The following is a 127,637-nucleotide window of genomic DNA, read 5'->3' as shown; positions in this document are numbered from 1 at the left end:
GGCTCATACTGAAGTGTTTAGGATAAAAGTAGATGATAGTTTGGATTTTTCTAGAAACATTCCAATATAGGAAAAGAAAGAAAAAGAAGGGAATAAAGAGATGAAACAGGATTGGAAAATATGGGCATCCTTCAAGATGATTAAAGAAACTCATGTGAACCCATTATGCCAGTCTTTCTAATCTTGCATGTGTGTTCATTCACTCAGTCATGTCTGACACTTCGTGATCCCATGGACTGTATAGCCCACCAGGCTCCTCTGTCCATGGAATTTTCCAGGCGAGAATACTGGAGTGGGTTGCCATTTCTACTCCAGGAGATCTTCCTGGCCCAGGGATTAAACTCAAGTCTCCTGCATTGACAGGCGTTCTTACCACTGAGCCACCTGGGAAGCCCTCTTTCTAAGCTTATGTGTTTTCAGTGTTTTCCATAATAAAAGTTCCAGTAGGATCATTGAGATGTTGCTTCTTGCAAATGTTAGATCCTAGAATACAAGTTCAAGACACCAAAAGTGTGCCCTATATGCTAGAGACTGCAAGGAGTCACGGAGAGAGATGTTTGGGCTTTTCTGAGACGGGATTTCAAGCATGTTAAGGCAAACCATCTGATGATGGAGCGGGCCACCGAGGTGCATTCCATTCTCATTACAGCAGAGGTTTTATGGAGCCGGGTTTCTCAGCGTGGTGTCTGGCATGCTGCGAAAGGAGTAGCCGTGCGCTCTTTCCTGTGGGGTCTTGAAACCGGTGGTCGGGAAACCAAGCAGCACACTCGGAGAGGTGGAGAGCTCAGGTTAATCACGCGGGAACCAAGCAGCACACTCGGAGAGGTGGAGAGCTCAGGTTAATCACGCGGGAACCAAGCAGCACACTCGGAGAGGTGGAGAGCTCAGGTTAATCACGCGGGAACCAAGCAGCACACTCGGAGAGGTGGAGAGCTCAGGTTAATCACGTGGGAAACCAAGCAGCACACTCGGAGAGGTGGAGAACTCAGGTTAATCACGCGGGAACCAAGCAGCACACTCGGAGAGGTGGAGAACTCAGGTTAATCACGCGGGCAGGCCCAGATGTGTCAACACTCCAAGCTCTGAGGCCCAAACAAAGAAGTTACAGGGTTTTTATAGACAGACGATAGTGGGCAGCACTAGCTGCTATATGCTGGTTTAAACTAAGAAGTTTCGCGAGCCGGAACAGCAATCTTGACGGGGAGGGGAATGCCTGAGCTTTACATGAACAGGCATGATTAAGCAGGTTTGCAGGGGCCGGGCGATTGCAGGACGAGGGTGAGTGAGATAAGCTCCAATTCCTAGCATTGTAAGTCCCCACTTTCTGAGACTTCCTGACCTACGTGATCCAGAATTTGTAAGGAGTAAGCTGAGCTACAGAGGCAGGACAAGCAGGAGGTTATGTAAAAATTTTCACTTTTCCTCTTCAATATTGCTCCTTGTTGAGCGTCTTTGACAGGCTCCATCTCTGCAGCTGTAACAAGGAGGTCTGACTGCACCATAACTCACATACTAATAACAAAAGCCCGCGTGGCTCGCTGGGAATTTACTGTTTTCCAGTTCCTGTCATACAGCTGACAAGGAATGTCTTATTTTATGATCCTGAAACTGGGCAGGACCCTAAGGGGCCTTCCCGGGACAGACCCTCCCCCGACACCCTCTGCTGTGGCTCTTCTCTGAAGTGCCTAGATAATAGCATCTGATGCACACTCCCTGAGTTGATTTACAGATGCTAAAACCACCACCAAATGGAAGAAATTAGCCACCTGATGACCCTGAGCACTTAGCCCCCAGACCTACTGGCGCCTGAGGATTGATTCCGTTAACCCCTGCAACAAGGCCTCTTTATGTCTGCATCAGCCAAGCACAGAATTGTGCACGAGCTGATCACAGCCCCTGCGAGTCCCTCTCCCTCACTTGGCTTTTAAAAACGCTTTGCTGAAGTCCAAAGAATTGATGGTTTTGAACTGTGGTGTTGGAGAAGACTCTAGAGAGTCCCTTGGACCGCAAGGAGATCCAACCAGTCCATCCTAAAGGAGATCAGTTCTGGGTGTTCATTGGAAGGACTGATGCTGAAGCCAAAACTCCAGTATTTGTCCATCTGATGTGAAGAGCTGACTCCTTGGAAAAGACCCTGATGCTGGGAAAGATTGAAAGGAGAGGATAAGATGGTTGGATGGCATCACCAACTCAATGGATATGAGTTTGAGTAATCTCCAGGAGTTGGTGATGGACAGGGAGGCTTGGTGCGCTGCAGTCCATGGGGCCTCAACTGAGTGACTGAACTCAATGCTGAAGTCCATCAGAGTTCAGGTCTTTGAAGCACACTAGCTGCTTGGACTCCTTGCCTGCTGCCCTGTAACCAACCCTGTACTTCCCTTCAGCACAACCCAGTGTCAGTTGATTGGCTTTTCTGCACAGGTGAGCAGACCCAAGTTTGGTTTCATGACAACCCTACAGTACGTGTTCAGACTTCAAGTGGATCTGGATGTTTCCAGTTGGGGAAATTTCAGCTTTCGGAGGTTAACTCGTCACCATGGAGCCAAGACTCCCTCCCTGAATTTGTACACAGTCTTCCGGTGGGTCCAGCTTTTTTTTTTTTTTTTTTGAGGGAACTGATCTTCCCCACCCCACCCCGGAGAAGGCAACGGCACCCCACTCTAGCACTCTTGGCCTGGAAAATCCCATAGACGGAGGAGCCTGGTAGGCTGCAATCCATGGGGTCTCGAAGATTCAGACACGACTGAGCAACTTCACTTTCACTTTTCACTTTCACACATTGGAGAAGGAAATGGCAACCCACTCCAGTGTTCTTGCCTGGAGAATCCCAGGGACGGGGGAGCCTGGTGGGCTGCCGTCCATTGGGTCGCACAAAGTCAGACACGACTGAAGTGACTTAAGCAGCAGCAGCAGCAGCAGATCTCCCCCTACTCCTGGAATTATATTAAATATGCTCAATCCCACTCCTTCCTAGTTTTTCTTCCATCTAATACTTAGAAAGTCTCCATAGGCACCCAGGTGTACAGAAATTCTGTAGGTCAGATCCTCGTCTTCAAGAAACCAGCCAGGATCTCTTTATCCCAAGATACCACCTACGCTCTTCTGATAGGCCTGGTTCAGCCAAAGTACATTCCTTCTTTAGATCGAGGTTAAGAAAACTGCATTTTATTCAGGCAAAACTGTCACCCTTCCACAGCTCCGGCCTGCGATACACACATGTACCAGGGACCATCTGATTCCATTCAGTCAGTTCAGTTCAGTTGCTCAGTCATGTTTGACTCTTTGCGAACCCATGGACTGCAGCATACCAGGCCTCCCTGTCCATCACCAACTGCTGGAGCTTGCTCAAACTCATGCCCATTGAGTCGGTGATGCCATCCAACCATCTCATCCTCTGTCATCCCTTTCTCCTCCCACCTTCAATCTTTCCCAGCATCAGGCTCTTTTCCAATGAGTCAGTTCTTTGCATCAGGTGGCAAGGTATTGGAGTTTCAGCTTCAACATCAGTCCTTCCCATGAACACTCAGGACTGATCTCCCTTAGGATGGACTGGTTGGATCTCCTTGCAGTCCAAGGGACTCTCAAGAGTCTTCTCCAACACCACAGTTCAAAAGCATCAATCCTTCGACTCTCTGCTTGCTTTATAGTTAGTTCCGTTGCTGAAGCCAATAAATGTCCGGGCCTCTGCTGCCCTCTAGTGTCTAATCTGAAGATAATCACTGTTGCTTTCAGGGGATATAGGCTTGCAAGTTAACTTTTTTCACCTATTTTTTTCTTTTTTTTTCCCCCCCTTTGCTTTTAAAACACATCATCAAGATTATGTCTTATTTAAAAACTTTATTAATACATGGCACCATGGTCTGTCATACTGTATATGTAATTTCAACAAGAAAATTTACATCGTTCACATAGGTAGACATTAAAATTTTACTGGCCTGAGGATTCAGCTTATAAGCACCCATAGCTTTATAATCTTATGGAGCTTGCCAAATTTACTCCAATTGGTGAAATCAGCAATTTCATATCTATTAGCCTAAACTGTTTTCCTAACATATCCCCACACATTTTCAGGATTAAAATTTTCTTTAAAACAAAGTGTCATTTAGTTTCAACCCTGAGAGCTCAGTTGGTAAAGAATCCGCCTGCAATGCAGGAAACTCCGCTTGATCCCTGGGTCGGGAAGATCCACTGGAGAAGGGAAAGGCTACCCACTCCAGTATTCTGGACTGGAGAATTCAGTCCATGGAGTTGCAAAGAGTTGGACAGGACTAAGCGACTTTCACTTTCATTTCCATTTCCTATGGCAACCCTGTCTGCTTTGTGCTGGGTACTCTGGGCGTGGCAATCAGAAACCTGCCTCTGTCCTCTGAATTCAGCTCACAAATTACTCCAAGAAGCCTCTTTTCTCCCCCCAGGCAGGCCTGAAATCTGCCTTCCAGAGTCCTGCTCCTGCTTCAGGACTGCCAGTGGGCTCATCACTATAATCACGTCCTCGTTTGTCTCTCCCACGTGGAGCCTCTCCAGGCTGGGGCTCTTTGCTGCTGCCCTCTGGAGCGCTGACGTTCACTGGGAGCCCAGCATTATCAGGGCTCTTTAATGAATGTTTGGTGAGTGAATGAATGAATGACGAGGGTAAGGGAGAGCCCAGTAAGACAAAGGCTCAGCAGAGCACATTACTACTAACAGTGCAGAACCAGTGTCTCATTCCAATTAGAAAAATAATGAATAAAAGACCCAATGGATGGGAATTCAGGTAGATGGAAAAGGTTTTAGTTTTTTCCTAGCATATATAACAAACTACTGTAACCTCTTTGTACTGAAGCTTCCATAAAAACCCACAAGGATCAGTTTGAGTTTTCAGGTTGGTGAACAGGTGGAGCTTAGGGGAGAGTGGTGCCTGGAGAGGGCAGGGTAACCCCACAACCGTCCCCATTCCTTGCCCAAGCGTCTCTTCCCTCTGGCTGTTCCTGAGTTACATTTTTATAATCAACCTACATTCGGGTTAGTAAAACATTTCTCTGAGTTGTGTCAGCTGCTCTAGCAAATTGATGGAACCCAAGGAGGGGGTCATCATTACTTTGCCAACAAAGGTCCATCTAGTCAAAGCGATGGTTTTTCCAGTAGTCATGTATGGATGTGAGAGCTGGACCAGAAAGAAGGCTGAGAGCCAAATTGACACTTTTGAACTGTGGTGTTGAAGACTCTTGGGAGTCCCTTGGACTGCAAGGAGATCCAACCAGTCCATCCTAAAGGAGATCAATCCTGAATATTCATTGGAAGGACTGATGTTGAAGCTGAAACTCCAATACCTTGCCACCTGATGCAAAGAACTGACTCATTGGAAAAGAGCCTGATGCTGGGAAAAATTTAAGGTGCGAAGAGAAGGGGACGACAGAGGATGAGATGGTTGGATGGCATCACCGACTCGATGGACATGAGTTTGAGCAAACCCCGGGAGATAGTGGAGGCCAGGGGAACCCAGCATGCTGCAGTCCGTGGGGTCGCAAAAAGTCGGACATTAACTGAGTGACTGAATTGAACTGAACTGAAGGAGGGGGATACTGGAGCCTCCGACTTACAGCCAGTTGGTCAAGTCATGTGACAACTGTCACAAGGGTGGGGGTGAGGGGACAGTCTTGTGGGCCTGAGCCTTCCACCTGTGGGATCTGAAGCTCTCTCCAGGCAGACACGGTCAGAGTTCAATTGTAGGACCTTCAGCAGGTGCTGGAGCACAGCCCCATCCCCCTGCCCGACACACACATTCTAACTGGGTGCAGAACCCTTCTTATCCCCGAAACTTTTAACTTACCATAATGGGACAGTGAAGCACACACAGGGAACTAGGTAGTTTGAAGCCACGCTAGATTTAGAAGTTTCTCCCTCCAACACCCCGCAAGCCTGCTTAAGTCGCCTTTTTCACATCTTTATACCTTTATGAATAAGAAAGCTCCCATACCAATAAAAAATTTTATTAACTAAAGGATTATGTCTGTGTAAATCTATAATTCTATATGTTCATACAAAAACCTATTTTCCTTGCTCCTTTTCTTACCATATATTACTTCCTCTAATAAAATATAAAAGAAAAAAATAGGAGATAAAATTTCTTACATTTGTTAGAAGAGCAAGCAAAAGTCTCTCAAGAATATATTTTCAGTTAGCAGACAATCATCACAAGACACAAGACTTAAAAAAAATAATGACATTTACTCACTCCTTTATTGTAGTTGATCAGTTCTGTTTGATGTATAAAAGTATCTATGATACTAGTATTAAATAAAGATTAATTTTAAATTTGCTACTGGTTAAGTGCTTAAAACTCAACATTCAAAAAACTAAGATCACAGCATCAGGTCCCATCACTTCATGGCAAAAAGATGGGGGAAAAAAGGAAACAGTGGCAGACTCTATTTTCTTGGGCTCCAAAATCACTGTGGATGCTGACAGCAGCCATGAAATTAAAAGACGCTTGCTTCCTGGAAGAAAACTATGACAAACCTAAACAGCGTATTAAAAAGCAAAGACATCACCTTGCTGACAAAGGTCCATACTGTCAAAGCTGTGGTTTTTCCAGTAATCATGTCTGGATGTGACAGTTGGACTATAAAGAGAGCTGAGCACTGAAGAATTGATGCTTTCAGATTGTGGTGTTGGAGAAGGCTCTTGAGAGTCCCTTGGACTGCAAGGAGATCCAACCAGTCCATCCTCAAGGAAAATCCACCTTGAATATTCATGGGAAGGACTGATGCTGAAACTCCAATACTTTGGCCACTTGATTCGAAGAACTGGCTCACTGGAAAAGATCTTGATTCTGGGAAAGATTGAGGGCAGAAGGAGAAGGGGGCAGCAGAAGATAAGATGGCTGGATGGCATCACTGACTCAATGAGTTTGAGCAAACTCCGGGAGTTGGGGATGGACAGGGAAGCCTGGCGTGCTGCAGTCCATGGGGTTGCAAAGAATCAGACACGACTTAGTGACTAAACAACAACAAAAGTGTATACGAGAGACCCTTTCCAGATCATTCCATAAATAAATGGCTAATTTGCAAGTTCTTTCACTATGTGAGTTCAGAAGTCAGTATTTGTTCTTATTACCAATGACCACCTGAGTTTTGAGAAAACAGTTTTCCTTGTAAATAGTCCACTAATTCCAGTCTTGATTTTAGCATCTCAATCTCATAGTAGGGTATCTGTGAAGAGAAGAAAAGAAAGCCATCATGATCCTTCATAATCTGAAATCACCTTGGCTTTGGGGGTGCCTGTCTGTCTGTCACGCCCACCCCCGTGGCAGAGCGTCAGCTCCTGGTGGGAGGACGTCAGAGCCGGCTCGCGCGTCCCGTGTGCCCAGAGCCTGCGATGGTGCTGCCAGCGCTGAAGGGGGGTGACTACACAAGGCTCAACATGATCCTTGTCCCCAGGGAGCTTACAAGTCAGGTACCAACTTAAAATGTGCAATAAATACAAAACGTAAGCAGAACATACAATGAAAATCATGCTTTAGTATTGAGAGGCAGTTTCTGACATTTCATTAGGGTGAGAGGTCGGCCTCACTGGGAGTCATGAAGACCTAGAACTGGGACACTCTGAGAGGGGGAGACCACCTGAGTGGCCTGGGCGAGGGGGAAAGGCCGGAAGGAAGACCGCCACGCTCGGAGCAGACAGCCCGGCCGCAGGCAGACCACGGAGCGTCCGAAATGCTGAGGTGCAGAGGAGTGTGACTCTATCCCGTAAGCGGTAAGGAAACAAGGAAGGTTTCTGAGCACACTGGCAATGATTTGTTTTAGAAAAGTTAATCTGGGTGTGTACAAGACGGAGTGGAAAAAAGTTAACTACACAGGAAAGCAGAGAGCAGGGTGGTTGACAGCTTGGATGACAGAAAACCCCCGTTACACGCACGGTGACTCCTCACTGAAGACCCTGTTAGTGACCCTCAACGTAAAGACTAGTAAGAGTCTTAAACGCTAGGAGTTGATGAAGGTCCTGGCTTTAATGGGCCATCTTGTCCATTTTATTCATTATATCAAGGGAAATTAAAATAATAGATATTCTAATAATCTAGCAATTCTAAAAGCAAAGTAAAGCACAGCTTATATAGGATTTAGGGATGTCTCACTTTTGGAAAACAAGTTGAAAAACCGTGTTTCAAAATACAAATCAAGAGACGAGTGTAACGAACAAAGCTGACGTATAACTAGACATTAGTCTGGTCCGCTGGGCTGCCACACCACTTAGGACCCCGGGAAAAGCAAATCTGAACCAGAAATGGCTTCTGGGGGAAAGAAAGGCAAAACCGTACCTGGACAACTTGATAACCAAGCAGGCTCAGGTGTCTCTGTTTAGTAGCCTCCTTCCCCAGCAAGTGTTTGCTATTCAGACAGAACCTTTTTGGGCCATCGATGCACAGCGCTACTCTAAACAACGGAAGAGGAGAGAGGAACTTCATTTCCATAACAATCCAAAATATTCACACAGTTTTAGTTGCCAGCATTTATTTGGGATTTGGCTATGCTTTTGTGCCCATACTGTTTTCAAATGACTCATGACTGTCATCCAATGATTTGATGAAAAAAGCACTCAACTTTATCAACATTAAGGTTCATAAAATGTTACAAGGAATTTCTAACACTGGTATGCCATAGTGTTTATCTCCAGAACTGTGTCTACCTTTTTCACGTTCCTAAGAAACAGTCCTTATGTATTAACCTGGACAAGTCTCGTAACATCTAGACCACAACGGTTTTCTTTACCTTTTATGTACATCTTCATCAATTGTAAATGGTAATACAAATCCGTCTTCGTCTAATTTAATCTCAACATCTGGTGAGAGAAGAAAGGAAAAAGTCTTCGTGTGATACCCTCACAAACACTAGCTTCCTTCCCTTCTGGTTGTTTTGATTTCTTCCGCACTGCGTTTATCAACTGGGCAGAAGGCTGCAAAGTAACAACCACACCAGACAATGGTGAGAACTTTAATTTAATCAGAGCTTTGCCCAACCACATCAGGGTAAACTATGAGGGCTCGCCTGCACCTGAACAAGGAGGGGGCCCTCCGGGTCCCTGGGGCACGACGTGAACCACACACACTTTCACTCTCCTGGTAACAGATGGTGGGAACAGTGAAGACGACCCTACATCCCGGCACCTGGCATCCCCGAGCTCCAGTGCCCCAGGGGCCGGTGAGACAGCCAGAACCCTGACACATGGGCCCTGGGCACGCAGCCTCCCCGGCCTTCCCTGTAAAAGGAGCTCATGAAGGAGGGGAGTGAGACCTGACCGTGTGAAGCCCAGGAACACTGTCCTCTTTGGGCTGATTGTCCTTGACGCAACAGTGTGAAAAGAGAAGGCCTCTGACTCTCTAGGCAGTGCCGTCCAGCAAAACTTTGAGTGATGATGGAAACACTTATACCAGATACGGAGCACTTCAAGGGTGGCTAGTGCACCTGGGGGCCTGAACTGTGAATTTTTACAAGTGTAACTGATTTAAATTTAAACAGCAACTAGGATGTGTGGCTACTGTATTGGAGAGCAGCAGCCTGGAGGACAAGCGTTCACATGCTCAGTTGTGTCTGACTCCTCGTGACCCCAGGGACTGGAGCCCACCAGGCTCCTCTGTCCTTGCGTGGAATTTTCTAGGCAAGAATACTGGAGTGGGTTGCCATTTCCTTCTCCAGGGGATCTTCCCAATCCAGGGATCAGACTCATGTCTCCTGCATCGGCAGAAGGGTTCTTTACCTCTGAGCTGCCTGGGCAGCCCTGAGAAGACAAGACTAGCTGATAATTACTGAGCACTTACTGTGTCCTGGGTATTAGTCTGAGCTACTTCATTTGTTTACTTTGGGTCACTATTCCTCTGAATGAATGCCCCGAAAGGATGTCCAAAGACATTCTGCTGCATGAGGCTAACCTGCAGGACTCCACCCACAGAGTACTGACCCTTCAACCCTACTGCCCACCCCTGTTCCCATTTGCCTTCAGAAGGACCAGCTCCACTCTGTTTCCAGACCTGTGGTGGCTACTAAGGGCCACATGTTCCATCAGAGGACTGTGTAACAACAAACTCCCTATTACTTACCTATTGTGTAGCAATAAGGTGTTAACACTTTCGAAGAAAAATACAGTCTTGCTCCTAACAGGTCGATTAGTCCAATCATCACAGATTTATAAAGGTGAAAATCCATGGGGGTCTCCAGGGAAGAGCACGGAGTAAGAAAGGATTTCACTTGAAACTTAGGAAGAAGTTTTGGACCCTGAAAATGTATGTGCAAACGTGAGAAAGAAAAATCAGATACAAAATCAGAGAATAAAATGAATGCTGCCTGAGTATAAACATCTGATCCAAGATTACTTTGTAGGCAATATGTGCCCTTAAGACTCGGCACAAATACCTTTCTCAAAATGGCAATGCCAAATATTCTTTTTGTAAAAAGCGTTTTATTTTGAACCGGGGTATAGCTGACTTAACAGTGATAGTTGTGACAGTCTCCGGTGAAGAGGGAAGGGACTCAGCCCCGTACACACAAGTGTCCATTCTCCCCCAGGCTCCCTCACCCTCCAGGCTGCCATGTAACACTGAGCAGTGTCCTGTCCCACCCCTGCTGGTTATCCATTTAAACACAGCAGTGTGTACATCTCCAACTCAAACTCCCTAACTACCTCTTCCCCTTAACCTTCCCCTTGGCAACCGTACGTTCACTCTCTAAGTCTGAGTCTCTGTTTTGTAGGTAAGTCCACTTATATCGTCTCTTAGATTCCACACATAAGGGTTGTCACACGACACCTCTCCTTCCCTGACCACACTCGGTGTGACACTCTCTAGGTCCATCCATGTTGCTGCCAGTGAGACAAGGCCAAGTATTCCTGTTGTAGTTCAAGACCAGTAATTCAAAGCATCTTAAACGTGTTTTAAATGTAATCAGTGGTCACAAAAAGAAAAAACGGAAGGAAGGAAGGAAGAGAAAGAAAGCAAGCCAGCTCAAGAAACATCCCTAGAGCTCTTAGAACTGCTTTAAGGGGCTTGAGGCCACCCAGCTGAGTTTTTAATAGTGGAAAATGTGACAGAGCTGACATTTCAGTTTAGTAAGAAAAGGAAAGCTATGTAATAATGGTGCTAGTAATTGGTTATCCATCTGGAAAAGAACTAAGCTAGAGTTCTGCCACACATTACAGACTATAACTAACTTCAGGTAGATTAAAGATCTAAACGTAATAGGAAAATAGTATTTTTTAAATTCAGTAAAATATTTATACTATCTTAGGAGTCACAAAATATTCACAAACAACACAGGAAACCCAGCAGCCATAAAAAATGAACTGTTTGACTACAGAAAAGAAACATTTCTGTGTAGCAAAAAGGCATCGTAAACAATATTAAAACTAAAAAAATTTAAAACAAACCAGGAGAACATACATGCAACACACATAATAGTTAATGTCTTTTACAATGTGTTCTAGGGCTTCCCTGATAGCTCAGCTGGTAAAGAATCCACCTGCAATGCGGGAGACCTGGGTTTGATCCCTGGGTTGGGAAGATCCCCTGAAGGGAAAGGCTACCCACTTTCTGGCCTGGAGAATTCCATGGATTGTATAGTCCATGGGGTTGCAAAGAGTTGGACACGATTGAGGGACTTTCACTTTCACTAGGACAAAACACAAAACAAAACAGACAAACGACCCTGAGAAATAAGAATTAAGGCATAACGAGGCAATTCACAGCAAGTTAAATGAGCAATAAACACGTGAAAATACGTCCAACTTCATTACTCTCATCAAAACGCAACTGAAGCATGGGACATGGCATTTCATTGAGCCAAGTGACAAAATTAAAGGCACTAAGAACATACTGCGACAGAAATGGGGGGAGACAGTCACTTCCATTCACTGCTGGCGAAATGAGACATCTACAACTATTAGGGGGAAATCAATCCATCAGTGCCTGCCGAAAATTAGTCCAGCCATCCAGAGGGTGAGGTGGTTGGACGGTATCCCTGACTCAATGGACAGGAGTTTGAGCAAGCTCTGGGAGATGGGGAAGGACAGGGAAGCCTGGGGTGCAGTCCATGCGGTCGCAAAGAGTCGGACACAACTGAGCGACTGAACAGCAACATCCATGGTCAGGAATCTAGTCTTAGATTAAAACAACAAAAGGGCTAAGTATGAAAGGGTAGGTATGCATGTTTATGACAGTATGGCTGATCAAGAGACAAGTATTGGAAAAGGCCTGTAAGTCCATCCATGATGAGTGGATTAGAAAAAAGTACCTGGTGGCAACTGACTCCAAGTGAATGAAAACTCTGTTTTTTAATGAGGTTACTCAGCTCAAAAGAGAAGGAACTTAAAAGAGGACTGGGGGTTGGGGGCTGATGGGGGCAGTGGTGGAGGGGAAGAAGGAAGCAAAGAAACCCATCCCTGTAGGGAAGTAATGCAACGAGCTCATACTTTTACCTTGTAGAACGGGCATTCTAGAATTGAGGTTAAGAAGAGTTGGGTCAGTTGTGCTAGGCTCAGTCTGTCCAAATAGGACTCTGCACCTGAAATACAAAGCATCTCAGTCAGAGTTAAGTTTGAATTTTGCTGTGTATAATCAGAGAATAGCCAGAATGCACACGTTAATTGTGACCATAAAAAAGCACTGAAGAACTGATGCTTTTGAACTGTGGTGTTGGAGAAGACTCTTGAGAGTCCCTTGGACTGCAAGAAGATTCAACCAGTCCATTCTAAAGGAGATCAGTCCTGAACATTCATTGAAAGGACTGATGCTGAAGCTGAAGCTCCAATCCTTTGGCCACCTGAGGTGAAGAGCCAACTCTTCTTGGAAAAGACCCTGATGCTGGGAAAGATTGAAGGTGGGAGGAGAAGGGGATGACAGGGGATGAGATCGTTGGATGGCATCATAGACTCAATGGACATAAGTTTGAGCAAATTTCAGGAGATGGTGAAGGGCAGGGAAACCTGGCGTGCTGCAGTCCATGGGGTTTCAAAGAGTTGGACATGACTGAGCAACTGAACCACAACAACGTTAATTAATTCACTCTAATAAGGTACCTTTAAATGACACTAGGGAAATAACTTGTTAGAATTAATTATGCCTTCCTGCCTGTCATCTCAATGAAATCTCATTCTGGCTTTCAAGAATGCAAGCTCCTAATTGGAGAATATAATTAAAAGTGACAGATACATGTTAGAATTAGAATTAGTGGGGATTCCTTTTACCTATGGAAATCTAGATTCTTACAGATTTGGGTGGTCTTGAATTAAGATGAACATCTCTCAAAAAAAGGCCAGGACATCCCTGGTGGATAAGAGGGTAAGACCCAAGGCTTCCACTGCAGGGGGCATGTGTCTGATCCCTGGTCAGGAAGTTCCACATGTGGCCAGTTAATAAAGGCAAAAGAGTGATACAGCTGCTGTCATCAAAGCTCCTAACACGTTATTATGACACTGCCATTGTCATCACCAGATCTCTACAAGAAGATCCAGTTTCCCAGCTAGGGCAGCGGAGTCTGTTTACCCCAAAATGTTTTTTCTCTCTGAGCAATGTTCTACTGGTCTTTAACCCTGTGTTTATGTTAGCATCTGCAACTTCAGATCTCTTCTTCAGATCATAGTGGAAGAAAAAATAAAGGCTCAATAAAAAAGGCACATGCTGTGTATGTGTGCTTAGTTGCTCAGTCGTGTTCAAGTCTTTGCAACTCTTTGAAGAGTAGCCCGTCAGGCTCCTTTGTCTGTGGGATTTTTTCAGGCAAGAATACTGGAGTGGCTTGCCATTTCCCTTTCCAAAAAAAAAAAAAGCTATATATGTGACTTGAAAACATCAAGGTCAAATGGTAAGTTTTCTACTCTCAGAAGTCATAACCAACTCACCTTGCAGCTGCTGAAGAAAATATGGGCTGAATATCTTGGCCATAAAATTGACCGGATGGCTCTCAATAAGTGAACACGAATGGAGAAGTCTCAGCAGTGTTTTGGGGGGAAAATGATTGAAGCGGGTTAACAGCATGTTTTCTAGCTTCCTAAATAAAGCAGAAGCATTTGGTGGCAGATAGTTGAGTTTTCCAAATGGCTCGATTAACTTGGCAGTCTGACTAGGTGAAAATTTTTCTGCTTGACAAACAAAAGTTTCTGCCACTGCGTTGAAGATGGGTTCTGAAAGAATCAGCTTTCTGCTGCAGTACTCCATGACTCTGCTGACAAGCTCAGGATCCAGAGTGAGACACAGTGAAGCGACATGCTGCTCCAGGGTTTCTGTAAAGAATCTGTCACTGTGCCCAAAGAATATGAGCGCCTCTAAGACTTTTCTGAGCTCTTCACTAGTGAAACGAGCGATGTGCCGCACGACGTACTTACTCAGTTTGATAACCAGGGGAAGGGCTTGAGTCTGATCAAGGACCACTAGGGCAGTGAGCATCTGGCTCATCCATTTAGGACTCAGGTTGGAAACTAGTGATAGAGAAAAGTGATTGATCTTATTTAAGAACCTCTGCTGTTGGTCCGCTTTTTCAGGACTCGCCTGCAACAGTCTGTAAACGGTCACGATATCCTCAGGGGTAAATGTTTCCAAACTTTCCCCTTGCAGCTGATATATGATCAGGTCTAGCGTCGAACAGCCCGGACCGTGCAGTTTAATTAGTGTTTCCCCCAGAATACAAAGACTGTGAACGTCCAGGCCGCCCCTTTCAAGACGATGCTGGCATTCCACCTCCAGGTTCATCAGCAAGTGACTCTGGGGATCGCCACACAACAGAGTCAGGGCTTGAAAAGCAGTCACCAAACCCGCATTTGACAGATCCGAGGGATCCCGTCCAAACCGATCACACAATGCCTGAAAGGTGCTACTCTCCAGTATTTCTTTCGGCAACCTTTGATCACCATCTTTTCTTTCCACTTCACAAATACGATGTAAGGCTCCTGCCATCATAGTATCGGGCAAAGTCTCCAGTGTGCTTACAAAACGTAAGATTTCTCCTGATGAAGTGAAGCTGTTTAGTTTCCTGTAAAACATCTGTTCGTCCACATTTTTAACACTGTGTTCAAACCTGTCCCAGTTGTGTACTTGAGAGAACCCTGGCTCCCCAACTGGATGGAGGTCATTTCCGTTTTCTGAATGAAACTTCTTACAATGGGCATGATGGAACCGGACCCTGATGGGCCCAGGGTGCTGCGACCAGAACCATGGACACAGATGCTCTTTGACTGTCTTGTGAACATGATTTACTTGCTGAGTTTTCAGAGCAGCCAGAGCTCCATGTATCCGAAAATCAGATAAGTGATAGAGGTTCCTCCGTAAGGTAACTAAAGCCATGCCATCAGAGTCTCAGATCCTCTTGAGTTACAACTATGTTAAAAGACTAAAAAAAAAAAAAAAAAAAAAAAGTAGTCAAATATATTAGAACACGGTTCATTCAACATCAATGCTTATGAAACTAAGGATGAGTATCCAAAAGGAGTCATTCCCACTAAACATTTCCCACTCAAACATTAGTACCATGTTACTCAGATGTAAAAAAAGAACGAAATTGTGCCATTTGTAGATACTTGGATGGAACTAGAGACTGTTATACAGAGTGAAGTAAATCAGAGAGAAAAACAAATATCCTATATTAATGCATATATGAGAAATTTAAAAAATGGTATAGACGAACTTATTTACAAAGCAGAAACAGAGACAAAGACATAGAGAACAAAGGGGGAGGAGGGGTGGGACAGATGGGGAGATTGGGGTTGACATATAAACACTACTGATATTACATATAAAACAGATAACTGAAGACAGTGACGGCAGCCATGAAATTCAAAGATGCTTGCTCCTTGGAAGAAAAGCTATGACAAACCTAGACAGTGTATTAAAAAGCAGAGACATTACTTTGCCAACAAAGATCTGTATAGTCAAACTATGGTTTTTCCAGCAGTCACGTGTGGCTGTGAGAGTTGGACCATAAGGAAGGTTGAGTGCCAAAGAATTGATGCTTTTGAACTGTGGTGCTAGAGAAGACTCTTGAGAGTCCCTTGGACTACAAGGAGATCCAACCGGTCAATCCTCAAGGAACTCGACCCTGAATATTCATTGGGAAGACTGATGCTGAAGCTGAAGCTCCAATCCTTTGGCCATCTGATGCAACAAGCCAACTCACTGGAAAAGAACCTGATGCTGGGAAAGATTGAAGGCAAAAGGAGAAGGAGACGACAGAGGATGAGATGGTTGGATGGCATCACCAACTCAATGGACATGAGTTTGAGTGAACTCCGGGAGAGGGTGAAGGAAGGGGAAACCTACTGCAAACCGTGGAGTCACAAAGTGTCTGACATGACTGAGTGACTGAACAACAACAACAACTGAGAACCTCCTGTATAGCACAGGGAACTCTACTCAGGGCTCCGTGGTGACCTGAATGGGAAGGAAATCAAAGAAGAGGGGATGTATGTATACACGTGTCTGATTCCCTTTCTTGTATAGCAGAAACTAACACAACATATAGTTGTAAACTAACACAATATAGTTGTAAAGCAACAACTATACTCCAATGAAAATAAACAACAGCAAAAAGGCCTAAGTACTAGAGGAGCAGTGACTCTGCACACTAGAGCTTAGAATTGCAACTGTTTACCTCAGATTGGGGTTCGAACCCAGCCAAAACCCTGCTTGGGACTTCAACCCACATGGCTGGGACTCGAACCCAGCCAAAACCCTTACTGGGACTTCAACCCACATGGCCGGAACTCCAACCCAGCCAAAACCCACAGTACTGGGTTTCAGGCCCTAATGAAGTGATAGGTAAAAAGTGGATTTACTCAGATAGACAGAAGCACACTCCACAGAGTGTGGGGCCATTGCAGAGGGTGAACGTGGCTGCGAAATTAGGTGTGGTTAGTTTTTATAGGATGGGTAATTTCATATGCTAATGAGTGGGAGGATTATTCCAACTGTTTTTGGAAAAGTGTGGAGATTTTCCAAGATGTTACAGAATAGCTGCTGGATCTCATAATCATCGCTATCATTTGCCAGACAATGTTATATTTAATTGTCCCAACAACACAATGAATTAAGTACTTTAAAGTCATCTTAGAAATGAGGACACCGAAGCACAGAGATCTCATGTTGTCCAGTTTACACAGCTAGTAGGCGGCTGAGCCAGACTTCAACTCGGGTAGTCTGGTTCCTTCGCACGCCTCCTATGTGCTGGTTGACGAAAGGAACTGCACTTGGTCCAACGTTCTCAAACACACAACTGAAGTGACCATTAATTCACACGGCAAGGGTGAAAAGAGCAGCTTCAAGGTCTCCGAGGGGTCAGTTTCCCCTCAGAGTTAGGATCTAAACAGGACTGAGGAATAAGAAGGTCTAGCTTTGCAGATGGAGGAAAAAAAAAATAAAACGCTTATCAACGAAGGGGAAAGGTGGGCCAGCCCGTCCACACTTGCTTGACCAGCCCCGCTGTGGGAGACCCGGGAACACGAGGGTGCGGGGCAGCGGGGGACGGAGCGCCCGGAGCGGGGAGCCGCGTCTTCTCTGGAGGGAAAGGACCTGACGGGCCGGGCGCCCCCAAAACGGGCGCCGCGGAATCCTACGCTCACGCACCGGGAACGGCGGGAACCGCGTCCGAAGAGCGGGGCGGCTAGCCGGGGAGCGAGCGCGAGCGCCTCAGCGAAGCCGTGGGCCACGCACACCGGGCCGGGACAGCCAAGCCCACAGCCCGTCTGGATACCTACCGGACTCCGCGCGCGCCTGGGTTCCAGCAACCCACGCGGCTCCGCAGCCTCTGCGGCCTCCGTACGCTCGCCCTTCACCGGAGGGGGGCCCTGGCGCTTGCACCAGGAAGGGGCGGGCGCCCCACGTCCAGGCGCGCGGTGATTGGCCTCAGCTCCTTTTCCCGAGCCTCCTTATTGGTCCCCGGCGCGAGGCGGTGTGCGCAGGCGCGGGAGCCGGGGCTCACGTCCCTGAGCTTTTTCCTCAGCAACCCCGCCGGATTCCTTCAGGTGAGTGTACCCCGCAGCCGCCGCTGCCAGATCTGGGCGACCGGCGGCAGCCTCCGCGTCCCTCCTTCCCTCCCAGGCTGGACGCGCGCGGGGAGGAGGTCAGGACTCAGGCCTGGTAGGGTGGAGGGCTGACTGCGCCGGGGACTCGGCCCTGCGCCCTCACCGTCGTCTCCCGGAGGCGCCGCGGGGCGTGCAGAACGGCGGAGCCGGTCCCGCAGGTCCTTGTGGGCCGTTCCCCGATCGGGGTCTATGGTTCCAAACACTTTTCCTAGACGGGGGTCTAAGGGCACGTTGGGGCACCGGGTTAGGGGGAGGGACGCGGGAGGCGGGGATGCGGGGCACGCGGACCAGCTGCGCGCGCTGGTTCTCCGCCCCGACCTTGTCCTGCGGGTGTCGGGGACCCCACCCCCTGAGGAACGTGGGCTGCAGTGCCTGCTCCGTAAGGTGGTTAAGGGGCCGAGGGTCTCACGCAGCGAGCATCTCGGACGGTGCCTGTGGTTCCTGCGAAGTGCCCTGGGTCCCTGGCTTGGATAGTGGTAGAAGCCCTTTCCATCACTGCGCTGTCGTGCTTCTGGATCAGCTCGGTGTGTACTGTCTCCACGTCGTCCCCTTATCCATTTATATAGAGTTAGAAAGAAAGAAGAGAGCGCTCAGTCGTGTCCGGCTTTTGCGATCCCAAGAACTGTGGCCCGCCAGGCTCCTCTATCCATGGGATTCTCCAGGCAAGAATACTGGAGTGGGTTGCCATTTCCTTCTCCAGGGGATCTTCGCGACCCAGCAATTGAACCCAGGTCTCCCGCAATTGCAGGCAGATGCTTTACCGACTGAGCTATGCGGGAAGCTTTCTTTTTTTTTTTTTTAAATCCAGAGTTAACCTCTTGCGTACCCGCTGTATCCAGCGCTGTTCTGTTCCGCAGGTTGTTCCCTGCTTTTTAGCATCCTGCTTATTAATACTGTGATTCTGCCGTTTAATTCCTTCGTGGCTTTAAGTTGTCCTCAGATCTAATTGGCCAGAGGAGCAAAAAAGTATCTGCGGTTCGTTTCCCGAAAGCCAAGTTTGGGGTTTGAGTTTCATTCAGTTTGCCATGCGTGCTTAAGTTGCTTCAGTCATGTCCTACTCTCTGTGACCCCATGGATTGTAGCCCGCCAGGCATGGCAACCCACTCCAGTATGGAGAATCTCATGGGCAGAGGAGCCTAGTAGTAGTAGTGTAGTTGTTACGTCGTGTCCGACTCTTGGGACCCCATAGACAGTAGCCTGCCAGGATCCTCTGTCCATGGGATTCTCCAGGCAAGAATACTGGAGTGGGGTGCCATGCCCTCCAGAGGATCTTCCCAACCCAGCAATCTAACCAGGCGTCTCATATCTCCTGCGTTGGCAAGTGGGTTCTTTACCACTAGTTCTACCTGGGAAGCCTGAATCCTTACATATTGACAGTCTCTCAGGTTCAGACACTTGAGGTGTGGTGAAAAATCTGTGAGCCCTTTATTTTACTCCTGGTTATCTGTTCAGGAAAAAAACGTAAAACTAGTAAAAGATTTGAGTGGATTAGAAGTGTTTTTCTCTGTTTATAGATATGTATGTATACACATGCATGCAGATGTATATGAAATTGAATTAAATAAGAAAGGTATTAACTAGAGTACTGTGATTTATTTACCACTGGGATCAAGTAGGAATCAATTTTAATCGAGGTTTTACCATTTTAGTGAATTTTTAATTTTACCTTTTTTTAAAAGAGAAAAGGTATCTGACATTTATTGGACACTGCTGTCTTTGTCAGGTAGGTACCGTCATTGTCACCACTCTAAAGGTGCGAGAACCAAGAAACTGGTCAGTAGGCCTGAGTCCGGCCTGAAGTTCCCCTCCTGTGAATGGTCACTTCTGGCGGGATTCAAACCCTGGTAGTCTGGCCCCAGAATCTGATTTCTGAGCTGTGGCATTAGAGCTTTCCTTGTATTTGCCTTGATTTCATTAATACTCTCTTTCTTAGACCTTAAGAATTAATGCTAAAAAAGTTAGTAAGTCTGTTTCATATTATCCCTGGATATTGTTGCAGTCCATTTTTAATTAAGAAAATTCATACCTGCAGGTTGTTACTGCTCAGTTAAAGAGAGAAATCCCTTTTCCCCTTTCTGTTTTACAGTGTAACTGTTAGAGCTGTAGCATATGCCTGGAGGTGATGAGGAGGTTTTTGTTACTCTATGCTACACAACGAGGACAAGCAAAGGCCATAGCCGAAGAGATAAGTGAAAAAGCAGTTACATATGGTTTTTCTGCAGATCTCCACTGTATTAGTGAGTCGGATAAGGTAAGTCATGGTTTTTACTGTGTTTCACGCTTTGAAGTATCTTGGTTGGGAATTGATGTTAAAAAACGAAGTGGGACCCTAAATGCCACCATGATCCTTTTTTTGTTTTTTTAAACACTTAGAAATTCATTTTATCAACTGTGTTGTAAGACTTCTGCCAACTTTTTTCTCTGTGTGTGTGTTAAATTAAACTGCATGGTCTTAAAAACTAGGATGACTAACCACTCTCAACTATAAATGGAACTAGTATATTTGCCTTGTTTTTCTCGCTGGGTGCCTGGGAACAATTGAGGTGTGTGTGTTCACAGGAACATGTGAGCTTTCCACCTCATGAATCCTGGTGCCCTGTACAAACTTCCCTGAAATAATGACCTTGTCATTTGTGCCAGAGTTCTTCCAAGTGCAGAACCACTGAATTCTTTTGTGAAGACAGAATCTAGAGTGAAGGTGTAGGATCTTTGGGAGCCTCGGGGGCTGCTTGTCTTTCTGTATTCAGTCTCTGCAGAAGTTCCCACTGTAGGATTGTTGTCCAGGCGCTATGTCGTGTCTCTCTGTTGGCGACCCTGTGGACTGCAGCATGCCAGGGCTCCCTGTCCTCCACTACCTCCTGGAGTTTGCTCAGACTCATGTTCACTGAGTTGTTTACATGAGATCTTAACAGATCTGTGCTTAGAATACCTAGTCTGAGGTCTTCAGGTTATAGTCACACGCATTTCAGGCCTTAGGGCATGGCAGCCCACTTCAGTATTCTTGTCTGGAGAATCCCATGGACAGAGGAGCCTGGTGGGCTACAGTCCGTGGGGTTGCAGAGAGTCGGACTCGACTAAGCGACTAACACTCATTCAGGCTTGAGCCACGAGCAGGGCTCTTATAACACCCATGGTGATGTGCCAGCCCCTAAGTCCTAGGATTCAGCTCAGTACTTGAAAAACCACCCGGCCATGCACTCTTGCTCCAGTTCACAACCTCCTCTGTTCCTTCCCATGTGTCTGGTCGAAAAGACTAGCCTGTCAGCCACAGAGGTGAATTATAAGCTCAGCTCCTAGAAGGGAAACCACAAAGTTCCTTGATGTAGCCAGGTCAGGCGGAGTCCTGATGGAGCCACTCACCCAGGCAGGAGGGTCCCGGTGGGGAGCCAGTCACCCAGCCGGGAGGGTCCTGGGGCACTGCCAGTCATGGGCTCCGTGATCCTGCAGCACGTTCAGAGTGAGCTGTGGTGCCACAGGATGGAGCTCCGTCCAAATCTGTTACTAACCCCAGAAACAGAGTCAGCAGCATCAGACAACTAGCCCTGACATGGCCCCCTCGCCAGTGACCCCGGTGGGGCCAGCAGCTCTTTGAAAAGTTAAGTGAGTAGTGAGTTGGTTTTGATACCCCGGTAGTCGTGTTGTTTGCTCTCCTCAGCTGAATGGTTTCTCCAGTTGTTCCTCATCCAACTTTAACCCAATAGCTCTCTGCCCTCCTCAATCAGTTGTCTTTTTTAAGGTAAAGTCACTCACTGTAAACTGCAGAGTTGTGTTGTAGAAACGTTGAGTCGCCTGGTAAGATGTCAGCTCAAATCTTCACCTGTTAACGTCAGCATGAAAAATAAAGTGAATACCTCAGAGCCCAGTGATAGAGCTCATGATTGTGAATAGAGAGAGTGAAGTGCTTAATTGGGAGTACTTGAAATTTAGGTGAGAATTAGAATAAGGAAATGTGAATTTTAAGACTTGGAAACACCAGTGATCCCAGTATTCCGTTTTCTTGGCTCTCTGGAACCCTGAGGCGGTCAGGCCCTTCCTGACAGCTAGGTTTCCTGATCTCTGAGGAGTAACACTTTCACTTTGCCATTTAAAATGCTCTGTGTGCCTCTCTGCCATTATGTGACACAGACCACAGGACAGAAAATGAAGCTGATTGTTTTTGCTGGTATGTTGAGTCTGCATAGCAGTAGATCTCTGACATGATACCCTTGTTTTATAGTATGATCTGAAAACTGAAACAGCCCCTCTTGTGATGGTAGTTTCTACCACGGGCAACGGAGACCCGCCTGACACAGCCCGCAAGTTTGTTAAAGCCATTAAGGACAAGACGCTGCCGCCTGACTTCCTGGCTCACCTGCGGTATGGATTACTAGGTGTGGACTGTGTTTTATGTAGTTACTGGAATGTTACTGCTGGCTTTAGCGCTAGTATCTAAATGTGTTTTTCAAAACCATGGTGCATCATTGTATAGATTTTGTCCTTCTTGAGTTTTGATGTGTTTTATGTGTGTATAATATTTGAGGGTAAACCAGGTACTATTTCCTAGCCATCACCCACCAGCAGCTCCTCTGGAGGGCCGCATTTTGCATCTTAACCTCGGGCGCACACCAGATTCATCTGGGAAACATTTTCGAAGTGTTAGTGGTTGGGCCTCACCCCAAATCTGCCAAACCCAAGGAGCAACTCTGCATGCTGTGTTTTTTGTTTTTTTTCCCTCAAAGGTCTTATGTGACGACTTCCTTAGCAGACGACCATTGCCTAGGATGCTGGTTCTCCAGCCTGGCCGCACACTAGCACCCGCTGGGAGTTTTCCTCCCATTGTCATTGCTTCGAGTGCCCCCCTCCTGCCCACCACACTGTGATTCTGACTTAATCTTTCTGAAGTAGGGTCCTGGGATCATTGTTTTTTAAAGCTCTCAGGTGACTACTGTGTACCCCAACTTAAGAAGCACTGGCCTAGGGTAGGGCTCTCTGAAGAATAGCTTTAAAATATTAAAGGCTCAGAAGGACCAGTGCAGTGAGATAGTTGCACCAAAGAGGGAATTGAGGGTTCATTTGCCTGGCTCACGCTCTCTGTTCTCCTTAGAGAGCACTTTTGGGGAGGGTATCTAGAAAGGATGGAATGTGTGATGATAAGTAACTGGCCTGGCCGAGATCTGTCGTGTGTAGTGTATTCAAGAGAGCATTTTAGAGTGTGTATAGCTTTTTAATTCATTTTTTCCAATTTATTTATTTAGAAGAGTGAACATGTACATATTGCTTTAAAAATTCCTCAAAATTATTTAAAAGGAAAGACCGAAGCCTGTCTGGCCATTTTAGTCAATCTTAGGCCCGGAGAAGGAAATGGCAACCCATTCCAGTGTTCTTGCCTGGAGAATCCCATGGACGGAGAAGCCTGGTAGGCTGCAGTCCATGGGGTCGCACAGAGTCAGACATGACTGAAGCAACTTAGCAGCAGCAGCAGCATGGGCCCACCAATGGATTGCTCACCTTGTTCTTGTAGGAAAAATCCAGGGAGACAAGTGCAAAATTTAAGCTCTTAATTTTAAATTTTTAACAAGTATGAAAGTGTTAGTCCATTTCTTAAGAGGAAACACAGAAGCAATTCTTAATATATCAACACAGAAACAGCAAGTAAATGGTCCTTTGTGTTTTGGATGTAGCTCTTGTTCTAGATTAGGAGTCAGTAAACTCTATAAAGGACCAGATAGTAAATACTTTAGGCTTCGTAAGTCACTGGTCTATCTAACAACTATTCATCTCTGCTGTTGGAGCTTGAAAGCTGCCTTAACAAGGTGTGAACAGGTGGACCTGGCTGTGTTCCAATAAAACTTTATTTGCAGAGACAATGGATGGCAATTGCCCACAGGCTGTAGTTTGCAGACCCTGCAGTGGGATCAGAAAAGCCTGAAAATACAGATATTGCATGTTCTTGTGAAAGGAGCAAAGGTTGTTGCTGAACCAAGAATGACGCTGGGATTCTTGGCCTCCAGAGGAGAAGAATTCAGCCTGGAGCCAGTGACAAGGCTTGATCACTCAGAGCTTTTGTGTAATAAAGTTTTATTAAAGTATTAAACAGATAGAGAAGACTTCTGACATAGACATCAGAAGGGAACAGAAAGAGTGCCCCCCTGCTAGCCTTTAGCAGTATGTTGTATACCTGTCAACAGGCTGCTAATTAGAGAAAGGAGATGTCCCAAAACTTAGAGAATGGCACCAAGCCCCTCACCCACAATATGCATTTTGAGATAACGTTGGCACCAGGAGGGTCATCCCGGGCCATAAAACGATTGGCATGAATCTTGAAGAAAGGCAGGTTTCCAAGAAAATATATAGTTTCATTAACAGTTACAGATTAGGGGAACAATGCATGAGTAGAACACACAGGTTTGTTGAGCCCTTGTCATTCTAAGTCCTAAGAGGAAAGAGTCTAAGGTAAATACATGGTTCATTACCATAGCTTAAGACAAACATTTCCTAAGAAAAATGCATTGGTTAGCTCAAGGTTTGAGAAAAGTTAAGTTCTGGTGGAGCCAGGTGTCCTCATGGCAACACAGAATTTTAAGAGAAACCTCTTTTTAAATCTGTATAGAGCAGGGGAAAAAATTTAACACTAGTATGTTTTCTCCTGCTGCTTAAGAGAGAGAGAAAAAGTGTCTGACACTTGCAGCCTATTTCCTCCCTTTGGAGACCCCTGGCCTTCCTGCCTGTTACCCTCTCATTTAGTATGCTAATCCTTATTTTCAGATTACCATATTTTTACACAGATTCATGGAAACAAAAATGTGAGATATATTTGTGTTAACAGTTGTCCAAAGTACTTGTTTTGTTTCTGTTTGCATAGGTAGTATTCCTCAAGGAAAAAATAAGAAAATACGAAGCTATGCATTATTTCCTGTTTCGTCAAGAAGAGCTTTGAATGGTGTTCTTCTGAATGTTTTGTTTCTGTCTTCTGAATATGGTTAAATTTAAACCTTACTTCGTGCTAATAACCCATTTGGACTCTAGGTCTGGGTGATTCAGAATACACATACTTCTGTAACGGGGGGAAGGTAATTGATAAACGACTTCAGGAGCTTGGAGCCCAGCGTTTCTACGACACTGGCCACGCGGATGACTGTGTAGGGTAAGAGCAATGTACCTCTGTCATTTCCAGTAAAGCATGTTTGTACATGATGTAAGTCAGTTTACAAAAGGGGTTCACTTTTGAACTAGCATTAACTTTCAGTCTTGAAAGTCCTATTTTAGTTTGGGGACCAAAGAAAATCCTCTAGAGCTTGATTTATCTGTTTTGCTGAATTTTTTTTTTTTTCAAAGTGCCCCGTCCATCTCAGTGTCTGCTAATGGAAGACACTAGGAAGGTAGCCCAGTACGGTTACCTCAGGCTTGGAAGTGTACAGCTGTTTGCAAAAGTCATTGTTTTCTTTAGGAACTTGGAAAGCATGTGCCTGCAGGGGAGTGACTGGACTCTGGACCTCCCCATGCAGGGCTCCCGGCCGCTCATTACAGGTGGAGAAGGCATGCCACAGGCCTTCCCGGCACCCTGGCTCCTTGACACTCTCCCTCCCTGTCTTCATGGTCATTTACCATCCTGCCAACCAGGAATATAATTTCTGTTTCATTAATTTATTCTTGTTTTTACAGTTCAGTATTTCACCCTACGTGCCACCTTACAAATCCTCTTAACGTGTGAACTCAAAAGACCTTATAGAATTGTCCTTATTCTGTCATAACAGCACAGGCATGCACTTGATCTTTTTTTCTGCTGTCTCTGTGTATTAAGTAAATCTCACCCACTAGATCTGGGCTTATGCAACATGACAAGTTCAGCAAAGGCTGTGCTTTCCTGCATATACCACCTTGCACGGGCATGTTGGAGACACTTCTGTTTGCCCGCAACTCACCTTTGTGAGTCCATGCGTCCGTCATTTTCTGCAGCAGTGATGCTGTGAGTTTTTTTCCATTGCCCCAGGGCACATGTCCCTTATGGTGACAGCTCCACCACATTGCCTTGCCTGTTACCTTTCAGTTTTGTCTTGCTGTGTTGGGCTCTTTTCCCCACGAAAAACCTTGTTGGCATTACATGTTTATTGTCCTGTGTGAGCTGTTTAAATGCTAAACGCTTATAAATCCATTATTCCGATTGCTCACCTCATATTTTACTTCAGAGGCTTTTGAGTTCACTGTTGATTTATTGCCCTGACCATTAAAATTCTTCAGTGTATACTTCAGCAGCCTGCATCTCTAAAATTTTCAGCCTAAGTACTCTTCTAAAATTAGAATATTTTCAAGGAGACATCTTGGCTTACTGTACCACCACATTGAAGGGGTTAAGAATGTAGCTGCTAACTGCTGCTAAGTCGCTTCAGTTGTGTCCAACTCTGTGGGACCCCATAGACAGCAGCCCACCAGGCTCCCCCGTCCCTGGGATTCTCCAGGCAAGAACACTGGAGTGGGTTGCCACTTCCTTCTCCAGTGCATGAAAGTGAAAGTGAAGTCGCTCAATTGTGTCTGACTCTTAGCGACCCCATGGACTGCAGCCTACCAGGCTCCTCCATCCATGGGATTTTCCAGGCAAGAGTACTGGAGTGGGGTGCCATTGCCTTCTTCGTAAGAATGTAGACTGGAGTTAAAATACCTGCGTTCACATTCTTGGTTTTCCCCACTTACTGACTATGAAGCATGGGTCAAATTACTTAAACTTTCTGTGTCTTGGTGTTCCCCCTTGTGAAATGGATAATAACAATAATAATAAAAATAATATTATTTAAGATTCTTTGAAGCATCAAATGAATGAATAAAACTTGATGTTTTAGAACAACGCCTGCCATACAGTGCATACTCAGCGGGCATGAGCTTTCTTGTAAGAGTATTACCATATTAGTATTTCTGAGTTCTGAGAATGGTGTTTTAAATGTAGCTATCATTATTGAGCCATTAATTTTATACGCTTGCTCTTCCAAATGTTCCTGAGAGAATGGATGTACTGTGTCACCAAACTTTTAACTATGTGCCACGTGAGCAGTAAATGAATACAATGAAATTATAGCCAAAGTCTCGATAAGACAGAGGTCCACAAGTGTCTCCTCTTGTCACTTAGCTCTATGAATTGTAACGTAACTGATCACGCATTGGAGTTGTGATTGAAAATGACAGAGACGTCCTTCTCAAGGTCTTGATGCAGTACTTCTTAGCCATTCACTCTGTGAACAGAGTGTAGGGAATGGTACTGTTGTCATACTTTGCCAGTAGTCAGTTCGTTATTTAGTTACTAAGTCGTGTCCGACTGTTTTGCAAACCCAAGGACTGTAGTCTTCCAGGCTTCTCTGTCAGTGGGATTTTCCTGGCAAGCATACTGGAGTGGGTTGCCATTTCCTTCTCCAGCCAGTAGTCAGTAGATGAGCATATTTTATAATGTACTTACGGTTAATCCAGCTCTCCTAAAGGATGATTGAAGTGTGGAGCTCTTAGTCAAAGAGCATTAATCTGGAGTGGTTTCTTGGTGGTATCTTAAGTCTGTAGGAAACAAAGATCAGTAAATTGACTAGGCAAAACTTGGTGGTGCATTTGATGTAATTATCATTTATGATATTAGAGTAGACTTGGATTTTGAGTATGTTCCCGTTAGCCTCATCAGAATTTATCATGCCTGTTTAAAACCATGTCTTCTTACAATACCAACTCTATTTTAGGAAGTTAAGTGGAATCATACTCCTATCACCTTTTACTAAATCATCTTCATTTTTGTTCTCTTTTATGCTTGTTCATACTTTTTTATAGCTCAGTGCTAATGAACACAGTAATGTTTTGCTTTTTAGCTAAATAATAAGTATTTCTGTATTCTGAATAGCCTTCATACCAAATGTTTCTGACAGTTGTACAGCATTCTGTCAAGTGTACAGATTCTCCCGTTATCCCATAGTCATGTGTTTAAATGAAGAACTTAAAGGGTTTGTTTCTTTTTTCTTATTTTTTTTACAACTCAGTTTAGAACTTGTGGTTGAGCCATGGATTAACGGACTCTGGGCCGCCCTCGAGAAGCATTTTCTGTCGAACAGAGGAAGAGAGGACACAAGTGAAACTCTCACGATGGCATCTCATGCCTCCCGTGACGCCGTGACGCCGGAATTATTACACGTGGAATCACAAGTTGGACTTCTGAAATTAGATGATTCTGGAGGAAAGGCTGCTAAAGTTTTGGAACAAAATGCAGTGAACAGCAATCAATCAAGTACTTTGATTGTAGACTTTGAGGCCTCGCTTACCCATTCAGTACCCCCACTTTCACAAGCCTCTCTGAATATTCCCTCTTTACCACCGGAATATTTAGAGGTGCATCTGGAGGAGGCCCTTGGCCAGGTAAGCAGTGATGTTGGTGGTATTTTTTAAATTATGTTATGGTGGAGGCCAACAAACTATGGCGTGCTGGGTGAATGTGGTCTACTAGCTCTTGTGTAAATAAAGTTTTATTGGAACACAGCCATGTCCATCCAAGGCTGCTTCTGCACTGCAGTGGTGGAGTTGAGTAGCTCCCAAAGAGGCGTTACCTCCAGGCATTAAAGGTGGCGCTTGTGTTATTACGTGGCTTCTCTTTGAAGAAGTAAATGGGTATGAGCTCAGTTTCTCCATTCCTTTGGAGAAGTAATGTCTTGGCTTCTTGCCTTAGATGTCAGTCAGGTGAGGGCGAGTTGTGGGCTCTCAGAAAACTATCTCAGCAACTAATTTGAGTCAGGTACAGTAAGATCACTTTTCCAGTGTGGATCTTTGCTGTCCTGGGATACTCCATTTTAGGGGTTTTTCTTTCTGTTCATGATATTTTATAAAGCTGTTTGTGTCTGTTTAAATCTTTTTTCTATGCCTTGAGTATCTTTCCTATCAGTAAATAAATGACTTTAAAGTGATCTGTACATTTCTGAGCATCAAGTTGAATAATAGCTGATATTACCCCACTATTGTCATATGGTTCCCTGAAATTTCTTCCAATGTGCTTGGAATAGATTTCCAGGGCAGCCAGTCTTGTGACGCATGGCTGACCCCTCTCTGTTCAGAGGGAGTTCTGTGTGGGCTTTCTCAGGTAAACCACACTCTTAATGCAACTGTCATGGTTTCTGGTTTCTGCTTTTCTTTTTATTAAATGAGGAAAGACATTTGAGAAATAGTTTAAGTGCCGCTTTCTAGTTTATTTGAAAACTGTTTGCGAACACTTGATATGCATACCAGTGTTTCCAGCATCATATTTTTACAGTGTTTTTCTAATGCATTCAGACAAACAGGTAGGTTTTTATGTGACCTTCCCTGGGTTATTGTTTTCACGCTCATGTTTCATTCTTTATTAAAAGGGATTATCACAACAAGTACATCTTAGGCAGGACTGGGGACAGGCGTGGCTGTGGTAAATGTGCCGGGCGGGTGGGCTCAGGGTGGTGAGCCGGCCCCGGGTTTCTGCTGCAAGGGTGAGTGTGTGTGGCAGGGGTGTTGATCTCTGATTGATATGACAAGGTGCTTCACTTAGGATCTGCTTGAGAGTTTCTTTTATGATAGGTGTCATTAAATAGGCTTGAGTTGTTGGTAATGTCTTCAAAAGATTTTTTAAAATCTCAACTATTTAATGGAAACGTGTAAATCTGTTTAAAGGATATACCTAGAGGATAAGGGATTGAGGAAAATAAATTTCCTGTTTTAGGGCATCATCTTGGGATAACCCCCTTGGGGAGAAGGGTGGGTGGGGGAGGGGAGGATGGTGCCTGGTTGGGTAGAACCAGAATCTGAGCTTTGGTGCTCTCGCGCTCAGTCACTTCCATCTTGTCCGACTCTTGGTGACCCCAGGGACTGTAGCCGGCCAGACTCCCCTCTTCATGGGATTCTCCAGGCAGGAATACTGGAGTGGGTTGCTATGCCCTCCTCCTGGGGATCTTCCCGACCCAGGGATTGAAACCGAGTCTCTTTCATCTCCTGCATTGGCAGGTGGGTTCTTGACCGCTAGCACCGCCTGGGAAGCTGGAGCTTCAGTGCAGCCATAACAGAGCCCACAGCTGGTCCACTCCCTCCACCCAGCACCGTCTCCCCGTCCCTGGTGCCCCCACCACTGTGGGGCCGCCTGGACTGAGGGCTACGTGCCGCATGGCCTCAGTGGGCGCGTCTTGGGGCCCTGCCCAGAGCCCTTCCCTGCCCTGGGCCCCCAGCCCTCGCATCCTCCCGTGTCACCCAGTGTCTGGGTGGGGTGTGCGGCTCTGAGCTGCTGGGGCCTGCCAGGTGGGAGGCACCTCTCCCGGTGAAGGGCAGGAGGAGAGAGTGCATCCTCTCCTCGGGAGGGGACGTCCTGACACACCGGACATCACCACGAGCCCTGAGTCTCCATGGGCCGTGGGGACGCCAGCGTCGTCTCCCCGGCGTGAAGGTGTTGATGCGGCGGGGCTGGGCAAGGTTTGCTGAGTGTCCAGACGGTCCCCGTTTACTCACGCTGTCTTGTGCCAGCGAGCAGGAACACTGTCACAGTCTTGGGGCAAAATGGTAAACAGTGCGTGCCTGTGAGCACGTCTGGTCCTCTGTGGGTGGAGATGGAAGAGAGCACATTGGCCACATCCTCTTGGATGAACCCTGCACGAGAGGCTGTATTAACTGCTCTTATCCGCCCGGGCGTGCCTGGGGCTGCTGCTTGTTTGGGTTGCTGCTGGCTCAGGGTCATCCCCCAGGAGCTGTCTGGTTTTTCCAGGGGCCCGATTGGTGAACTCCATGGAGCCATGATAGACATCCTCCCGTGTCCTTCAGCTTTTTAAGGATTGTTTTGATATCTATCGCTCTCCCCAGGATAGTCTAATTTTCATCTTTTATCTTGAGAGGTGAGAGAGAGAGGTGTCAGGTTCAGAGGCTTCTTCTTGACCCTCCCCACTGTGATGGCTCATAGCCCACAGGCCAGGATTTCACTGCTAACCGCTAGGTTAGCCACTGACTGGCCCTTTGAGCCACACTTGGGTCAGGACTCCTGTCACCCCCGGCCTCAGGCCTCGGGGCTGTGTGGGCCAGCGGCTGCACTGACCCCTCTCCCCGCCGTCCCTTAGTCCAGTGCTCATTTACCCCTGGACTCCAGTCACCCCCAGCCTCAGGCCTCGGGGCTGTGTGGGCCAGCAGCTGCACCTGGCCCTCTCCTGCCGTCCGAGTCCAGTGCTTGTTTACCCCTGGACTCCGGTCACCCCGGCCGCAGATCTCAGGGCTGTGCAGGCCAGCAGCCGCATTGCCCCCTCTCCCCGCCGTCCCTGAGTCCAGTGCTCGTTTACCCTTGGACTCCGGTCACCCCTGGACCCCGGTCACCCCCGGCCTCAGGCCTCGGGGCTGTGTGGGCCAGCATCCGCACTGCCCCTTCTCCCTGCTGTCCGAGTCCAGTGCTCGTTTACCCCTGGACTCCGGTTGCCCCGGCCACAGATCTCAGGGCTGTGAGGGCCAGCGGCCGCACTGCCCCCTCTACCCACCGTCCCTGAGTCCAGTGCACCTTTATCCCTGGGGGCGGCGTCAGTGAGTGCGGTTTCTGTGCCTCGCGGAGTCGCTTCTCCTGGGGGCCTGCCTGCTCCTGCCGTCGGATGGGAGGGCTCCGGGTCTGACAGCTGACTCAGGTCCAGCAGCTGGACAGGGGGTCTCGAGCTCTCATTGGACAGCTTCCCGCTCATAACGTCTTGGTTTCTTGTCCTCGTAAGGACTGGTCCAGTGCCCTTGCTGGCTGCCCATTCATTTTGAGCCTCTGGAAGCCATGTGCTCATCATTCTCGTTATTTCTGGGACTTGGGCCCCCGGCCGCCCCCCAGCTTTTCTACTCACTGTGATCCTTGTGCACACCCCTCCCCCGGTGTTCCTGGCAAGTGCTCCCACCTCCCTCAGTTCTTGGTGCCCGGGGGTGGGGGTGTCCGCTTTGTGAGCTCTGGTCAGCAGGTGAGCTCGGTGGTGTGGCTGTCCCCCTGACCAGCACGGTCCTGTTGGCCTTGGCAGTGAGGTGGTCTCTGGGTGCTCCAGGGAGCACCTGTCGGCTGGTGGGTTTGGCCTTGCGTGGTTTTGTCCACTCTGGCAGGCCCTCTTCTCTGAGCTTTTCAATCCTGTCTTCCAGTGTCTTGGCATTTCTGCCCCACTTCGCTTTTTCTTTGCTCTGTCGCCCTGCTGTCCACGTGTTTACGTCATCTCTGGGGCTCTGGCAGGGTGAGGAAAGCCTGAGTCCTGGGAGAGCGTCCCAGTTAGAAAGCCCTTCATCCGGACCTGTGTCCCGCCCCGCCTGGCCCGGGACCTCGGCCTCCTGTCTGGGGCACACGTATTCTGCTGATGCATGGTGCTGTCCTGCCCTTTCTTTGGAGCTGGCCCAGCGCACGGGCAGCCAGGCCTGTTGCTTCTTAACTGTAGTTATTGGTCCAGCAGCCAGGAGGAGGGATAGGGTGCGGGGTGGAGTCCCTGTGTTGTCTTAACGCGAGAAGGGAGCTCTTGCCCTTACGGAAGGAGCAGCCCCTTCCGCGGGTGCCAGGGCTTGTCTCCGGATTCAAGACGTTCACGCAGGTGTCGCTCCCCCATTCTTCCCTGCCGTGTCATCCCTGGCTTTCTCTGCCCTCAGGCTGCGGCAGGTGAGTGCTCATGTGTAAGCTACTGAGAGTGTCCTCTGGCTTTCACTGGTAGATTTTAGTTGTTGCCTCATTATTCTTGGCTTTTTGCATTTTTTTCCAAAAGTGTCAGTGAAGCTTAGCCGTAAGCCTCCAGCCCAGCAGCCCCATCCGTGCCGCGCCCTCCTCGGTCCCGAGCACGTGTCCCGCAGCAGCTGGTGTCCTGTCCCCAGGTGTGTTCTCACTGCCGGCCGGGGCAGCCCTCCAGCACCACACGCCCATTTTAGTGACTTTTTTGGGCCACTCTGGCCCTGGCTGTCCCAGGCTGGGCTACCAGGAATCACTGTGAGATGGTCTTCGGGGCCTCCCCCTCACCCCAGGATGTCACGGGGCAGGAGCCAGATGGGATACAGAAGAAGCTGAGCTGCAGGGCTCTCTGAAGCCGGGGCAGTCCTTCAGGGTTGTCCTGGGTTGTGCACAGGGGCTGGGCCTTTACAATCGTTGATGTCATTGGCTATGGGCAGCCTCTAGACGGAGGTGTGACCTTGAGTGCTCAGAGGATCCTCGGAGGTGACAGCGAGGGGCTGGGGGCCCGCTGTGAGCACTGCCGGCAGCCTTGCTGAAGGCTGTGCCCCCGTCCCTGTCACTACAACTCTCAGACCCTCAGCCCTGGCCTTCCATGGCCTTCCCACACAGCCACTCATCCACAGCTAACTGACCAGCACTTTCCGAGATGTAAGTTTCTATTTTTATTAGAACTTAGAAGCAGCAAGTTATGAATCTGGTGAGGTAGGACCAAGATTTGGGTTTCTTTCTAGTTTCCCAAGGCTTGTGTTGTCTAATTTTATCTGTGTGTGGCTACTATTAATTAATGAAAATTAAATTAAGAATTCAGTTCTTGAGTCACACCAGCCATGTTTACAGGCCTCAGTGCTCAGTGGTCAGGTATCGGCCAGTGAGGTTATGGGGCATCCCCACCGTCCAGAAAGCTCTGTGGAACAGCACCGCACACCGCTCTGAGGGCTCTTGTCACCATCTGTGCAGACAGCTTCCGACCGTAAACATCTGTCACTCCTTTCGAATCTCCTTCTGAAATGGGCACACACACTCTTTTTGCATAGTTCATTAGGAAGACTGTTAGACTTTTCCGTGGAAAGTGCTAGTATCTGATATTTTCCATATAATCTCAGAAATTTTAAAGTCTAGTAGACAAGGAGTTTAAAATATAGATGAGCTTCTCTTCTGAAAGATTGAGAGGCCTGTCTGTAGCCATTTACCCTAGAGAAGAATTCTGAAATCTCATCAGGGAACGTTGAAAGATCCTGTAGCTCTGACGTTGCCGCTAAGTGAAGCAGTGGTAAGAATAGTTGAAAATCGCGCTTATAGCACTTTATCACATTTCTTTCTCAAGGAGGAAAGTCACGCATCTGTGAGTTTGGTGGATCCAGTGTTTCACGTTCCAGTTTCAAAGGCAGTTCAGCTGACTACGAATGATGCCATAAAAACCACTCTTCTGATAGAGTTGGACATCTCGGTAAGTTCCAGAATGTGTCTCTGAGCGCAGGGATGCTGCCAGTCAGTGCAGAGGTTCGCCCATGGTGTGTCCTCACCCACACGCGCCGGGAGGAGGAGGTGTCTGGACAGCGGCCAGCCACCTGGCCCGTCGCGTTTATTCCTGACCCGTCATTTTGTCTCTCTGTCTCATCCCTGTTTTCTTTTCACTTCAAGGAGGGGCTGAAATGAGGAGTGTCTGGAGGTGATTCCACTTGGAGAGAGTAGTTTTGCTGCCTTACTCATTAAGCCACGAAAGAATAATGGAATCAGCACAGCACTGGCATATAGGAGCCCCAGGCAAGGAAGCTGAGGTCAGCGGCCAGGGGAGTCGAGCCCAGGCTAGCCCGTCCTGTGACGGTCACTTCTCAGAGTGGTGGTCCTTGTTCCTTTGAGAATCTGGGAGAAATCATGGACCCCCCTCCAGAAGAATGATTATATATAAGCATTTTGCACACAGTTTTAGGGGGTATCTGTGCTGGCTCTTGGATCCCCATCCGTAAGCCTCCCCCAGCCCCTGCCCCAGCCGCTGGCCTCAGGTGGGAAGCCGTGACTGGACCTGCTCACAGTCGTGCGGCTCAGCCCTGGGTGTGGGTCCTGTGGAGCTCAGTGGGCTGAACTTTCAGAAGAGAGTGTGTCAAGGCTGTTGGTGGAGGTTTAGTTGAATTTCTGATAGAAAAAAAAGAAATATGGCAGGCATCAAAACTAGATGGTTTTGCTTACATACCATTGTTCTGTTCAGTCGCTAAGCCGTGTCCAACTCTTTGCGACCCCATGGACTGCAGCATGCCAGGCTTCCCTGTCCTTCACTGTCTCCTGGAGTTTGGTCAAACCATGTCCATTGAGTCAGTTGGTGATGCTCTCTAGCCATCTCATCCTCCGCTGCCCCCTTCTCCTTTTGCCTTTAATCTTTCTCAGCATCCAGGTCTTTTCCAGTGAGTCGGCTCTTTGCATCAGGTGTCCAAAGGATTGGAACTTTAGCATCAGTCCTTGCAAGTAAATATTCAGGGTTGAGTTCCTTTCAGATTGACTGAAAGGTTTGATCTTGCAGTCCAAGGGACTCTCATACTATTGAGTAATTCCATTTTCTTTTGAACATTTTTATCCCTGCTGTTAAATATCCTGTATATGTGAAAGCATTTCACTTCTGTTACACACTTTTGTCATAAAGAGGTGAGGTTTGGCAGACTGGTGGGTCCAGTCTGTGTCTGTGTTCCTCACAGGCTAGGGGTGTGAGCATGTGTGGTTAGAGGCCCCTTCCCAGAGCCCTCCACACCCCTACCCCACTCTATGCAGAGTGCGTAGACCTGCTGTGGGAGGGGGCTCCACCTGGAGCCCGAGTTTGTGCACAGCCACAACCAAGGCAGACGCTTTAATGTTGCATGTCACTAAAGGGAGAAAAGCGGTCTCCCCCACCCCATTCCTCCCCAAAGGAAAGAAGTAAGGAGAGACCACTGAAGAGTCATTTCTTTGCTCCTAAAGTGTGTGTGTATATTTTCAAAAGAGGGTTTTTACATGGATTATTAGAAACACTACTTACCAGGACACCTTAATCTCCAGAAGAGGCAGGTTTTAATTTCTAGTCTGTGAATACTCGATATAAAGCAAAACATTAGATAATTACAAAATTTCTTTTTAAAAAATAACTCCTAATAAAAGTATGCTTGTTTAGTTAATTGGTCTTATTTGTTAGAAACAAAATAATTCTAATTGCAAAAAACGAACTTGTATGTTCAAATGTTCATATAAGAAAAACTGTGTTGGTTGCCCCACAACTAAAACTCTTAACTCATGTGGCATTTTTTTATTTCGTGTTGGTTCTTCTCTAGAAAACAGATTTTTCCTACCAGCCTGGAGATGCCTTCAACGTGATCTGTCCCAACAGCGACTCTGAAGTGCAGTTCCTGCTGCAGAGACTGCAGCTCGCAGACAGGAGAGAGCACCATGTCGCCGTGACGATTAAGGCAGACACGAGGAAGAAAGGTGCAGCCCTGTGTCTTACTGCTCCGGACATCCTTGGGGGCACGGGGGTGACAGGGCAAGTCTGCACGGGTGCCTGAGGGCGGGACACAGGCGCTCGCTGGTCTTGGGTGGGAGTCCTTAGCATCCCCAGCAGGTGCCCTGGGCGAGTCAGTTACCCTGAATGAGGTGGTGGTCGAGTTTATGCTTACTGGATGCTTACAAACATTAAAAATGAAGTTGAAGAATCAACTTTTCCAGAACTCTAGACATCAGCAAGCTTACAGCAATCTGGGAAACACAAAGATGAATATAACTGTGGTTTCAGAAAAGCAGGTTGGTTAGTTGAGCCAATATGTTAGGTTGTTTCTTTTCAGTCAGCATTGCTTTGTTTCTGAGTTAGAACACTAGAGTTGTCATGCAGAAAAACTATATTATATGAATCTGTTTTAAAAACTGCTTTTTGTTGGGAGTTCCCTGGTGGTTAGGACTCCAGGCTTTCAGTTCTGGGGCCCGGGTTTAATTACTGGTGGGAGACCATCCCACAAACTGCACGACGTGGCCAAAAAAAAGGTAGTTGTTTCATGTTTGTGTCTCATGGCCTATTTGTTGTTGCTTATTTAATACATGAAAATAGTTGCTTTTTCCATGATTAAGGGAAATTATTTTTCAGTGATTTGCTTAGAATCTGGAACTAGAGCTCAGGCAGCTCTAAAATTCTTTCTGAGGAAGACAGGTAGTGTTATGGGACCACTGCCATCTTTTGGAGGGGCTTCCCTGATAGCTCGGTTGGTAAAGAATCCACCTGCAATGCAGGAGACCCCAGTTCGATTCCTGGGCTTTTTTGTTCTTTGGTTTTAGATAATTTCCCTTCCTTTTGTTTGGTAAACCTAGATTTCATAGGTATGGCTGATATAGTAATACTGTTGAATTAATAAAATTGTTTTTGTAAAGTGGATTTTTCTTTCACACTTTTGCTGAGGAAATCTTTTGACTGAATAAACGTTGACCAAAGTCATACTGTACTTTGATAGCACTACAGTGTAAAAGATTACAGCTGTTAGTGTTCCTAGGGGTTGGAAACATCTTTATTTTTTTTCTGTCGTGAACTCTTCCGCATCTCCCTGGACAGGCGCAGCCTTGCCCCAGCACGTACCTGAGAGGTGTTCTCTCCAGTTCCTTCTCACCTGGTGCCTCGAAATACGAGCCGTTCCCAAGAAGGTACTGTTTTTTTAAGTTCTTTTGGTATCTACTTAAAAATATGCTTTATGTCTCTCTAGAGCTTATTCAATCATTTGAAGGCTTGGAAAATGTGGTCTTCATAGCCTGTGTTCAGAATAGTTCCCAAGCCATGCTGTGTCTTTGTGATGTCATGGACAAATATTTTTAAATTGCTCTTGTATTGAAATGTTATGTTTTCTTTTGAAACAAGAATTTCAAGTAGGGCTTTTCCTTAATCTTATTTTACTAGACGTTAACTCGATGTTGCGCGGTAACCAGGGATGAAAGTGGCCCTCGATGACATGGGTTTTCCAGCTGTGCACGGACACTTTTTCTCTAGTTGACAGGAGGCTTGGGGAGTGGGGCTTTCCCTCACCTGTCCCTCATGTAAGGTTGGGAAGACCCCTTTTTGTGTAAAAGTCGGTAGTTAATTTATTACGTCAGATTCTTGAGGGAAAGGCGAAGGGTCGTGTTGACGCTGAGACAGGCTTGGGGGTGGAGACCCACTAGGTGTCTGTGTTGTGCCCCCGCCACCGCCGTTTTTCTGGCCCTGTTGAGGGATGTTAATGGGTGAACTCTGCAAGCTGTTTTACCGAACTTGTATTGCCAGTGAATAAAAACATGATCACGTTACACTGCTCACACTGCAGTGTTCATTCTCTGTTTTATTAAGGTGCTGACTGCATTTGTAGTCTTCGGGAAGTGAGCTCAATAGAGAGACTTAGTCCTAGGTATAATTTGAGTAAATTTACGATGCACTGTGATGAAAATTTCCTGCGTAATTTCACAATTTTAGTTCAACTCTACCATTTCTGAAAACTTCACAGTGTGTATATTTACAAATGTATTTTGTCTTGCTGCAAAAGCAGTATGCTTGTAAAAAGTCTGGGCACAAAAGTAATACAGGAAGCAAAAGTGCGTTTTAATTAGACTCCTGCAGTTCACAGGGCTTCCCTCGGTGCCTCAGAGAGTAGAGAAGCTGCCTGCAAAGCCGGAGAGCTGGGTTCAGTCCCTGGGTTGGGAAGATCTGCTGGAGAAGGAAATGGCAACCCGCTCCAGTTCTTGCCTGGAGAGTCCCAAGGACAGAGGAGCCTGGTGGACTGTGGTCCATGGGGATGTAGAGTCAGACACGACTGAGCCACCGTCACACTGCAGTTAACATTTGGATTTGTGTTGCTAGTATATATGCTGTTCTGTAACATACCTTCTTTTATTAAAAAGAAATCATGAGTTTGCATATCCCAACATGGAACCATACTGGAGATCTTATTAAAAGATGCTATACTTGTTGATTTGATTAAGGACAGTCCATTGTTTCCAGTTTTTCACTATTAAAAACCCATTTAGGTCAACCTTCTGTTTGCATCTGTATACACCTGTCTAAATTTTCTTTTAAAAATAAATTCCTTGGAGTACAATTACTGTGTTAAAAATATTTAGAATTTAAGTTTTAGTAACGTTTGTCAACTTGTTCTCCACGTAATACAGTATTCCCTTTATTAGTACTGTGAAGTTTCTGTTAAGTGTAAAATGAGAAATATGCTACTGTTTTAGCCTGTAATTTAGGAGGGTTTATTGACTTGAGAAAGTTTGGCTGGAAGTGTTCTTGGTAAGCTCCTGCGCTCCTGTAGCTGGTGGGTCTCTGGGTAGGTTGGGCAGGGATTCTTGGCTAGTCGGTGGAGACCCGTGACCCCACGGGAATGTGATCTCATCACCCCCGTCAAGGGTGTCCAGGCCTGGGATGCAGTGGTGCCCACTCTGTTTCAGGGAGCGTTGTTGCTCCCGCTCTCCTGTGAAGCCTTTTGGGCAAGTTAGGTGTCCTCTTGTACCCAGTGCCTGTCAGAAAAAGCTCTTAATGGTGCTCAAATAAGTGTCGAAATCCAGGTTGTAGTCATCAGCTAAGACAGGAACAGGTATTGTGTCCTGAGATAAAAACATTTGGTTAATGAGGGACATCCTTGGTGGTCTGGTAGCTAAGACTCTGGGCTCCCAATGCAGGGGCCCTGGGTTCGATCCCTGGTCAGAGAACTAAATCCCACATGCTGGGGAACTAGATGCTACATAAATAAATATTAAAAAAAAAAAAAGTTTGCTTGGGAGACTTGACTTCCTGCTTACTCACATATAGCTGTCATGTAACTTGAGACCATACTTATGACTGATTAGGTCAGTTTAAGATACAGGGAAGGTGACCAAAAAATAAAAATGGGTCTTCCCACTTCGATGGGCTGCCATCAGAGCAAATATGAAACGAAATACCCTTTTCCTGGTCACACTCCTGGTGGCCACACTCCCTTTTTTTTTTATAGTTGGGCACATCCCAGGTGGACACCAACCCCGTGTTCTGACGCTGTGACCACAGAGCACGTGGTGACTTGTTGATTTCTTGGCCACAGGCATTTCTGCGCGCGCTTGCGGACCACACTGGCGACAGCGCGGAGAGGCGGCGGCTGCAGGAGCTGTGCAGCAGGCAGGGGGCGGCCGACTACACCCGCTTCGTCAGGGAGGCCGGCGCCTGCCTGTCCGACCTGCTGCGGGCCTTCCCGTCCTGCCAGCCTCCGCTCGGCCTCCTGCTCGGTGAGTGGCCGCCGTCACAGCCCCCTCCCCGGGCAGCCCCTCTGTGCTAAGGGCACCTCAAGTTCCTGCAGGCCTGTGGGGGCACGTTTCCATACTGGTCAGTAAGCAAGCGTCTCACGGCTGGGCTTCCTGGGGCCTTATCCAGCTGAACTGCCTTCCTGAGGTCAGAGGATCTCTCTCCCGTTTTGTTTTGTTTTGTTTGCTTTTTCAGTTTTCTTTCCTACCATTGTCACTGTCATTTGATCTCTCAGTATTATTGTCATTCCGTCGCTAAGAGGTGTCCGAGTTTTTGCAACCCCATGGACTGCAGCACACCAGGCTTCCCTGTCCTTCACTGTCTCCTGGAGTTTGCTCAGATTCATGTCCATCGAGTCAGTGATGCCTTCCAACCATCTCACCCGCCGTTGTCCCCTTCTCTTCCTGCCCTCAATCTTTCCCAGCAGCAGGCTCTTTTTCTCCATTAATAGAATCAGTTGTAATTCTCTTTTTTCACTCAGCCTTCAGCCTAGAATCTGTTTTTCAGAAAGCACTTAGCCAAATTTTATCTAAAAATGAACTTTCCAAGAAAAGTATCTTTTTTAAGGATAGTGATAATTGACGGAGTGTGATGAAGTGTGCCCTCTGTGAGCAGGGTTCAGAAATGTCCCACCTGGGCAGGTCCAGATTTTGGTTCTTCAAGAGCCCAAGGGTCTAGTGCTGGCCCAGCATAAACAAGTGGCCTTACTCAGGGTGCCTCCGAGTGTGGACTTGGGGAGACAGGCATCCAGATAGAAGGTCACCCTGGTTTTTGCCCCGATCATGCCTTCTGGTCCTTGTACTCCAGCAGAAGAGAGTTTCAGATCTTCCTTAAGGACCTGGTGTCCGGACTTGGAGACGTTTACCAGGGATGGTGACTATAAGCGTTTATAGGATTTTAAAACCTTTGTTATTTAATACTTTCTATGTTTGTACTTTTGTCATCTCCTGTCTGTTTTCCTGCAGTGACGAATAGTGACAGGAAAGCATGTACTGTACTTTGTACTGTTAGGCTGGCAAGGTCCCTTGTGATGCCGAGTACAGTGAAGGGCACTCCTTGACAAGTCAGGCCTTTACAAGTCAGGCTCCTTTACAAGTGAGGCTCGTGCTCCCTTTTTACTTCTTAGTGTTCTCTGTCCTCCTGCAAGTGGTGAGGCTGCTCTTCTCATTTTCCTGTTCAAATGAACACTCTTATCCTCTTTCTTTTGAGCTAATAGTTCAATTCAATCCCTCAGTTGTGTCCAACTCTTTGCGACCCCATGGACTGTAGCACGCCAGGCCTCCCTGACCATCACCAACTCTTGGAGTTTACCCAAACTCACGTCCATTGAGATGCTGATGCCATCCAACCATCTCATCCTCTGTCATCCCCTTCTCCTCCTGCCTTCAAGCTTTCCCAACATCAGGGTCTTTTCTAATGAGTTGGCTCTTCACATCAAGTGACCAAAGTATAGACGCTTCAGCTTATACACTTTAGAAGTTTCTATAATTGAGACTTACAGAAACTTCAGTTATTTCCTAATGTCTATGAGAAAACTTAATACACCTAGGGGTTTGTGTTGAGCCCTCTTTTAAATCTTATTCTGACATTGCAACTGTAAGACATTTAGAAAGGGCTTTCTAAATTTTTGCTAAATAACTATCAAAATGATAACATACTGAACACAAAAATTTCCAGAGTTTTATTAGTGGACAATTCAAATATTGACTCTTAGTCTCCTTTTGAAAGAGTACCTATGTGTCTTGAAATCACTGGATTTCTGGGTAACTTGATTTAAGAGTGTTCACCGTTACACTCCAGTTTTTTGTTATAACCCTATAAATATAAGGAAAAATATTTTCAGCCTCAGTATTTTCCACAGTCTAATCATCTTTGAGTCACAATTGTATTTCAAGTCTGAAAACTCTGGAGACACCCCAGAAAACAATATAGTTGGTTCCTTGACTCTGAAGCCCATTTGTGGACCTTACTCTTATTCCTGTTTGCTGTTTTAAAAAAACCAAACGCCTTTAGGTAGAAATTACTGGCTTCACATTAAGGAAACGGATTCTGTTTGGTCTTTAAGATTTGGATGTGGCATCTAGTAATGGTCTGCTTACTCACAGTGAATGTATAGGTACTTAAAAGTATGATGAAAACGGAAACAACAGTTGTTTTGAATATTTTAAATAAGAGAACACTTAGAAGTCAGACCTTTACATGTACTTTACGTGTATACATATACTTTATTTTCAGTAGGAGTGAATTAATAGTTGCCTGTTTTTGCTTTTTTCTAGAACATCTTCCTAAGCTCCAACCCAGACCGTACTCTTGCGCAAGGTACTGATGCTTATTAACGTCATACATAGCATCTTTCTCCTAAAATACAGTGAAACTCAGACCTTCAGATCCTTGCTAGCTACAGGTCCATTTACTGAAAACCTACCAGATTTGTGGAAGACGGCAGCAGACGTGATAAGGAGTGAAGAACACCAGACCTGCACCCCCGTCCTCCCAGAGTGCATAGGGCGTGGCATCTTCATGGCTCTTGCAGTCCAGAACCGTGTCCCTGCTTAGCGAGCGTCCAAGTCCTCCCCCTGTGGCCTTATTGGTGTGCCTGGCCGCTTGCTGGGCTGGAGGAGGAAGGGGAGAGGGAGGGGTTCTGTATAAATCTCATCTAGTCTTTGGGGCACACAGGTAACCAGAAACTGTCCTGAGTGATACCAGGATGCTGGGGGCAGGGCTGACTTTGCAGCAAGCAGCAGAGCTGTTCTCTGAAGAGTGCGCACGCAGAAATACCCCTCAGTGCATAAAAAAAGGCCTGGTCTGGCCTGTGTGTGTTAGTCCTGGTGCAGAGTTTAAAAACTCGCCTCTGTCTTTGCAGCTCAAGTCTGTTTCACCCAGGGAAGCTTCATTTCATTTTTAACATCGTGGAGTTTTTGTCTAACACCACGGAGGTGATTCTTCGGAGAGGCGTGTGCACGGGCTGGCTAGCCACCTTGGTTGAATCAATTCTTCAGCCATACATGTGTGCAAACCATGTAGATGGCAAGAAAGCCCTGGCTCCCAAGGTATGAGGAGAATGCGGTTTTGGTGACGTGGAAAGCGTTCATTGCTTAGTTGGAAAAATGTCCCCTGCATCATTCATTACCAACAAACCATTCAAAGGAAACTCTATGCCACACTTGAGCTTTAGTCTTTTGGAAAGTTAGGAGAACATAATTTTCACTCAGTATTAAATAGTCCGTGTGTTTCCTCAATGTGTAAAGTATGAATTGTATACAGTACAGTATTCAGTCCTTGCTCATCACGTTCGTAAACAGAAGACCTTTTGTGTTTTATATTTTGATTCACACTTGTCAAAATCTCATTTGAGACTATATGCAAAGGGAACAATTACATTCTCCCTCTTCACCCATAAGAATGGTTGAAATCGAAAAAAAAAGTTGAGTCTTTATCATGAAGTCTTTTCCATGGTTTTGAAAAATAAGACATTTATAATGTCTTATTCCTGGTTTGGTTGCTCTGTTACCGAAATTAAAAAGTTGACAGCCCTTGGGGGAATTAAGGCTTCTGATATATACTTGAGAGAGCTTAAGAGAAGACTGGGGCTTAAAATTGCCCTTGAACTTGGTGTTTTCCCAGTCTGCTGCCTGAAACAGGTGCTTTACCGTGTGTGTTTCCTTACCTCCACAAAATTTTGAGAACCGAGAAACTTCTCTTTTGGAAAGAAATGCTGTAGTAATAGTGCTGACACGCAAGTATCGTGTCACTTCATGGTCTCATGAAATAGCAGGTCTCCAAAAAGTTAAAGATAGCATACTGAGACACTTGCATTACAGACACCAAGCGTGGGTGCCTCTCACGTGTCCTTTCTTTCCTCCTGTCCTTTTCCCGCTTCTTCGTCCCCATTGTAACAGATTTTTATTGACTACCCAGTTTTGAGGCCCTGGAGGTGTGCAGCAGGAGCCGACTAGTACTCTCCCGTCTCCTCCCCGTCCCTGGAACATGGGAGTGTGGTCTCTTCAGCAGTTTTATTCTGCTTCATGGAACTTAACTTATTATCTGTTTTTCTGTAGATGAATGTTTGTTTATTGTCTTTTTCACACAGTAGAATATGCATCCCATCGACATAGATTTGGTTTGCTCATTTCTCCATCCTAAGTGCTTGTCATATTGAGTACCTTCAGTGAAATTGTTAGGTGGATGAATCAAGTGAATAAGGCTAATGTAATATCCATCACAGCTTCCCTCCAAGACGAGAACAGCCATTTGACGCAACTCTGCCAGTTCTCCATTTAAAAAGTGCTGTATCCATCCTGTGGATGGACTTCAGACAGCTTCCCTTGAATTAAAGGCTAAATATATATACGATTATATCTGTATGCGATGTAGGGACGATTCCCGTCATTCTTAAGTGTTAGTATCACTCAGTGTAACTGAAGCATATGGCAGAGTGAAACTGAGAGTCAAGTATGTTAACAAGCTGATTCCTTGTAAGTGTCCCTGGCACATGGTTTAGAAGAAAACCCTTTTGAAATTGTAGCAAAAAGATTTTTATCTGTATCTCATTTCTTAGTCTAGCTTTGCAGCAAACCCTGGATGCACAGGAGCAGAGGCCGTGTGGTGCTCTGGCATCCTTAGGGCAGCCCCTTCGTTTCTGTCTCGCTTGCCTAGTTTCCGCTTAAACCCTTCACCCCTTCTTGGCGTTCGTCTGCATTGCCCCTTTATGTCCTGATGTGAAGGACCCTGTCTTCATTTTGTGTGTGCATTTCTTCATGATACGTGTGATGGGTTGCCCACTACTTTGGGCCTAGAAAAATAGCTCATTATTTATTTATTTATTCAGTGTTCTACCTCGGAAAAAGCCCTGTCATTTTAAAAATACTTTTGATTTAGAAAGAAAAAAATTTACAAGACAGACTTGTTTATTTCTCTGCGTTGACAGATGTGTTTGTGGTTTCAGTACGATTTAATGCCGCTACTTAATTTTGTGATGCTTCTAAGGGGAAGGGGAAGTGATGAAATTAAGGGGAAGTTTCACTTTCTAATTTCTTTGGCAGACAGCACCTTGGATATATGCTTTTGTTCAGGTTCTTTTTTTTTTTTTCCAAACTTATGAGCATTGCCTTAACGTTTCAGATATCCATTTCTCCTCGAACCACAAACTCTTTCCACTTACCAAATGACCCTTCAGTCCCCATCATAATGGTGGGTCCAGGAGCGGGCGTGGCCCCCTTCATTGGCTTCCTGCAACACAGGTATGTATCCCTCGTGGACCTGGCTGGGAGGATAATAGAGCGTTTTTTTGTTTGTTTGTTTCTTCTGGGGTTTTTAGGATATTGGACTTCAGTTGTAAAATTTTTATTTTAAAAAATTATTATGAAATGTGTGATAGCATAGCATAACTTGTCACTGTGGGAAAAGTGAAAATATCGTCCAGAGATTTTGCTTTGTGCTGGAACTGCTTTTTTACTATAGTATTTACTGCCCGCACCGCCCAGCCCTGCAGTGCTGGGGACAGATTCCAAGCACATCTTCATGCTGTGTTGACGTGCGGCTGCCCCATCTGTTCCTTTGTTGTTGTTGTTCAGTCGCTCAGTCGTGTCCGATTCTTCGTGACCTCATGGACTGCAGCACGCCAGGCCTCCCTGTCCTTCACTATCTCCCCGAGTTTGCTCAAACTCATGTCCGTTGTGTCAGTGATGCCATCCAACCATCTCATCCTCTGTTGCCCCCTTCTCCTGCCCTCAGCCTTTTCCAGCATCCATCTATTCCTTAACTGGGTCATCACAAAGACCCAAGTACACTCAGCATTTCAAAGTCAAACCCCTAACGCCAGTAATTTTCAGTAGAATAATATTAATTCATGTATCTTCATATCAGGGCATAATTATCTGATACAAATAAAATTGTGCTTCTCTCCCTGTGCGTAAAATAACAATTCTTACGTAACGGTCCCCAGGTGGTGGAGTAATATGCTTCGGGCAAAATCTTTGTGTAGTTTTCTTTTTTGTGTTGTTAAGAAAACAAAAAAGTGGGGCATGTCAACCATGTCTGAAAATTGCACAGCAGACTGTTCTACCTTTAAAGCCCTGTGCCTCTTTTCTATTACACTAACTGAGAGTTTTTAGTCATAAGATTGTTGCTAGTATTTAGTGTAGAAATTAGTCGAGGTTTCACAGTGTGGTCATTTGAATTACCCCTGCTCTGGAGATGTCATATAAAGGTCATAGATGTCTCAGCCCAGAGGTAAATTTACTTTCTCTAGCGTCCACTGAAGTGGCCGACTTACCCTGTGGACAATGAAGTGTAAATTCAGTAAACGGACTTTGAGTGACTGCAGAGTTGGGTTTTATAGACCTACCTGGAGAGGCAAAAAAAAGAGAGGTTGTTGTTACCTGTTATTTCTACCAGACCTCAGCTTTCGTTTCCCCTTAGAGAGAAGCTCCAGGAACAACACCCAGGGGGCCACTTTGGAGCCACGTGGCTGTTCTTCGGCTGCAGACACAAGGAGAGGGATTATTTGTTCAGGTACTTGCCAGCCCTCGTGTTGTAAGGCTTTGCCATGCTCTACAGTTGTCATCTCAGACTTCTCCAACATGAAATTACAAATCTTCCAGTGACCCGTTACGTATTGTGTTTCAGAGACGAGCTCAGACACTTCCTTAAGTGTGGAGTGCTCACTCACTTGGAAGTCTCCTTCTCAAGAGATGTTGCGGTGGGGGAGGAGGAGGGCCCAGCCAAGTATGTGCAAGACAGCCTCCAGCGTCATAGCAAGCAGGTGGCGGGGGTCCTCCTCCAGGACAGCGGTTATGTCTACGTGTGTGGGTGAGTGCAGGGGGTGGGGACAGTCAGTGGTGTTCATTAAAGAAGCCAGGGGCCCATTGGTTAACGACCCGGACCTGTATGGGTGGGAGATCTGATTCTCAAGTACAGGGATAGAAATACAAGTTCTAAAGCTATTTTTATGTACCCTCGATAGCCAAGAAGTTGTTATCAGGAAAAGAAAGTGAAAATTAACTCACGCAGCCTTCCCTGGGTCCAGGGGTTAAGACCACACTTCCGCTGCAGGGGGCATAGGTTCAGTCCCCAGTTGGGGAGCTAAGATCCCAAAAGAAAATTAACTCGTGCATTGCAGACTGCTCTGTGCTGTTTTAAATTAGGTTTCTCTGTTTGTTTTTGCTATGCCTAATTCATTGTTTAATTGATTTTGATCAGTGAATACTAAACGTGTGATTTTTGCAGTCGACCTAGGAAAAGAGCTTCGGTTTTGACTCTGAGAATGGTTTCCCTCATGGCTCAGTTGGTAAAGAATCCGCCTGCAATGCAGGAGACCCTGGTTTGATTCCTGGGTCAGGAAGATCCTCTGGAGATGGGATAGGCTACCCACTCCAGTATTCTTGGGCTTCCTTTGTGGCTCAGCTGGTAATTAATCTGCCTGCAATGCTGGAGACCTGGGTTTGATTCCTGGGTTGGGAAGTCCCTGGAGAAGGGAAAGGCTACCCACTCCAGTATTCTGGCCTGGAGAATTCCACGGACTGTGTAGTTCATGGGGTTGCCAAAGACTGAGCAACTTTCACTTTCACTTTTCACTGAGATTGTGAATTTAGGATTTTTTTCTTAAGACATAATTTGTAATGTCAAAGTTGACATACACCAGGAGTCATTCTTGCATTTCATCTACTTTTTGAGACAAGAGCCATTATAGAAACCCAAGATCACCATAGGGGGAAAAAAATTTAGTAACTAGCTATGTGTTTTAATGGAACTCAAAATGTTTGCTAATTAAAAAGGAGTTTTGAAATGAGAAACTACACTTTTTTTTTTTTAATTTCTAAAACTGACACAGAAAAAGAAATATTGGCATAATGACCTGGAGATAATTGAAAAGATTTATAAAACAGAACTTACTTTTTGGACTTACTCTCTGTGATACATTCTGATAATGTCTATTTGTTCGTTGTATCATTTTTAAAGAAAGCTGACTTTGGCTCCTAAGTTGATTTCACGACCCATTAATGACTCCTCAGATAGAAAAAGTTGCTTTAGGTCAGAAACGACCGAGCTCCTGGATGTTGTGTTGGTTTATGTTTTCATGTAGCTTCTAGTGAAGTGTTTGGTCTTCCTTTTGTTTGCAGAGGAGAGTGCTGTCAGATTTAGGCTGAAGTTTTAAGTGCAGCCCTAAAATAATGGAGGTGAAGTCCGTGTACAAACATACATGTACAAGTATATGAATAACTGGTACTTGAGATCTTAAAATGTTAGCCCAGAAGTAACCCTTCACCATCACTGGTGCCTCATTCTTTCACATCCGTGAAGTGAGGTTGATACACTCACAGCTGGTCTGAGGTCCGAGGTGAGGGCTCAGAGTGAACGCCCCGTGGCTTCTAGTGTGGACCAAACAAAGGGGACCTTGAGGAGGACAGCCACCGAGGAAGGTGCGAGCTTGTCCCTCGTCCCAGGGGACACTGTCTCAAGGGGGAGCCTTTGCTGCTGAGAGTCAAGTAAGAAGACGATGCAGGGCCCAGGAGATGTGGTAGCTGGAGCCCTGGACATGAGGAAGGGCGGGGACGGGGGTGGCCTTGAGGTGCTCTCGGTGTGCTTGGGCAGAGCAGGAGGAGGACGTTGGAGCAGCCGTTATGTCTTTCTCAAGGAATCTCGCTGGAAGGGGCAGAGCGAGTTCAGCTCCCAGCACAGTGGAGTCCTGTCTGGCAGTTACTCATGCCGCAGATGTCACAGTGCCTGCCGGCGCTTCGGCCCGTGCAGGTGTCTGGAGACGGGAGGTGGGCAAGGTGCTCTCCGTGCCAGCCACCGCTCCCAGTGGGAGAGCCGGGCAGCAGTGCTCACGGTGCAGCGGGGGCTGCGTGGGGCCTCGCCTGGCCTGCAGTGAAAGAGCTGGGCCGTGGAACTGCACCGAGAAGGGGCAGCCCTCAGCAAGTTCTCAGTGATGTGTCTGTTGATAACTGTGTGCCTGTGTGCCTGCCAGGCATGCAGGCTTAGACTCTCAGGGGAACTCCTTGCCCCAGGAAGGCCTTGAGAGTGGAGGGAGGGCAGAGCCAAGGAGGGCCCAGTGCGTGAGGCCCTCAGGCATGTCAAGATTTCGGCTGCTCCTGGAGCTCAGAGCCTGCTGAAGGACTCAAAGCTGTGAACGGGGTGGTCAGCAATGCATGTGCTGGTGGTCCCTGGGCAAAGGCCTGGCCTTGGGCTGGGGGGTGTGGTGGTGACCAGTGCCTGGAGACCTTAGGGTCACTTTCCAGAGAGATGGAGGGGGCTGCAGTGTGGTGACGCAGGCCCGGCCTGAGATTCGTGAATGCAGGAGGATTTAGTGCACAGTTCCTGTTCTTAAACAGAATGCTGTTACTCATTTTCTTCTAGAGATGCTAAGAATATGGCCAAGGATGTCCACGATGCCCTTGTGGAAATAATAAGCAGAGAGACTGGAGTTGAAAAACTAGAGGCAATGAAAACATTGGCCACTTTAAAAGAAGAAAAGCGGTATCTTCAGGATATTTGGTGATAAACCTAGAAAGTAAAAGAAGAGAATTAAGGTTTTTTTTTGCTGAAAGTACTGACATGAAACTTGACTTGAAGCTTGGGATTTTCAACGTTTAAATTAAAAAAAAAATTTTTTTTTCAACATTTCTTGGAGGAGGTGGGGTGGGGCGTGGACCATTTTAACCATATGGGGAACTTTCAATTTGGGTTTCCATACCTCCCCCCACCCCCTCCCCAAACCACCCTGAGCAGAAAGGCGGCTCTGACTTCTCCACTAGCACCTCACAGGCCACCTCCACATCCTGGAGAATTTTTGCAGGGACGTTGACCAGCTCCCTGGGCTTCTCTGTCGGTGCGTGTGAGAGCTTTTCAGCGCAGGATGTGAGCGTGGGAGCTGACCCGGTAGGTGGTCAAGTCTTGTGAACTTGTTGCCAGTTTTTTTAATAATCTAAAATTAATTTTTATTTTATACAAAATACACCATAGAGAGTATTCATATGAGTGTATTAAAATTACATATGTATAGTATATCTGATTACATGTTTATATATAATTTTATCAGATGGTTTATTACCAAAACTATATTTCTGATAAAAACATTTTAAGGTAATGCTTATAGTGATTCTTTTCATGATGCTGGAAATACAAACTATATTTTGAAATTCCACTCTGGCATATGATTTACTTATACTTAGCATGGTCATTTCTTCTTAGTATCACAGTTCCAGAATTTAAAGAAATTTGCATTCAGATTATAGATCCATTTCCCATCTTTTGATTTCTGCCCCTTTTGATGTACTTTTAAATTTTCCCACATAATTTATTGTTATTTCTGTGATTGTAACCTGGGCTTAAAATACCTACTTAGTACCCTTGTATTTCATAAATTCCTGCTATTGTCTGAATATTTATGTCCCCCAGCTTCCCCCGCTGCCTCCCAATTCATATGTTTGAATCCTCACCTCTGATATGATGGTACTAGGAGCTGGGCCTTTGTGGGGTGACAAGGTCATGATGGTGGAGCTCTCAGGAATGGGATCAGTGCCCTTGTTTCAAGACGCCCCACAGGGCTCCCTGCTCCTCCTGCCCTGTGAAGACACAGTGAGAAGTCGGCGTCCGCAACCCTGAGGCCGTCACCAGAACCCAGCAACACTGGCACCTGCTCTGCACTTCTGGCTTGCAGAACTGTGAAAGATTTCTGTTGTTTATAAGCTACCCATGATATCTTGTTACAGCAGCTCAAATGGACTACCGGACTAAGATAATTCCCAACAACCCATTCTCTTTTAGTATTTGTCGGAACAGAAAACAAAGTCTAAAAGGGGTATGGAAATTTTTTCTCCTAGTCTCTGGTATATATTGTTTTTTTAATTAAAGAGATTGGCATTTAAAAAATCTCTACCTGTCAAAGGGTTCTGGTGATTTTGAAAAATAAATATCTAAAATAATACGGTATATAATCTTAAAATTTGTTAAGACTTCAAAGCAGTTTGTTACAACCTCTAATCTTACATATTTCATGTCTTTTACAATAGAAATATTTCTGGAAAAACTTACAAGGCATAAGACAACATATCAAGCAAAATTATGGGCATATGTTAATATATGTCAGCCAGAATAGACTTAAGGTGAAAACATGAAAAGGGACAAAGAACGATATTCCTTGCTAATCATTCTAATAAGAAAATACAGCTGAGAACGTGTGTCCTGTGCCAGTGCTGTCCGTCCATGTTGCTGTGTTAGTGTTAGTCGCTCAGTCATGTCCAACTCATTGTGACCCCATGGACTGTAGGATGCCAGGGTCCTCTGTCCATGAAATTATCCAGGCAACAATACTGGAATGGGTTGCCATTCCCTTCTCCAAGGGATCTCCCCAACCCAGGAATCAAACCTGGGTCTCCTGCAGTGAAGGTGGGTTCTTTACTGTCTGAGCCACTAGGGAAGCCTGTGAAAGTGAAAATGAAGTCATGTCTGACTCTTTGCGACCCCATGGACTGTAGCCTACCATGCTGCTCTGTCCATGGGATTTTCCAGGCCATAGTACTGGAGAGGATTGCCATTTCCTTCTCCAGCGGATCTTCCCAACCCAGGGATTGAACCCAGGTCTCCCACATTGTAGACAGACGCTTTACAGTCTGAGCCACCAGGGAAGTCCTAGAAGTTACCACGTTCCCATAGTGGGAGTCAAACCCGGGCCGCCTGGGTGAAGACCAGGAATCCTCACCGCTGGACCATACAGGAAGCCTATATGTGACCGCACAACTGACAGACCCCTAAAGAGAAACTGAAGAGTGTGCATAGTGTCCTCAGATCCCGGCCCGAGCCATGTGGTTGGTGCCCAACATCCGGGTTATTTCTGTTAGGTTGCGAGTTACCAGGTTCAGATGAGAGTTAATCAGCTGCTCCCTCACAGCCTTGCCAGCAGATGAGGGTAAAACTAGATCCCAGGCCAGATTTTGCAGCACACACAGCTCTTGAGCAGTTTTCTTTATTTATTAGCAGTCAGGCACTAACGCTTCCTACAGCCAGGCCTGTAAGCTTAACGAAGTTCCAGCACTGTCTCTCTAGGTGGCCTGGCCACGTCTTACATAAAAAGTTTCACATCAAGGTGGTTGTGAGTATGACAAGGGCAGACTTTTGTTCCTCTCAGCGTCATAAACTGCCCCCCCACCCCCAGCCCAGCGGCTGGACACAGTGCTGTTTTGGGGTTACGCCTCAGGCACTACCCCAAGAGTCTTGCTGGTTAAGTCCTTTTTGACCTTGTCTGTCCAGCAGTGGGCAGTACCTCTGATTAATATAGTCAAGCTCCATCATATCTTAGTACCACTAAGTGTTCAGTAAGAACCCCTTTCTAACCTGTTATTGTAAGAAGCTACTGCTGGACCCATTATTTTCAGTAACATAAGGCTGATCAGTGATGAAATTAGTAGAAGAGCTTGAGGTAGCCATTGGCTGTATGGTTTTCCTCATTAGAATGCTGACTGCACCCAGAGAGTTCCTTACTCCGTAACACACCTAGTTATCTGCGCTGGAGCAGTCTAAACTGAATTCCAGACACTATAATACTGGGACATAATCTACTTAGTCATAAACTGTCAAGTTAAAAAATGTGGGAATGTGAACTTCACAGCCGGCAAACTAGATGACATGTGAGCTGCATCCAGGCATCTGAAACCCACGCTGGTTTCAGATGCTTGAGACAGTTTTAAAATTGACCATGAACTAGGCCATAAAGGGAGACAACAGATGGTGTGAAATAAGGCATTGTTTGCTGGTCTTGACAGAGTTAAGAAGCAACTATAATCAGCCCGCTGAGGCCACACTGAAGAATTTTTAAACCCATGCAAATGACGTGTGACATAGGAAATGAAAATGGTTTACAGAATATTTAGGACTGATTTCTTCCAGAATGCTAAACATACACATGAGTTGCAGCCAAAGCAATACCCAGAGGGAAATTTCATCCATTTCACAGGTATTTTCAGTGCCTACTTCACCAGGTCCTGAAGTACTGTGGCAACAGCAGTGAAGAAAATAGATAAAAAGCCTCTGTTCTCAGAACTTGCATTCTTACTGAGGAGAGCCATAAATGAATGAAAAAATATTATGATGTTTGAGAAGATAATAAAGGTTATGGGAAGAGGAACTAAAGAGCCTCTTGATAAGGGTGAAAGAGAAGAATGAAAAATCTGGCTCTGTAGAGCCCCTGTTTGAGTCCCCTGAGACACACAGCAAATTCCCATTGGCTATCTGTTTTACATACGGTAATGTAAGTTTCCATGGTACTCTCTCCATACATCTCACCCTCTCCTCCCTTCTCCCCGTGTCCATAAGTCTGTTCTCTATGTCTGTTTCTCCATTGCTGCCTTGCAAATAAATCAACCTAGAGGGGTGGGATGGAAAGGGAGATGAGAGAGAGGTTCAAGAACGAGGGGACAATGTACCCCTATGGCTGATTCATGTTGATGTTTGACAGAAAACAACAAAAGTCTGTAAAGCAATTATCCTTCAATTAAAAAATAAGCTGGCTTAAAACTCTCTATTCAAGAAACTAACATCATGGCATCTGGTCCCATCACTTTGTGGCAAGTAGATGGGGAAAAGTGGAAGCAGTGACAGGATTTTATTTTCTTGGGCTCCAAAATCATTGTAGACACTTGCTCCTTGAAAGGCAAGCTATGACAAACTTAGCATATTAAAAAGCAGAGACATTGCTTTGCTGACAAAAGTCTGTACAGTCAAAGCTATGGTTTTTCCAGTAGTCATGTACGGATGTGAGAGTTGGACCGTAAAGAAGGCTGAGCACCAAAGAATTGATGCTTTTGAACATTGGTGCTGGAGAAGACTCTCAAGAGTCCCTTGGACTGCAAGGAGATTTAACCAGTCAATCCTGAAGGAAACCAACCCTGAATATTCATTAGAAGGATTGATGCTGAAGCTGAAGCTGCAATACTTTGGCCATCTGATGGGAAGAGCCAACTCATTTGCAAAGACCCTGATGCTGGAAAAGCTTAAGGGCAGGAGGAGAAGGGGGCAACAGAGAAGGAGATAGTTAGATGGCATCATCGAGTCAATAGACATGAGTTTGAGCAAAATCTGGGAGATGGTGAAGGACAGGGAAGCCTGGCATCCTGCAGTCCATGGGGTTGCAAAGAGTTGGACATGACTGAGCAACTGAACAACAACAAAATACCATGGAAACAAAAGGGAGTGTAGTTTAATTAGTGTACAAGGAGGCTTCAAGAGGGCTTCTGTGGTGACCCCGTGGTAAAGCATCTGCCTACCAGTGCAGGAGACTCCAGTTCAGTCTGGTCTGGGAAGATGCCACACACCCGGGGGAAACTGAGCCCATGTACCACAACTGCTGAGCCTGTGTTCTAGAGTCCGGGAGCTGCAACGAGAAGTCACAGCAATGAGAAGCCCACACACTACTAGAGAGTAGCCACCACTCACCACAACAAGGCTTCCCTTGTGGCTCAGTTGGTAAAGAATCTGCCTGCAATGCAGGAGACCTGGGTTCGATTCCTGGGTCGGAAAGATCCCCTGGAGAAGGGAAAGGCTACCTGCCGGGAGCCACCACGGGAGATCCCACCCATGACAAGGTCATGTGGAAGAGATCTGATGAGCAAGGTGGATCAGAACTCAAGGGATCCCTTGGATCTGCTCAAGCATCTACTCCAAAACCAAAATCTCTCTACTGTTTATTGTATTATGCCTTTCACCAACTCTTCTGACGTTAGCAGAGGGCTATCCCCGACCACCTTTCTCTGGAAAAAGTCAACTTAGAGCTTTAGTTAATAAGTCTCCTGGGCATGATAGGAGTGTTTCAATTCAAACCCTTCTGATGGCTTTCTAGCTTGCTTGACAGGTTTATCCATACTCTTGCAATTAACACACATGATTGTTCACAACTCCCCAACCTTGAAAGGCACGGGAAGCCAAAACATTCTAAAAGTCCTAATGAGCATAGAGTCCTTTAAGGGGTGAAAAATTATTAAAATAGTACTGGTAAGGGGCTTCATTGTTGGGCCAATGCTTGCTGCCAAGTTCCCATATCCCTTATCCATTGTGCACCTGGGAGTGCATTGGTTAACATAGTTGGAATGTAAGGAAAAAAACAAGCAGCAGCCTTGGAATTACCCACATCAGACCTTTGAGCTAATTGGTTCTTTCTTTGTTGTAACTCATTGCACCTTTGCTCTGTGAGAATGTAAGTCTGTTTAGCACTTTCTGAGGCTGACATAGATTAGAAATATAAAGAAAAAACACTTCAAGGGAAAATAAGTTTTCTGATTGAGTAGCCTTTATCAAAAAAGGGTCATAAAATGTCCACAGGCCTCCAAGGCCAGAAGATAATGTACACAACATTGTTTATGGGAAAGGTATGCAGAAAAAATCCTGGTTTTGATAAAGACAAAACAGATGTAATGTTTGGGCTGACTCTGTATGACTTTGCATCTTTCATTTCCCTCTATGTACAAGTCAAGGTGTAAAAGTTCCTTTTGAAAATAAAGTTATGGGCCTCGCTCACCAAAGCTTGGTCTCCCCGTGTCATGCTTTTTTTCCTTTTCTCTCTTTTTCTCTCTCTCTTCTTTCAGGATGACTCCTTGGAATACAGGAGCTTTATTGGCTTTCTGCGTTAATCAAGGAAGATCAAGCCTCTGTTCTGTCTGCTTTGCTATCCTTTCGCCTATGCCGTCATCCTGAGGGTACCCCTGGATCCTGCTGGGGCTGGACCCCAGCAGCTACCCACTCTTCCCTTGTGGCTCAGTTGGTAAAGAATCTGCCTGCAGTGTAGGAGACCTGGGTTCAATTCCTGGGTCGGAAAGATCCCCTGGAGAAGGGAAAGGCTACCCTCTCCAGTGTTCTTGGGCTTCCCTTGTGGCTCAGCTGGTAAAGAACCCACCTGCAATGTGGGAGACCTGGGTTTGATCCCTGGGTTGAGAAGATCCCCTGGAGAAGGGAAAGGCTACCCACTCCAGTGTTCTGGTCTGGAGAATTCCATGGACTGTATAGTCTAGGGACAACTGAGTGACTTTCACTTTCACCACAAACTAGAGAAAAGCCTGCACAGCAATGAAGATCCAACATAGCCAAAAATAAATAATAAAAATTATTAAAATTAAGGAAGCTTCAAGAAATATTGCAGGGGATGGATATTTTTATAGTGATTAGAGTCAACTGATGAGAAAGACATGAAAATCCTAAATATGCTTGCACTTAGTAAGAAAGCATAAAAATACTGTGTTGGCCAGAAAGTTCTTTTGGGATTTTGCTATTAGAGGCTGTGGAGAAACCTGAATGAACTTTTTGGCCAACTCAATATACTGATGGAAAGCAAAAACTCAAACTAAAAGGAAAAGGCAAATCCAAAATCACAGATGGGGAAGTTGACATACCACACAGAGAATAAGCAGACAAAATCGTAAATGTTTAAGCGACTTAACACAATAGGAGCTGATGGACATGCGTAAAACACTAACACCAACAACTTCAGAACAGAACATATCTTCCAGCTTACGTTGAATACATACCAGAATACACCAACTTTCAAAAAGATGGAAGCTGTACAGTAGGTTTTCTGAGAATTAAACTAAAAATAGCTAAGTGAAACCAGAATAACCTCCGAATCTTTGGAAAATAAGCAACACAAAGTAACCTATGACTCAAGAAAAAAATCATAAGGAAATTAGAAAATATTTTGATGAAGACAAGAAAAGACTTTTCAAAATTTGAAGTTTGCAACTAAACCAGTGCTCTGGGGGAAACAGTTGTGTCTAAATTCTGATCAAATTAAAGAAGCTTACAAATCAATGATCTAAGCTTAAATACTGGGAAGTTGGAAAAGGACCAGTACATTAAATGCCAAACATTTGAAAGAATGCAGTAAAGATAAAAGAAGATGCCGATGGAAAAAAAAAAGTACAATAGAGGAAACCAATGTTAAAGCAAATGTTAATTGTCTTAAGTTTTTTCCCAGCTTTTTTGAGGTAAAATTAACAAATAGTGTGCGTGCATGTAGCTGAGCCTTATCCAACTCTTCAACCCCATGGACTGCAGCCTACCAGGTTCCCCTGTTCATGGAATTTTCCAGGCAAGAAAACTGGCATGTGTGCGTGCCGAGTTGCTTCAGTCATGTCTGACTCTTTATGACCCCATGGACTGTAGCCCGCCAAGTTCCTCTGTCCATGGGCTTTTCCAGGCAAGAATACTGGACTGGCTTGCCATTTCCTCCTTCAAGGAATTTTCCCTACCCAGGGATTGAACCCATGTCCTGATTCTCTTGCATTGGCAAGCAGACTTTACCACTAAGCCACCTGGGAAGCCCAATTAAGAAACAAAATTGTATATAATTAAAATGTACAACATAATGATTTGGTCTGTGTGGACTTTGTGACGTGATCACCACAGTCGGGTTAATTATCACATTGCCTCACATTGTTACCATGTTTGAGGGTGTGTGATGAGAAGGTTTCAGATTTACTCCATTTCAAGTATCCAGTGCCACACTGTAGTCACCATGCTGCGTGTTAGATCCCAGAACGTATTCTTATAACCGGAGGCTTGTGCCCTTTGACTGGCTCTCCCCTGTTACCCCAGCCCCCAGCCCCTGGTAACCACCATTCTATCCTTCATTTCTATGACTTTGACTTCGTCCTTTTTAGATTCCACATATAAGTCAGACTATACAATTTCTGTCTTTCTGTGTCTGGCTTATTTCACTTAGCATAACGTCTTCTATGCTCATTCATGTTGTTGCAAATGGCAGAATTTCTTTCTCATGACTGAGGAACATTCTGTTGTGTTTATTTAGAGGTATATTAAACTTTTAAGAGCAAAATTCAATTCAGGGAATTCCCTGGTGGTCCAGTGGTTAGGACTTGATGCTTTTACTGCCAGGGCCCACCAGGTTTAATATCCCTCAAGCCTTGAGGCATGCCCGCACCCACCCAAAAACAAACTCCTAACAGGAAATTTCTAGGAGTGTTCCACCTACAGAAGTTAGGGAGAAGACTTACAGGGAAGATGGGGAAGCGAAGCAAGGAAATTCCTTGACGGCCTATGGCTTAAGAGTTATTTGGGGAAGTCTATTTGGCTGTTTGTTATTGTATGTCCTTAGGTTTGATTTCTTAACCTTGAGGCACTACACAAAGTTTTGGTGGCTTACGTTGGTTCAGTTCAGTCGCTCAGTCATGTCCGACTCTTTGTGACCCCGTGGACTGCAGCACACCAGGCTTCCCTGTTCATCACCAGCTCTCAGAGTTTGCTCAAACTCAGGTCCGTCGAGTCAGTGATGCCATCCAACCATCTCATCCTCTGTCATCCACTTCTCCTCCTGCCTTCAATCTTACATAGGTTACCAAGGCCTTAAAGCTACTTCAGCTCATGATTGCTTTGGCTATTTGGGATATTTTGTTATTTCTTACAAGTTTTAGGATTGTTTTCTCAATTTCTATGGAAAGTGCAAATGGAATGGGGTTTCATTGAATCTGTAGATCACTACAGCTAGTAAGGACATTTAATAGTGTTTCTTTTTCTAGTCCATTGGCATGGACTGCCTTTCCATTTATTTGTGTCTTCCACAGTTTCATTCATTTATATTTTATAGCTTTGCAAAATTCACCATCTTTTTATGATATGAACCCTCAACAAATTGGGTGTAGAGGAAATGTATCTCAGCATAAGAAAAATCCTGTACATGTGGTGTCAGACATATTATGAGAGAAAACAGTTTGGTTACCAAGCCTGGATTAAGAGGTTTATGAGCAAAATATGATCACTTAGGATGAAATAAAGGACACTATTCCTGTACATCAGATTGTTACTGAATTTTAAAACTTGCTACATAAAAAATAAACAGTTACCTTAAGGAAGTCTAAGTAAGTCTTAAACCTGGGTTTTCTTTTTTTTTCAATTAATTATTTCAATTGGAGGCTAATTACTTTACAATATTGTGGTGGTTTTTGCTGTGCATTCACATGAATCAGCCATGGGTGTACATGTGTCCCCTATCCTGAACCCTCCTCCCACCTCCCTCCCCATCCCCTCCCTCTGGGTCATCCCAGTGCACCAGCCCTGAGCACCCTGTCTCATGCATCAAACCTGAACTGGTGATCTATTTCACATATGATAATATACATATTTCAATGCTATTCTCTCAAATCATCCCACCCTCGCCTTCTCCCACAGAGTCCAAAAGTCTGTTCTTTACATCTGTGTCTCTTTTGCTGTCTTGCATATGGGGTCATCATTACCATCTTTCTAAATTCCATATATATGTGTTAGTATACTGTATTGTTTAAACCTGGGTTTTCTGATCAGACTTGAGGGTGTTCTTCTGACTTCCCAAGCTCCCAAGTACCCAAACTATTCCTTGGCTTTAAAATCCCCAGGGCAGCGGCATGATTTCCAATAACCTGGAGCTTCTGAGCTGTGTTGCTTTCTTGCCTGTTCAGAACCCTATGTCTCTGCTCTGGATTTTTTTTCCCCCCACTAGACATGACTTGGTTTTAACTGAATTTTCCTGAAATGTTCTAAGTGGACTGTACTTCAATTTCCTCTTTCATCAGTCAGATTAATAAAATACCGGAAAGGCTATCCACATTAATAAATTTAAGCTTTAACTTCTTTAATCACCACACTAATTATAAAGTTATTTCATCTGGATTTGTACTTTAAGTTTTTATCTGTTTATCTGCTTTTAATTGAAGTACTTAGTTTATTTTGCTTTAGAGACTGCGGTGATTTTCTTTTTCATGTTTGGTTATGGAGAGTTTTGCTCAGCTTCAGTACGCGCTTGAGGGGCACTGTGATGTGAAATTCGGTCAGTTGTGTCCGACTCTTTGTGACCCCGTGGGCTGTAGCCCGCCAGACTCCTCTGTCCCTGGCATCTCCAAGGCAAGAATACTGGAGTGGGTTGCCATTTCCTCCTCCAGGGGATCTTCCCAACCGAGGGACTGAACCAGTCTTATGTCTCCTGCATCGGCAGGTGGATTCTTTACAACTGAGCCACCAAGGAAGCCTGACTGCCATGTAGAATGTCCCATGTGCCGTGATCCGGCTGGTTCTGGTTTCCCTCTCACTCTGTGAGCCACAGAGATTAGCTCTTCTAATCACCCAGGGGATGCAGTTTATCTAATGCACGTGTGCATCACAGGTCTAAGTGACTGATTGTCATCAAAGTTGAAAACTGAGGTAATTTAAGTAGATTTGCAGTATTTGAATAAATATGATTAATTTTCCTCACTCAGAAAGGAACATTAAGTTGAACACTATTAAAAGCAGTGTTACTCATTCTGTTGCTAAATCGATTCTTCCAGGCTTTCATCTATGCTTCGTTTAAAGCTAACGTTTTTCTTTTTAAGTGGAGTTGGTTGACATTTCATGGAAATCCAAACACTGCTTTTGACATCCATTAAATTTTCATGACCAGAGGTTCAGCTGTGTTTTTTAAGGTTAGAACAACTTTTATTTTTAGAAGTATTCTTTTAGGGTAAGAATGTTAAACTAGAGTTGGCTGAAGAATGCTGAATGCATTTCACTGTCGGATCAGTCTCTCTTCAGCATTTATGATGTTGAGCGTACGTGTGAATATAACATTTGTAAGCAGTGGGTTGTGTGATCTGAGAAGCTCAGCTCAGGACCCGGGGCTCGTTGGTCTCCCATGCCCACCTCGCTTCTCATCCCGGGGTTAACAGCGCTCATCTACTCCTGCGTGTCAACCCTTGTGGACTTCATGTAGTCATCACTGAGCTGTGAGCTATGTGTCATTATTCCTAGTCTGCAAATGAGGAGGTTTGGCTAAGATTTAACAGCCCCATAAACATGCCATCTTATTTTTCTGCTAAATGAGCGTCTTGGTTATTTTCAGGTCTTTGTTATTCTTTGTAGATTTTAGAATCAGCGTTTGGAGTTCATCAACAACATCCTGATGAGATTTTTAAATTGGAATTGCCTTGAATAGATTTTAGAAGGACTGAAATCTCTACCATATTGTTGCTTACTATCAGGAAAATGGTTCTCTCATTTTGATTAAATCTTTTGTAATGTTCTTCACTAAAGTTTTGTAATTTTTTTTTTCCACACAGCGTTTTATTCTTAGGAACACTAGATTCTGTGATTCTTAAGTTACATTTTAAAAAACTTTAAGTAAATCTGTTTCTAGAATTTGAAAAAGTCCAGTTTGGAAATAGGACTTGGATAATACTAACCATAGGAATTTAGTAGATTTATCAAATAATATTAAATAGCTTTACTAAACCATACAGTAATAATATGTAATTAATTCTGATCAGATTAAAAATTAAACTTCAGGCCTTATTCTGATTTTGCCACTTTTTCCACTAACATCTTTCTGTGCACAGCCTCACCCAGGACACTGTTGCTTTCAATCTTCTTATCTCCTTGGTCTCCTTCAGCCTGTGACTGTTCTTCAGTCTTTTGTTGTTTTTCATGACCCTAAGTTTTCAAAAGCAGACCTCAGGTATTTTATAGGAGGCCCCTTGATTTGGGTTTTCTGGTAGTTACTCCTGGTTACTGGACTGGCTACAGGAGTTACAGTTACTGGTTACAGGAGACCCTGTAACTCCTGGCGGCTCAGCAGTAAAGAGTGGCCTGCAATGCAGGAGACAAGAGCTTGATCCCTGGGTTGGGAAGATCGCCTGGAAGAGGAAATGGCAACCTCAGTATTCTTGCCTGAAAAAAATCCCAGGGACAAAGGAGCCTGGTGGGATACAGTGCATGGGGTTGTAAAGAGTCGGACACGACTGTGCCGCTGAGCACACTGCTTGTGGTTGCCCTAGCGTCATGGTTTTTTGAGAGGTGAGATGTCACCTTCTTTAGCACATGGCATAGCATGTGAGGTTAGTCACTGTGAGTTAAGCCTGTCATTTGGTTCCGATGGAACCTGCTACGTTTCTCCACTGAGAAGTTCCTATTTTTCCTTTTCGGTCTATTTGGAAATGAGTACTTAAGTCCAACCCATATTAAAAGGGAGGGAAAATAAGCTTGACCTCCTGAAGGAGTATCTATATATATATTATTTTTATGCTTTTGTAGGGAAAAAATAAAAAAATTTTGTCCCTTCTCCCAAGTTATGTATTTTATTTTTATTATCTCTTCCTATTAGATGGACTCGAGTATTAAATACTATGAGTTTAATATTGGTTTTTTGCTCAAATTGTTCATCTTTGGCCTTTGCAAGATCTCTCAGTCCCTTTGATGCGCCCCTCAGTTTTGTTCTCTAAGTGCTTCTTTACTTTCTGGCGCTCTGAGTTGCTTCATGATTATCTTGTATTCTCACTGCCCCGATGGTACAGTTAAACATTTTCCCAAAGAGCCCCGGTTCCTTCTATTAGAGAGCCCCTGATGACCACTGATCTCTGTCCACCTCTCTAATTTTGGCTTTTCCGGACTGAGGCATGATTAGATGATACAAAGGGCTGCTTTTTGGGTGAGTCTTAGGGCTACCCTGGTAGCTCAGATGGTAAAGAATCTGCGTGCAATGCAGGAGACCTGGGTTCAGTCCCTGGGTGCAGTCCCTGGATCGGGAAGATCCCATGGGGAAGGAAATGGCAATCCACTCCAGCATTCTTGCCTAGAGAATCCCATGGGCAGAGGAGCCTTGTGGGCTACAGTCCATGGGGTCACAAAGAGTCGACCCTCACAAAGCGACTTTCATCTTTCACGTTCTTTCATTTAGCAAAATGTCTTTGAGATTCATTCATGTGATTGTGTGACTTGCTATCTGGTTCTTTTCTATTGCTACACAGTATTTTGTTGTATGGATTTAGAATGGTTTTTTCCTTTACCTATTGAAGAAAATCTGCATGAACATAAGTTTTTTACTTCACTTGGATAAATATGTGGGAGTAGGATTTCTGGGTTGGATGCTAAGCTTTTCTTTTCCTTTTGTAAACAAGAATTTCTAAGAAGCTGCCAAATTACCTCCCAAAGTGACTGTCCTGTTTTGTGTTCCCACCAGCGATGACTGCGAGCTCCTGTTTTTATTTTGAGAGTAAATCAATAGGAGCTCAGCCTCATTAGAGCTTTAGGATGGCCCCATCTTCCATCTCTGCTGCATTAGGTGTTACCATATTTGAACAAAAGAGTCAAAATTTAAAATGATGGCATGGGGATGATGGACACAAACAGATAGAACTTGAGTTATTTCAGTTTTGTTACTCTGTATGACCACTCGAAGTTTTCCTTCATGGTGACTTTCTTTTTAACGTTGTTTTAGTCGCTAAGTTGTGTCCTAATCTTTTGTGACCCCATAGACTGTAGCCCGCCAGGCTTCTCTGTCCATGAGATTCTCCAGGCAAGAATACTGGAGTGGGTTGCCATTTCCTCCAAGGGGTCTTCCCAATCCAGGGATCAAACCTGAATCTCCTTCATTGGCAGGTGGATTTTTACCAATGAGCCACCAGTGAAGCCTTTTCTAACGTTGGAAAACAATTGGGAAACAATTACTTACTTCCTTCAGTCTCACTTCATAGGTAAAAAATGCTTTGAAATCTGGGTATAGCCTGGAATGACTCTCCCTGTTGATATAATGTGCTCACATGAAGTTCTACACGGGCTTTAGACAGGTCTAGATGTCCACATCAACCTCTGCAGTGCGCTGCCATCTGAAAATTAACATGGACACAGCAGGTCATTCTTGGATTTTCTTCTCTACTATATGTAGAGATATATCATTTTTTCCTGAGCCATCTTTTTTTTTCCTGGTGTAAACTTTAAATCAGATACAGAAATATTTATAGACAGTCAGAAACAACCTTAAAAATGATATAGTGAAGCTCAAGCCTTAAAACTGCCTGAAGATCAGAGATTGTGGAGAAAACCACAAATTTAAACCAAAATTTTATTGGTAACTATGTAACAATAAAGTGTAAGTAAATCGACATTTACACAGAAAAAGAATCCAATTTAAGGAAGAATGTCAGGGGAAGGACCAAAGAGGCCAGCCTTGGGTTGCTGGAAGGGACCACAAGGCTTGTATGAGTGTTTTATTAATTTCACCAAGAACTGGACAGTTCTTCTAAAGCAGTGGCTTTAATCAGTGGATTAAACATCCTCAATGTTTCTTAACATCCAGCTCTTTTCTCAGACTCTGTTGGACATCTTCACTTAATAGAAATTTATGGTGAAGATATATTAGGGGAAATTCTTCTATTGCAGAGACATTTGAAAACCATTAGACTCAGTCCTGAAGGGACAAAGACAGGAACAGTATTTCAGTTTCTGGAATTCATTGTGAAATATGATTTTTTTTATGGATCTCTGACAAACTTATCCTTATATTTAATACTTCTCCTAACAATTCACATATATGTTTCTTTATGAACTTAACTTTCTGAACTTAATGAAACATGTATAATATCATATATGAAATGAGTCGCCAGTCCAGGCTTGATGCACGATACTGGATGCTTGGGGCTGGTGCACTGGGACAACCCAGAGGGATGGTAAGGGGAGGGAGGAGGGAGGAGGGTTCATGATGGGGAACACATGTATACCTGTGGCAGATTCATTTTGATACATGGCAAAACCAATACAATATTGTAAAGTTAAATAAAATAAAAAAAAAAGAATGAGAAATTTTAAAAGAAGTGTTTTTCAATTAACTATGGGTGAAGTGACATGACAAATCTTGTTACGTGTCCATTGAACACGAATATGCAAAGAATGTTAATTTTGACAAATATGCAGAAGTTACAGATTGAAATAAATGCTGTGATTTGTTAAGCCATTAGATGCATATGTAGTTATAAATTTACCCCCTTTTTTCAAAGAATGACTTGGTACAATTAAAGAGAAGCAATCGATTGCTATTTATCTTTTTAAAAATATTTATATTTTTATAATTTTTATAATATTTAATTTTGATTTTTATAATTAAAAAGTATATGTATGTTAGTTGTTCAGTTGTGTCCGACTCTTTGCGACCCCATGGACTGTAGCCCACCAGGCTCCTCTACCCGTGGAATTCTCCAGGCAAGAATACCGGAGTGGGTAGCCATTCCCTTATTCAGGGCATCTTCCCAAACCAGGGATCAAGCCCGGGTCTCCCACATTGCAGACAGATTCTTTACCATCTCAGCCATTAGGGAAGCCCCAATTATATGTATATCAAGATCAATAAGAGGAAATTTTTACTGTGTTTCTCTCTTGTCATTATTATTATGTTTCACTACGCAGTTACTAGTGAAAATTACTGTCACACAGAGGTTAGTTAGTGTTAGTTGCTCAGACGTGTCCAACTGCTTTCGACCCCATGGACTGTAGCCCGCCAGGCTCCTCTGTCTGTGGGATTCTCCAGGCAGGAATACTGGAGTGGGTTGCCATGCCCTCCTGCAGGGGGTCTTCTCGACCCAGGGGTCGAACACAGGTCTCCCTCATTGCAGGCAGGTTCTTCACCATCTGAGCCAGTAAGGTGATGGTAAACCATGATCTACCAGATGCCTGATGTGTTACCACTGACTTGAAATTTGACTTCAGAAAGAGGGAGCATCATGGGGTCATATAGTACAGAACATAGCTTTCTGGGGGAGGCACTTTCTGTTGCAGAGGAAGAAGTCTTCCATCAAAAAAAAAAAAAAACCTAATGAAAGAAGAATGAAAAGATTTAAAATTTTACCATTTTCTTAACATGCTTTATATTTTCCACTATGTTAAGACACAGAAATTGGAACTCAGAATGTCCAGCACATGAGCGTCATTCCTTTGCTTTCATTATTTCTGTCTTTAAAAAAAAGGGGGACTTTCTGAATTATTTAGCATCTTGCACGGCTTCCAAATGTGCCCTGGTTGGTGTGAGGTTGCTGAAGTGGAATTGCATGTCCGCTGTAATATATTGGTCAGAAGATTGGTCAGAAGGGGCATTGGGTCAGGACTGTTTGTTCCCTTGGGCTTGTAACTTGGTTGCTGACTCTGATGGAGCCACCTGGCAGCTGTGAAGGTCAAGTTTCCGGGGAATGGACAGTCGTGGTCACACACATATGCTCCTGAAAGCCTGTGTGGCTGGCATGAGCTTGGATGGGCTTTGGTGACTGCAAGGCACTGATTTCCATGGTGTCCAACTATCTCCATTCAGCTCTTTATCCAGATATTGCAAAGCAGTCTGCCCAGGATCTTTTTAGCTTTGGATTTTTTTTTAAATTTCATCAAATTAAGAAAATATAAGATGGTGTTCCTTTTGTACATCTTAATTTCTTCTAGTTTCTGAATATTCACGTATTTTTAACACTGGTTTTCAGATACATATAAGAAAATCTGGGTTTTGTTATCAATATTAGACAATAAGCCAAGGACAAGGGCAATATTTGTTATAAAAGACGTCTTCTATTTCCTCCAACTGTGTAAGACAAATGTGGCTTAAAACAGCCCGGAGACTTCATGGGTCTTTATGGCTTAAGTTCTCCTCACACCTCTGTCCACACTTGGATGCAGGTTTTCTGAACAGGCAACAGGACGCTCTTTTGCTCTGTGCAGGATGAGACTGAATTGTGTGGTGTTTCTTTAGTGGTTAATCATAGAGTCAATGATGTAGACAGAGTGCTACCTTGCATCTTTTTCTCTGCAAAGAATCCCGACCGTCTTTTGAGCTGGTGGCTCTGGATAAACAGCAGGGCATGACACTCGAGGGCAAGAGTACCTTTGGTCTATTTGCCTTTACAGGACAGAGAGCTCTGCCCAGTAGACTCGGGAAAGCCTGCATCACACCTTCTGAGAAGATTATTAAATCTTCATCGATATTGGCAACTGGGGAGAAAGTTTAACCTAAATGGACAGGAATTTTGACAATTGTCCCTTAGAAAAATTAACAGATTTCAAGTCCTTAGGGCTACACCTGATACAAAATAAGGATTTACAACGTGTTTCTATTTATTAGTAGCACTAATACCACTCCTGTTGCTGCTGTCTCTTCTATTCCTCTCTCTTCTGCCATTACTCTGGGAGTAACGCTGCTTCGCTGCTGGGAGTGCTCTGAATTTCAGGGCTGCATTTGATTATGGCCAGCTCACTTTGCTGTGTTTCTCATTCGCCCAGCAAGTGCCCGCCCCACTGCCTGGTCCCAGTGCAAACGTCTGTCTCCACGGCTCTCCATTCAACAGCCGTTAACTCAGCACCTCTCACCAGCTTTAATTCATGGTCCAAATGTTAACAGGTAAAGGAACAGTTTGGAAAAGGTCTAAATCATGTTTCTATTTTTCCAGACGGATGACTTTCACCAAACAGCGTGACTCCATTGTGTCTAAGAGCAGCTAAATCCTGCCCTTATTTCACAATATATCTGTAGGTTATTTCTGTTTTCCTTTAGTATTTTCAAGGGAGAAGTACTGAGAAGGTTGTATTTTCTTCATATGAAGTTTCTCAGGAAAATATGTGAAAATATGTGAGAACCACTGCAGCCAGGGGACTTAGCCACATACACAGATTATTTTCTCATTTGCACCCTATTTAGTGGAAGTTACAGATGAATAAGGGGCTTCCCAGGTGGCTCATGTGGTAAAGAATCCTCCTGCCAATGCAGAAGCTTCAGGAGACACAATTTCGATCCCTGGATTGGGAAGATCCCCGGGGGAAGGAAATGGCAACCCATTCCAGTATTCCTGCTTGGGAAATCCTGTGAACAGAGGAGCCTGGTGGGCTACAGACCATAGGGTCGCAAAGAGTCAAAGGAATAAGCTACAGTAGTAGCAGGAAATGACTCACCTGCATTTTTACTTAATTGTCAAAGGGGATGGGCTAGGGAAGGCTTCTTTCGAGCTGGACTAGAAAACCCCAGAGGATGAGTGTGACTTGCTCCAATAAGATTTGGGAGCGCACTGCCAACCAGGCAGCCCTGTGGAGATGCACTGACATGCTTTAATAATTTCAGACCCAGTGCTCAGCACTTGTCCCAATTCCACAAGACGTTGTTGACTATGAAATCTACAAGATCAAGGGAGAAGCAAAGGGAGATGCTTCTTACTCACCTTCTCCTTAGACTCACCTTCTCCCTTTCTCACCTTCTTCCTGAGAACTGCCATTCCCCTTGCTGCGTGAATAAAGTATTAGTAGCCAGAATTCCAAATACTTCCCCATCCATTGCTCTGGTTCTCTTAGAGAAACTCAAACATGCCTAAATATGGCTCAGTTCCTCATACCGATGCCCCAAAGCTGGCCTGAGCTGAGTCCTCAGGTGGACAGCTATTAGAATCCTGCTCCTCTCAGTTTTCCTGATGAAGCCAGAGGGTCAGCCTATGGTAGGCTAGTTTCTGGAAGAGTTTCTGGTCAAAGATGGTTCTCAGAAGAAAACAATTTTCTGGAGTTTATCAACCTTTGTGACTTAGCTGCTTTGGTTTGGCAAGAGGTGGAGGGAAGGAGCTGCTGGGACCAAGGGACCAAGATATTCAGACCAATAAAATAAAGACAGGCAGCAGCTCCTATTAACAGAGTGTCTCTGTGATGAGTGTTGACCCTCGCAGCGTCTAAGGATGTGCTGATGACAACGAGGAATCATGTCTGGAGCCTGAGGACGTGAGGGCAGGTGATCTGAGGATGTCAGTTCACCGGTTCCCTCCAAGCTGCGGGTGAGGGGTCCTGCCACGCTCCACCCTGGGGCTGTGGGAAACAGTGGGTGCTGTGACCCTTCCACCTCCTCAGCATCACTTGGCCTGGAAAGCTGGGTGGTCAGGAGTGTCCTGAGTCTGGAGAAATTCAGGTAGAGACAGCTTAGGAGGAGTGGAGCAGCTAGGAACCGCAGCTACAAAGCTGGGAACTGTATTTTTAGGTTAATGTTCATGTTTATTCATCCACCCATCCCTCATCCACCTTTTCCATCCACCCTTGCATCCATCCATCTTCCGTCTGTCATCCATTTATCCATCATCCATCTATCCATCCATCATCCGTCCAACCATCATCCATCCATTCATCATCCATCCAACCATCGTCCACCCATCTACTCACTCATCCATCCAACAAATGCTCATTGAGAAACTGCTACACCCCTGCTTTTTTTTTTTAATTATCTTTTGATGGGAGGAAAATTGCTCTACAATGTTGTATTGGTTTCTGCCATACCATAACCCGATTTAGCCATCAGTATACGCATGTTCCCTCCCTCTTGAGCCTCCCTCCTCTCCCCCGCTCCCCACCCTTCTAGGTCATCACAGAGCACCAGGCTGGGCTCCCTGTGTTGTGCAGCAGCTTCTCACCGGCTTCTGTTTTACACCCAATAGAGTGTGTACGTCAACGCGCCTTTCCCCGTTTGTCCCACTCTCCTCGACGGTGCACGGCTGTCTCCTCCCTGTGTCTTCACATGACCTTCCCTCAGTGTGTCTGTGTCCCTCTCTCCTCTTACAAGGACACATGTCATACTGCATCAGGGTCCACCTCAATGACTTCATTTTAACTTAATTTCCCTCTTGAAAGGCCCATCTCCAAATATAGTCACATTCTGGGGTAAAGTCTCATAAATGTGTTTCTGAACACAGCTGGGCCCAGAATGCTTATTGAATCATAATTTTTTTAAATTTATTTAAGAAACAAATTATTTATTCACACCCTTATTGAAGTATAATTGACATATAATAAACTGCACATTTTTACAGTGCCCAATTTGATGACTTGGAACATAACCTGTGCAACTGTTATGGAAAGTGGGATCTGGTTGCTCTAGATATGCCTCCTCTCACCCTGATCAGATCAGATCAGTCGCTCAGTTGTGTCCGACTCTTTGCGACCCCATGAATTGCTGCATGCCAGGCCTCCCTGTCCATCACCAACTCCCAGAGTTCACTCAGACTCATGTCCATCGAGTCAGTGATGCCATCCAGCCATCTCATCCTCTGTCGTCCCCTTCTCCTCTTGCCCCCAATCCCTCCCAGCATCAGAGTCTTTTCCAATGAGTCAACTCTTTGCATGAGGTGGACAAAGTACTGGAGTTTCAGCCTTAGCATCATTCCTTCCAAAGAAATCCCAGGGCTGATCTCCTTTAGAATGGACTGGTTGGATCTCCTTGCAGTCCAAGGGACTCTCAAGAGTCTTCTCCAACACCACAGTTCAAAAGCATCAATTCTTCGGTGCTCAGCCTTCTTCACAGTCCAACTCTCACATCCATACATGACCACTGGAAAAACCATAGCCTTGACTAGACAAACCTTTGTTGGCAAAGTAATGTCTCTGCTTTTCAATATGCTATCTAGGTTGGTCATAACTTTCCTTCCAAGGAGTAAGCGTCTTTTAATTTCATGGCTGCAGTCACCATCTGTAGTGATTTTGGAGCCCAGAAAAATGAAGTCTGACACTGTTTCTACTGTTTGCCCATATATTTCCCATGAAGTGATGGGACCGGATGCCATGATCCTCGTTTTCTGAATGTTGAGCTTTGAAGCCAACTTTTTCACTCTCCACTTTCACCTTCATCAAGAGGCTTTTAGTTCCTCTTCACTTTCTGCCATAAGGGTGGTGTCATCTGCATATCTGAGGTTATTGATATTTCTCCCAGCAATCTTGATTCCAGCTTGTGTTTCTTCCAGTCCAGCGTTTCTCATGATGTACTCTGCTACTGCTGCTACTGCTAAGTCACTTCAGTCATGTCCAACTCTGTGGGACGCCATAGATGGCAGCCCACCAGGCTCCTCCATCCCTGGGATTCTCCAGGCAAGAACACTGGACTGGGTTGCCATTTCCTTCTCCAGTGCATGAAAGTGAAAACTGAAAGTGAAGTCGCTCAGTCGTGTCCTACTCCTCACGACCCCATGGACTGCGGCCTACCAGGCTCCTCCGTCCATGGGATTTTCCAGGCAAGAGTACTGGAGTGGGGTGCCATTGCCTTCTCCGTGATGTACTCTGAATATATGTTAAATAAACAGGGTGACAATATACAGCCTTGACGAACTCCTTTTCCTATTTGGAACCAGTCTGTTGTTCCATGTCCAGTTCTAACTGTTGCTTTCTGACCTGCATACAAATTTCTCAAGAGGCAGATCAGGTGGTCTGGTATTCCTATCTCTTTCAGAATTTTCCACAGTTTATTGTGATCCCCACAATCAAAGGCTTTGGCATAGTCAATAAAGCAGAAATAGATGTTTTTCTGGAACTCTCTTGCTTTTTCCATGATCCAGCAGATGTTGGCAGTTTGATCTCTGGTTCCTCTGCCTTTTCTAAAACCAGCTTGAACATCAGGAAGTTCACGGTTCACATATTGCTGAAGCCTGGCTTGGAGAATTTTAAGCATTACTTTACTAGCGTATGAGATGAGTGCAATGCACAACTGCACTCATCTCACCCTGATACCCCATCACAAATAGCCACGAATCTGCTCTATGTCACTCCATGCTACTTTTCCTAGAACTTTCTATAAAGGGAATCATACACTATGTATTCCCCCCTTTCTGGCTTCCTTCAGTCATCAAAATGATTTTTAAATGTATTCATACTATGTGCGATGAGTACTTTATCCTTTTTATTGCTGAGTAGTATTCCATAATTCCACGACAGGGAAGCCTGGTGTACTGCCGTCCATGGGGTTGCAAAGAGTCAGACACAACTTGGAGACTGAACAACAACAGGATTCCACAAACAGGTCTATTTAAAGAGAAGCTTTAAAATCATCGTCCTTTCATGAACTTTGTGCTTTCAGTACCCTGAAGAGGCAGAAGGCCTGCTTTTGCTTTTTTTCCCCCTCAACCAACTGTTCAGTTTCTGATATTTTCTGATCATGTCTCTTCCTCTCTTTTTATAAACTATCTCTTCTTATTATTATTATTTTTAATATTTAGCTGTGTGGCTTTGGGCCTTAGTTGCATTGTGCAGGATCTTTCCTTGCAGCACGTGGGATCTCTAGTTGCAGCCTGTGGACTTAGTCGCTCCATGGCATTTGGGATCCAACCAGGGAACCAACCTGTGTCCCATGCATTGCAAGGCGGATTCCTAACCCCTGGGCCACCAGGAAAGTCCCACTATTTATTCTGGTGGCCAAAATTAACAGACTAAAGACCCTTCGTGGATCCCCCATACTTTGAATGTTAATTACATAAATGTAAGTGTTAAGTAATTAACACCTATACATCACCTTGGGGTTCTCAAGGTAAGAATACTGAAGTGGTTTGCCATTCCCTTCTCCAGTGGACCATGTTTTGTCAGAACTCTCCACCATGACCCATCTGTCTTGGGTGGCCCTACATGGCATGGTTCATAGTTTCATTGAGTTAGACAAGGCTGTGGTCTGTGTGATCAGTTTGATTAGTTTTCTGTAATTTTGGTTTTCATTCTGTCTGCCCTCTGAAGAATAAGGATAAGAGGCTTATGGAAGGTTCCTGATGGGAGAGACTGGCTGTGGGGGAAACTGGGTCTTGTTCTGATGGGTGGGGTCATGCTCAGTAAATCTTTAATCTGATTTTCTGTTGATGGGCAAGGCAGTGTTCCCTCACATTGTTTGACCTGAGACCAAACTATTGTGGAGCTAATGAAGATAAAGGTGACCTCCTTCAAAACGCCCCATGCACTCACCCCTACACTGTGCCCCGACCTTGCAGCAGGCCACCACTGACCCACTCGTCTGCCGGAGACTCCTGGACACTCATGGGCCACCTGATGCAAAGGTGGCAATACTTTGGGCTGATGCTGAAGCTAAAGCTTCAGTCCTTTGGCCATCTGATGTGAAGAGCTGACTCATTAGAAAAGACCCTGATGCTGGGAAAGATTGAAGGCAGGAGGAGAAGGGGTCGACAGAGGATGAGAGGGCTGGATGGCATCACCGACTCAATGGACATGAGTTTGAGCAGGCTCTGGGAATTGGTAATGGACAGGGAGGCCTGGCTTGCTGCAGTCCATGGGGTCGCAAAGAGTTGGGCATGGCTGAGCGATTGAAATGAACTGAACTGAACTGTTACATCACCTTTTCATACTCTTCATGGGGTTCTCAAGGCAAGAGTGCTGAAGAGATCTTAATGACCCAGATAACCATGACGATGTGATCACTCACCTAGAGCCAGACATCCTGGAATGTGAAGTCAAGGGGGCCTTAGGACAAAGCTAGTGGAGGTGATGGAATTCCAGTTGAGTTATTTCAGATCCTAAAAGATGATGTTGTGAAAGTGCTACACTCAGTATGCCAGCAAATTTGGAAAACTCAGCAGTGGCCACAGGACTGGGAAATGTCAGTTTCCATTCCAATCCCAAATAAAAGCAATGCCAAAGAATGTTCAAACTACTGCAAAATTGCCCTCATCTCACATGCTAGCAAAGTAATGCTCAAAATTCTCCAAGCCAGGCTTCAACAGTACATGAACCATGAATTTCCAGATATTCTGGCTAGATTTAGAAATGGTAGAGGAACCAGAGGAGAAGGCGATGGCACCCCACTCCAGTACTCTTGCCTGGGAAATCCCATGGACGGAGGAGCTGGTGGGCTGCAGTCCATGGGGTTGCGAAGGGTCGGACACGACTGAGCGACTTCCCTTTCACTTTTCACTTTCATGCATTGGAGAAGGAAATGGCCACTCACTCCAGTGTTCTGGCCTGGGAATCCCAGGGACGGGGGAGCCTGGTGGGCTGCCATCTATGGGGTCACACAGAGTCGGACACGACTGAAGTGACTTAGCAGCAGCAGCAGAGGAACCAGAGTTCAAATTCCTAACATCTGTTGGATCACAGAAAAAGCAAGAGAATTCAAAAAAGACATCTACTTCTGCTTTATTGACTATGCTAAAGCCTTTGGCTGTGTGGATCACAGCAAGCTGTGGAAAATTCTTCAAGAGATGGGAATACCAGACCACCTGACTTGCCTCCTGAGAAACATGTATGCAGGTCAAGAAGCAACAGTTAAAACTGGACATGGAACAATGACTGGTTCCAAATTGGGAAAGGAGTACATCAAGGCTGTATATTGTCATCCTGCTTTTTTAACTTATATGCAGAGTACATCATGAGAAACACTGGGCTGGAGGAAGCACAAGCCTGAATCAAGATTTCCATGAGAAGTATCAATAACCTCAGATGATACCACCCTTATGGCAGAAAGTGAAGAGGAACTAGAGCCTCTTGATGAAAGTGAAAGAGGAGAGTGAAAAGCTATCTTAAAACACAACATTCAAAAAACGAAGATCATGGCATCTGGTCCCATCACTCCATGGCAAATAGATGGGGAAACAATAGAAACAGTGAGAGACTTTATTTTTGGGGGCTCAAAAATCACTGCAGATGGTGACTGCAGCCATGAAATTAAAAGACACTTGCTCCTTGGAAGAAAAGCTATGACAAACCTAGACAACACATTAAAAATCAGAGACATTATCTTGCTGATGAAGGTCCATCTAGTCAAAGCTCTGGTTTTCCCAGTAGTCATACATGGATATGAGAGTTGAACTATAAAGCAAGCTGAGCACTGAAGAATTGATGCTTTTGAACTGTGATGTTGGAGAAGAGTCTTGAGAGTCCCTTGAACAGCAAGAAGATCCAGCCAGTCCATCCTAAAGGAAATCAGTCTTGAATGTTCATTAGAAGGACTGATGTTGAAGCTGAAACTCCAATACTTTGGCTACCTGATGCAAAGAACTGACTCATTGGAAAAGACCCTGATGCTGGGAAGGGTTGAAGGCAGGAGGAGAAGGGGATGACAGAGGATGAGATGGTTGGGTGGCATCACCGACTTGGTGGACATGAGTTTGAGCAAGCTCCAGGATTTGGGATTGCAAAGAGTCGGACACAACTGAGTGACTCAACAAGACATCACCTAGAGGCTTCCCTGGTGGCTCAGATGGTAAATAATCTGCCTGCAACACAGAAAACTTGGGTTTAATCCCAGGGTCGGGAAGATCCCCTAGAGGAGGGCATGGCACCCGACTCCAGTATTCTTGTCAGGAGAAGCCCATGGAGAGAGGACCCTGGCGGGCTACAGTCCATGGGGTCTCAAAGAGTCAGACGTTACTGAGCGACTAACAGTTTCACTCAGTTTGCAGCTGGTCTAAGTCTCCAGCCTCTGGGTGGCTCAGCTATAATGAGGCATGAGGTTTTGTCTACATCCTTTAAACTTTCTACAGTCATGGATGACAAAAAGCACACTCTCATGTTCACATCCGTTACAGACTTGGACTTCTCATCTGAGTCACCCGCGTACTGTACAGCACGTGCCTGTGTCATGATCATAGCTGGACGGGAGGCCTGACTGTGACCAGCAGATCTTCCCCCGACTGGCCCTCTTGGGTTAAGACAGAGGAGTCCCTTAAGGACCTTAAGCACCCAGGATGAGATAAGGCAAGGCTCCATCCCATCCTGAAATGCAGCTCCTGTCTGTCTGAGCCAGACTGACCAACTGGCTACAAAGCCAGTGGATATTGACTGAATGTACAGAAACCTGAGTCTGTAAACCTCAGAAGCGATGTCTTAACTCTTTAGGCTGCTTGTATTAATACATCAGCAGGGAGATAGGGGAGAGGTTAGGCCAACCTCATTTTAGGACTGGCAGGTAAACACAAGCAATTATCCAACATCATAGGATGCTCTGGGAGACAATATGTACTTCTCCCTTCTGTTTGTTGAGATATCATTAGACTTTGCCCAGAATATCAGCCACCTAACTTAACTGTGGGATTTCCCTGCCAGCTTACTGACCAATCACAGCAAGCAGCGTATTTAAAGCAAAGAGCCACACTAAGCGGATTCAAGAGGTTTAATAGGCACGATTTTTGCTTAGGCAGAAAAAATGTAGGCCTACTGAAATGTTCCAACTTAGCTGTTTTTAGTTGTGTGAGACACAGAGACTATACAATCATCCGGCCATGTCAGCTGGCCCCAGCCTTCCCCAGGCACCTGCAGGGATGATTCATGCGACTAATGACAAAGTATCTGCATGTGGAGAGATTCATACTTCTTCCACGTGTTATACTTTGTTACCAGTGCAGCAGAAGTCCTTTTATCTGAACATGGCCTTGACCCCGGGGATCCAAACGGCTAACACATGGATAAATGACGACAGGTATAAGATCTGGCTCTTGCTTCTCTTGAGGACTGCTTCAGGGTTAGAGTAAAAGCTTCTCGCTGCGGGTGCAATGGTCCCTGCATGGCTTCACCCAACGGTCCCAGGTTGGGAACTGTCCAGCCATGGAGGCTTCTGACAAAATCAGGACAGACTACAGATTTATGGATTCCTTCCACTCTGTTAATTCAGTGACCAAATAATGGAGAAATGAAAAGTAGGCAGAGGTCTGGATGTCAGGGAGCAGGTAAGACTTGTGGAATGTTCCAGTAATGCCCTCTGGGATTATCCAGCCTCAGGTTATGAAGAGGAGGAGCCTGCTGCAGGAATTGCGGGTCTGTTTGGAGTCTCATCTCTGCTTTGTTGACTATGCCAAAGCCTTTGACTGTGTGGATCACAATAAACTGTGGAAAATTCTGAAAGAGATGGGAATACCAGACCACCTGATCTGCCTCTTGAGAAATTTGTATGCAGGTCAGGAAGCAACAGTTAGAACTGGACATGGAACAACAGACTGGTTCCAAATAGGAAAAGGAGTACATCAAGGCTGTATATTGTCACCCTGTTTATTTAACTTATATGCAGAGTACATCATGAGAAACGCTGGACTGGAAGAAACACAAGCTGGAATCAAGATTGCCGGGAGAAATATCAATAACCTCAGATATGCAGATGACACCACCCTTATGGCAGAAAGTGAAGAGGAACTAAAAAGCCTCTTAATAAAAGTGAAAGTGGAGAGTGGAAAAGTTGGCTTAAAGGTCAACATTCAGAAAACGAAGATCATGGCATCTGGTCCCATCACTTCATGTGAAATAGATGGGGAAACAGTGGAAACAGTGTCTGACTTTATTTTTCTGGGCTCCAAAATCACTGCAGATGGTGACTGCAGCCATGAAATTAAAAGACGCTTACTCCTTGGAAGGAAAGTTATAACCAACCTAGACAGCATATTGAAAAGCAGAGACATTACTTTGCCAACAAAGGTCCGTCTAGTCAAGGCTATGGTTTTTCCTGTGGTCATGTATGGATGTGAGAGTTGGACTGTGAAGAAGGCTGAGCACTGAAGAACTGATGCTTTTGAACTGTGGTGTTGGAGAAGACTCTTGAGAGTCCCTTGGACTGCAAGGAGATCCAACCAGTCCATTCTGAAGGAGATCAGCCCTGGGATTTCTTTGGAAGGAATAATGCTAAAGCTGAAACTCCAGTACTTTGGCCACCTCATGCAAAGAGTTGACTCATTGGAAAAGACTCTGATGCTGGGAGGGATTGGGGGCAAGAGGAGAAGGGGACGACAGAGGATGAGATGGCTGGATGGCATCACTGACTCGATGGACGTGAGTCTGAGTGAACTCCGGGAGTTGGTGATGGACAGGGAGGCCTGGCATGCTGCGATTCATGGGGTCGCAAAGAGTCGGACACGACTGAGTGACTGATCTGATCTGATCTTGGAGTCTCATGTTCGTTAGAGGCTCTAGAAGACCCATAGGTGTCCATCTACCTCTGGGAGCCAATCCACCGCTGCGTGCTTCGGGAGGAACAGTGTCCTGGAACATCAAAGGGGCCCTGCTTGGAGGGGGCCGCCTGGGGTTAGGGTCACATAGGAAATACCTCACGTGTGCTGCAGATCACAGGTGAGGCGAAGGAGGCTCAGAGAATCCTCGAGAGGAGCCTGGGTGATTAGGGGTACAGGCCCGGGGACTGGGTGCAGGGCACAAACCTGCAGGCAGCCTCTCCCGGGGGATCTCCTTCTGTGTCTGGGGACCTCGTTCCGCGTCCTCGGTGTGCTCAGGAGACACCCCCTTTCCCAGAGGGGCTGCCCAGCCCTGGGATGACCTCCCCCTGCCCAGCCCCGGATGCTGCCCGCTCGCCCCATAGTGCCTGGATGCCAACCTCAGACGCCTCCCTGGCTCTGCCCTGAGGCCTGAATTGTTCAGGAAAGGAAAAGGGGATGCGGGAAAAAGGGAAAAGTTGAGAGAAGAAAGAGAAGGAAGAGAACCGACACGGCTTTGAACCTGCAGTCTAAGTGATCACCGTCCATCCTGGGGCCACGCCTCTTGCCAGAGGAACCAGTATCCATCCCCTTGAGGCCAGCCTCTTGCAGAACTCACAACAGCAGCAGCCTAAGCACGGGTGACCCGGTGGAGGCCATCAGCGTAGGGCATCCACAGCCGCCGCTGCAGCGAGGTGTGCCAAGAAGGCAGGTAGGCCCTGGGCAGTGGTTTAGTGCTGCTTGGGTTGCTGAGTCGTGTCCGAGTCTTGCGACCCCAAGGCCATGTAGCCTGCAGGCTCCTCTGTCCATGGGATTCTCCAGGCAAGAACACTGGAGTGGGTTGCCATGCCTTCTCCAGGGGATCTTCCCTACTCGGGAATCGAACCCGGGTCTCGTGCACTGCAGGCAATTTCTTTACCAACTGAGCTATGCGGGAAGCCCTGGCAAAGCTGTGACGGTGACGCAGGTGACGGTCAGGATAAAGGCCCCTCCCCCGCATGAGGAACTGCCTTCTTCATTTTGCTTGTGAAACCAAGGCCCATGGCCTTCCTCAGGTAGATTCTAAAGGAACAAGGGAAATGCAAGAAATGAAGACCTAAAAGGATGTCACTTCAGGAACTTTCCACTAGAGAGCGCCCCGAGACAACATTTGCGCTGTTTTCAACCAACTCTTTTTCAAGTGCAGAAAATGTCCTTCCTCCCACCCCCACCCCCCACTCCCTATGAGGCAACGAGGCGGTGCATTTGTTATTTTTTTCCTTCTGCAATGAGCTATTAAGCCAGCTTTTGAGCCAGACATTTTTGTGTAGAAAGCCAGTCTCTTTCCAGTGCCCAGAAGGGCACGAGGGACGTTAGTTAATATTGGATCTACCTGACCCGTGTAGCCTTGAGAAAAGTCGCTCCTGTGCTCTGACCCTCCATGTCTCCACCTGTAAATAGGAGACAACACTGTCTTAGGAAATGATTGGATTCTGATTGATAGAATTTTATTAAGGATTTTTGCATCTATGTTCATCAGTGATATTGGACTGTAGTTTTCTTTTTTTGTGGCATCTTTGTCAGGTTTTGGTATTAGGGTGATTGTGGTCTCATAGAATGAGTTTGGAAGTTTACCTTCCTCTGAAATTTTCTGGAAGAGTTTGAGTAGGATAGGTGTTAGCTCTTCTCTAAGGTTTTGGTAGAATTCAGCTGTGAAGCTGTCTGGACATGGGCTTTTGTTTGCTGGACGATTTCTGATTACAGTTTCAATTTCCGTGCTTGTGATGGGTCTGTTAAGATTTTCTATTTTTTCCTGGTTCAGTTTTGGAAAGTTGTACTTTTGTAAGAATTTGTCCATTTCTTCCAGGTTGTCCATTTTATTGGCATATAATTGCTGATAGTAGTCTCTTATGATCCTTTGTATTTTTCTGTTGTCTGTTGTGATCTCTCCATTTTCATGTCTAATTTTATTAATTTGATTTTTCTCCCTTTGTTTCTTGATGAGTCTGGCTAATAGTGTGTCAGTTTTATTTATCCTCTCAAAGAACCAGCTTTTGGCTTTGTTGATTTTTGCTATGGTCTCTTCTGTTTCTTTTGCATTTATTTCTGCCCTAATTTTTAAGATTTCTTTCCTTCTACTAACCCTGGGGTTCTTCATTTCTTCCTTTTCTAGTTGCTTTAGGTGTAGAGTTAGGTTATTTATTTGACTTTTTTCTTATTTCTTGAGGTATGCCTGTATTGCTATGAACCTTCCCCTTAGCACTGATTTTATAGTGTCCCACAGGTTTTGGGTTGTTATGTTTTCATTTTTATTCATTTCTATGCATATTTTGATTTTTTAAAATTTCTTCTGTGATTTGTTTGTTATTCAGCAGCGTGTTGTTCAGCCTCTGTATGTTGGGGTTTTTAATAGTTTTTCTCCTGTAATTGAGATCTAATCTTACTGCACTGTGGTCAGAAAAGATGCTTAGAATGCTTTCAATGTTTTTGAATTTACCAAGGCCAGATTTATGGCCCAGGATGTGATCTATCCTGGAGAAGGTTCCGTGTATGCTTGAGAAAAAGGTGAAATTCATTGTTTTGGGGTGAAATGTCCTATAGATATTAGTTAGGTCTAACTGGTCTATTGTATTATTTAAAGTTTGTGTTTCCTTGTTAATTTTCTGTTTAGTTGATCTATCCATAGGTGTGAGTGGGGTATTAAAGTCTCCCACTATTATTGTCTTATTGTTAATTTCTCCTTTCATACTTGTTAGCATTTGTCTTACATACTGCGGTGCTCCTATATTCAGTGCATATATAGTTATAATTGTTATATCTTCTTCTTGGATTGATCCTTTGATCATTATGTAGTATCCTTCTTTGTCTCTTTTCACAGCCTTTGTTTTAAAGTCTATTTTATCTGATATGAGTATTGCTACTCCTGCTTTCTTTTGGTCTCTATTTGCATGGAATATCTTTTTCCAGCCCTTCACTTTCAGTCTGTGTGTCCCTTATTTCGAGGTGGGTCTCTTGTAGACAGCATATGTAGGGGTCGTGTTTTTTTATCCATTCAGCCAGTCTTGGTCTTTTGGTTGGGGCATTCGACCCATTTACATTTAAGGTAATTATTGATAAGTATGATCCAGTTGCCATTTACTTTATTGTTTTGGATTCGAGTTTATATACCCTTTCTGTGTTTCCTGCCTAGAGAAGATCCTTTAGCATTTGTTGGGGAGCTGTGACCCAGCAATCCCACTGCTGGGCATACACACTGAGGAAACCAGAATTGAAAGAGACACGTGTACCCCAATGTTCATCACAGCACTGTTTATAATAGCCAGGACATGGAAGCAACCTAGATGTCCATCAGCAGACGAATGGATAAGAAAGCTGTGGTACATATACACAATGGAGTATTACTCAGCCATTAAAAAGAATACATTTGAATCAGTTCTAATGAGGTGGATGAAACTGGAGCCTATTATACAGAGTGAAGTAAGCCAGAAAGAAAAACACCAATACAGTATACTAATGCATAAATATGGAGTTTAGAAAGATGGTAATGATAACCCTGTATGCGAGACAGCAAAAGAGACACAGATGTATAGAACAGTCTTATGGACTCTGTGGGAGAGGGCAAGGGTGGGATGATTTGGGAGAATGGCATTGAAACATGTAAATTATCACATGTGAAATGAATTGCCAGTCCAGGTTCTATGCATGATACAGGATGCTCGGGGCTGGTGCACTGGGATGACCCAGAGGGATGGGATGGGGAGGGAGGTGGGAGGGGGTTTCAGGATGGGGAACATATATACACCTGTGGCAGATTCATGTCAGTGTATGGCAAAACCAATACAATATTGTAAAGTAGTTAGCCTCCAATTAAAAAAAAAAAAAAAAGAATTAGCTCTTCACAATAACAAAAAAAATCATAAAATAAAATCTATTATTCCACATAGTAAAAAAAAAAAGGAAATGACTGGCCATCCTGTCTCCCGTTCTTCCCATGTCATGTCCTTTTGTAATTAAACCTCCTTCCAATCAGTTTGCTTCTTCCTGTTGGTCGATCTGGTAGGTTTATAAAACCTGCTAAGCTGTCTTCCAGATTGGCTGGATGGCTGTGCGTTCCCACCAGCAATGAGTGAGAGTTCTTGTTGCTTCACATTCTTCCTTGTAATCAGTCTTGTCAAGCTTTGGAGTTTAGCCATCTTAATGGAGTGGTTGTTGCTACCATTTTAAATAATTACTTAACAGAGGATCAACTGGTTTAGAATAATTTTAGCTATGGTCTAAGCATCTTAGCCTCCTGTTTTCCCGTCCCTGTACAGCTGCTGCTCACGTGTCTACGCCTCCCCTCCGAACCCCTCATTAAGCCCCTCGTGGTGGTGGGCTTTTCACCGTGGTGTCTACCACTTTTGCTGGAACCTTCTTCACACAGCAGCTCTTCCTCGGGCTGAGATGTTTGGGATTCCTGCCAAAACCTTCTGGGGATGCTTGTCACATTTCAAATTTCTGTGTGAGCTTTCCGCTTTTTTTGTTTTTGTTTTGTTTTTTTCATTTTTATTATAAGAAGAAGAGTTAGAGATAAATACTGTTAAGCTGCATCAAGCATGTTGATCATGCTAAAGGAACTAAATGTCAAGTGACATTAATCACAGTTTAATTTCTAGGGTTGCTTCTAGATATAGTTGAAGTTTGGCTGGTTCTCATTAGGAAACGGGCTTCAGTCTCACACTGAAATTCTTTGGAATCTGATTCCCAGTGTTGGGTGCTTTCTCTGGACTGGATTAGTCCCTGCCTAACACCAACCCGCACTGCCCCAGGCTCCCTGCTCATAGCATAGCAGCTGGCCTCTCAGAGTAGCTCTGCAGATGATGGCTCTGATCACACTGAGGGATTTGTCTCCCTGGACGACCTCAACTCTGGATTCTGGAGACACAGACTCAGGCTGTGCTGCATGAAGACCCAGGTTCCCTGGACTCGGGCTTTTTCTTCCCCAATTGCCTGGCTTGCTCTAGGCCTGCTTCTGTGTTGCTGCCCCTGGGACTTACAGGAGGATCTGAAGGTTCCTGCTCTTTCAGGGACACGTCACTAAGCCTTTCGATTCCGACTAGAATTGGCAGTAATCCTGGGGGAAAAGATGGCTCCCTGTGTGTGTGGAGGGTGGACAGAGAGCCTAAAGGAACCGAGAGGGGTAAGCGGTGAGCGGATGTGAGGGCTCTTACATGGAGAAGCCTCTGTGCCCAGGGATGGTCAGCCCACGAGGTCAGCGAGAGCCAGGGGTCTGGCCCCTTGACTCATGAGTGATGTCAAAGAGAAAGGAAGTGAATTTGGGAGAAAGTGGCCTTGTGAAGAAGGGACTCTGGTCCCTCGCAGCCCAGGGCTGTGGATGATCCCAGGTGGAGACTGTGATCATCTCACACAGTCCTGTGTCTGATTCCTGCATCTTCCGGGATCAACTGCCCAGAGTGCAGGTGAAGGTGCCTCTGTTTCCTCATTTATCTGCAAAGGGTGAATTCATGGGCATCAAAGCCTGTGTGGTCGGAATTCGCACAGGAGTCCTTGGCTGAGTTAGTGAGTCAGATGCCTTCAGAGTTATGGACAAATTTTCAGCCCAGGGGCTTCCTGAAAGGATGTGTTAGTGGAACCACAGGTCAAAAGAAATTTTATTAAAAAATGTGTCAAGTCTGTGCTCAGCTAGTCATTTTGTGTAAACACTCCCTTAATGCACATTGGAGGTGCCGCCTTCATAGTGTTTGCATTTACAAATATCCTGATGCTCCTTTTTGACATTTTCCTCACTTTGAGAATCAATCACAAACATTTTCCCAACACTGTCAAGCCACTTTCAGCTTTGAGTTTTGCCCCATGGTCATCAACTATCTCTAATCCCGGGATGTCTTTTACACGCCATCGAGGTTTATAGTGCCTGCATTTAAAAGGTAGCTTCATGGCTTCTGTCCAAATGCAGCATTTCTCTACCAAAAGACTGGCTCTGGGGTACAGCAGATAGTATCAGGAGCTACCTTGAGTGGCTACAATGACTCAATTGCATCGGCTTCAAGGCAACCCTTCTGCATATCGGATGGGGGTGCTGCTCAAGTACCACAGCTCCAGCAGTAAATTTCCATACAAGTAGGCTATTCAGATGGTGCCCTTAAATCAACTCCTATTCAGAGTCTTTGCTATTCTTTTAAAAATGATTGCATGTCCAGTGTGTCCATTCATTCATGGTGTATTTGGAGATGTCTGTTGACACAACAGAGCTAATATTGATGAATGTTTGATTACCCACTAGTGAATTATCTATAGTAGATGCCAGAAAGCCTTTCTGACTTCCTTGCTTCTCTGGTCAGTGGTTGTGAAATGAGAGAAAGTACAATAATATTTACTTTGACCTCAGAAATGCACAAAAGGGGAAATGAAATATTGCACAGGGCATTACCATGTAGGTTAAAAATATTTGCAGCCTGAGCACTATTTTGGAATTTATTTCTGCTGTTCTCCCTTATTGAGATCACTAATAATAATTGGTTGATAATTGATTTAAGGATGTTTTGTAACTCAATAAATACTGAACCAAGGCATTCAGGTTACTTGTTTTGAAATGACAAAATCAGAGAAAATATATTGCTCTAATCTTTGCTTCTTTGCTCTTTTGGATGCTGGAAAACAATGAATGAGGTATATTATCCCTGCTCAGTTGCCTCTCTGTGATGCTGAAGTGTCAGCAGTGATTTTTTTTTTTTAATGACTGTATCCCATGCTCTTTTAAAAATAAACTTATATTAAAGATGAATTATACATTTTAGCAGATGGAATAAGGTTTGATTCAACTTTAATACAGTTTTATTAGTGGAAATTTTGTATCAGAAGCAACAGGAATAGAGACCTGTTCTCTTTTGAAAATATAGTCCCCATAGCAAAATGACTGAGAGCCCCATAAAAAGCTAATTGGAGCCTGACACCCCTTGTTCAGTTCCCAGAAAATTCACCTCACATACAGTGTTTTCGAAAGATCATATTAGATCTGCCAGTGAAAAAAGTCAAGCTTATTATGTATATATATATAAAATAAGCTTGATATATATATATATATATATATATATATGATGAATATATATATCTTCCAAAACAAATCACCATTATACATGGTGTATATATATATATATTTATACACACACACACACACACACATATATAGCCTTTTCTACTATGCTTGATAAAGAATATAAAAAGAAAAGAAGAGATGGAGAAATTAGAAAACATAAACTAAATGAAATGAGAGCTCTGAATACGAAATAGAAAAAGTGAAACAAACTAAATAAAAGTAAAAGATCATCATACAGTCCAGTCATTTTTAAACACAGCTGCTAATTAGAAGCATATCCGGAGCTTTAGAGAAAAAAACAACACCTGGGCATTTGTATTTTTCAAAAACTTCCAAGATAATTTGGATATGCATCTGGATTTTGAAAAGTGATTGCAAGTTAAAAAGCTCAGTGTTAAAGGCTCACAAGCTCAGAAGGAGATCTGAATTCTGAAAATCCAAACTATTCTTCTATTAGCTTCCTTCTTTTTAATGTAAATAGTTTAATTTCTTCGGAGAAGGCAATGGCACCCCACTCTAGTACTCTTGCCTGGAAAATCCCATGGACGGAGGAGCCTGGTGGGCTGCAGTCCATGGGGTCGCTAAGAGTCGGACACGACTGAGGGACTTCACTTTCCCTTTTCACTTTCATGCATTGGAGAAGGAAATGGCAACCCACTCCAGTGTTCTTGCCTGGAGAATCCCAGGGATGGCAGAGCCTGGTGGGCTGCAATCTCTGGAGTCGCACAGAGTCGGACACAACTGAAGCAACTTAGCAGCAGCAGCAGTTTAATTTCTTATAAAAAGTTGGCAGTGCCTTGTTTAAGATGATGATTGATCATTCCACTTGGATGTTATTGGTATCAATCAGAAGCAAAGAGTCAGGCTGTACTTTAAATAACTTTGTTCTTGTTACTCTCCTTGAACTCAGGAACAGACAACCACCCATGTGCCCGTCATCTCTCTGCACCTTGTGGCCCCAGAAGAGATGTCATGGGCTGTTCAGGATTTAGACTAACACAGACTGTCTTCCAGAATCTGACATCCCTCCAACTTTTGTATCTTCCAAAGCAAACCAACAAACAAGACAATCCCCACATCCCTTTAGTGTAGGTTCTGTAGTAGGGATGTCAGTGCGGTGTACATAGAAATTAAAAGCTTTATTACTGTTCTCCTCAGGCAAATCCATGCATGCATGCTTGCTAAATTGCTTCAGTTGTGTCCAACTCTTTGCAACCCCTTGGACTGTAGCCCATCAGGTTCCTCCCTCCATGGGATTTTCCAGGCAAGAATACTGGAGTGGGCTGTCATTCTCTTCTCCAGGGTATTTTCCTGACCCAGGGACGAAATCTGGGTCTCCTGCATTGCAGGTGGATTCTTTACCATCTGAGCTACCAGGGAAGGCCCACTAAATGCTTTCTGTGTTAATTCTGTTCCTGTTTTGTGACACAGTAAATCTGTTTGGAATTGTTTTACTTTGTTATTGAACATTTTCTAAAGCCAATTTCGACCCTAGGTGAAAAGCACAAGAAACTACTAAGTTCACTTTTCTCAAAAATTGCATTAAAGAAAAATGCGGTCTCTATTAGTTACAGTGGAGCTTCTGTGGAATGAGAGAGCATTGCCTTTCACCTCCAACGGAAGGAGAGGACGGAACTGTGTTGTCCTGTTGGGATGTGACGGTTTCGCCTGGTGTCTCCGCACCGGGGCATTGGAGGTGCTGTTCACTCTCGGGTCTTGTGGTCTTAATTGTCAGTCATTGGAAACCAGGTTGTGTGCTATCCAGATTTCCAGTGATCTTCACTTTCATCTTTGCTGTTCATCAGTTCGCTGGTCTCAAATGCTCACTGGAGACTGTCCGGGTCTAAATCTAAGAAAGGTGTCTAATGACACCAGACAGATAACACTGTTTTCAAAATCAGAATAAGACACCGGTATGGCAGCCCAGGCAGGAAGCCCGTTGCCCGATGCCCCGGATCAGTGATAGACGTTCAGGGGCGAGGTGGACGGGGGTCACACAGCCAGTCAGCGGAGACCGACTCTCGCCAGCTCCCAGCTTTAACACTGAGGAAAAGAAGCATGTCTACAAGGTAAAAATGAGCTGGTACCCTGAAAGCGCAAGTGTCCTGCTCACTCGCTGCTCCTGGCAAATTGTCAGGTTCTAGAACCCAAGCTGCTGCATTGTGTTACACTTTATAAACAATTCATGAAGGACGATCCCAGGTCCTATAGTCCCCCAAGCTTCCTTCCACAGCGGCCCCCTCCTCATCTCTATCTGCCAACCTTTGGGGGATACAATATGTATAGTAATGTACTAGATATGTACCTGATATGTACAGAAAAAGTTGTATTATATCTTGGTACTTATCTTTTATGTAAACAGGTTGTCTCATTGCATTGTGTGTGAGCATTGAAATAAATCCTACCGTTTAGGAAGCAATCTGATGGTTCTTCCCCTTGCGTCTCCTCAGTGGCCCCGGTATCCCCAGATTCACTGAGGCATGACCACAGCTTAAAGATCCTGGTTTACCTTTAAAAAGCACATTTGTCAGAGCGAAGGTGCAGCTGCCTTCCGGGGTAAACCCCACATTGCGCACCTGTGGAATCAGGAATGAGGCCTCCTGGGTGAGGCTCCGACGTGACCAACGAGCTCTGTGATGGTTCTGTGACATCGTAAACAACTTCTGCAGTTGTTTTCAGAGGCAATAGAAATACTAGATAAACAAAGCCAATCAGGTTTTTAATTTACAAGAGGTTGGTATCTGGTCCTGTTGATGATTCATTTATTAAGTCCTGTTACACTCACCCTGTCTCCAGCACACCATATTCTTCTTTTTTTTTTTTTAATTTTATTTTATATTGGGGGTATACCTGATTCACAATGTTGTGATAGTTTCGGGTAACCAGACAAGGCACTCAGCCATACACATACGTGTACCCATTCTCCCCCAAACTCCCGTCCCATCCAGACTGCTGCATAACACCGAGCAGCGTTCCATGTGCTGTATGGCAGGTCTTTGCTTGTTATCCACTTAAAATATAGTAGTGTGTACACGTGTATTCCAAACTCCCTGACTATCCCATCCCCGCCTTCTCTCCCCTCCAACCCTGGTAACCATAAGCTCATTCCAGAAGCCATATTCTGTTCTTCCTTGCATAAAAACATTTATCTCTTTGTTTTGTAATGGCTTTGATTGAGGTATAATTTATAAACCGAAAAAACTGTATATGGTTAGTGTATACAATTTGATGAGTTTGGACATATGTACGCACTGTGAAGTCATCACCACCATGAAGGTAAGAAGTACAACCCTTGAAACAAAGCTCGTGTGCAATTTGTAAGAATGAAGTTGAAAAGATAGTTAATAGAAGAAGGGCTGCTAGAGAGGAAGAGTGCCCAGAGAATATAAGGAATCAATTTCATCCAGTTAAGAGTAGGCTATAGTGCACGGGGAGAGAGTGCAGAAAGAGGGCTGTTACCATAGTAGGGAATTTTAGGTCTCTTTCTTTCAAGGTGGAGCCATCCTGGGTAATGACATCTGAGGTGTGACTGTGCCATCTGAAGACAATAAACACCTGGGGTAGTTGTCACTGGAGTTGATGTCATATCACTGGTGAAGCATAAAGGCGGAGGTGCTAGAACTCATGCTGGCAAATTAGGGTTAGGGTTAGGGTTAGAAAGGTTAGATGAGAAGTAGCCAAGAAGCAGATCTCCAAACAAGAGAGGAACAGTGAATTGAGGAGTAATCCACAGGGCTTCCCAGATGATGCTAATGGTAAAGAACCTGTCCGTCAATGCAGGAGACGTGAGACGGGGGTTCGATCCCTTAGTCAGGGAGATCCCCTAGAGGAGGAAATGGCAACCCACTCCAGTATTCTTGCCTGAAAATTCCCATGGACAGAGGAGCCTGGGGGGCTGCAGTCCATGGGGTCGGGAAGAAGCGGATAAGTCTGAGCATGCGCACAAACACAAGTGCCGGCGCTGCTGGAGAGAAAAGAGGGAGTCATCGTGTGGCCTGGGATTTCCAAGAGACAAGTGGGAAAGGCGATGATGCCATGTGCGGACACTGTTCACCGGCAGCAGGAGGAAGAAACTTCCCCTCCTTCCTCCGGGTGGGGAAGCAGTCAGGTGGGAAAGCAGGCGCCAGCAGACCTTGGGGTTTTGGTAAACGTGCAATGGCTGAGGGATCAGTCCAGGGAGGGTAAGGGGTTTCAGGAGATTTCCATAAAATAGAGTGAAGGGCTTAGGGAGGTGTGGGGGTCCCAGAATTAGGTGACCTAGAGAGGGGAGAGGACGGGAAAAGGCGGCTGTAAGGACCCTAACTGAGGCAGGCATCCTTATTCCTGAACCCAAGGGAGACAGCTGGGAGAGAGAGAGACTGAAACCAGCCCCAGCGTCATTATTTTGTCTCATTAATTGCATACAGATTTTTAGTTCAAATGCAGTATCTACTTCTGAACTCCTTTCAAGAAACCAGTAAACTGTTCTGTTTTTCTAAATTATGGTGATGGCCTGAAATCTTTCCCAGATATAAGACAAAACCTAGAAATGATGCTGAAGCTGAAGCTCCAGTGCTTTGGCCACCTGATGTGAAGAGGTGACTCATTTGAAAAGACTCTAATGTTGGGAAAGATTGAAGGCGGGAGGAGAAGGGGATGACAGAAGATGAGATGGTTGGATGGCATCACTGACTTGACGGATATGAATTTGAGCAAACTGGGGGATAGTGAAGGACAGGGAAGCCTGGTGTGCTGAAATCCATGGGGTCGCAAAGAGTCAGACACAACTGAGTGACTAAACAATACAGGAATATCCTCTTGAACACTGGAGATTGTACCTGTGTTTCCAAAGAGAGATTTGGGCTTTCTGTATAATTTTTATTCTAAAGAGTTAAAAGTATTACATTGATCTATCAAAATGCTAAAAAATAAGTTGAGAGATTTTAGGCCTGTTTTACACAACAGAGTACATAGAGGGTTGGAAACTTTTCCATATAAGGTAAAATAGTATGCAGGTCTAGATTGACATTTTGAGACATTTGTAAGAGATTGTCATTGCTTTTGCCTTTAACTGATTGGGCTTTAAGATTTTATCATAAGTGTTATAAAACCTGATGGCTTGTATTAAAAATATAAATTTTTAAAATAAAAAATCTCAATTCAGAAATTATAAAATTGTGGACTTGGCACTATTGATCAATAAACCAAAACGATCAAGCTCAGACATCAGAATTTAAATATCTTACCTTGTTTTCCATTCTAGCGATTGAGTCAAGCTATGGAAAACACAGTCTCATTGTTTTCATTTAACCTTTCAAATATCATCAACTCCTGATAGAAAACTGCTAAGCAAATTAGTCTGCCAGTTCTGGGGATACGCTGAAACAGATGTTGGCATTTTCTTATCATATAAACAACTATTCTAATGTGTTTTTATAGCTTTTCTCTTTTTTTCTTTCAAACTTGCCGGTTGTCTTTTTTTTTAATTAAAATATAGTTGCTTTAAAATGTTGTGTTAATTTCTTTAAAATGTTGTGTTAGTTTCTTTTAAAATGTTGTGTTAGGTGATTTGTACAAGAAGCAAATCACCTATATGTATACATATATCCCCTCCCTCTTGGACCTCCCTCCCACCCTCAACCCAACATCTAGGTCCTCACAGAGCACTGAGCTGAGTCATCACAGAGCACCTGTGCTATACTTCAGGTTCCCGCTAGCTGTGTATTTTGCATATGGTAACATATACGTCTACCTCCCAATTCATTTCGCCTTCCTTTCCCCACTGTGTCTGCATATCCATTCTCTATGTCTGCGTCTCTATTCCTGCACTGCAAAGAGGTTCACCTGTACCACTTTTCTAGATTCCATAGATATGCATTAATATATGGACTTTAAGGGTGCTTGATAGGAAACTGGGCTTCCCAGGTGGCTCAGTGGTAAAGAATCTGCCCACCAATGCAGGAGACCCAGGAGATTCGAGTTTGATCTGTGGGTCTGGAAGATCCCCTGGAGGAGGAATTAGCAACCCACTCCAGTATTCTCACCTGGAAAATCCTATGGATATGGGAACCTGGCAGGCCAGAATCCTTGGGGCTGCCTCACAGTCAGGCACGACTGAGCAGGCACACACACAGAATATGAAATTATCCTCCTTTGGGCTTTGACCAGGTGGAAGGGCAGAACAGCAAAGCAAGATGGTGCTGATCCTGTTAGGCAGGGGAAGGGATAGTCAGGGACTCTGAGATGACAGCAGGTGGGAGCTGATGGGCAGAGACATCCAGAGAGCTCCCCAAACCAAGGGCTCCTAGATGCCAAGTACGCTTGGCTCTACAGTGCTCCCCACTGACCATTTTAGGGATTAGCTACTCCTTAAACCTCACCATTTGTGGTCTTTCCCATGCTATCCCTGCCTCCCACCATCCTTACCTCTTCTCTCTTTCCACTTCTCTTTGCTCTTCCTCTTGACCACTGGATTCTGTGGTTAAGTGAACGAATTCATTTGCATTAGGTTAGTTGAGCCTAAGAGCTGCTTTGTGGTCACCATCAGATAAGGAATAAAAAGTGAGGTTGTATCACCTCCTTTAAGAGGCTCTTCTGATCTGTTGAGGTCATGAGGTTCAGTCTACGTTAAACTTGGTCCTCTCTGGGGTGCTGCTCCCATAAGACTTCCAGGCAGAACAACTTCCTCCTTTCTGTTTTGATTTGCTCTCCTGGTCATCCCTAAGCTGAGACCAGCACTGTGGCTCCTCATAGTGCTGATGTAGTTCCTGGCCAGGTGAGCACCAGATATCTGACCTGGGAGGAGAGAGAAGTGTGCCTGAAAGAGGATTTGCTTCTGCCACCAGGGACTTGTGAGACCTTTGAGCCATCTGGGTGTGGGCAGCCACTCTGATTAGAGAACACTCTTGAGGGTCCCTTGGACTGCAAGGAGATCCAACCATTCAATCCTAAGGGAAATCAACCATGAATGTTGATTGGAAGGACTGATGCTGAAGTGGAAGCCCCAATCCTTTGGCCACCTGATGAGAAGAGCCAACCCCGATGCTGGGAAAGATTGAAGGTGGGAGGAGAAGTGGACTACAGAGGATGAGATGGTTGGATGGCATCACTGACTCAGTGGGTATGAATTTGAGCAAACTCTGGGAGATGGTGAAGGACAGGGAAGCCTGGCAGCGTGCAGTTCATGGGATCACAAAGAGTTGGACACAACTCAGCGACTGAACAACAACAACTGATTAGAACATCAACATAAGCCTCCTTCTCTTGAAGCTTCAGTCCTGGACACTGGCTCTTTCTAGGGCAACCTGGTGTGCGTATATGCCCTTGCCTTTCCTAGGTCTTCTCCAGCTGCAATGAAGGAGGAAACAGAACAGGCTCTATCTTGAAAGCAGGACTCCATCTTGGGCCGGACTGTGGACGTTAAGCTATATGCCCAGTACCTATGGAAATGACATACCAACTGGAAAACTAGGCCCCCGGAAGAAGAGCCCCAGGAATCTCCATTGCCTAAAAGAATACCCTAATTATCTGTGTAACCGAATAGAATCAGACATTCTATTATGCTTATTGGGGTATGACTGTAAGCCTATTGAGAATTGTTTACTGTTAACTACCTAGGCTTAAGGCATATGAATCATGAGTTAACTTTGATTGTATCTTTCTTTTTCCTTTGTTCAGACTAGTTTCAGGGAATTTGGGGAGGTGGGTTTGGGCATGATCGCTTACGGTATATAAGGTTTTCACAAAAACTGGTCGGGGTCCTTGGCTAAGAGGAGACTCTGCCTTGGGCCTGCGGGTGTAACAAATGGCACTCCACTCTCTGCATTCTTCTTCTGAGTGAGTTTGTTTCCCTGTATGCTTGGCTACCACAGTAATAGTACAGCGTGGACGGAATCCATGACGCTGACCCTGTCACTGCCGCATAGTCTTGATCTCCACCCACACCTGTTCTCAGGGCAGCTCCACATGGAGTTACTGCCCGTTGGACATGTCTGTGTGATATATGGGTCACGAGAGAGCTAATTTGAACTTTTCCTGATGGATATTTCCCAATTTAATAGCTGCTGGTGCTTAAGTTTCTAGAGTGAAATGTGAACTTGATGTCTTTGGATAAAAAATTGAATGGGGCTTTAATGTCACCCCAGGATGGACCCTCATTACTGCAGATGCAATCAGGCCTAAGGGCAGAGGTGTGAAATGTCAGCTCTTATGCTGGGGTGACCAGATGTCCATCTAGAGTACAGATGTTCTTTCATGAATAAACTCTAAAGACCGACACAGATGTCCTGGTAATTATTCTACAGACCCTGACAAAAGGCATCCAAAGATGTCACTGACTGGTTTTGTATGAGAATAAAAATTCAATGAGGAGTGAAATGCTTAAAAAAAAAGAGAGAGAGAGAAAAAGAATCTGAAGTGAGCATGAATCCAGCGGACACGGTTAGAATTGAAGTCTAATGTCAGGAGAAACAAGAGAAAAAAAGGGATAGAGAAAACAAAGTAAATCCTTAGCCAACAGAGATTGAATACTAACAGGAAAAATAGAGAATGCCAGTTTTTGCAAAATTAATCCATCACAGGACTTTTGAAGTTGACGTAGTATGGCTGACATATCAGGAGACGTAATTTATTTAGATGTGCACCATTTCCTTGGAGAAGGAAATGGCACCCCACTCCAGTATTCTTGCCTGGAAAATCCCATGGGCGGAGGAGCCTGGTAGGCTACAGTCCATGGGGTTGCAAAGAGTTGGACACGACTGAGTGACTTCACTCCCTCATTCACTCAACATTTCCTAAATGGGAAAGGCTTTTTCTAACTGGCTCATGAAAAGCTAAGGAAGACATGGTTCATAAAGAGATGAGAGCAGCTGTCTGTGAGGGGGACGAAGGGTCTGAGTGAACAGCCAGTTCCTACGAAGGTGAACAGTGAGAGTTCTCTGGGGTTGTGTTGATGGATGGCGTCAATGCTTTTTCTAACGACTTAGGAGAAGGGACAGGCTTTATCATGGTCAAGTTTGCTGATAGCAAGCAATGTTTCAGAAAGAAGGGACCAAAGGGAAGAACAGAGTGGGTACCTAGATCCCAGCGTGTCATAATTCAGGGAACCGGCAGGGGTTGGCAAAATAACCAAATATATAACAATGCATGTGGGAAGGTGGCCTCTAAGCTGTGGGCCAGGCTGGGGCATTTCCATCAGTTCAGCCTCCCAGGACAAGCTTTTGGCCTCAATGACTTCAGCATTCAGCAGCCCCTGGGGCAAGTGTATCCGTGCTTAGAAACAGCAAGAAGACTGCCGTTCTATTAAGAACAAAAGCCAAATGCTCAGGGCAAGACCAGCATCCATCAGTTGTGAGGTCCGTGTCTGGCTTTGCTTCTGAGTGGATTTTTGACCTGACTAAATCTGAAGATATTTGAAAACCAGCATGTACCAGCAAAGCGCCTAGAGCAGTAGAAATGGAGACACCCACGCAAGCCTCCCCTTGAAGTGAAAATACAATTTTGTGTCTGAATCTGTCAACCACACTATGCTAATATATGGCAGAAAACTCACTATTCCTAGCTTGGGGTGTGTGGAGGAGAGGGAGACAGAGCCAGCTCAGATCCACAGACTTTTATTAATCCTGGAGATGCAGTGCTAACATAAAGAAATAAAGGATTTCCACTACCTACTCTCAAGGTCACAATACAGCTAGGAAAAATAGATCCTATGGATTAACTATGACTACATGGTCAGAATTAAGCACCGCTGAGAAGACTCTTGAGAGTCCCTTGGACTGCAAGGAGATCCAACCAGTCCACCCTAAAGGAGATCAGTCCTGGGTGTTCATTGGAAGGACTGATGTTGAAGGTGAAACTCCAGTACTTTGGCCACCTGATGCGAAGAGCTGACTCATTTGAAAAGACCCTGATCCTGGGAAAGATTGAGGGCAGGAGGAGAAGGGGATGGCAGAGGATGAGATGGTTGGATGGCATCACTGGCTCAATGGACATGGGTTTGGGTGGACTCTGAGAGTTGGTGATAGACAGGGAGACCTGGCATGCTGTGGTTCATGGGGTCACAAAGAGTCAGACACGACTGAGCAACTGAACTGAACTGAACTGAAGTGTGAACCATGCAACGTGGGAAGCCGTGGGAGTTGGGGGTGGGTTTTGGGACCTTCAGTGTAATTTCCTACATCTTTGGGAGGAATTCAGGCCAAGGAGCTATTTCACATTTTAGTAGTCTGAGAGATTATGATCACATAGTCTGAAACATTTTTTCCAAACTTTTGTTATATATACTCAGTAGTATTTCAAAAATTATTTAACTTATCCCTTAACATTTAAGGTCTTCCCTGGTGGCTCAGATGGTAATGAATCCATCTGCAATAGACCTGGGTTCCATCCCTGGGTTGGGAAGATCCCCTGGAGGAGGGCACAGCAACCCGCTCCAGTATTCTTGCCTGGAGAATCCTCATGGACAGAGGTGCCTGGTGGGCTACAGTCCATGGGGTCACAAAGAGTTGGACGCAGCTGAGCAACTAAGCACAACTAAGCACTTACCATGTAAACATTAGAGAAAGCTGTGCAAAAAAGCCCTCAATCGTACAAAGTGTCAGAGTAATATTCTGCATTTTTATATTGACTTACACATCTTCTAAAGTGTGCTTTTGCCCTTCAGAAACTGATATCCTCAAACTAATCTGGCAAGTTGTGCGAGGGAATTATAACTGCCCTCTTGTAGGAATGGAGATTGGTTAGCTGAATGGGTGGGCACAGGTGGGACTGCCTGGGCTCATCCTCTGACCTTGCCACTTACTGTGACCTTGGGATGCTAGTTGACCTTCACATGCCTCAGTTTCCCATCTGCATAATGGGGATAATTATAATACTTATAGGGACGTGTACTGTGCTATGTGCTGTTCTTTGTCACTCAGTCATGTCCGACTCTTTTGTGACCCCATGGACTGTAGCCCGCCAGGCTCCTCTGTCCATGGGATTCTCCAGGCAAGAATACTGGAGTGCGTCGCCATGCCCTCCTCTTGGGGATCTTCCCAACCTGGGGATTGAACCCAGGTCTCCCACATTGGCAGGCAGATTCTTTACCACTGAGCCATGTGGGAAGCCTTTGGATAAATGGAATTCAGCAAAAATGATCGCTCTTATAGCAGCTGAATCGAAACACAAACCTCCTCCATCATAGGAGCAATCTTATAGGAAGATGCCTTCTTGAAAATGCAAATCTTCATTGAAAATAATGGAAAATGGGACTTTATGATGCTGAGACAACTCTGTTGGATCCTGGGTGGACTCTCCTCTGTCCCTGAGTAGACGTAGCTCCTCTGCACCAGGTGAGGAGCTGTCAGGTGTGGAGGGGCTGAGTGTACTGCACACAGCCTGGGACATCTGGAAGGGGGAGGCACCTGGGCTCTGCATGAAGTTGCCAGAACCAGGGAGGAGGAAGGGAGACTCCTGAGAGCCTGGGCATGTGGCGCTCTCCCCAAAGGTGGCAACGGAGCAGAGGAAGGACCAACATCTTCACATTGTAGCAGAGCACACAGTATTGATCGTGAAGGGAGGCGAGGATGATCGGGGCAGGTTGCAGGGAGGCTGGGAGGACAGACAGAGTTTGACAGGACAGAGCATTTCTGTAGAGCGAGGTGAGAGGGGAGAAGCTAGATGGGTCAGGAGGGGGTCCCAGGCAGGGCTCTGGGAAGCTTTGTCAAAATCACAAGCAGCTCTTACTCCCTTGGAGGAGTGGCTTTAATTTCTTTTCTTTCTTTCTTCTTCTTTTTAAAAAACATGTAAAATATCATGTATGAAACGAGATGCCAGTCCAGGTTCGATGCACAATACTGGATGCTTGGGGCTGGTGCACTGGGATGACCCAGAGGGATGGTGTGGGGAGGGAGGAGGGAGGAGGGTTCAGGATGGGGAGCACGTGTATACCTGTGGTGGATTCATTTTGCTATTTGGCAAAACTAATACAATTATGTAAAGTTTAAAAATTAAAAAAAAAACTTGTAATTTTTTGGCTGTGCCATGCATGGTTGTGGGATCTTCCCTGACCAGGGATGGAACCTGGACCACCGCAGTGAAATCCTGACATCCCAACCACAGGGCTGCCAAGCAAGTCCCTGCTTTTGTTCTACGTTGTGTGGCTCCTTTCTTTTTAAATGAAAGTGTATGTGCAGCACACTTAGGAGAGTTATCAGTGGAGCTGGCAGGGCTGGAACATGGAGACACCTGCCTCTCCCGGGCTGTTCCCCACGCCCGGGGCAGCTGGTACTGTCCAAACCCCCAACCAGACTGCTACTCCGGGAAGAACAGCACCCGGAAGTCATCACTGGGAAGATGGTCCTTCCATAGACCTGGAGGCAGTAAATGCAGTGCAGCTGGTGAAAAGGGCTTTGTAATCTAGAGGCAGAGAAAGAAGGAGAGATGGTGGCTGTCTTGGGAATGTGAAAGGCCCCTTGGGTAGGAATGGGACTTTCGTTAAGGACGGGCAATCTGGCCTTGGCAGCCAATAAAGGTCAGATTGCCAGACCTGAGACCAGGATGCAGGGTGAGCTCTCAGTGCTTAGAAAATAGCCAACTGTCCAGTTTATTTTAAAATGCATCACTGTGAACTTTATTTTTTTAATTTATTTATTTTTAATTAGAAGATATTTGCTATATAATATTGTGCTGGTAAACACACACACAAAATATTACATAGGTACATGTATGTCCCCTCCCTCTTGAACCTCCATCCCACCTCCCACTCCATCCCACCTGTCTAGGATGTCCCAGAGCACTGGATCTGAGCTCTCTGCCTCATACAGCAAATTCCCACTGGCTACGTACTCTACGTGCGGTGGTGTACGTGTCTCCACGCTGCTCTCTCCATTTGCCCACCCTTCCCCTCCCACGCTGTGTCCAGAAGCCTGTCCCCTGTGTCTGTGTCTCCACGGCCCTGCAAGTAGGTTGATCAGTACCGTCTTTCTAGATTTTATATATATGCATTACTATACAATATGTTTTTCTCTTTCTGACTTTACTCATATAATGGGCTCTCTGTTCATCCACCTCATTAGAACACACTCAAATGCGTTCTTTTCTACGACTGAGTAATATTCCATCGTGCATATGTACCCCAACTTCTTTATCCATTCACCCAGCACTGTGAACTCTATAGTGTAGTCAGGTTCTTTTCTGGAAGATTTTTCAGAAAGCAAGCTTCAGCAGTGTAACAAAATTAATCTGGGGTTTGGGTAATAGTGGGTCCTCTTGTGGGCCAGCATGAGGTGTTGGAGTTTGTGGAGGTGGTTCTTTGTGAGGGAGGGTCACCAGCATTCGGAGTCAACAATGAGTCGTTATCCAGTCCAGGAGGGCTCAGAGTTTAACCCACTTTGCCCAAGTTTAATCCTATGAATATGAATAAAAAGTTGAGATTTTGGGAAACAAAAGAAGGGAAGGAATTGAGGGCAAAAATCCAGTGTGCGTCTCAATCCTCCATTCATCCTTCCAGAACTGGACATGGATGTTTACAAAATTCTGACAGCCTGAAGCAGAAAACTGGGTTAATGTGTCTAACTCTCAAATGGATAGGTTAGAAAGAAGGTTGCAATGTTTGTCTTTTTCGAGAATAAGTTTACTGTGTCTGCTAAGTGACACTGGATTTTCTCTTTTGCGATAGGCTGAATTTTGAGGAGATAAACTAGTTCCTGTGGGGAAGCTGTCTACATTGCTTTTGTATCACCTCCAAAATACTGTGACCAGTGTGTCCTGGGCCTAAGCCTTCCATTTCCCTCAGCTCACTCTACTAAGGCTCAAAGGCTAGCCTTAAGAAAATAAAAATAAAAGCAAAGTCAGGAAAAATTCAGACATCTAACACTTTACCACTCAAAGTGCTTATTAAAAAATGCCTCCAGTAGCCATGTATGGATGTGAGAGTTGGACTGTGAAGAGAGCTGAGCACTGAAGAATTGATGCTTTTAAACTGTAGTGTTGGAGAAGACTCTTGAGAGTCCCTTGGACTGCAAGGAGATCCAACCAGTCTATTCTAAGGGAGATCAGCCCTGGGATTTCTTTGGAAGGAATGATGCTAAAGCTGAAACTCCAGTACTTTGGCCACCTCATGCGAAGAGTTGACTCATTGGAAAAGACTCTGATGCTGGGAGGGATTGGGGGCAGGAGGAGAAGGGGACGATAGAGGATGAGATGGCTGGATGGCATCACTGACTCAATGGCCGTGAGTTTGAGTGAACTCTGGGAGTTGGTGATGGACAGGGAGGCCTGGCACGCTGCGATTCATGGGATCACAAAGAGTCGGACATGACTGAGCAACTAAACTGAACTGAAAGGTTCGTCAACTAAGTTGTATTACAATGGAAATGAAAATGTGAAAATGTTAGTCACTCAGTCATGTCCGACTCTTTGTGACCCCATGGACTGTAGCCTGCCAGGCTCCTCTGTCCAAGGGATTCTCCAGGTAGAAACACTGGAGTGGGTCGCCATTGCTATTTCCTCTTCCAGAGGATATTCCTGACTCAGGGATCAAACCCGCGTCTCTTGTGTCTCCTGCATTGGCAGGTGGATTCTTTGCCACTAGCACCACCTGGGAAGCCTGAATAAATATGATCAATGTAAAACTGAATGCAGAGCTGAGATTGGAAAAAAAAGAAACAAAGTGCCTAAAATGAAGGGAGATTTAAATGCAGAGCCTGAGTGAGCATTGAGAGTATTAAGCATGAGATAATCAGAAACACATATTGTCTACATACTAGGTGTTCACTGCCCCTGCAAGGACAATATTCCTTTCATGTGGGTGGAACTGGAAGCCCACTTTTTAAAAAAGGCCAGAATAAAAAGACTAGAAAAACCTTAACTTAGAGACCCAATGCTTTGGGACCCATGACTGCAGCCATTAAATTAAAAGACACTTGCTCCTTGGAAAAAGAGTAATGACAAACCTATTAAAAGCAGAGTATTAAAAAGCAGAGATATCACTTTGCCTACAAAGGTCCTTATAGTCAAAGTTATGGTTTTTCTAGTAGTCATGTACGGATGTGAGAGCTGTACAATAGAAAAGGCTGATCACTGAAGAACTGATGCCTTCGAACAGTGGTGCTGGAGAAGACTCTTGAGAGTCCCTTGGACAGCAAGGAGACTAAGCCAATGAATCCTAAAGGAAATCAGTCCTGAATATTCATTGGAAGGACTGACGCTGAAGCTGAAGCTCCAATCCTTTGGCCCCCTGATACGAAGAGCTGACTTATTGGAAAGACTTTGATGCTGGGGAAGACTGAAGGCAGGAGGATAAGGGGATGCCAGCAGATGAGATGGTTGGATAGCATCACTGACTCAATGGACATGAGTCTGAGCAAACTCCAGGAGACAGTGAAGGACAGGGAAGCCTGGTGTCCTGCAGTCAACGAAGTCACAAAGAGCTGGACATGACTTAGCAACTGAACAACAACAGGGACCCGGTGCCATGTGGAGCTCTAGTTGAAGCTACGTTTAGAAGCTTCTCATAGGAGCCCAGGAGAAAACAGAAATTCCAGCCTGTAATATGCATTGGTTTGGGGTTCTTAATTCATACTACATGTAATCAAAGAGATTAATATAGAAATAATTGTTAAACACTAGTCTATATATGGTTTTTAAAAAATATATTGTTAAAAACTAGTCCATATAGGCCATAAAACTACCAAAACTGGCTTGGGGTCATATTTATTTAAAAAAATATGAAGAAATAAGTAGCAAAAATTTTTCCCAATGTAGTATAAGTGATCAATCTACACATTCAAGGTCAATGGAACCCAAGCAGAAGAAAGATGAAGAAAATCAAACACATCAAGGGACACCATAATCAAATTGTTCAAAAGGCAAATCTCAAGACAATCAGACTGATCTAAAGGAACTTAACCAAATGCCAACCCTCCATAGAGGAATGTTAAAAAAGAAACCTAAACAATGTAATAAAATAACAAAATAAAGTAAAACTCATAATTTCTAGGATTCACTCAAAACTATTAAACATAAAAATAAGCAGGAAGATATGACCCCCAAACCAAAAGAAGCCCAATAATTAGAAATGAAAGAGATGCTGAAATTGCCAGACAATGTTAAAGGAATATAAATATTCCTCATATGTTTGGGAGCATGTAAAAGAACATGAATATGATGAGGAGAGAAATGTAAAAAATTTGAAAAGATCTACATAGAATTTTTAGAGTTGAAAACTGCAATACCCGAAATTAAAAATCTATAACCAAATTACTCACTGCAGAAGAAAAAACATACTAATAGAAATTATTCCAAATGAAATAAAGAGACTGGAAAAGAAATAACAGAACTCTGGTCACTGGTACAAAGTGGTTATTTTTTATTATTTATTTTTTAATTGAAGGATAATGGCATTACAGCAAAGTGGTTATTTATAACTGCAGTCTCAGAAGAGAGGAGAGGAAGGGGAGAAAAAAACACACTTGAAGAAATAAGTGGCAAAAATTTTTTCAAATTTAATATAAATGATAAGCCTACACATTCAAGAAGGTTAATGGAACCCAAGCAGAAGAAAAATGAAGCAAATCATACATACAAAGGGACATTATAATCAAATTTCTGAAACTAGTAATAACAAGAATATTTTAAAGATGCTAGAGAAACAAACACTTTACATACAGAGAAACAAAGCTAAGATTACACCAGATTTCTTTCCAGAAACTATGTGAAGCAGAAGAATATGGAACAGCATTTTTAAAGTAGTGGAAGAAAAAAGTTTTCAAGGTAGAATTCTAATTTTCCCCAAAAGATCTTTTATAAATAAAATAAAGGATTTTTTTTTCAGACAAAGCTGAGAATTAATTACCAGTAGACTTGCAATAAAAAAAAATGTTAAATTTGTTCAGGAAGAATAAAAATATTCCCAGATGGAAATATGAAATTGAAAGTCACTCAGTTGTGTCTGACTCTTTGTGACCCCTTGGACTGTAGCCTGCCAGGCTCCTCTGTCCATGGAATTCTCCAGGCCAGAATACTGGAATGGGTAGTCATTCCCTTCTCCAGGAGATCTTCCTAACCCAGGCATACCATCTCAGCCACCAGGGAAGCCCAGTGGAAATATGGATCTACATAAATTAATGAGACATGCTGGAAATAGTAAAAAAAGAGAAAAATATTCTCATTTTTTAAACTCATCAAAAGAAAACTGAGTGTTCAAATCATAACATGTTGAAGAGTTTTAACATGGGTAGGATGACAATGACCAGTAGGACCTGAAGGTAGAAAATTCAAGTTACCATTGTAGATCCAGAAATAGGCCCACACATATGTGGTCACACATGGTACAAAGTCATTGGTGATTTAAAAAAAAAAAATGGATTAACCACTTTCAAAACAAATGGACAGTTTTAAAAAAATAAATTTACATACTCATCATGCAACTTACAGAACTGGGAAGTTCTGTGAAAGAAAAGAAAGTAAGAAAGTGATGTCGCTCATCCGTGTCCAATTCTTTGCGACCCCATGGACTGTAGCCTAACAGGCTCCTCCTTCCATGGGATTTTCCAGGCAAGAGTACTGGAGTGGGGTGCCACTTCCTTCTCCTGGGGATCTTCCCGACCCAGGGATCGAACCCGGGTGTCCCACATTGTAGGCAGGTGCTTTTCTGTCTGAGCCTGCAGGGAAGTCTGGGGAAGTTCTGTAAGCCAGGGCTTATTGAGTGGTGGACTTCACTACAGGGTAGTCATGTAGGAGCGTAACTTCTGTTGTAAATGCAGCAAAAGACCTAATTTCTAGCTGGAGGATTTTTAGCAGGGCAGGCGTTCTCCAAGAGAACTCTTCCAGCTCCTGCCTAGACCATGAGGCCTTTTCCCTGTGCTTTCCGAGTTGAGATAGAAAGGGATGCAGATGACTCACCATTTTTAGAGTAGATTTTCATTCAGCTCTCCTGTTTTCATAATGATACTCACTCCTACAGCCATCTCTTGTCATGAACTCAGGATGTCTCCTATTCAACTACTCAGGGGATTGAAATGCAAATATTCTACTGGTTTGGGGTCTTGGTGTTTGTTTGACTGCGTTGTGTAAAGAAGGCAATTTGGGACTTAAATCATTTCTTGTACAGACTTGTAACCAATCCCTCTCTTCAGCCCCACTCACACTCACTACTGATTCCTGGACCATCTTGGGGTCTATATGGGGCTTCCCAGGTGGTGCTGGTGGTAAAGAAACTGCCTGCCAAGGCAAGAGACACAGGAGATGCAGGTTCAGTCCCTGGGTCAAGAAGATCCCCTGGAGGAGGGCATGGCCACCCACTCCAGTACTCTTGCCTGGAGAATCCCATGGACGGAAGAGCTTCGTGAACAACGAAGCAGAGTAGGCAAAGAGGCAAACACTCCTGAAGAGTTGGCACACACTTAGCGCTGGGGCTCTGTGGTGTGAGTTCACTTGTTCTTTGTGTGTTTCACTACAGGTACCTGGCTATCAGCATCTTGAGTCTCCAAACTTTTGGAGATGCCTCCCAGGTATATCTCTCTGGCTTTTCTTTTTTTTTATGGCTTAACAGTCATTTTAGGGGGATTTGGAGGGCAGTGGAGGCAAATGCATATGTATCAGTCTAGCATCTTGAAACTCAATATGAGAACTCAAAGAACCATAGAAAAATTTTAGAGAATACTGTTCTAGACTTTCCGAGCAGTCATATGGTTAAGACTCCACACTTTCAATGCAGGGAGTGTAGGTTTGATACCTAGTTGGGAAACTAAAATTCCGAGTGTCTCACAGTGTGGCCAAGGTCACTTCATAACATTGTATTGTAATCCATTGTATAATTACATGTATATGAATGTATGTGTGCTTGAAAAAACTTTGGAAAGATAGATTAAATATTTAGTATTTTCATATATGATTTCTTTCCGAGAATGTCCATTAAATTTGTAATAAGAAAAATAAAGCCATTTCCAATTTGAAACAAAAGCAACAAATGATAAAAAAGTCAACCTAATTCTAGAAAATAAATGCATGAGCTGAAGAAAGATCCTAAACAAACATCTTAAGATTAAAAGAGGATAAAGAAGTTTTAATGAGTTGTTTACAATATGAAAACATAATAACTCTCTGTGGGAAGGTTGAATAGCCTGCCTTAGAAATTTTAATACTTTGATTTTTCAGTGTTACCTAGAAAAGTAGAGCCATTCAAATCAAATTTCATGATATATTTGAAATGTCTGAGAGTCTGACTGCAGAATCAGATGAAATGCTTGGTTTAGATGTTTATGAACCATTGGTTCAAAGTGTGTGTTGGTCTGTGATATGCCGACAGGTCTCATCACTCATGTTGCTGTTCTTCAGTTGCTAAGTTGTGTCCAACTCTTTGAGACCTCATGGACTGTCGCCTACCAGATTCCTCCATCCATGGGACTTCCCAGGCAAGAATACTAGAGTGGGTTGCCATTCCCTTCTCTAGGGGATCTTCTTGTGTAGAATCTATGTCTAGGATTCTAGACACAGGAGATCAAACCCATGTCTCATTGGCAGGCAGATTCTTTACCACTGAGTCACGAGGGACACCCCCTCAGTCTTTGTCAAGTACCAAATCCAAAACTCTACTATCAAATTTCCCTTCTTAGTGACCTGGGACCAGTAGCCAACTAGAACATTAGATGGACTGCCAAAGGTGGGATGCCTGGGCAAGCTACATTCTAAGTACATAGACATGCATATGTAAGATCTAGAAAACATTCTATGGGATTTCTTCTGTTTTGTCTTTCTTGTCACAAAGTAGGGGTGAGTTTGGCGCCCTTTCTTCCATATCTTGGATTTGTAGCTGGAACCTGAAGGTCATCAGGGTATACAAATGGAGCCACCTCACTGCACTTGGAATCTGGGAGGCCCTCTCTGGGCACACCCTGCATTTATCAGTTGACACACACTTGCCATTAGTAGCTGGGAAGGCAGGACAAAGCAGTTTCAGTGCAAATTTCCTCTCTAGGGGCCCTTAGATGGTCCTGATTTTTATGACTCTGAACTTCATCCCTTTGCCAACCACATGTTTAAATGGCCTTGAATGTAGCGCTCTATTTGGCATTTGGGAGAGTTTTCATGTATATTTTTAGAATGAATTTAGGACCTACCCTATTAAATTTTGGTGGCCTAAGTATTATTACCTATCATTTTACTAATAACAGTCTCTAAAAAGAATACATTTATTTAAAAAATTGATAGTGTCTTAAGATGCATGTTATTAATAGATAGGGATCTTTTACTGCAAGTTCAAGGGCCCCCATCTCAGACTTGTGAGAGCAAAAATTTGTCAGTTTCAAATGTCCAGAGCCTGGTGTTCGTGCCCTGACACACACATGTCTGCATAAGGCTCCTGTCATCTTTCCTGCAGTGTCCCCTGCAGCTGTACCCTCCTCAGGGACACCCCTTCCTCTTGAGCACCCACTGGAAGAAGCCTTGCTTATTCCAATACCAAAGTCCTGGAGTTGAACCCCATTGACTTTAAGGTTTATGGTGCTGGATCAGTCCATGGAAATATTGACTCTGCTGTCAGAAATGGGGAAGCCTGAGTGGCTGGTAGGAAAAGGCCAGTGCCCAGGGAAAGGCAATGGAAGGTTTGACTGACAAAAGTACTTTCATGAAGATGTAACCCAGGACCTTGAATTCAAAAATTCCCTCTGTGTTTTCTCAGCCCCCATCATTACCTATGAATCCGCATTTGTAGGTAGGACATAAAGCATACACATTTGATGACAAAGAGCAAGGGGATTATCATAGTTGTATCTCACATGCCCTTAATGCTTTACATTTTTAAAGATTTCTTCTCCATTTCCTGTTAGTTTCAAAATAACCTCCTGATCAAACATGACAGTAGATAGTATTTTCATCTTCTGTATTTTACAAACAAACAAAAAAAATCACACTGATTTTTTTCCACCCCAGACCCTCAGTTAACAAAGTGCCTAGAACTAAAATCATCTGGCACTTAAACAGAGATATCTCCATCAGCTGAAGTAAAATTGTCTAGTAGCAATTTTCATAATCCTTGAAATAAATCTTTACAATTTTGATGATTTCTTTGGTCTAAATGACTTCAAACTCAAAACATTTAATTTAACTGTATTGAAAAGTTCATAGATATAATTTATATTAAACAGTTGAGCCTGATGATTAATTTCAAATTGTTTATGTACATAGCTACTTGCCCTGCACTTGTTCATAAGTGTTGAAGAATATGCATGCAGCAGGGTATGTGGAATGCCAGAAGTGAAGGAAGGAAAGGGTTAATTAATACTAGCCCTACATGTTGACAAATGCGTCAGGTCAAATAAAATAAATGTCAGCAACTAATCATGCCTAGAGGTATATTACTGAATATTCAGAAATATTAATAGAGTAAAAATGATGGATTTATGTGTTAAAATTCTGAACTGTATGTTTTGTTGAAGTAACATTTCTAAGGGAAATTGTTTGGGACCTATATATTTAAATTTTCTTGAATAATTGATTCCTGGTGGGTCTTTGTGAAATTTGTGGGAAAAAATTCCCTAAGCATATTTATAAATATTTATCAGACCAGGACATTAAACCTGTCAGTCCTAGAGGAAACCAATCCTGAATATTCCCTGGAAGGACTGATGCTGAAGCTGAAGCCGCAATACTTTGGCCACCTGATGTGAAGATTCGATTCACTGGAAAAGACCCTGATATTGGGAAAGATTGAAGGCAAAAGGAGAAGGGGGCAGCAGAGGATGAGATAGATAGCATCACAGACTCAAAGAACATGGATTTGAGCAAACTATCAGAGATAGTGAAGGACAGGGGAGCCTGGCATGCTGCAGTCCATGAGAGTCACAAAGCGTCAGACACAATTTAGTGACTGAGCAACAGCAACAAAACAAGACAGTCTTGGGCTCCACGTCTAAGGAGCACACACATGACTTTCTTTTTGAACTGCCCACTCCCTTCTAATACTCCCAGAGCCAGCTCCTCTCTTGTTTCAAGTCCTTTATCATAAAGAAACTGAAGCCCCTGAGAACTCACCAGAGAATTCACCTTAAACTGTGCAAAAGTTATGATCTGAAGGTTGGTAGGGGATACTCACAAGCCCCCACCCCACTTTCTCAGCATGCAGTACTAAGCCTGTGTGGTGGGCTTACTGTACTTTGTTGGGTGGAAATGTGACTGGCAGTTACACAGATAGATTTGTATACTTCCGGAACATGGGCTGGACAGAAACTGTGCATTTTTGCCTTTTGATATGACATCAACTCAGACCTATAAAAAATTTTGCAGTGACACGTATTATGTAGTTTCTATTGGAAGGAATGCATTTAGGTCCCAGTTACATGGAAAATTTCACACAGACTGTATAAGAGTCCAGGCTTTCTCCTAGGATATTCAAAATGCTCGTCAAATGTTACTTTGTACAATAAAGATGGCCACCAGGTGATTGAAGATGCAGAATGTCACTTAGTGTTTTTAAAACACATATTCTGGGAGTAGAAGCTGCCACCAAAACATCGGAAATCTGAGTTAACAGATACTCGACTTTGCGTTGTTCATTGTTGCTGTTCAGTCACTACGTCATAACTGACTCTTTGCAACCCCATGGACTGCAGCTCGCCAGGCTTCCCCTGTCCTTCCTTCTCTCCTGGAGTTTGCCCAAACTCATGTCCATCGAGTTGGTGATGCCGTCCAGCCATCTCATCCTCTGTTGCCCCATCTCCTTTTGGCTTCAGTCTTTCCCAACGTCAGGGTCTTGATACTAATAAGTATTTGCTCACTCCTCCTTCCTCCAGGAAAGAGGGGACTGGTTGATGATTGGTAATGGGACAAAGGAGATGGAAGAGGGAGAGTGAAAGATATGGTGGAGGAGGGGCTGAGAGACAGCCCTGTGGGGGCAACGGTACTTGAAGTTCTTAAACGCTTTTCCGGTCTCAGATTTAAGGAGCCTGGGAGTTTGGAGATGCTACTTGACGTCAATCAGGAATGAGCTGCTTTCAGTCTGAAGGCAGTGCCGTGGGGCTTACTCCTAGTTGTATGGTTTTCAGCTCTGTAGATGGAATAAACGCCGAGAAACCTAACACTTCAACTTGTTTGTCACAGGATGCTAAAGCCATAGATATATTTTGTTTGTTTTCAACCCAGACAAAACGTTTTCCAGTTTTGTATAGAGAATTTGGTAGCATTGCTGATATGGTGCTTGTACATTTCGGCTAGCTCCGGAGCCTTGTGCTAAAGTAGCTCTCTTTTTCCAGATCAAGCAATTAAACTGTACAAGAGGGTCGTCATTGCTTCCCAGCTGCCTGGCAGCTAACATGCCTGGAAATGGCAAACATCACCCTTCATGTACTAACAGAAATGTCCATTTTTATTCCAATCATCACACACTCTTTAAATGAAGTGCTTACACAGTAGAGACATTTGATAAGAAGGATATTTAGGAAAATGATATATTTTAACACTATTATGAAAGAACATGGAGAAGGCAATGGCACCTCACTCCAGTACTCTTGCCTGGAAAATCCCATGGACAGAGGAGCCTGGTAGGCTGCAGTCCATGGGGTTGCTGAGGGTCGGACACGACTGAGCGACTTCACTTTCACTTTTCACTTTCATGTATTGGAGAAGGAAATGGCAACCCACTCCAGTGTTCTTGCCTGGAGAATCCCAGGGACGGGGGAGCCTGGTAGGCTGCTGTCTATGGGGTCACACAGAGTCGGACACGACTGAAGTGACTTAGCATAGCATAGCATGAAAGAACATTCCCTTCTCCAGGGGATGTTCCTGATCTAGGGATCAAACCAGAGTCTCCTGCATTGCAGGCAGATTCTTTACTGTCTAAGCTACCAGGGCAGCCCTGTGCACATTTTATTAAAAATCTTTTAAACTGACTCTGCATTTAACATTTTACCCATTTTTTAAAATTGGTTTAAAATGTGAGGCAGTAACAGAAATCATGGAGTAGATAATGGCAACTCACTCCAGTATTCTTGCCTGGAGAATCCCTTGGACAGAGGAGCTTGGCTGGCTAGAGCCCCAGGGTTGCAAAGAGTCGGACACGACTGAGCGACTGAACGACAACAACAGAGGCCCAAGAAACGGTGGCCTGATGTCCTGAGGGGTTGTCCTTCTCATATAACTGATCCAGGGCCGGTGCAACGCCTTCAGAAACCAGGGCTCCTTCATCCTCCGGCCCCTGAAGATATCCGCTCTTGTGGACAAAAGACAGCTGCTCTAAGTATTATGTTTGCATTTTAGAAAGGGAGAGAAGGAAGGATGGGAATTCAGAGAAATCAAGGAGAAAAGGGGGCCCTTCACTAAAGCAGGGCTTTCTCAGAAGTCTGCAGCTGCCTTCTGTTTCATCTGCTTGACTAGCTTTGGGGAGGTCTGGGAAGTGGAGGCCTTTGTGCTTTGCACACTGTGATCCAAGCACGATTGGGACTGTTAGTGAGGAAGAGGGTGGGAAAGAAGAACGTGAAGACCAACAGCCAAGCTGGCTGGGCTCTCCTCCCACCCTGAGGAAGGTGATGGCAAACTGTTTGATTGTGTTTCTTATGATAAGGAGGCTGTGTTACCAAAAATGCGGTCTGGAGACTCATCGCTTTAAAGCCAATACTCCAGAGGCAAGGTTAGTGGAAAGGAAATTTGGTTTATTTCAGAGGTGGGCACCAGGGGTGGAGGGGTAAGGGGGGAGAAGGGTGGACTCTCGTACAAAGGCTGACTCCCCCCACCCACAATCAGTGGACAAGAATTTTTCTATATGGAGGGAAGGGGCTATGTGCAGAAATAGTGTAGTCAGCACCAAAGGTCGTCTTGAAATCGGTCATGTTGTGGTCTGATCAGCGTCATCTTGATTGTTTTAAGTACAGTTAGTCTTCCGTTCCAGGGTCAATTCATTCCTTTCATCCTTTGAGGCCAGTTCTCAGAATGGTGGCAGCTTATGACCTGGCTGCAGGCTGGCCATCCTGTAGTAAACTTCTCCACTTGGTGGGGGGTTACAGTGTCTACAAGATAGCGCTCACAGGATACGGTCAGAATATTAGCTACAGCTCTCGTGAAGTCGCTTGATCATGTCCGACTCTTTGTGACCCTGTGGGCTGTAGCCTACCAAGCACCTCCATCCATGGGATTCTCCAGGCAAGAGTACTGGAGTGAGTTGCCATTTCCTTCTCCAGGGGATCTTCCCCACCCAGGGATTGAACCCAGGTCTCCCTCATTTCAGGAAGATGCTTTTACCATCTGAGTTACCAGGGAAGTGGAGGAGCTAAAGTCCTGAATTGTATTTAATGGCTAAGCTGCTATTATTAGGTCTTGTTTGACTTTTCCTTTGTTTCTACATGTTCCCACTTCTCTGATTAAACTTGTTCTTTGGTTCAAGTTTTTTTGCAGACAAAAGACAGGCAGAGGCCATGGTGGAAGGACCATAGGGTCCTGCTCTGTTGCAGCTGTTCATATGGATTCAGAGTGCTTCCTACCAGGTACTGTCCTTCCTGACATGAGAGCAGGCATTTTCCCCCTGCAGGTGTGCATAGGTATTCTGATCACTCTCAGTGCCTGTATTGATTTCACTTACATGAATGCCCAATCTCTGTTTTGGAGATTTAGTTAGTTTCCAACAGCCACTATTGAAAACAAATTTCAGTGAATGTCTTTGTAGGATTTTTTTTGTGTACATCCATGACTAGATTCTTAAGATTCAGTCCTGTGAGTGAAGTTACGGGATCGAATTGATACATCTATTTCACTACAAATGGAGTATAACCTTTAACAATTGTGAATCAGTATTTTGTGTACCTGTAATTTATGTAAGAAGAATTTTGTTTAATTAAAAAATAAAAAAAAAATAAAAGAGTTGCTGGGAAAAAATTATTTTTTGTGTGCATCTATGTCAGGCTTTTGGTGTCATCGCTAAATTGTTCCTTAGCAAAGTTCTCTCCATCTGCAGTGTGTCAAAATGCTTACCGAGCATACTGTCAGCTTTATGGGGATTATGTTTTTAAAGTTTGATGGCTTTCCTGGTGGCAACCATCTAGAATTCTGCTTGAGTCTGAGAATATGAGAGTGTATAGTTTGCACAAGGTGAGGCCCACGTGGACAGTGTAAACCTCTCAACCGAGGGATTGTGGGAGCTGCCGGGGGCAGGAGCATGCTTGTGGGAGAGCAGGTAGCAGGCTCATCCCTGGTTTAAGTCCCCACCGTGCGAGCAATGGAGCTTCAGTTCTTTCCCCCGAGGATGCTTTATGACTTCTGGAAGTCTTTAGAGTGCTCCATGTGTTCCCGCAAATAAACCTGCCTCTTGGAGGGCCAATTACCACTGGACCACGAACTCTGCCTGCAATGCCCCTGAAGGACTTTCTTGCTGCCCCAGACTCACAGGGACACTGAAGACCCCCCACCAGGTCTCAGGGTTGTCGGACCTCCAGGTTGCCGTCTGGTGCTGGCCAGAGGCCAAGAGAAAAGGTGCCTTTCCCCTTCCTCAAAGGTGGCCTTAGAATGTTGAATTTTCAAGGAAAAATCTTGGCATGAGTCTGTGCAGCTCAAGATGGGGGAGCGAGGAAGTAGCAGGGTTGGGATGGGACCATCTGAAGCTTCATTCACCCACATGCGTGACTGTCTCATGGAACCCAGGCTGTTGGCCTGAAACATCTACATGTGGCCTTTCCATGTGACCTGAGCTTCTGCACAACCTAGCAGCTGGGTTCCCAGGGTGAGCGTCTGACAGTTAGACAGCCAGGCCCCAAAGTTCCGCTTTCATCTCACACTATTCGTAGAGGTGGTGTCTGCAATAGCCCACGGTCAAGGGAAGGAGAACACTGCTCCAGCTAAGCAGGGGGTGCAGCAAAGCCCTAGAAAAACTCACGAGAGACCAGAACCACGACTGCAGCCTCATGGGGAAAAAATAACACCTATAGCACTGATGAGCCATCGGTATTTCCTGCGGCTTGCCAGCAAACTGCCCCATTTCAGGGGGCTCTTTGCCTCTTCTGATCAGCAATTTTCCTCTAAATATAGGTTAAAGAATTTGAGTCACTTAAGGGGTAGTTGAGGGCAAATAATGACAGCACAGTGAGCTCCAGTGAAGCTCAAATCAAGCTGCAACTTGAACAGAGTTTCAGAGCATCTCACACAGCTTCTGTGGGAATGTGCAAATGGTACAAATGTGAAATCACAAGATTCTAATTTCAAACTCCAGTGTGATCCCTGGGAGAGTCTTTCTGAAGTTGCTGTGTAAGTCCACTCTGGCTGTTATGGTAATAAACCATAGACTGGACAGCTGACACAATGGAAATTCATCTTCTCATAGTCCTGGAGGCTGGAAGTCCAAGACTAAGTTGTCACAGAGCTGGTTTCTTCTGAAGGTTCTCCCTGAGCATGGCAATGATCACTTTCTGGTATCTTCACATGGTCTTCTCACTGTCCTTACCTGTGTCCTAACTTCCTCTTCCTATAAGGACACCAATAAGATGAATCGGAGTCCACCTTAGTGATCTCACTGTACCTGGTGGTGGTTGGTGTTTTAGCCTCTAAGTCGTGTCTGACTCTTGCAACCCCATGGACTGTGGCCCACCAGGCTTCTCTGCCCATGGAATTTTCCAGGCAAGAATACTGGAGTGGGTTGCCATTTCCTTCTCCAGGGTATCTTCCTGACCCAGGGATAGAACTCGAGTCTCCTGCATTGCAGGCTGAGTCTTTACTGATTGAGCCACAAGGGAAGCCTCACTGTACCTTAAATACTATTTTAGAGATGCTATCTCCAGGATGTCCCTGGTGATCCAGTGGCTGGGAATCAGCCTTTCAGTGCAGGGCATGTGGGTTTTATCCCTGGTCAGGGAACTGGGAGCCCACATACTGCAGGGCAACTAAGCCCACAAGCCACAGCTGGAGAGCCCACATGCCACAGTGAAGATCCCACATGCAGAAACTAAGGCTGGATATAGTCAAATAAGTGAATAAATATTTTTTAAAAGATGCTGTCTCCAAATAGAGTTACCTGGGGCTAGGATTTTAGGGTCTGAATTTTGAGAGGACACCATTCAGCTCACAAGAGTCTCCACTGTTGAAATCTTCTGACATTGACCTTGTAGGATGCCCTAGGGTCACATTTCCATCTGACTTCTGGACATTTTGAGTTCAATAATATTCCTTGCCAAAGCCTTTGACTGTGTGGATCACAATAAACTATGGAAAATTCTTCAAGAGATGGGAATACCAGACCACTTGACCTGCCTCTTGAGAAACCTATATGCAGGTCAGGAAGCAACAGTTAGAACTGGACATGCAACAACAGGCTGGTTCCAAATAGGAAAAGGAGTACGTCAAGGCTGTATATTGTCACCCTGCTTATTTAACTTCTATGCAGAGTACATCATGAGAAATGCTGGGCTGGAAGAAGCACAAGCTGGAATCAAGATTGCCGGGAGAAATATCAATAACCTCAGATATGCAGATGACACCATCCTTATGGCAGAAAGTGAAGAGGAGCTAAAAAGCTTCTTGATGAAAGTGAAAGTGGAGAGTGAAAATGTTGAAAGCTCAACATTCAGAAAACAAAGATCATGGCATCCGGTCCCATCACTTGATGGGAAATAGATGGGGAAACAGTGGAAACAGTGTCAGACTTTATTTTTGGGGGCTCCAAAATCACTGCAGATGGTGACTGCAGCCAAGAAATTAAAAGACGCTTATTCCTTGGAAGGAAAGTTATGACCAACCTAGATAGCATATTGAAAAGCAGAGACATTACTTGGCCAGCAAAGGTCTGTCTAGTCAAGGCTATGGTTTTTCCAGTGGTCATGTATGGATGTGAGAGTTGGACTGTGAAGAAAGCTGAGTACTGGAGAATTGATGCTTTTGAACTGTGGTGTTGGAGAAGACTCTTGAGTGTCCCTTGGACTTCAAGGAGATCCAACCAATCCATTCTGAAGGAGATCAGCCCTGGGATTTCTTTGGAAGCAATGATGCTAAAGCTGAAACTCCAGTACTTAGGCCACCTCATGTGAAGAGTTGACTCATTGGAAAAGACTCTGATGCTGGGAGGGATTGGGGGCAGGAGGAGAAAGGGACGACAGAGGATGAGATGGCTGGATGGCATCACTGACTCGATGGATGTGAGTCTGAGTGAACTCCAGGAGTTGGTGATGGACAGGGAGGCCTGGCATGCTGCTATTCATGGGGTAGCAAAGAATCGGACATGACTGAGTGACTGAACTGAACTGATCTTCCTTGGGAAAGATTGAAGGCAGGAGGAGAAGAGGACAACAGAGGATGAGATGGTTGGATGGCATCACTGACTCAATGGACATGAGTTTAGGTAACCTCCAGGAGTTGGTGATGGACAGGGAGGCCTGGCGTGCTGTGGTTCATGGGGTCGCAAAGAGTCGGACATGACTGAGCAACTGAACTGAACTGAACTGAAAGGAGAAAGGGCTTCCCTGGTGGCTCGGAGAGTAAAGAATCTGCCTGCAATGCCAGAGACCTGGGTTTGATCCCTGGGTCGGGAAGATCCCCTGGAGAAGGAAATGGCAACCCACTCCAGTATTCTTGCCTGGAAAATCCCATGGACAGAGGAGCCCGGTGGGCTACAGTCCATGGGGTCGCAAAGAGTCAAACACAACTGAGTGACTAACACACTAACACTCTAATCTTTCTTTGGGCTTCCCAGGTGACTCAGCAGTAAAGTATCTGCCTGCCACATACAGAGGATGCAGGTTCCATCCTCGGGTCGGGAAGATCCCCTAGAGGAGGAAATGGCCACCCACCCCAGTATTCTTGCTTAAGAAGTCCCATGGACAGAAGAGCCTGGTGGGCTACAGTCCATGGGGTTGCAAAGAGTCCGACGTGACTTAGTGACTAAACAAACACAACATAAGGCTCTTCAAGGTTACTGTTTCTAAATTACCCGTTCCATCTATCACTGTCTTTTACGTAAATATTTCCAGTGATTCCAACTTTTTGCAGAATAAACTGCTCAGCCCAGGCTCCTCCTTGGACACTGCAGACTCTGACCTGCTGTCTCCTCTCCATGCTCTGCAGGAACCCCGTCCTTCCGGCAGAGCTCACTGCTCGTAGGTCCCTTGAGCATCCCTTACTGCCTCCTGTCCATCCTCTGTCCACGCACTTCCTCCTCTGAGACACTCACCAGCCTCAACTCCATTGAGAGAACTCACACCTGCTCTTTCTGACTCAAATCAGAAGGCTGACCTTCAATAAACCATCTTGAGTTTCTCATCTTGACCTTGGGGGATGTCATGTATCTCCCATTAGTCCTAAGAACAGCTTGATGTATTAGGAGGAAGTAAAAATCTGCATTTCTCAATTGATGACCGTGGTCTTGGTGACTTGAGTTGGCGCCTCTGTGGGTTAATTTGGAGTGAGAGTACCCACCTTCTTCTATTTTGTAGACTTGGTGAGAAAAATCAGCAATAGCTTATGCAGTTTAAGCAGGAGTTTAAGAGAAGACTTTGTAGACTGAAAATTTGCAACAGTGCTTCTCTATTGCTGCCTGATTTGGTGGTTATTGGTATGTGGGTATCATCTCTCACAGACTGTAGCTTCTCCAGGGGAAGTCTGGGGTGGTCATGTCGTAACAGTATCCTATAGACCACTGTCTTGAACACAAAGGGGCTTTCATACACTCTACTGCTTCAATAAACCCATCAGAGAAGATTATAATTGAAGGATAGCTGTGTCTAACAGCACTTATATACTCTAGATTTTAGAAAATTGTACCATTAAAGGAAACTGAACTGCAATGAGAGCTTTATAAAACTTTTATAATCTTTCAGAAAATATCTTTGGCAAAATCAATGTAAAATATTTCTGTGCTTTACAGTGGCTATATCGAAACATGTTTTGATAAAAGCCTTTATGATTCCTGTCACCTTGTTATTTCCTCCTGGATTCAAGATAGTATAATTGATAGGAACTAAAAATGTGTATCTTCCCAAAGCACAAAACAGACAAAAATCGTATTCACAGCTCTACTCCAATAACTACCTGGAATCCTAGATTGTACTGCACTGGGTCATTCCGCACCCCTATGTAAAATTCCACAGGTTCTGGCTTCCATGCTCTGGAGAAGAGTAGATATCTTGGGATGCCTTCTGCTTTGTGTTTCCTGTCATACAAGCATTTATGATCATCTACAAGCTCCTCAATCCTAGGAGACTGGCTGCCGCTGCAAACATCTCATTTTAACTGTCTTTCCGGACAGAGGCACATCCTTTACAATATTATGAAACCCTTGGACCTGTTTACAATGTTATGAATCTCAATTTGACCTGTACTTGTCCCTAATATTTTTAAGGAGCAAAGTTAATACAGCTTGTGTTGTCTTTGGAGCTGGTCTGTTCACAGCCCCTCTCATCCCACCCCTGGGGAAACTGAGGCAGGAGGGCAAAGTGACTTCCCAGGCTCCAGGTCTCACTGGGGGCAGAGTCAGGGCTGGGGTCCCTTCTTACATCCAGTGTCCTGGGATAGGGTCTTTGTGTGCGCGTCCTTCCTAACACACGCTGTAGCAGCCCATGTGGGAGGGTCTGAGCAGGCTTGTCCCCCCATCAATGCCACTCAGGTCCCTAAGGCCCCCACCCCAGTTCAGCCAGGCAGAGGGCGTGCAATGCTCTGAGCCTCAGGAAACAACAGACACCCATTTGTCAGACCCGTGCAGGGCTCTGTCCTCACGCTTACCTAACTGCCTAAGACTGATCTTCCAGCTGGACCAAGGAGATGTGTCAGTGCTTGTCTTTTGGGTCGTGCATAAGTTTGTGGAGCTCTGCTGCACTTGATGTGGGTTTGGAGTATTCTAGGGAACCAGGAGTGCTGAAGCAAAGACATGCCATCAATAAACATCCATAGACTGAGCCAAGGGTATTTTATCAAAAAAGCAGAAAGCCGACCTATGGAGCATAATTGTGCATTGGGACAAGTAAAAATATCAGCTTTTTTTTCCCTCCCAAGTTCTGAAAGAATTTTCTCTCTTAGACATGAGGGAGCTGTTCATAGGCTGCCACTGTCCAGGTGAGGATGGAGATGAGGAAGAAGCATCTGTGAGGATCCTGGAACTAATCCTTCCACATTCAAGAAGACACCATGGGTGAGCAACTGCGGGGAAGGACTGACACAGGGGCTGTTTGGGATCTGAGATGACCACAGACTGTGCCTTCCAGAGGCTCGTACTTTATTCTGTGTTTATGCCACCCCAGGAGACATTCACATCAGATCAGATCAGTCGCTCAGTCGTGTCCAACTCTTTGCGACCCCATGAATTGCAGCACGCCAGGCTTCCCTGTCCATCCTCAACTCCCGGAGCTTGCTCAAACTCATGTCCATCGAGTCGGTGATGCCATCCAACTTTCTCATCCTCTGTTGTCCCCTTCTTCTCCTGCCTTCAATCTTTCCCAGCATCAGGGTCTTTTCAAGTGAGTTAGTTCTTCTCATTAGGTGGCCAAAGTATTGGAGTTTCAGCTTCAACATCAGTCCTTCCAATGAATATTCAGGACTGATCTCCTTTAGGATGGACTGGTTGGATTTCTTTGCAGTCCAAGGTACTCTCAAGAGTCTTCTCCAACACCACAGTTCAAAAGCATCAATTCTTTGGTGCTCAGCTTTCTTTATGGTCCAACTCTCACATCCATACATGACTATTGGAAAACCCATAGCCTTGACTAGACAGAACTTTGTTGGCAAAGTAATGTCTCTGCTTTTTAATATGCTGTCTAGGTTGGTCATAACTTTTCCAAGGAGTAAGCATCTTTTAATTTCCTGGCTGCAGTCACCATCTGTAGTTATTTTCAAGCCCCCCAAAATAAAATCTGTCACTGTTTCCACTGTTTCCACTGTTTCCTCATCTATTTGCCATGAAGTAATGGGTGTACCAAGTTACAAAGATAAAAAATAACCTATATCAAATATTTTCATTCCATTTAACTCAGATTGGCACATTTTAGGTACTGTTAACATTCACTTTAAGTAATAGTATCTAAGTACATACTTAAATACATAAATACTTTATGGATGAAGTATTTTCAGTTTTAAGAGATGGAAATACACTTGGTGAAATCAGGGATAAAGGAAGTTTTTATAAGGCTATGACTTAAACGATGTGATTTAAGAGGAAACTGAATTAACAGGTTCAGCATCTCCAGAGACCTCTCTGGGAAGCTCTGACCCTAAGTGTCCCTCTGCTCCAGGGTATCACTCCAGGGTAAGAGGGGTGATCAATCTGGTTTGGTCCACATGTGTCCGATGAAGGGAAGCCTGGTGTACATCAGTCCTTGAGGTCACAAAGAGTCATTCATTTTATCCCTGAAAAAGCTGTTATTAAAATGAGGGGTGATGGCTGGTGAACTGCAAAAATGACAGGTGTCCTTTACAGCAAATGGTGAGGTTCCAACAGGGAAGAGAAATGACCATAAAGCCTTTAGAGGCATATGTTTTTAATTTTGGAAAGTAAATTTCCATTTAACCATGAAGGATTTTAGCATCAAAAGGACTTTAAAAAAGATACTACATTCCTTCAACAGCTTAGTTTCTTATTCTGCCCCTAAAGCAGCAAGACGGAGAAGGCAATGGCACCCCACTCCAGTACTCTTGCCTGGAAAATCCCATGGACAGAGGAGCCTGGAAGGCTGCAGTCCATAGGGTCGCTGAGGGTCAGGCACGACTGAGACTGAGCGACTTCACTTTCACTTTTCACTCTCATGCATTGGAGAAGGAAATGGCAACCCACTCCAGTGTTCTTGCCTGAAGAATCCCAGGGATGGCGGAACCTGGTGGGCTGCCATCTATGGGGTGGCACAGAGTCGGACACGACTGAAGCGACTTAGCAGCAGCAGCAGCAGCAAAGCAACAAGAAGATGGTAAAAAAACAGACATCGCATGTCTTTATGACTCTGATACAAAAAAACATTTAAACCACTATACCTTATAATATTTATTTAAACTGGCTTCAATGACAGAGCCCTTAGATCAACAACTGTTGAAACTTCAAAAAGAAAATGGAATAGTACCTGGCCACAGGTGAGTTGTAGCAAAGGGCCAAGGAGCAGTTCTTTTGCCTAATGAAATGTCTAGCTTTATTTAGATTCTTACGGGTTAATCTTGGAGAAATGATAATATATAAGAAAAACGGACAAACAGAAAGCCTTTGTAAGAAATGAAAATTGTACTGGACAGAATCTGAAGATATTGGGTCTAACAGTCCAAACCAGGGAAGAGCAGTTTTGGAGACAGAACGTCAAGAGTTGATTCAGCGCAGGGAAGTTGTCTTCTTTGCTCGTTTTAACATCCGGATCCCAGGATAGTTGTCACACTGAAGACGTGCAAGGAATGCGAGGAAATGGATGAAATAATAAATGGGAGGTCGCTAAGGCACAAAGTGCTAGGAGTCAAGAGTGATTTCTAGTACTATCTCTGAAGCTAGCTAGTTGTACGCCTATGTTCAACCTTCACCTTTCCTAAGACTAACATGTAGACAGTGAGGTTGAATTAGATCACTTCCAAAGTCTTCTTCAGAGAAGCTTAGTAAATGAGCAGCAAAATCAATCACACTGCCAGTGTTCTTCTCCAGCCTCTGTTTTACATGCCACACGTTCCCAGGCACGGCAAGTTCTAATATTCTCTAGCACTGGTGAATATAATCCTGATTCATCTTTGATTCAGCCTAGACTATTTGACAATTTGAACAAAGAAAAATTGTTCTTCACTTTTCTTTTTCTGTAAAGATGTTGCAAAATGGGATCCAGAACTTACGTCATTTGCATATGTTCACAACTCCCACGGCATCCCTAATGTTCATCTGTGAGGGCCGCAGACCCACTGCAGCAGAAGAGCACAAAGCACTTTAACCTTTGAAAATGCAGAGGCTTACGATAGCAACAAAATTCAAAAATGTATCTAATTAGAATATTCATGCTCCCCAAATTTTATTTGACTTCATTTCTGTATAATTTCCCAATTATGCTATTTCATTCAAATTATTTTGCTTTTGAATTTTTAAAGGATATCAACTTAAGGTCTATTTATTCAGAAGGGGCATTAAAAGGTCCTCACATTCTTCTGAAACAACTATACTTTTGACCAAACTTTTAATTGATCACTTTTCTCACTTGATTTTACTGCAGACTTTAGTGCTGGGTGTCGTGAGCTCCTGCCTAGAAGGTATTGTTTGTTCATTGTTGATAAAATGAAAGGTGAAGCCTGGGGTGGGCATGAGGCATTCTTTCCCTGGGAAGATATGAGCCCTTCCCTACCATGGCCTTCTATTCAAGAGATTCATGCATTCAGGTCATTTCCTTGCTATAGACACCAACACACTGCTTCCCTGGTAGCTCAGATGGTAAAGAATCTGCCTGCAATATAAGAGAGCTGGGTTTGATCCCTGGATCAGGAAGATCCCTGGAGAAGAAAATGGCAACCCACTCCAATATTCTTGCCTGGGAAAGGCTATAGTCCTTGGGGTTGCATTTAATCAGACATGACTGAAGCACCTAATACTTACTTAGTTACTGCAATAGAAGTTGATTTACTATTCTGAAAACAAAGACACACTGAGAGAGAGGATTGGAGTAAAATCCCCAGTAGAATGGAGAACGAAGAACCAGGTAGACAAGCTGGTCTCAGTTACCTCTCGATGTCCTCATCATAAAGTACCACCAACCTCACCTGTGAGCCCTGCTCAGTGTCCAGCTCAGGCTTCTGAGTCAGATGACCTGAATCTAATCATTGAGCCCATCACTTACTCTGTGGGTCAGCCACATAACCTGAACTGATGAAGCCTCTGTTTCTTACCCTGTAAAACTGGAATTTTCACAACAATATAGAATAATGGGAGATAGTATATAAGTGGACAAGGGCTAACCAGATAGAAAGATAGCACTCCGACCCACAACTTGGAGTAGCCAACTCAGGAAACCAGCCCATTTTCTAAGAAAGCGTCTGCTCTCTGTGTCAGACTGGTAGGAAGTCAGACTACCTCTAGGGACTGATGCTGGAAACCACACAATAACCATACAATAACTCCCAGAACCATCTGCTCTAAAGAAGCAGCTTCCCTAACTTTTGCCCTGCTTCCAACTTAGAACAAGCCAGAGAAAGCTGTGGGCTGCCCAGGTGGCTCAGTGGTAAAGAATCTGCCTGCAAATGCAGGAGACACAAGAGACACAGTTTCGATCCCTGGGTCAGGAAGATCCCCTGGAGGAGGAAATAGCAACCCATTCCGGTATTCTTGACCAGAGAATCCCACGGACAGAGGAGCCTGGAGGGCTACAGTCCATGGTGTTGCAAAGTTGGGCACACACGCGCACAAACACACACAGAAAGCCAAATGTGCACCCCTAACCAATCACACAGGATGCTCTCCTTCTGCTTCGTCCCGCCCCCCAGACCAACATCGTCCAATGGGCACCTTTGAGCTGTCTCTTGTCCTTCCCCCACAAAACCTTTCGCACTCCTCTGCCTGCCTTTGAGTCTCTTCCAAACACGAGTGATGGTACTGACTCCCTTGTCAATGGAAAACTCTGCATAAATAACCTATGTTTTTCTCATGCCGTTGATTTTCATACATTTCCACAGTATTATTCAATAAATATTATGAATCATAATAACAGAATGGTTGTGGAATTAAATATGAGATCAATGACTACATTTCCAGGTGACTCAGACTTGTATTAAATTAGCTCATTGCATGTTCCTATTTTTCTTGGTTTTACTAGAGTTCTTATCTTAAATTCATTTTACTTTGCTGAATCTTGATTTTCTAGGTAATTTATCAATGGGAATTTTGTCTGGTTTACCTTGCCTACTTATTGGCTTGCTCTGGTGGTTAACTTTACAGTGAGTCTGCATCTCCCTTCCAAGATCCCAACCTCCTAACGTGCTACTCGAGACTGAAGCTCATGCAGGAAGCGACAGTGGCTTTCACAACAAACCAGATCCTATCTTTTGCTTCTCCCGATCTTTGAGGCTTGTCACAAAGCTCAGGAGAAAATTGGTTTGAGGTCCTGAATACATTCTTCACAAAGCCCCGTGAATTTCTTGGCTTAGTCCCTTGTAGTTGTAGAGTTGCATACAAATGAATTCTTCGATGATTCATCCAATAATGGACATTGGATGGGCATTTTAATGGGCAGAGAACTTGAGCTATTCATGTCTAGATTTCTGAAGCTTTTCCTTTTAGAGATTTCCGCCACCCGCCCCCCCCCCCCATTATGTGAAGGAAATGCATCACTTTTCTATGCTTTATTAATCTCTTGGATCCTATCTGCTTTTCCCATAACTGCTGAAAACAAAATTAACCTACATGGTCACAATTCTTAGCCCCCATGGTTGTTAGTTAAGTGAAGTGAAGTGAAAGTCCCTCAGTCGTGTCTGACTCTTTGCGACTCCTTTGATCATACAGTCCATGGAATTCTCCAGGCCAGAATACTGGAGTGGGTAGCCTTTCCCTTCTCCAGGGGATCTTCCCAACCCAGGGATTGAACCCAGGTCTCCTGCATTGCAGGCAGATTCTTTACCAGCCGAGCCACCAGGGAAGCCCAAGAATACTGGAGTGGGTAGCCTATGCCTTCCCCAGTGGATCTTCCTGACCCAGGAATCGAACTAGGGTCTCCTGCATTACAGGTGGATTCTTTACCAGCTGAGCTGTGAGGGAAACCCCAAGGTTAGTTAGCCTACACACAAATGTTTTCAGTGACATTATGGAGCTAAAACACAGATACACATTTTGCAGAAGACACCCCACGTCTGATCCTTTCTATCCTACAACCTCCCAGCTTAGAAACAACCAGAATCTGGAGGACTAGACCTCCAACCAACTGTAATGCACAACTCCCTTATGAACAAGATCAAAACCCGATTTGGTTCTCATGTAATCTGTTCACCTCTTCAGTCCCTAAACGCAGAGGAAAGAAAGACAAAACAGAACAAATCACTGAGTGTGGTTTCAATAGCGTGGATGAAATGGGGATAAAATGAGGATAATTTGCAGCAGTAATTTAGTTCAATTGTTGCACTTAACAATGGGTAGCCTGGCACAGAGCTAGTTAGAAGTGGAAACAATAGAGCCTGTAATTTTGCTGTTAATTTCAGCCTTGACAGATGCTAAGTTTAAGCAGAGGAAGTTCTGGTCAAGGGGGAGAGAAATGATATTTTCAGTTACCATGAAAGGCAGTGACAAGAGGACGTATTTTTGACTACGTATTCACGCAAATGAAATGTAAAGAACCTAACAGCGGATGGGATCCGCTGCAAGATCATTAAAAAGCCTTATTCAGTATCAGCACACGGTGGAGGTATTTTTGTGTTTATACAATAATCACTTGCCTTCCTGGGGTCAGCAGTGTCCTGTGGAGAAAGTAGACACTGTTTTGATTTTAGGGTTTCAGGAAAGTACACTCTGTTCTGATGAACATGGTATCAAGGGGAATAGTGACGTGGTATCTGAAGCCCCATGCAGAAGTGAGCCTTCATCATGGTTACGTATATCATTCTCCCTCTCCTGGAGAGAGACCCTACCCTCCAGGGTCACCTCCTGCCTTTCTCCCACCCACTCTCCTCCCAGGACACCCAGAGAAGATGCACTAGCAGCCTCAGCAGCTGCACTAGAGCCTTCTCCAGGGGGCTCATCTGACCATCCCGTGAGCACCACCACTCACTAGCCAGACAGCGTTTGATGGCTCTGCCCCAGATCACTCCTTCTTGGCATCATAAATATTACAAACCTTACATATTCTAACCCATCAGTTCAGTTCAGTTGCTCAGTTGTGTCCGACTCTTTGCGACCCCATGGACTGCAGCACTCCAGGCTTCCCTGTCCAACACCAACTCCTGGAGCTTGTTCAAACTCATGTCCATTGAGTCAGTGATGCCATCCAACCATCTCATCCTCTGTCATTGTCTTTTCCTCCCGCCTTTAGTCTTTCCCAGCATCAGGATCTTTTCAAATGAGTCAGCTCTTCCCATCAGGTGGCCAAAGTATTGAAGTTTCAGCTTCAACATCAGTCCTTCCAATGAATATTCAGGACTGATTTCCTTTAGAACGGACTGGTTGGATCTCCTTGCAGTCCAGAGGACTCTCAAGAGTCTTCTCCAACACCACAGTTCAAAAACATCAATTTTTTGGCACTCAAGTTTCTTTATAGTCCAACTCTCACATCCATACATAACTACTTGAAAAACCATAGCCTTGACTATATGGATCTTTGTTGGCAAAGTAGCATCTCTACTTTTTAATATGTTGTCTAGGTTGGTCATCGGAGAAGGCAATGGCACCCCACTCCAGTACTCTTGCCTGGAAAATCCCATGGATGGAGGAGCCTGGTAGGCTGCAGTCCATGGGATCGAGAAGAGTTGGACACAACTGAGCGACTTCACTTTCACTTTTCACTTACATGCATTGGAGAAGGAAATGGCAACCCACTCCAGTGTTCTTGCCTGGAGAATCTCAGGGACAGGGGAGTCTGGAGGGCTTCCATCTATGGGGTTGCACAGAGTCGGACACAACTGAAACGACTTAGCAGCAACAGATTGGTCATAACTTTTCTCCCAAGGAGTAAGTGTCTTTTAATTTCATGGCTGCACTCACCATCTGCAGTGATTTTGGAGCCCCCCAAAATAAAGTTTTAACCCATATTCAGTATCAGTTATTCAGCAAGAAATGAATATGTTAAAATAGATAAATAACAAGGGTCTACTATATTCAATACTCCAGTACTCTTGCCTGGAAAATCCCATGGACAGAGGAGCCTGGTGGGCTATAGTCCATGAGGTCGCTAAGAGTCGGACACGACTGAGCGACTTCACTTTCACTTTTCACTTTCATGCATTAGAGAAGGAAATGGCAACCCACTCCAGTGTTCTTGCCTGGAGAATCCCAGGGACGGGGGAGCCTGGTGGGCTGCCACCTATGGGGTCACACAGGGTTGGATACGACTGAAGCGACTTAGCAGCAGCATTATATTCAATATCTTGTAATAATAACCTGTAATGGAAAAGCAGCCGAAAAAGAATCTCTGTCTCATCTATCTACCTACCTCTCTCTCCTCTGTCTAACTGAATCCCTTTGTTGTACACCGGAAACATTGTCAATCAACTATCCTTCAGTAAAGATAAACAGACAACAAATGAATATGTCCCTCTATCCTCACCACTAACTGAGTTCTGGAGGGCTCTGAAATTGGTCTACCCAATATTTATCACTATTCCACCATTTCTAAGGAACTGATTTTGTCTGGAGTTCATCTAAAAATCTCAATTACCTAGGCTTCCTTCTAGCTAGCAGTGACCACGTGACTGTTCTGTCTAGTAAGCTATAATTAGCATCTTCTTGGGTGAGACTTTTCTCAGATAAAAAGGGAAAGACTTAGATGGCATATTGTTTGGCCTTGTCTCTGTCTCAGTTTTGCTGCCTGGAATGTAGGATGTGGTGCCTGGAGGTACAGCAGCCATCTTGTGAACAGGAGGATGAAAGTCACATGCTAAGGATGGCAGAGCAGGGAAGGATAAGCCTGATTCTCTGGGGACAGTTTGTAGATACTCTTTCCATTCAGGACTGTACACCTCTAGTCCTCATCTCCCTGAGAAGAAAGAGGTTCAGATAATTAACTTCTCTAAGTTTGTTATTTACACTGAAGGAAACCCTAACTGATACTGAATTTTCAAAATATTCCAAGGGAAAATGGAATGCCAGGACTCTTAGTAAACATGATGAAAGATATCTACCAACAAAATGGAGCCACAAGCATTTTTGAGAGGTGAAACAGAAAAAGTAATTCATGTGCACACACATACACACATACACATACACACACACGTGTATATACAGAGACAGAGGCAGAGACATATGTTTTTCTTGTTTTCTTTTGATATTCAATCATTGGGCACTAAGAATTTCAATTGGAAAAGGTTTTAAAAATATTGAAAGAGTACACTTTTCTCTTTATTCTGCTTTTCAGTAAAAAGAGAGGAAGGATGGTATTAAAGTTTTCCCAGAAAACTTGTATCAATGCCCAAATTAGACAGAACTAGCACCCTGATGGTTTTCTTTATTGTCTTCTGGCTGGATCGAGTGACTTTCTATTTTGCTCTGTTATTGTAAAATTGCAAGGATCAGTGAACACTGATAATTGAAGCATGAAACAGAGACCAATTTTACCTGAATTCTCAATCTGGGCAATTGCCATTGGAGACAATAATTGCATAACTACCAGGCTTCCTCTGAAGTTGGAACCAGACCAGCAGATTTCATGAGAAATAAACGAGTTGCTTTGTATGAATATAGTGCTTTATTTATGTTTAATCTTGTTATTTTAAGTCATCAACAAAATCAGTTGATCATGGCTGATTGTGCCACAGTCATGTAAGACATTAGTCATTTTATGTGGTCATTTCATGGCCAGAAGAGATGACTTTTGATCGGACTGGAAGCAATGTGAAACTTACATGAATGAGTTTTGCCTTTTCCTGTCTTTCACCCTCATGGCCTGTTCTTTAGGTGGGTTTTATGAAAGTTGCTGAGACAGAAGACGCATTTCTGTAAGGGATTCTGAGTCTCTCCTTTTTTCTTAGTGACACAGGCCCAATCCCTGTTCATGGAAAAGAAAGCCCTGCAAAATAAAAGCTGAAGGATTGGAATTAGGCAGAGTCTTCATAAACAAAAAACATTTTAAAGTACAGAAAAAACATAAGAGGCAACTTTCAATAATGATGACTCTTGATTGGATTGTTAATCATAGATTTATTTAAAACAACTGTTCAAGATATGAAATAACCCTTCAGAGAGCTTAAGCCTTTCAGTAAAGCTACAGGGAGCTGGGATTTAAACAATTGCATGTGCCTGATGTCAGCTCTGCAGGAAAAATAAACAAGACCCTAAGGTCATCCTTATTCATTCCTCTGAAAACAAGGATGAAAGAATTAAAACAGAAATAGAGTTACTACTTTGGAATTGCTTCTGTCATAAGGTTTCTAAAAATGAATTCTAAAAAATGAATTATTGCCATTGTTTAAATGAACTTTTCTCAAACTGCAAAATCTTAAGTTACAAATAACACAACAGGAATCATCTTTTAAAACAACAATTATCTTTGATAATAATGTCTCAGGTTGAGTTTTCCAGAAGCGGACACTAAGATTTTAGGATGCAAGGTGTTCATTTGTGTTATCACCCATGAAAGGAAAGGGCAGGGGCTGGGTTGGGTGTTTCATAGGGTGAGCCTCCCACCATGGCAGGGGCTCAGTGAGGGATTGTTGGCATTGAACTGAATAGGCCAGATGTTTATCTGATGCCTGCTCAGTCTCTGGAGACGGGAGTCCGGGGAAGGGCTTGACTGTGGACGAGGTGGCTCCCTGAAGCAGAGGCAGACCGTCTGGACGGAGGCCCATAACATCTGTCTGCCAACTCGCTCTCCACCTCTGGGCAGAAAGTCCTTCCTTAAGGGGCACCTGGGTGGCTCATCTTTGTGCTTACCCAAGTGGTACATTCAATGCTAAAATGCAATGGTGTGAATTCCCTATGCCTTACGTTGTAAAACAGTTTAAAAGACAATGTGTCCTAAATATTTTATACAACACACACACAGGCATCGCATGCATGAACTGTTAGAATGAATAAACAAATTCAGCCAAGTTGCAGGATACAAAATCAACATATGAAATTCAGTTCCATTTCTATACGCTAACAAGCAATCTGTAAAAGAAATGAAGCAAACAGTTTCATTCATAGTAGCATCTAAAAGTTCCTGCACCTAACAATTCCAGTGTGTGTGTTTCCCACCAGCAAGAAACTCTTTGACACTGGCTGAGTGTCCTGCAATTCCGCTTAGTCTAGACATTATTTACTCAAGCGTAGCAGCACACCTCACACTTCAAGGCCTCAGTCCCACTGGTGCAGAAAGGGGAACCCTTTCCAGGGCCTGAAAGAGGGAAAACTCTGAATGAAAATGTAGGTGAGTTTGAAGAACTGATAGAAATTTGAGACAGATCAATGGTAAATATTACTGAGAGGTTAGAAACAAGAGTTTCTAATAAGAAGTATGTGGATCTTTTAGGAGAAGGGGAACTATTTGAAAGAATCGTCATGGGGAATGAAAAAATGAGTTGGTTATAGCTTGAAAGTGAAAGTCGTTCAGTTGTGTCTGACTCACTGTGACCCCATGGCCTATAGAATTCTCTAGGCCACTGAAGTGGGTAGCCTTTCCCTTCTCAAGGAGATCTTCTTAACCCAGGGATCAAACCTAGATCTTCTGCATTGCAGGC

The 127,637-nt window shown here is 44.6% G+C and overlaps 2 protein-coding genes across 5 annotated transcripts; one reads left to right on the top strand and one right to left on the bottom strand.

Moving 5' to 3' along the window:
- Window positions 1-6,971: 6,971 nt before the first annotated feature.
- FASTKD3 (FAST kinase domains 3) lies at window positions 6,972-17,801 on the bottom strand. Of its 2 annotated transcripts, none has more exons than XR_003507188.1 (7): window positions 17,704-17,801; window positions 13,861-15,344; window positions 12,442-12,527; window positions 10,073-10,247; window positions 8,748-8,931; window positions 8,297-8,411; window positions 6,972-7,190 (listed from the first exon to the last, which is right to left on the bottom strand). XR_003507188.1 is itself a non-coding variant. In XM_027520335.1 (7 exons), the coding sequence occupies exons 2-7, from the start codon at window positions 15,296-15,298 to the stop codon at window positions 7,092-7,094; spliced, it is 1,983 nt and encodes a 660-aa protein (XP_027376136.1). In that variant the 5' UTR covers window positions 15,299-15,344; window positions 17,704-17,801; the 3' UTR covers window positions 6,972-7,091. The 2 variants fall into 2 exon arrangements, 1 of the variants encoding a protein (XP_027376136.1); XM_027520335.1 differs by having other exon boundaries at window positions 8,748-8,817.
- An 82-nt stretch (window positions 17,802-17,883) lies between these two features.
- On the top strand, window positions 17,884-50,845 carry MTRR (5-methyltetrahydrofolate-homocysteine methyltransferase reductase). Of its 3 annotated transcripts, none has more exons than XM_027520061.1 (15): window positions 17,884-17,970; window positions 20,117-20,281; window positions 22,247-22,400; window positions 25,036-25,153; window positions 28,014-28,386; window positions 34,008-34,130; window positions 35,977-36,130; window positions 37,239-37,327; window positions 39,724-39,904; window positions 42,197-42,239; window positions 42,784-42,970; window positions 45,042-45,160; window positions 46,341-46,433; window positions 46,548-46,730; window positions 49,278-50,845. In XM_027520061.1, exons 2-15 carry the CDS (start codon window positions 20,153-20,155, stop codon window positions 49,417-49,419), a joined length of 2,088 nt encoding a protein of 695 aa, XP_027375862.1. In that variant the 5' UTR covers window positions 17,884-17,970; window positions 20,117-20,152; the 3' UTR covers window positions 49,420-50,845. The 3 variants fall into 3 exon arrangements, with proteins under 3 accessions (XP_027375862.1, XP_027375864.1, XP_027375863.1); XM_027520062.1 differs by lacking the exon at window positions 17,884-17,970 and adding an exon at window positions 18,044-18,068; XM_027520063.1 differs by lacking the exon at window positions 25,036-25,153 and having other exon boundaries at window positions 22,247-22,386.
- The last annotated feature ends 76,792 nt before the right edge of the window (window positions 50,846-127,637 follow it).

This window comes from Bos indicus x Bos taurus, chromosome 20, assembly GCF_003369695.1.
Source record: "Bos indicus x Bos taurus breed Angus x Brahman F1 hybrid chromosome 20, Bos_hybrid_MaternalHap_v2.0, whole genome shotgun sequence".
In the NCBI taxonomy this organism is placed as follows: domain Eukaryota; kingdom Metazoa; phylum Chordata; class Mammalia; order Artiodactyla; family Bovidae; genus Bos; species Bos indicus x Bos taurus.
This window is presented reverse-complemented; position numbering and strand designations above follow the sequence as displayed.

Coding starts and splice junctions, on each gene's coding strand:
- FASTKD3 (XM_027520335.1), bottom strand. CDS start 15,298: ATGGCTTTAGTTACCTTACGGAGGAACCTCTATCACTTATCTGATTTT. Junction 8,818..10,072: donor ACCTTATTGCTACACAATAG/GTAAGTAATAGG, acceptor TTCTCTCACCAG/ATGTTGAGATTAAATTAGAC. Junction 8,412..8,747: donor GATGAAGATGTACATAAAAG/GTAAAGAAAACC, acceptor TCCGTTGTTTAG/AGTAGCGCTGTGCATCGATG.
- MTRR (XM_027520061.1), top strand. CDS start 20,153: ATGAGGAGGTTTTTGTTACTCTATGCTACACAACGAGGACAAGCAAAG. Junction 39,905..42,196: donor TCCGCTCGGCCTCCTGCTCG/GTGAGTGGCCGC, acceptor GCTTTTTTCTAG/AACATCTTCCTAAGCTCCAA. Junction 42,240..42,783: donor AGACCGTACTCTTGCGCAAG/GTACTGATGCTT, acceptor CTGTCTTTGCAG/CTCAAGTCTGTTTCACCCAG.